This window comes from Lytechinus pictus, chromosome 2 (assembly GCF_037042905.1).
Source record: "Lytechinus pictus isolate F3 Inbred chromosome 2, Lp3.0, whole genome shotgun sequence".
In the NCBI taxonomy this organism is placed as follows: Eukaryota; Metazoa; Echinodermata; class Echinoidea; order Temnopleuroida; family Toxopneustidae; genus Lytechinus; species Lytechinus pictus.
This window is the reverse complement of record NC_087246.1, coordinates 49,816,986-49,949,675: the sequence shown is the minus strand read 5'-3', so window position 1 is coordinate 49,949,675 and position 132,690 is coordinate 49,816,986. Positions and strand designations below refer to the sequence as shown.

General features: G+C 35.3%; 4 protein-coding genes across 6 annotated transcripts; 3 read left to right on the top strand and 1 right to left on the bottom strand.

The window, feature by feature from the left end:
* Positions 1-13,226: 13,226 nt before the first annotated feature.
* LOC129271006 (uncharacterized) lies at positions 13,227-24,392 on the bottom strand. 2 transcript variants are annotated; one of them, XR_010292642.1, is made up of 5 exons: positions 23,631-24,083; positions 18,650-18,829; positions 17,531-17,629; positions 14,454-16,093; positions 13,227-14,281 (listed from the first exon to the last, which is right to left on the bottom strand). XR_010292642.1 is itself a non-coding variant. In XM_054908354.2 (4 exons), the coding sequence occupies exons 1-4, from the start codon at positions 23,733-23,735 to the stop codon at positions 15,932-15,934; spliced, it is 546 nt and encodes a 181-aa protein (XP_054764329.2). In that variant the 5' UTR covers positions 23,736-24,392; the 3' UTR covers positions 13,227-15,931. The 2 variants fall into 2 exon arrangements, 1 of the variants encoding a protein (XP_054764329.2); XM_054908354.2 differs by having other exon boundaries at positions 13,227-16,093; positions 23,631-24,392.
* Positions 23,677-49,457, top strand: LOC129254086 (bifunctional polynucleotide phosphatase/kinase-like). Its single transcript, XM_064095037.1, has 15 exons — positions 23,677-24,466; positions 26,877-26,923; positions 27,770-28,375; positions 28,831-28,910; positions 30,059-30,116; positions 31,587-31,694; positions 32,082-32,202; positions 32,666-32,733; positions 33,273-33,365; positions 35,914-35,982; positions 36,549-36,576; positions 45,690-45,751; positions 46,342-46,451; positions 47,886-47,973; positions 48,728-49,457. Exons 1-15 carry the CDS (start codon positions 24,322-24,324, stop codon positions 48,917-48,919), a joined length of 1,875 nt encoding a protein of 624 aa, XP_063951107.1. The 5' UTR covers positions 23,677-24,321; the 3' UTR covers positions 48,920-49,457.
* A 3,899-nt stretch (positions 49,458-53,356) lies between these two features.
* Positions 53,357-64,363, top strand: LOC135153136 (DENN domain-containing protein 11-like). 2 transcript variants are annotated; one of them, XM_064095036.1, is made up of 9 exons: positions 53,421-53,652; positions 55,975-56,074; positions 56,556-56,714; positions 57,318-57,531; positions 57,840-57,978; positions 58,413-58,538; positions 59,254-59,479; positions 60,311-60,799; positions 60,984-64,363. In XM_064095036.1, exons 1-8 carry the CDS (start codon positions 53,451-53,453, stop codon positions 60,507-60,509), a joined length of 1,365 nt encoding a protein of 454 aa, XP_063951106.1. In that variant the 5' UTR covers positions 53,421-53,450; the 3' UTR covers positions 60,510-60,799; positions 60,984-64,363. The 2 variants fall into 2 exon arrangements, with proteins under 2 accessions (XP_063951105.1, XP_063951106.1); XM_064095035.1 differs by having other exon boundaries at positions 53,357-53,652; positions 60,311-64,363.
* Positions 64,364-65,334: 971 nt separating this feature from the next.
* Positions 65,335-75,361, top strand: LOC135153135 (zinc finger protein 64-like). Its single transcript, XM_064095034.1, has 3 exons — positions 65,335-65,448; positions 71,778-75,009; positions 75,137-75,361. The coding sequence occupies exon 2, from the start codon at positions 71,793-71,795 to the stop codon at positions 74,262-74,264; it is 2,472 nt and encodes an 823-aa protein (XP_063951104.1). The 5' UTR covers positions 65,335-65,448; positions 71,778-71,792; the 3' UTR covers positions 74,265-75,009; positions 75,137-75,361.
* Positions 75,362-132,690: the final 57,329 nt, after the last annotated feature.

Genomic DNA, 132,690 nt, shown 5'->3' with positions numbered 1-132,690 from the left:
CTGATGTAAAATAAGAAAGTTATGACATTTTAAAGTTTCGCTTAATTTCACAAAACAGTTATATGCACATCCTGGCTGGTATGCAAATGAGGAGACTATGACGTCATCCACTCACTATTTCTTTTGTATTTTATTATATGAAATATGAAATATTCTAATTTTCTCCTCATTGTCAAGTGATACAACGATTAATTCCTCCCTGAACATGTGGAATTAGCATTGTTTAATACTATATGGTTCAGTCAAGTTGGTCCTTATTGTCAAACCTATAAAAAATGAAATATTGTATAATTAAAAAAAATGAAAGAAATAGTGAGTGATGTACATCATCGACTGACTCACCTAGTTGTGCATATCACTTTTTTGTGAAAAATAAGCAAAACTTTAAAATGTCATAACTTTCTTATTATACATCCGACTTTGATGACATTTTCAGCACTATGCTAGTTTGATTTTTCTCTATTTATTAAAGTCAGCATTTTTCTGGGGTGGACTTGACCTTTACATGTATCTGTTTTATTCAAATTCCCTAAAAATGCAAAAGAAATGTATTAGAAATGTAGCACACGGTCAGTTTGTTTTCGCCTTTTTTCCTTGACACAGCGTGAAAATGAGCATTTTTGCGCAAACCGATTTCTGCGAGCTTTACAAAAATGGACAGTGCTCGCTATTAGTGAAAGATCCTGTCAAAATTTTTACTTTTCATTTGATAGATGGGACCCAAACCCAAGAATATATGTGAAAAAATTATCCCCATATTGTATATATTTTAATTCCCAACACTTTTTTAAAGTGTAAACTTTTTATTAATACGCACTGTATATTAGACGCACTGTATATTAGCTATATACAAATTCAATAAATTTGCAATCCAATCAAAATTAAAGAAGAGATTTTTAATGAGAGAATCTCTTTGGTCAGATTCCAAATACTCATTTGTTAATTTGTAATTCTGCTTATCCAGTTCCATTCAGCTCCAAGATTTAATATCACATTATATAGGGCAGGGGCGGATCCAGCTTTTTATAAAGGGGGGGTTGGGGTGGTATGCGAGGGAGCGTAGCGACCGAGTCCAAGCGAGCGAGGGGGGAGGGTGTGGGAGGGGGGTGTCCCCCCTCCCACAGTAGGGAAAATTTTTGAAAAATAAATACATAGAAATAGAATAAAATAAAATTACAAGTTTAAAAAAAAAGATAAGATTTTTAAAAATGGTCCCCGGATTTTTTTTTGGGGGGGTTGCAACCCCCCCAACCCCCCCTCTAGATCCGCTTCTGATAGGATACATTTCTATAATGATTCATAGCACGTAACAAACCCCATACTAGCCATTAAAGGTCAAGTCCACCTCAGGAAAATGCTGTCTTGAATAAATAGAGAAAAATCAAACTAGCATAGTGCTGAAAATTTTATCCAAATCGGATGTACATTGTAAAATAAGAAAGTTATGACATTTTAAAGTTTCGCTTATTTTTCACAAATAGTGATATGCATAACTCAGTGACATGTTAATGAGTCAGTCGATGATGTCCATCACTCACTATTTCTTTTGTTTTTTATTGTTTGAATTATACAATATTTCATTTTTTATAGGTTTGACAATAAGGACCAACTTGACTGAACCATATAGTATTAAACAATGCTAATTCCACATGTTCAGGGAGGAATTAATCGTTGTATCACTTGACAATGAGGAGAAAATTAGAATATTTCATATTTCATATAATAAAATACAAAAGAAATAGTGAGTGGATGACGTCATAGTCTCCTCATTTGCATACCAACCAGGAAGTGCATATAATTGTTTTGTGAAATTAAGCAAAACTTTAAAATGTCATAACTTTCTTATTTTTACATCCGATTTTGATGAAATTTTCAGTGTTACGCTTGTTGGATTTTTCTCTTTTTATTTAAATAAACTTTTTGTTGGGGTGGACTTGTCTTTTAACAGTTTACTTTGGAATCAAACATGCACCTCAAACTGTGAACATTTCATTTGCCTTCCTATTCCTTTGTATATCAAGAAATAATTTTTAGTCATTGTCATTCGAAAGATTGTGTTGTTTACATTTTATCATGATTTGGTTATTGCTAATTTTCATGTTACTAATCAAGAAATATTCATGATACTTCTTATCCATTAACACTGCAGTTAACTTTGTCAGCAAACATGCACCTTTGAACTAAAAATATTTTATTTGCTTTGATATTCATTTGTATCTCAATTACTTATATTTATTAATGATCATTCCATGTGGTTTTGATTTTGTTGTTTGCATCATGTTACCTGTGCTGCTACTTTTCACATTACTAATCATGAGATATTGTAATGAATAAAGCATATCAATAGCAATTCCACTGATTAAATGTTTTAATGGTGACTGTTATTATGCTATTCACTAAATTTTCAAATTGGCAATGGAATGTTAAAATTTGCATCGCAATGTTAATTGCTTTTAAGGTCAAGCTCAAGGGTATGGTGTCTGGGAATGGTGTCATGTGACTTGTTATCTTGTCATGCCTTGGCACAGAGATAGACAGATCGTAGAGTGTTGTTTGAATCTTATTGGAGTGTTTGTCATTGAATTCTATTTGAGAGTGTTAAGTATAGAGTATTTACATGTAGAGTCCCCAGCACAGTTTTCTGCGAATTGTGCAATGCAGAAAATGAAAAATATTCACAGAATAAAGGGAAAAAAAAACACAATTCAGAATTCACAGAATTTCACAGAAAAACACAATTTTCACTCCAAAGATGTGAATACATGGAATTAATATTTGATTGTAAAGAATCATGAAAATCAACCCAAAATCCATTAAAACAAAAATGCATTTAATAGTGATAAATCTGCCCATCAAATAATGTATGCCAAGCTATTTATCTGCTTGAAAAATTAAATTTTTTTTCTAAGATTTTCAGTGTTTACACTTGTTATACTTTGAACACGTCACCCAAGAACACAGAATGAGAGCAGTATTTTTGGAACACAGAAGAATGGCTTTTGCATTGGCATTAAGCAAACCTAAAACTGTGGCCTCTACAGTGTTTATTTGTACCAATAAATTTCCCATGGGGCTTTGGGGCTTTGTGAGATGATTACTGACTGAAGTCTGGGGTCTACCAAAAAAGACTAAAGTAAGGAAGGGGTAGGGGTGGGTGACCGTGGGTCCACCTCCCAACTTCATTTACACACGCTCACCACGTACTTGGGTTGATGTATCGTCAGTGATTTTATGAACCAGTTCAAACCTTGGCTGGTCTCCAAAACATGATCTCGAGATAATTGCATTTAAATTTGGATGTTTTTCAGATGCTCATCACTTTGCACTTTGAAAGAAACCAAATCAATTATTTATACCACATACATTCTTTTCATTTAATAATATACATTTTGTTCGCAATTTAAATTAAGTTTTTCAATATTTGAAATGCAGGGCAGGTATGCATTTCAGAAACTGCTACTTTTTACGAAAAAAAGGGTTTGAATCAGTTTTTAAAATCATGCGCACCATGCACACTGTTTTTTAGAGGCACAAACCACATATGTGCAGCATCTAGGTCGGGTCTTTGACTTGTGTGCGCCATTTCAGAGAATTTACAGTACACAAAGAATGGTTTGAGCCAGTTCGTAAAATCACAGGAGGGGGTTTAGTCGGTTCATAAAAAATAGATATGCTCTTATTCTTTATTATTTATTAATAATACAAATTTTGATCTGGATTTTGGCAAATTAATAGACTGAATCACAAGCTTTCAGAATAAAAAAAAGGAAAATTTGACCGAAAATGAGATTCGTAAAATCACTGATGGTATGTTAACATTTAACCCATTGGATTTATGCAAATCTATCAATTTATCAACCATGTATACTGAACACTAAACAGCAATGATGAAAACATTCATAATGATAATATACTAAATACTCTGCCTAATTATAAGTTAACAAGCATGTGTAAAGCTGTGAAAAATAATTTTGTAGGTGTATGTTAACCCCAACTGTACGTCATCATACTTGTAGCAGATGTAATTTAAGTCGAGATAAAATTTTACTCAGGTGTAGTTTTTTGGGAGAAAAACAGGAATAATTTTCTTCCAATATATTTTTGAAACCAATTAAGAATTGTGAAATTCATGTAAATCATTTTTATTAGCCAAATAAAGTCCTGAAATTAATGTAAGAATTTGTGCTAATTTGTAGTTATTGTTTGTTTGGTTAGTTGGTTGGTTTGAGGTTGTGTTGAGATTGTTATGTATCAAAATTGGATAGTAAGATTCTGAAATAAAAGACTGGAGGAAATAAATCATTATTTGAATAATTGTTCATATGCTTCATTATGCCTTTTTTTCATTGCATGCTTGCATTTCTTTACATATTCAACTCATCTTTTTGTACACAGTAACCCATTCAGCTGACATGCATCCCTTTTTAATCATTTATTCCTAACTGATGTTGCCCAAAATGTTTCCTTTCATGAAAACCCAGTGATTAAACCTATTTCATTTGGAAAAAAATTTAAATCTCTGTAATTCTTGCATGAAATTATGTATATTATTGTTGATATCTCCTTGCATGTTTTGCTTGCATAGCATATAAAAATACATTGGGAGACATGAGAGTGGTGAATATGATAAACTCGCCCTGAGTTTGTTTCTTTCACTTTTTCTTGGGATAAAGCAGCTCTCAGCCCAGTGTATTATACTATGGTTTATCTCTATGATCATTACAATGTAACATAAAAGATACAATTGATTTTGTGCTTAATTTCAATTGTAAGACTATGAAACCATATAGTAACTAAGATGCTAATTCTATCTTTGGACAACAATCTCATGGATTTGTCAAAACATGTTTCGCTATTCAATGCTCTCATGTTTCTTTGCCTGTGCATTGAATAAATTCATTTTCAAATTTCAATATTTTTTCTTGTTTAGTTTAGCTATGCAGTTGTGCTCTCATTTAGTACTAACATGGTTGCAAATATCCCCCAAAACCAGACTCTCCTGTACTTGATATGAAGAAATCATTACCATTTTAGTTATTTATCAGATTTTGTAATTTTCTTATATATGCAGTCGACGAAGTTCTGAAACTTTTCTTGAGATATTGGCAGCCATGTTTTTTTTTTAGAATAGAAGAAAAAAATGAAATCACCTAGTTTCATTCTGCCATTTGCTTTTTCTCTTCCCTTCCCCATCACTTTGTTCTTGGTTTCTGTAGGTATTTGGATTTATAGCGGTGGCGAGCTATGGGGCAGGTTGTTTCTATTCATTCAAGAGGTGGAGGGAGAGCAAGAAGCGACAGAATTCAGACAATCAGTATGCCGTCGATTACTGATCACCGCTGATGCGATGGAGGCTCAAATTATATGTCCAGCGGTTGTATTTCTATCCATTAATACCTCGGTCACATTTGCTCTATGGCGGCTGTACGGCGAGTCGGAAACAGCCGTTTTAACATTTTTTGTACCAGCTACCTATAGGTGGTTTGAATCAAAATGAATGAAATGGCTGTTTCCAACTCGACGTACGGCCGCCGTAGAGCGTATATGTGACCGAGGTATTAAGCAGATGGTGCATATTATACATGGTATAAAATTGCTTTAATTGTATGGTGCAGAGACCTCAAATGCCTTATAAAGACCACCACATACTTTGTAACGTAACTCAGACCACATCGACTTGGAGAAAGATATCTTGCATCAAGGTATATAGATCAAATATATTCGTGAACAATGTATTATTTTATCAAATATTGGAAGGGAAAATAAAGAAGGAAAATTTGAAACTTTCAAGCATTTCATTTTTACTACAGAGTAAATATGCCTTATAAAATCTAGCTCTTTATGGCATCACCAAACAGTATCAGTGGGAGTTGAATTGCATTGTTTATTGTGTGGCCTGCATAAAATTAAGTTTTACGTATGAACAACTTTATGAAACAGCAAAATGAGACACTCTTCAGGATCATGAAATTTTAAACCTCAAAACTTGAAAGAAAAAATACCTCACATGCTTCCATTTGATGGTTTGCATTTTACATTTTTTTAACAATATCAGGCAATGATGCAAGTAGATTTGCTTAATTTCACTACATACCTGTATTTTAGCACTTAATGCCAGTTTAGTTTAGCCATTGTATTTATTACTGACAAATGATTCAATTTTGCATATAAATATATGCACATTTAATATCTTGCAATTTCTCTACTCAAGTAAGTGAAGTCTGAGTCTGTTGGAAGTTGTATGACGGTCTTGTTATACCCACCGTTTAAAACAGAAATCATGTTGTGATTCAACTGGAAGGACAACACCTTGTATCTCAAAAGACTGAAATGTTGGACGCTCTTAAAACAAAGTAGTTAAAATGACTAGGTCGTTAGTCAGCTTGATCCAAATGATCATGTGTCTTATATTCTAGTCAGAAATTACTATGTTATAGTTAGATATGACTAGAAATTAATCAAATAAAACAGTTGCACAAAGCTGACCCTTCTGTCAGGTCACTTTGACTCGTTTTTTAATCAAGGAAAGTCAAAACACATTGCTGCTTGAAAACTGTATCCTATTGGACAGTCATCTGTTTTTAGAAGTGGTATAGTTCTTTTATCCTCTGAGAGAAAAAAGCTTGGATCCAAGCAGGCTATCAAGTGGATAAATGATATAGTCACTAAAGCAGTAAAGTGTATTTCCCAAAGATTTTAGGTACAAGGTTTTGCCTGCCCCCTTGTCACTATTTGTATGGTAATGCCTCTATGTCAAGCCTGCCATTTGTACTTCTTTGCACGTGTTTTTCATGATTGATGTATTTGAGATGACTATTTAATCATTTTGTACATGAATCTGCGGAATAATTTCTATAAAGTTTTAATGTGATGTGTAGTTACATTTTCAAACATTTGTACATTATTGAAATGGATTTTTAAAATATCATTGATAATGACTGAATAATGTTTAATGTTAAAATTAGAACAATGCAATGTTATTTGATTCTAAATTATATCATGATTATGCAAAGACTTTTTTTTAGCCCTTCCCAATAAAACAAATAAGTAATAAGTGTTTGAGGTTCACAAATTTGATTGACATCCAATACAGTAAGTGACAAAATACACTATTAAAAAAACCCTCTCAACATGCCCACCGCCCCCCCGACTCAGTGTTATTTAGGGTACGCCTATGCTCGTTCCCTCCCTTGAAAACACCCCCCTATCTATTGTCTGCCAAAATTTCTGAACCCCCCTTTCACGGGCTTTCCCTGCCTTTGAGACCCCCCTAAATCCGGAACGCTGCTCAATGCTCAGGTAAGCTGACATTACAATAGAGGTTCCCTGATGTCATGATGGAGGACAAAACAATAGCAAAACCATGAAAACAATTACTTTGCATTATCTGATGCACACGTTTTTATTGTTTTTCCTCCAATATGGCTGCTTGTGGGAACCCTCTAGGCCTATACCTTAGGAAAGATTTTTAAATTTCTCAGGAGTCCAAAGAGAGAGAGAAAAACACCCCCTTTTAAAGAAATCTGCAGGTGTAAAGTCAAATACACCCCCTTTTTTTTACAATTTGCGGGCCAGACTTGTCCCGCCAAAAAGTACCCCTTTACCGGACATTTTGGGAACACTTATGCAGTCCCTCCGACCCCGGAGTGGGGGGGGGGGCCGGGCCAACATGCTCTTTCCGAATATTTTCTCAAAATTATTAATATCATATAAATAAAAAATATTGTTCAGATTGTTTTGGTAATAATGATTCACCATCTGGGAAGACATTCACGAGTTCCAACCTACATTTGTTTCTCACACAACTCTTGATTTTGTTTAATATGGAGTTTTATTTTAAATTGAGGAACACTTTGAACACTTTCAAAAGCAGTCAATGTACACTGCGTATTTATGAAGTAAAACTGATTATGTGTGGCTCCTTGTTGGTTTGTTATTTCATGGTGATGTATTTACATGTATGGTGTGTGACGATGAGAAATTTGCCACAGAAAATATTTGATGTAATCTACAAATGATGGTGTTTTGTGACATCAACATTATTGGTGCATGTGTACAGAAACGAAATATATTTTGTAACTTTGCAAATTTATGTGCTATAATCTTTCAGATTTTCATACATACCTCATGTGGTAATTTACTAATTATCATATAACTGCATCTAGGAGTGCAAAAGGAATCGGTTAGCAACTTACAGTGGTGCTAAAAAGTTAGTGAATCTTACCAGAAAATTAACATATTTTAAAGTGTTCAGGTTCTGCCATCTTTAGATATGCTAAGTCAGGGGATAAAATATTACATTCAATAAAGTTTGTTTCTCTGTTCTCGCAAGACATTGTAATGTTGTTGTCTACATTCAACACTCGGCATGAAGGAGTGCATTTTTTTTGGTGGGGTTCACTTTTTAACACTACTGTATATGCTCAGCTCATAAAAGTTTTATCAACGTAAGTTGTAAAGGAGCATGCTTGCGATGTATACCACAATTACCAGTCACACTAGCTTCTGTAATCATTGGCATTATAACTGCATTATGATTGATTTGCAGATCAATCACCCAAAAAAAATGGCTCGGTATTATTAAACTTGGATTCAACTTATTCAACTAGTCCCAAGTATATTGATGTTGAATTTATCAAGGAGTTTAGATCGGCCATTGCAGGTTTTACAGTAAGTGTCATGTGAAATAGATTTCCATATTATCATCAAGCATGCAGTAAGAACATAAACCGAGTCAGCACAGTATTGTTTTTTTTAGTTAACTCATTGAAACTGTTGATGACTTGTGGTGATATAATTATGAAGTAATCAATTCAGAAATGAAATAAATGAATTACATCTCTTCTCTAATGAGGTATTATGGTGCAATTATTCAATCAATAGTTATTTAATTCTAACCAACTATAACAGATGCACCATCCTGCCTTAGATTCATGGAATTATTTTATTTATGATAGAAAGTATTTTGATGATAACATGCATAATTAGAATATTTTTTAAAGGAAATGATTGAAGAAATGTGTGCTAGGGCATTTTATTATGACATCTGACTTATGATATTGTCCCATTTGTCAAAGTAATGAGGACAGGTTAGATATTTTGTTTCTATATTCATGTTTTTGTGAATTATCATATTCTGAAGTATAATATACATGTAATGATTTTTCTTTCTGAACTAGATAGATATGAACAATATTTCTTGCATTCATGGGTGTCAGGGTAGAAGATCATATTTTGTGTGTGTTGGGGGGGGGGGCATATGTAACAATAGATGTCCCCCCATGGACAATGGATAATCCTCTGCACTGGCACCCATATCTGGCAATATCCCAAATTTTGGGCATTTTGAATTAACTAGTGGTTTGAACAGTCAGTTGCTATATGCTTTCTGTAGCAACTATTCAGAATTCAATGTGCTTATGATTCCCAGCAAAACCAAAATAAAATGACTATCAACTGTAAAGCAGTTTTATCTCATATTTATGAACATCATATACACTCCAATTTATCTTGCCTTAGAGTGTACAATGTACATGCTCTCCTGTGAGCATCCTATAACTGATCAAGTGATGTAATTTTGTTCTATGTGACGAGAGAGTTATATTAATTACAAAATTCAAAAGGCAGCCAAGAGGTGTTTTCCCAGCATGCAACCCTCAAATTGTATGAAATTAGATCTGCATTCTGCCATTAACGATAAATGTAAGTAGTTGCAGTAAACACTGATTTCAAGATAAAGTCTGTAAAACCAGGCTTAATTGTCACTATATCATCGAGGATCTAGATCTGGTACAGTTACATAAACTAAACTTTTTGAAATCTTGAAATCTACACTGAAAAATGTTCACACTGAAGATCACCAACACAGATAAGCGCACGTGGGACAGTGTATTATTATTACTTTGAATGTCGGCCCGACGCTTGACCCGAATCCCGTGCTTATTTCCTAATTTCTCAGCAATTACACAATTTCTTCCAGAATCCTTTGGCACATATTTTTATTTATACAAACAGACACTTTGGTGGTCATTTTATTGGATTCTGTACGAACTCATTTTTAAATCATTACCACAACTGGCATTTATCTTTAAGTGGCATGGTTGTCATGCTATCATCTGAATTAACATACTCAATCAAAAGAAATGTGGTGAAGAGGGATGGGGGCAGGGAAAAAATTGTATGGGGGCTCGGTGACTTGTTTCTAGTGAGACCTGTGTGGAGTTTTACTATGCATCACTCCGTATTCCCCCACATCATTTTAAATTTTTTTATTTAATAGAAACATGCTCATTAAGATATTGATGTAATATGGACCCCCCCCCCCTCACAAAAAATAATTATAACAGAGACAAAGAGATGTTTATTGGAATGCACCGATGCATTACTTCAAAGGAAAAAATGAAAATTATACTTAAATATTCTAGAAACATGTTGCCTCTGCAATATTGAGCTCAGTATCGTTAAACAGTGCATATATTTCATCTAGGTATTAATTGCTATATATCGTATCATGTATTTAAATCACTGCTTCCAAAATTTTGTTTGTGGCCAAATTGATGTTATGTATAATTTTGACATTTCAGTAAGCTTCTTCTTTGATGTAGTAATACTATCGTGGTCAGTGTACTTTATATATATATATAGTGCTTTATTGATTTAGAAATAAATTAAGTGTAATTGATTCCTTTTTACTTCTTAGACATTCACTTTTTTGTATCGTCTTCCCATTCATGTGTGATATTATTTTTATATATTTGTTTTCTTCTTGGATATTTTTGCAATCCAAACTTACTTTTTCAGATATGGCAAAAGTTATGGTAGTGTTCTTTTGATTTTATAAGTGACCATCTGAATCTGAATACATCCACCATTTCATGTTCCTTCCATGTTTAAAGGTCTGAGTGTTTTCTCCTGATCTCACCCCCCCCCCCTTCTCCTCTTCTCTCTCTCTCTAGGTCTCTTTCCATCTCTTTCTTCCAGTCTTCATTCTCACCATTTCTCTCAATATGCTATTTATATATATTGTCCCAGTGGTATTGATTATATATATATTTCAGCTCACGTGTTTGTGTCTGTGGTATTAAAGTGTGTTTCATGTAAGGTATATGCCAATGTCATTTTTTTTATGTGAACAATATTTTAACCCAAATCTTACTTGTACAGAGATCTTATATTCTGGTTATTACCCAAGTTATGTAAAAAAGAAAAGAAAAATATTTCATATGCATGTTCAGTATAGTAACATGAATATCAGGAATAGATCGGATATCGTGATGGATAGCATTGGGATTGTAACATATTGGATTGAAGTTGGATTGATGATTGAGGTGAAAGGATCTATTTATCACTTTAGTGCTAGCAATGTCCTCTTGCACTATCTCAAGGATGTTTTTTTATAAAAGAAATGATATTACTGCAAACTTAAAGACCTTCTTTAGTCACAGAAGTCATTAGGAACAAAACAAAACAAATACGATATTGTATACTATATACTAAAATGAATCGTGAAATATTGGGTAATTTATTGAGGTGGATAAAGCAAATTGTGTGAAATAATGATTGTGATAAGATGAAATATTTTTGCACTTTTGTCAGTTTGATTAAAATGTTGATTGTGTATGTTACCAAGTTGTACACTGAAGCTAAATTTTCTAACATTGTACTTTGTTCCATAAGAAGTAGAATTGTAATCATTTTGTATGGTTTTAAAGTTTTAATGAATGGTTATCATATATTGGGTTAATCAGATATTTGTGAGAGTTCTGAGAATATGGTAGTAGAAAGATGGAAGAGAGAATAAAGGGGGAGGGAGAAAAGGGAGAAGGGGTAATGTGAAGAGGGGAAAGGGGGAAGAAAAGGGGAGGAGGAAGAGAGAGAGAGAAGGGGAGAGCATTGCACACTCATAGAGTAAGATGATGAGGGGTAGAAAAGAGTAGACTGAGGTGATTAGGTGCAGATCTAGAACAGAGATGGGAGCAATATTCAGATAGAGCAATGGATTATATGCATCTGCACTGCAGAGTAACCAGAGGAAAACATTTTTTTGGGGGGTACATTTGCTAATTAATTAGCCCCTTACCCAAGAAGAAAAATCATGACCATAATCCCCACCAACATCGCCATGGTCAATACCATCATCACTATAGTCAACATCATCATCACCATGGTCAACATCATCACCATGATCAACATCATCACCATAGTCAATATCATCACCATGATCAACATCATCATCACCATGGTCAACACCATGACCACCATGGTCAACATCATCATAACCATAGTCAACAACATCACCACCATGGTCAACATCACAACCATGGTCAACATCATCATCACCATGATCATTATAATCATCATCACCATAGGTGACTACTGCCACTGTTCATGATCACTACCATCATCGCTATTACAGACTTGCCAACATTTCAAATGCAGAAACTGAACCAATTATTGCGAGGGAGCGGAGCGACCAAGTGGGAAGGGGGGGGGAGCGCTTTTTTTGGACTTACAGTTGTGTAATCTGGTGCATATCTTGAGAGAATATTCAGCCTCAAGAACTACTCTGGGTGTGTTATGATTTGCTCTACCAATAATAATCTTAATAATTAACACATTAATATATGCACCGAAATCCATACTCACAAAATACCTAAATCGTTTTTTAGGGAAATAAAAACTTTAAAAAGTGGACAATTCAGTTAAAAACTGAACGGTTGGCAACACCTCTATCATTTACATCACGATTATCACCATCAATATTGTCTCTGAAGAAATCCTTTAATTGGAGTGGTGCTGGATATGTCCCTTTTCCAGTTTTAAAGGATAGACTAACGTACATGCTATCGGTGATTGTAACCCTGCATGCCATGAAACTACATTTTAATGCGTTACAGTTGAACAGTATTACTATCAACATGACCAAAGTATTCACCGGTGACACGACATTTGCTCCTGCGACAATTTCTCCAGGCTTTACTTTGACTAAGATGCAGGGTTAGATAGGGTTGCAATTGGGTTTTATGTAAGGTTTAGGGTAGGGTATGAAGTTACATCCTGGGTTGAAGTTGATCATTCGATTATTGTGTGGAATGTACAGCGGAGCAATAGTCGCTAGAGCAAACGTCATGGAACCATATTTACCAGTATGTAAATTATCGAAGTTGGGTTTTAATCAAGGACATACATTCACACATCAGAGAAAAAATGAGAAAGACTTCTCGTCATTAAAATATTCTGCATTTTAATATCAATCGATGCGCCAAATTTTGGGAAGACGTGATAATATCAATCAATACCATCACACAAATATATTAGGCATTTGTTAATAGTATTTTGAAATGAAGAGTTTGCACAAATTGGTAAAGATATTAATATAGATGCTAAAATTTGACAGAATCTCTGAATAGAAAATATATTCATATACTCTGTGCACAGCACTGAGAAAGACTGTTAATTATATTACATGTATTTAATGAGATAAAGCAATTTCGTCTCAATACTGAATTATTGGTAACTATATCACCCAATTTTCTTGATTTGGGAAGATTACCAATTATCAATATCACAGAATTTATCTCCATTTGGGAAGATTCATTCTTGTACCACGTATATAGAATTATATGGACACTGAAACCAAATACTAAATCTTATGTTCTTATAAAGAATCAAATTAAAGGTAATGACCCTTTTCATAAAACAAACAATTTACAGGTTTGTGATGTTTTATTGGTGATCTTGACATCTTGGGTATTTTCTCAATCGACACACCTCATGCTTTTTGCATCGTTGAATGCCCCACATCACCACATTCTCAACTGTGCATTATTTGTTATATTATCATATTCAGATTGACATACCACTACATTCTAGGCATCTGAGAATGGAAATCCTCAAGGCCGGCAGGCATGAGGATCCTAGTTAATCATTGGGCAGTATACAGCAAATAGTTTGTCTCCCTTAAAATATTAATATTCATAAAATATACTTTTGCCTGGTTTTGATAGAATATCTGCTTATATCACATATGAAAATTTTATACTGTTTTGATTCTTAATAATAATGAATCACCTTATGTTTAAGTACTGTATGATAAACAAAATATTCAAAATTCAAATTTGAAAGACAATTAATGCACTTGTAAGTTCAAAGTTGTCATAATAAAATAGACACACAAATCTCTCAATTGTTTCATATTAGATATTATCTTTGTAAAAAATAAATGCTAAATGTCTTTAAAAAATAATTTGATACAAATTACATACTTGGCACTTAGAAGAATGTAGTGGTTTAACGGTACCCCGTGTATTCTTTCATGAGCATATGTTGGTCCTGAAGAGTACCACCCGAACGAGTTTGAGTTGGTGTACCGTAAAACCACTACATTCTTCTTTTTCTTTGCCATGGAAACATTCAAATGTTAGTTGGCATATAGAAAATTAATGTCAAGTCATGTATAGACTTGAGATGAACTTTGTTCTGAACTGGTAACACTTAGAGATAAAAGTCTGCTCAAAAAGGGATCATGCAAAGGAATCCCACATTTTATGTGACAAAACCCTCTTTGCGCAGCATAAATAGTGGAACTATTTACAATATATACAGGTGGCAGCAAGTAGCCAATTAAAACAAATGCTGATAAATGCGCATATGTGAATGCGACCGATAAAAAGAACCATGAAACCTTGTTTTTTACCAAGTGGTATCGAGTTTGCATAAAGTACTGATTGTTCAACTGAATATATTGATTAATACTAAGTAATAAAAAAAAAAAAAAAACAGATTTTATACATCCACCCCAAGAAGAAGAATTTTAAAAGCTTGATTAACAGCTTGATGCTGAAATGATGACGGATTCATAATTCTTGAATTGACAATTTGTTATGTTTATTATATTACACGACAGTCTGGTTCTATTAGGACAATAAAAAAAGCCTACATTCAGTTACTGTATGGATGCTGAAAATGCTTTACATACGCAATACCATATGCATAATACACGATTTTACATATTTGATTATAATCTATTCATCCCTTGTCAAACATTTTTCAGATTTTACAGTCAGCGCTAAGTTAATTACTGACCAAGTACTGATAATTTGAATACTTTATGGTGTATTACAGATAATGCCATCACCACCATCATCATGATCATGATCAACAGATAAGTTTTGTTATATCTCTAAAAGCATAACAAACACACCAAAAATTCATGTTGGTATTTAATTCATTAGGAAATCGGATGTGGCAAAGTTGAAATGTTAAAGAACTATAAGAAAAATGACCAGATCAGATAGATAGAAAAAAGGATGATATGGATTCACAGAATAAAGTTGGGGTGATTAAAGATCAGAAAGAATATAAATCCGAGCAGAATATGAGCATGTGAAGAGGAGCTAAGGGGGATAATATCAATCAATGGGTTTTAGCACATAGCAAAGTGAAAGAGAACACGGGGCTCTGAATTCTTGAAATGTCCATTTTCTCTAACTTCCGTTTTCTGTTTTCGATTTTGTTTTCTGTTCATTCTCGAGCTTGCTATTGATAAGTGCAAATGAAAGAATTTTGGGAATGTCCTTAAATTTTGTTTTCAGAGTCATTTTTTTAGATGGAAAGGTGGTAGGATCACATCAAGGAGGATGGAAAAGGAATAGGCTTTGGAATTGGTGAACAATTGAAGCACATAATGAGGAATGAAAAGATGAGCCCAATCCCATCCCTCTGAGGGGAACAACAGAGAAAAGATTATGATAATTCTACAACATACATTAAAGTTTAAATGACACATTCTTAAACCGATATTTGGTCTTTACCAATGAAAGTGATTTTGGAATAACACTTTGTAACTGGATTCTATAGAGTAGTTGAAAAATTATACAAGAATATAAACTCCTTAATACTGAATGCCAAAACAGTTAGGCTTGGAAGCTCTCTAGATGGCATTGTTCTCTTTCATAGCAGAAGGGGGTGCACTGACTCCTAGCTTCCCCTCCTCGACCAGTCGAAGTGTCTCAGCAATGATGCTGCGCTTCCAGGCACGGATTGCGAAGAAGATCTCAATGAAGTACAATATCATTGCAATGAAGGAAAGAATCTAATGACAAATCAGAATTAAAAGAAATAGATATTGAAATGTATGGAATACATAAAGAAATCAAATGAAAATATTAAAGAATGTAAAAAACATACTGTTTTTCCTATAACATAAAAAATTAAACAAATCTCATCTTACCTAAATACGATACCTGGGTGCACTTGAATATTGATTGAAGTAATGAGTGCATCACTTCAGAATATTTCTACTCAATCTCTAGTCGCTCTATTACTCGAGTGTAAATGGGTCTAAAAGCACAACATGTAATGCAATTAACAACAGTTAACACTTATTTTACTAAAAAATTTCAAGCAGTTACAATATGTCAACTATAACAGCACTGGTTGATCCCTGTACACAAATTAAAGGAAAGTCCAAACCAAATAAAAAGTTGTTTTACAGAGGAAAAAAGACAAATCAGACTTTAAGCAGATTGGTAAAAGATGGAATAATAATGGACACACAATAAGAAAGTTCGAAACTTTTAAAAGCTGTGATCACTATACTTCAAATTGACCCCATTGGTAATGTCACTGTGACATAGGGAAATGAATACTAGTCCACTCCAATACACTGAATGGTTGAAGAATTTGTTTGTTCATCAAAAGATTTAAAGTTCTTCAAAATGTATTTTTTTCAATCACATAATGAAATAAATATGTATGCTGTGTGTTTTATCAATATATTAATTACTGCCCTAGCGGAATAGGTTCTCATGAGAAAACAAAAAATCCCTAACTGATTACACAGCCAATATCACTAATCATAAATTCATTACCACATTGCAAATTTTAAAATTTTTAAATTGAATAGTCTTTATGTATCTTTCATATTCTTGGACCAATATACATGAAACTATCACCATTCGGGTTTTTTATTTCTCCTCTCATATACACTATTAAAAAAAAAGATATAATTCCCCTTTAAAAGTATGTAAAGATAAAACATGATAAGATATTGATGAATATCCTGTATGATCCAAGGTCAATAAGCTCTCTTTCCTTCATTTAATACTGCTACATGAATTTGTTTAATCAAATTGCAAACAATTCAATCAGAAAGGTGCAACATTTTTGACAGCACAAAACTTACTGGTATAAGGTATACATAGGATTAGTACAGTACTCTACTGTACCATATCATTCATCTACAAGCCATTTTTTATTGCAAGGAAAAAAAAGCATATTTGTACTGTTCCAAATTGTATATTTCTCTCTAAAATTATATTCATATGATCATGACTAAGATTGAATGAATGAATTAATGAATGAATAAATAAATACAAAATATTTCAGAAGTCGTACAATCAATTATACAATTATACATAGGATAAGTATGTTAAAGTTATTTGGGATCCCTGAAAAGAAGGATTTGTGGGTGGTGCCTTATCTTTAACTACAAAAGTATGAAAATAGGAAAGAATGGATGGAAACTTACGACAGCAACAATGATTCCGGCTTGGCCAAAAGTGTTGGCCGCAACATGGCCGGCAAGAGACATGAGAGCTACCGCTGCTCCAGCGCAGTAGAATACTTGCTGTGTATCACAGGAAAAAAAATCATACATCAATCATTTATTTTAATGGTGTAAAAGGACTTAAACATCTTTTGTTCTATACATTGATTAAATTGTGATTTTGAAATTCAATACTTATCAAATATTCATTTAATAAACAATATGAATAAAAAACAAATATAAAATGATCTATTAGGCAGCCTAAATGCATTGAAAAAAACACTTTGTCAACTCTTTCAACATTCATAATATCAATAACACATAATTTTCAATAGAAAATAAAAAAAAGGGATTATAAAGATCCATTCATAAACATGCATTTGAAAATAAAAATATTTTGGATATTAATACAAACATACTGATAAACATTTTACAACCATAATAATGCAGGTACACATTATTCTGCAAAATGAAAATGTACATGTAGTGTTCTGTGAATTGGTTATCAGCTACCAGGAATGAATTGCATAAACTGCCATTTTTTAAACTTCAAGAGCGGACAAAGGATTGATTATGTTCTCTCTGGGTGGGGATAGGGGATCAAAAAGATAGTGCCTTTCTCCAATGAACACCACCACCCCCTCCACACACAAAAATATGAAATCCATTAGTATGAGTAAAGTCCTGAAATAGGCAGGGATGTTGCCAAGGCCAGTTCTTTTGAGTCACAAAATAATAATGATATGCAACATTTATATAGTGCTCATTACGATGTTTCTAAGCGCCGCATACTATTACTCCGACTTTAGCACGGCTACGCCTGTCGGGCGCTCGAGCATTCTAGGAATTCTTTCATACCGGGTACCCATTTACTACACCAGGGTGGAGAGTGGCAAAAGGACACGAGTGCTGCGGTGGGATTCGAACCTTGGACCTTGTGGTTCAAAGTCCAGAGACTTCTCCACCGAGCCACAACACCTCTTCATACCACTGGAAATAACCTTCTCCCATAGACTTTGTAAAAACGACTCAGGCCACGGCCGACAAAATCTGGCCCAGAGGCCGGCCCCGACAACATCCCTTGAAAAATGTACTACCTACCACCATGCTCCACGGGAAGCGGGTCGTCTTCTGGGGAACATCCAATACGTAGAGGAGGATGAGGATGGCCGTGACGCCAAGGAATCCTCCGCAGGCTGCTTGGAGATGCCAGTATGACGATTCATCCTCTGCCTTGTCAGGTTGGATTGCTATACCCAACAGAGCTCCAAGACATGTGAGCTGGAAATGCAACAATTAAATATCATGCTATTTATAATAATTTCTCTTGTTTTACATTGACCCCACCGACCCTATACAGTGTGAGTCAGAAAAATTGGACACTTCAAAAAAGAAAAAATTTGACTGAAACACGAAACTCTCATATATACCCTGAAAGACTGTCTTCTCCAGAATAATTTGATACCTCTTTATGTGGTATTTTACACTTGGATAATTAGGAGGTGTTCTTTGTTGTGATGTAAAATTCAATTTGTGCCAAAATTAGACATGAATGCAATGAATGAAAACGAATCCAGATGTCTATGAAGTCATAATCCAACATTGGTTGCGGTATTAAAATGTCATCTTAAAATATTTTTTCAATGAAATTAACGTTGGAATGAATACTAAAAGGAGTTTATTATTATTAAACAATTACCATATTAACTTTAAAAATATATTTTGTAATGAATTTTACCCTATTTACTAGTGGTACATGAATTCAAAGCAAAAAGCTAATATTATCATGGCATGGCCACTTTTTTTATTGGGCACATATCTATCATAAAAAAGGAAAATTATAAAGGGCAAAAAATATTCAGGTCTAAAGAAAGAGGCATCGAGGACAATCAATAGGGCATATGTCCAAAGCCATGGACTTTAGTAGCCTTGGGACTGATTTAAGCCAAGTGCTATTTCAGTCAAATTAAATAGGGTCAAGATATTGTTTCTACCTGTACAAAATGATATATTTGCTGGAATCATTGAATAATCAAGACCTTTTAAGATGAAAATGACCTTTGAAACATCTGAAATTATTGATTAACTGTCCTGGTCCTGAGGGGTTAAGGATACAATGACCAAGGAAATGGCCTTCAGGGAACAAATGATGCAATCAGTTATAGTTTGTAAAAAGTATTACTTATCCGTCCGACCACATGTACATTATCAGCTTGCAAACTTTGCAGTTCGTTATATAAGTCTGAGATCACAGCACTCTATCAAAGTCCGGGGTTAGGGCTCAGGAATAATACATAAAGGAACAAATGTAGACCTTCTTTCGTATTGCTCCCAAATGCAATTAGTGTAGAACCCTGTAAAAGATTTATTGCCAATTACATGTAATAGAATACCTTACAATTTTTTCATGTAAGTTGCATTATTGTAAAGTAAAAATATGAGCGTTTATCACAATATACCAAATTCCTAAACAAAACTTTCCAGTCCTCACATGTTATAGTTTATACTATACTAGATACCATTAAAAACAATGTTCATTTTCTGTAAAACTGGGGTTCTTGGTCCTTTAACACAATATATGAGACTCATTGAAAATTTAAAATGGTTGATCGAGGGTAAGTTGAAAATTATGTAATTGATTATTATGTAACAAAGGTACTTATCAACAACTGTCATTTTTTAGATTGATTGTTGAGTATTTGTGTTTCACAAGTCTGGTCAGGTCTCAGGATGTCTAATGAAAAGAGCTGAATCACACACTTAAATCTGAATAATTATTTATTTTAGAATAGTAGCCCTAATAACTACTACTACAAACCCCCGAGTATTAAGCAAATAAGACCTAGCAGTCTTAGACTCAATTTATCACAACTGATAAGGTAGTCTGATTGCATCGGTGATGTCTCTAACACGTGGCGTGGCAAGTAACTTTGATTCAGATGTGAGTTTTACAAAAATAGTTTAAATCAAATATCTGATTTCTAACTTAACAAAATAATTTTCTTCATGAATGGATGATAGGGCTATAAAATGAAAAGAATCAAGAAAAGAATAATCAAATACCATTGATAAGGCACAATATTTTAGTAGGAATCCAAATGAAAATCATTCATCACTAAGCCATGAATTAGTAAAATCAATTTAAAAAAACATGCACCTATGTTACAAAGTAGCAAATTTTCATCATTGAGTGAGAACTAACATAGGCATTGACTGGTGAATATGAATCAAGAATTTTTTTTTATTTGTGCACAGCTAATCAGGCAGTTACCCAGAAACTTTCCAACAATCATATTTTTTTCTTGATATTTTTTTCATGAAAGAATTGTTGAAAATATTTCTTCTTTCAGGCAATTCAAACAAGGTCTGTGTCAAATCTCTCCATGGGAATCCCGCTTATCAACCTTTCTCGCTAACACTCCCATTTGGGCAGAACAATGGGAATGTAGAAAAGCATTTGTGAATGACGCTGTCACACTGGGTGGGATTCCTTCTAAATGATATAAAAGCACATTGCTAAAAGGATGTATTGTGTCTTTGAGTAGAAATCAAGAATCCTAAATTCCTAATAAAAACTAAAGAGTCTTTCACAGACAGTTTTCCTGCATTTCCCATTGTTTAATCTGATGAAATGTGAAGATTGGCCTAATTTCTAATTTCTTACTATACCTGCAGCAAAAACTGTGCCTTTGATTGGTATTTAAGGTGCCTTAATGATATTAATGGAAATAAATACGACTCAAATCAAATACATTGAATTGAGAAAAAAAAAATAGGCTTCAGGAATATTATTTCTACAAGATCAACACAAATTATTTATATGCAGCTGACAAATGACGTACTACATAACCCCCAATATAGATCTTCATCAAATTTTGCATAAACTATTGTAGATCATAGGGAGACCCTCATAAATCTAACATACATGTATTGTAAGCTATAAGCAGTTATCAATTTTTGTTTCAATTCATTTTTAAAGGACAAGTCCACCCTAACAAAAACTTGATTTGAATAAAAAGATAAAAATTCAACAAGCATAACACTGAAAAATTCATCAAAATCGGATGTAAAATAAGAAAGTTATGACATTTTAAAGTTTCGCTTCATTTCACAAAACAGTTTTATGCACATCTCGGTCAGTATGCAAATGAGGGAACTGATGATATAATTCACTCACTATTTCTTTTGTATTTTATTATATGAAATATGAAATATTTTGATTTTCTCGTCATTGTCATGTGAAATGAAGTTTCATTCCTCCCTGAACATGTGGAATTCCATTATTTTAACATTTTGTGGTTCAGGCAAGGAGGTCCTAATCGTCAAATTCGTAAAAATTGAAATATTGTATAATTCAACAATAAAAAACAAAAGAAATAGTGAGTGAATGACATCATCAACTCTCTCATTTGGATGTAACTGGCTCGTTCACATAACTATTTTGTTAAAAATAAGCAAAACTTTCAAATGTCATAACTTTCTTATTTTACATCCGATTTTGATGAAATTTTCAGCATTGTGCTTGTCTGATTTTTCTCTATTGATTCAAATCAACATTTTTTCTGAGGTGGACTTGACCTTTAAATTGAGCGTAAAAATAAAGGAAATCAATTTACTGTAGACTAGACAAGTTACACATCATATAAAATGTGACTGTATAGGCCTACATAAAAACTATTTTAAAAAATCTTCTCGAATTCATATAACAATCAACTAAGCTCCAATAAACAAAAAAAAATGCAGTTAAGTATTATTAACCCAGAAGGAAAAACCAGTTCCACTGGACCAGTTAGACCAGTAGAATTTTAACTGGTAACTCTGGAAATTGGAACATCGGTTTACTGGTCTAACTGGTCATACTGGTCCAGTTAAAATTTTACTGGTCCAATTAAAAATTAAACTGGTCTTGATTTACTGGAATTTTATACTGGTCTTGTTTCTGGTGGTTAATACTGGTCTCACTGGTCTTCGTTCTGGTATCCAATTCAAGCTGGTCTTTACTGGTATTTTCTACTGGTCTGACTGGTCCTCGAACTGGTCGAACTAGTCCACGTACTGGTCTTACTGGATCAATTTATTACATGCATTTGGTTTGTTATATACCATGGTCAGTGAAATGTGATGGAAAAGATGGTTAGTAAATTAATCTTTTTGCTGTTATTTTAAATGTGATATATGAAATTACACATTTCCATTGTGAATTAGTTCACACACTTATTTGGAAAGTTTTTAAACAGCAATGAGTGCCATTGCAAGGACATTCCATTTTAAATCCTGATTTTTCTTTTTAAAATAGGAAATATGCAAATGAGGTAAGCCACGTGATCAGCATCATCAGAATTATTGGTATTACTGGTCTTGACCAGTTCAATTTCAAACAATGAATTACTTTAGACCAGTTGACTATATATCAGAGGAATATATCTTGCTTTGATCTTAATCATGATTAAAGGAAATAATTATTTTAATGATAATGTTAATACTTGATAATTATGATAATATTAATAATAATAATTACAATATCAATAACAATGATAACAGTAATAAGAATGATACCAACAATGATCAAAATAATCATAATACTAATGATTATGATAATTATAAGAAGAATGATGATAACAATGATAACGATAATAACTTTCTCTGAATTGCAAGATTCATTTTCCATAATTCGTCAAATGATCTGACTTGAAATAAAGTCATTATTTATTGGACCAGTAACACCAGTTTGATGAAAAACAATTTAACTGGTATTACTACTTTGCTTGGCTGGAATGAAATTGTTTGAACTGGTCTCCAGTTGATTTTTACTGGTCCAGTAAACATATACTGGAAACCAGTAAAAATCTACTGGAAACCATTTATTGGACCAGAAACACCAGTTTGATGAAAAACAATTAAACTGGTATTACTAATTGCTTCAACTGGAATGCAATTGTTGGAACAGGTCTCCAGTTGATTTTTACTGGTCCAGTTAAAAATCAACTGGCCCAGTAAAAATATACTGGAAACCAGTAAAATTCTACTGGAAACCAGTAAAAATTCTTACTGGTCTTACTGGTTTTTCCTTCTGGGAACCTACCACTTCCAGAATTTCAATGATGCCTTGGGGCAGTTTTATGTACGCCAGTCCTGATGGGGTCCTGTAGGTTGAAGATGGCAAAGTGATGTTCGCAGTGTCAGACATCTTTGACTTTGAAATCTTGGTGAGTACTGACTGAGTGGATGAGTCGTGCGGGGAAGTCTGCCTCTGAGCTGAAGACTTAAAACTAATTTAACTCCGCCTCAGCTCTGCCTGGTCTGTCTATGCAGTTGAATTTAAAACTTCAAGTTGCAATTGGACTATTTTTAATTTTAGTATTGATCACTAATTTGGGGTGCAAATAAAATGTCAATAACATCAATTTGTTGAGACGTCGTTTCCTTGTCCCTTGTTCCTCATTAAACGTCTGAGAAAAGAAAAGGGTGCTGATAATTGCTGTGTTCTCGCCCCTCTCTAAAGATCGCAATGACTGAGACTTTATTAACCTCAGCGATCGATGTTGCGCAATCAAAACATGGAGAAAGCTACACATGTGCATTGCGCATGCCCAGTACCCGGCAAACCAGATCAGATGAGCTGAGTTCACACGTGTGAAGAACTAAACTCATGGCGGGAGGAATAATTCTACCTGTTTTTCACTAGTGTTAGCCCAACTGCCAAATCTTTACTCCCCTGAAGGTGCTTTAAAGGAAATTTCAACCAAATTACTGAAGGTAGATCACGCATCATCATGCAGTGTCAACTGAAACCAACACGAAAAAATGCAGCCGAGTTCAGGGCACCTCACAACATTGATGTTCCCCGTGACCAGCCGACCATTCTTGGACGCAGCCCCGTAACCGGCATCACGGAGAAAAAGCTCTCCAGACAGCACGGTGAGAATCCACACATTTAAGTTTTAACCTATAAGAATGTGTTGTGAAATTAAAGAACTTTGCAATTGCAAAGATAATGACATTTGTGAATGACTTTTGACTAATCCTGTGGCAAAATGTTGAATATAATGCATGTAGCTTCTTTTATCTGGAAAAACTAAAACTAGTAGTAAAACTAAAACAGTAAAGAAAACCCACTAGAATATTAGGCCTACTAATTGTGTCTGTAATTTGGGAATCCGAAAAAAACAACTTGTGCAGTAATTTATCTTTTCCTCAACTTGGAGATTGGCTATATGATTTTCTTTTTATAGACCCAGGGCTCCACACTAACCCTTTTTTTTCTACTGGTCCAACCTATTCATGTCGGACCAGTTAGATACCCAGTTTTTCCATTTTTTACTGGTCCGAACCTAAAATCTACTGGTCCCAAAAAATAAAGAAAACATTTAAAAAAGGCGCAAGTTTATTTTGCTGTCCTTTCTTGTTACCCCCCCCAAAAAAAAAAAAATGAAGGAATGAAAGTAAAAAAAGAAAGCAAGACAGAAAGAAACAAACAAAGAATAAAAGAAAGGAAGAAAAAAGAAAAGGTAAAGAAAGGATAGCTGTGAAGGAAGGAAAAAGAAAGAAGGAAAGGAAGGAAGGAAAGAAAAACAAAATAAGAAAGAAAGAACAAAAGAAATAAGGAATGAAGGAAAGAAAGAAAGAAGGAAAGAAATGAAGCAAGCAATAAAGAAAGAAAGAACAAAGACAGAAAGTAATGAAAGAAAAAAAGAAAAAAGCAATGAAAAAAGAAAGGGCAAAAGGAGAGATGGAAAGAAGGAAAAAAGAAAAAGAAAGAAAGGAAGGAACAAAGGATTGAAAGAAGGAAGAAAGGAATTAAGGAAGAAATAAAGAAAAGGAAAAATGATAGATAGAAGGAAAAAAGAATGAAGGAAAGATGGAAGCAAACAAGCAAGCAATATAAAAAAAGAAAGAAAAGGTAAAAAAATAGATGAAAGGAAGACCGAAAGACAAAGAAAGGAAGGAAAGAAAGAAGAAATGAAAGAAAGGAAGCAAGCAGTAAAAAAAGAAAGAAAGAAAAGGTAAAAGGATAGATGGAACGAAGGGAAAAAAGAAAGAAAGAAGAAAGGAAGGGAGGAATGAAACTAAAAGAAAGAGAGAAAGGGCTGAAAGAAGGAAGAAATAAAAAACAAGAAAGGGTAAAGAAAGGATGGATGGAAGAAAACAAAGAAAGTAATAAAGAATGAAGGAAAGAAAGGGTAAAAAGAAGGAAGGGAAGAAAGAAAGAAAGAAAGAGATAAATATAGGATGGATGGACTCAAGAATTAAAAAAAGAAAGAAATAAAAAAGAAAGAAAGAAAGCAAAAAAGAAATAGAGAAAAATATTTTTTTAAAGGACAGAAAGAATGAAAGACAAAGAAAATAGGGAAAATTATAAAAGAAAGACAGTAAAAAATTGAAAGATTAGAGGGAAGAAACAAAGAAATAAAGGATAGAAAGATAGAAAGAAAACAGAGGAAGAAAGCTAAAACTATCATCATAAATAATCAGTTTCTTTTTGGCTCAATCAAAATATAGCTACGAAAGAACCCAGTGTATCAACACACACACAAATGCATATGTGGGGCTATCATGTTTTCAGACGATATCACTCGAAATCCGATCTGTTTGAACTAAAACAGAAGTGAAAATTTCTCCTTTTACTGCTTACAAATGACATAGTTACCTCACTTTTTAGGAAATATGGACATTATAAGAGCTTTTCATTACTGTGAAATGTTAATTTTGACAGTTCTGTTAGAGATTTCTGCCAGAGGTTAGCCAAGCTTCGTTCGTGCAGCCAGTAGAAAATTTACCATGTGGGCTATGTGGCTGGCCGGCTAGGTATACATGTACACTGTATGTTACCCTAGTAAAAATTGCATGCGATTCATTCTGTGTGTATTCTGTGTGTGAATGACAGAATTTAACGGGAGGAAAATGGTTTGCAATTTGAGTCATAGAATATTTTTTATGTTTGTGTTGGACCAGTGAATTTGACCATTTCTGGAAAAGTTACTGGCCCAACAATGGTTTTTATTACTGGTCATGTCAGACCCGTAAATCTTGCTATTTTTGGGAAAATTACTGGCCCGAAAATGATATTTTTTACTGGTCATGTCGGACCAGTAAATCTTGCTATTTCTGAAAATCTACTGGCCCGGCAGCGATTTTTACCGGTCTGGGACCGTCGGACCGGCGCTAGTGTCGAGCCCTGTAGACCTTAAGCCAGATACATCTTCCCATTTTGGATTTAGGTGACATTTGGTCAAAGTCTTCTTTTCCCCTTTTTTAATTTAGAGTATAGTTTTTACACAGAAACATAACAAAGGGGATTTCACAATTTTTTTTGGTCTTTTTCTTTCAGTTGAAGTGACAGCCAATTATTCCTCTCAGATGCTTACTGTAAAACAGGTTTGTATCCGTAATAAAATAAGCACATACAGGGATAAAATATTCATTCTTAATCTTCCTTTGCTTGTCATAATGTTTTCCCCTTTTCATATTTTGGGTCCCTTTCCTTTGCCCTATCTCTTTGGTGATGGTTTTTTGTAAATTATAAAGAATATGTTTATGTGTGTATTTGAGTTTTGTCATTCGTGTATCAATCAGATATGATTATTTACGTCTGGGACCGACCTTAAACGTCTGGGACCGACCTTAAACGTCGCCATCCAAAAGACGTGACTAGGGCTCGAACCTCTGCAATTTGTAACTTCCCCACAGCTTGGATTACAGGCGCACGCCACAACGCCCAGTTTATATGTCTTGTTTCTTTTTAAAGTCTTTTTTAGACATCAAAAGAATAGTGCAGTTAATGAAATTTCAATTCAATTCAATTCAATTTATTTATTCAACCATCATCAATTCAATTCAATTTATTTATTCAACCATCATCACCTTAAACGTTGCCATCCAAAAGACGTGACCAGGGCTCGAACCTCTGCATCAATTTGTAATTTCGCCACAGCTTGGATTACAGTTGTGTTAATGTGATCCACCATCTTCTGAAATCTTGAAAATGGTATAAGAAATATTTTGTATTTAGATTTTAAATTACTGTTAAATGCAATCATTATTTTGTTTTATTCATATATATTAAACAATTATACACTTGAGAAATATTTTATCAGAATCAACTTTACCAGAATATTTCATTAAGAATTTTAGAATAACTGCTCCCAGAAACTAACTATAAAAGTATAAGTGCCATTTAAAAGTTTTAACCGTAGCTTGTCTCTTTTACTGTACCACATTTAGATTGGCCCCAATGCAGCCTGTTACCACGGTGAAGAACTTCAGAAAGGAGCCACGGTGAAATTATCCAATGGCGATTGCTTTGAGCTTCTCAAAGGAAAGTTTGAATACAGTGTGCACTTTAGCAATACTGAACCATCAACTCCAAGCACCTCTACGTCATCGGGAAGCCTGTCGAGACCTGGACCGAAAGGCAAGGGCAATGAAGAAGATGGATTTGACCAGGAGAGGGAGCAAGTAAAACCTTCAAAGAAGAGACCCTTGGATAGTGATAGCAATGATGGTGATAGTGAACAAGATGAAAAGCCAGAGGTTAAGAAGAGCAAGACAGAAACAAAGTCTCCTGGAGACGACATCGATCAGAAGCTGGCTGCACTTCAAAGAAAGGCAGAACAGGCTGAACAGAAACGCAAAGACAAGAAGCTTGATAGCACACCCCAGATGGATGGAGGAGGAGAAAAGTCTTCTTCCGGAAATGCGGACATATCTGGAAGGGGTAGTACTACTACCCCTGCTGCTGGAAGTGGGAAACCCAGCACAGTGGAGGAATGGAAGGAAGAAGGCAAATTGCTGGTTTATAAGAGTGTAGGAGTGAAAGCAGGCTCAAAGGTAATTTTTCAGTGAAAGCCTTCATAATCTGTGAGGTATGTAGATTGGAATGTGATGGCTCCTTATGATAAAATTGAAAGCAGTTTTGCATATAAATATTTGATTTTGCAAAACATAATTTCCGTATATATATTTTCAGATGAAATATGTATAAAAAAATGAAGAAGAAATTTGCAAAATAAAAATACAGTTGCAATTTAATTTAGTTTCAAAATAATTATAGATTTGAGACTGACCTATTTAAAAGAATTCAAGAGATTTAGATTGATTTTAATGTTGCAATTGCCCTGAATCATTTGCAGCTATTTATATTGTAAGTGGATTACAATGTAAATCTTATCTATACACACCTACTATTTTTATTCTAGGTATTGCAATAATATTTTAATGTATTACATGCAATGAAAACAATTTTCTGAAACTAGTCCATCTTTGCCACTTTCATTCTCCTCCAGATAGTATGTTTTGACATGGATGGCACACTGATCACTACATCATCAGGGAAGGTCTTTGCTCAGAATGCAGATGACTGGAAGTGAGTTCATTGTTTAGGGGGGTGTTTCACAAAGATTTAAGTTGCACTTAAATGCTGACGCGTACATGATATGCAACGCGCAATCTTATCAATACGCAGTAGTGCGCGTCCACTTGCCATGATCTGACCAATGTGGTGATGTCTTTTATACCGCACGCAACTAGGCATTTAAGTGTGACTCTAAATTATACTTAAATCTTTGTGAAACACCCCCGAGAACTACTAACACTTGATTGTCTTGACATTGCACCTAAAAGTTTAACCTTTTTTTCCTCAGTTTTTCCCCTCCACATAACAATACATATTTTCAGTGAAAATAAAATTCTTGGCATTGAAATATATTACAATGCAGGTTCGCATAATGAGAAAACAATAAAAGTCTATCAATTGATGTTCCACCAACCCTCTCTAAGACTGATAGAATTATGAAAGAATACTCCTTGAGGCTTTTTCACAAAGTATTGGATGGTATACATGATATTAAGCACAGATGGCTTTGATGCTTGCATATTAGTGCACATCCTTTTAACACAATTTGATCGATGAGCTGGCATGTTGTATAGAGTATGCAACTTGGGAATTTAAGTGATTCTTCGTCATACTTGACTCTGCATCCCAGTAACTTGCTGTGAACATGCATGATCATAAAACACAGTGATGACCAAAAATTTGGTATGCTCTTAAATGGTCTGTAAAGTCACACAGGATTTCTATCTTCATAGCAATACGTCATCTCTTTATCAATTAACATATTGATTTATGAATAAAAATTATTATATATGCATTTCTTTGGGCTTATCCTTAATACAGAGCTACATGTCCAGTAGGTTGACATTTCATCTTGATCATGAGATATTCTTTTTTTCAGCTTAGTTCATTTATTTTCCATTAAAAACTTAGTCAAAATAAATACATAGAAAATTCATGAATAGAAATCAGAAGGACCCCAAGAAAAGCATAGTTTGTGAGGATGAGGCCCTGTTTACCTATTTACCTATTCTAGGTAAACAGAAGGAAAATTAATTCTATATTAGACTTGCTTATCCTACAGGACCATGTTTCACTACATGTTTAGGGCTTCAGATATGAAGGGTTGAGGCTGATTAAAACTTTGGTCCTTAGAAAAAAAATTACTTTATTTCTTTCAGAATCATCTACTCTGAAGTGCCTGGCAAACTGAAGAAGCTTCATGACGGAGGTTACAAAGTGAGTCATGTCTAATATTCTAGGTACCAAAACTTATTTCTTGGTATTTTTGATATTTTTTTAAGTCTACAGGAATTTTAAATCCAGTAGTGATGAAAACTATGTTATGAAATGTTAGGGAGATAATTTTTTTTATATATACAATTACTCAAAATGGAAAAAGACAATTGGTGTTTGATATCATCTTGTGCATGTGCCATCGTCTTGTTTTTTTTCAACCATTTTTGTCTCACCTGCATAGCAGAGTGAGACTATAGGCGCCGCTTTTCCGACGGCGGCGGCGACGGCGACGGCGACGGCGGCGGCGGCGTCAACACCAAATCTTAACCTGAGGTTAAGTTTTTGAAATGACAGCATAACTTAGAAAGTATATGGACCTAGTTCATGAAACTTGACCATAAGGTTAATCAAGTATTACTGAACATCCTGCCTGAGTTTCATGTCACATGACCAAGGTCAAAGGTCATTTAGGGTCAATGAACTTAGACCATGTTGGGGGAATCAACATCAAAATCTTAACCTAAGGTTAAGTTTTTGAAATGTCATCATAACTTAGAAAAATATATGGACCTAGTTCATGAAACTTATACATAAGGTTAATCAAGTATCAATGAACATCCTGCTTGAGTTTCACATCACATGACCAAGGTCAAAGGTCATTTAGGGTCAATGAACTTTGGCCGAATTGGGGGTATCTGTTGAATTACCATCATAACTTTGAAAGTTTATGGATCTGATTCATGAAACTTGGACATAATAGTAATCAAGTATTACTGAACATCCTGTGCAAGTTTCAGGTCACATGATCAAGGTCAAAGGTCATTTAGGGTCAATGAACTTTGGCCAAATTGGGGTATTTGTTGAATTACAGCCATAAATTTGAAAGTGTGTTGGTCTAGTTCATAAAACTTGGACATAATAGTAATCAAGTATCACTGAACATCCTGTGCAAGTTTCAGGTCACATGATCAAGGTCAAAGGTCATGTTAAGGTCAAAGAACTTTGGCCACGTTGGGGGTATTTGTTGAATTGCCATCATATCTCTATAAGTGTATTGGTCTAGTTCATAAAACGTGGAAATAAGAGTAACCAAGTATCACTGAACATCTTGTGCGAGTTATAGTAGTTTTCAAAATCAGCACTGCTGCTATATTGAATCGCGTGATGCAGGTGAGACGGCCAGAGGCATTCCACTTGTTCATTATTTTCCAACAAACTTTTATTTCTTAAATTAGCTCACATTAACTTTTTATTTGTTGGTAGAAGGGTACAAAATCATACAGAAGCAGAGCTTTTTCATTCGTCTTAGTGGCTACATTTGTATTGACACTTCTATTTGTACATCTCTTTTATCATCAAGATTAACTGCATTGAAGTTCATATCTGCGCAATATTCACATTTATGAAAATAAAATATGGATTTATTATGTGATACTGTATCTAATTTTTTTTGTTGAATGTGATTTGTAGATAGTGATATTCACCAACCAACTTGGGATCAGCAAAGGAAAGCTGACTGTCAAGGAATTCAGGAGAAAACTTGGCAATGTTGTGAAAAAGCTTGGAGTTCCTGTTCAGGTAGGCACCACAACAATCCCTTCTCAGAAGAAATTATCATAATATGCAAGAAGACAAATAAAATATTTTGTGATAGCTAGCAATGGAAGAATGTCAAAAGAGGTTATGCAAAAGTCTGTTCATGACTTCTAATTATCCAGATTAAGTTGTTGTTGAGTACTTACTTACCGACAAAGATCCTTTGCCTAAGCTTTTGCTTATACTCTGGAACTCACTTCCTCCATATGTTAAAGAGTTAGCTGATAACAAACATTTCCAGACACAACTAAAAACTCATTTTTTTTCTAATTGACCATATTTTGAAATTATCATGAAGCCATTTGTTGCTCCACCTCTCTAAGATGTAAATTTTATGTACTTATTGATTTGATCTTTCCTTTGTGGCAGGCTTTTGCTGCTACATCAGGAGGTGTTTACCGTAAACCTATGACAGGGATGTGGGAATACTTGCTCTCTAAAGGCAATGATGGTATCGCTGTTGATGTGAAGGCTAGCATGTATATTGGAGGTAAAGGTTATGTGGTATTTCTCTTTAAATATAACATGTACCAATATTCTTGCTCTATGGTTGTTCAAAGTTGAAAATTATTTGTGATGTAGTTTGGCCATCAAACAGTGATTATTTGTCCTTGAGGATCAATTTAAGGGAGTAGGTGGCATAAAAAAATGGACAGAGAGAGAGAGAGAGAGGGGTGGGGGAGGAAGAGAGGGGTAAAAAGACAGAGAAAGAGAGAGACAAAAAAAATAAAGCAAAGAAATCCCATTAAAATTTCTAGCTGAGGAACAAAAAAAAAAAACCTGCATGCATGAATGTTAAATTGAAGTTCGGTTTCAGCACTTCTCCTTGGCACTGTTTTTCCTATATACTCTGCTGAGTTCAATGCACTCTTCACTATCCCATCTCATTTATGAAAACTCATCATTTTATTTATTTCATTGTTCTCATGCTTTATTTATTTTTGTCCCCACAGATGCAGCTGGCAGACCAGCAGACTGGGCGCCTAAGAAGAAAAAAGACTTCTCCATGAGTGATCGTCTGGTAAGATATTGGAAAAGAAATGGATGCTTTAATTTTCAAATTTCCTTGTGATTTTCATTGGGTAAAAAGTGTACATTTGTGATTGGATACTGGAAAGAAGTTCATTTTGAAGATGGTCACTAGCTTAATGAGCTTTCTGCTGATGCATATTATAATGCAGGTTCAGGGGGGAGGATCCAGGATTTTCCAAAAGGGGGGGCACATTTTCCTCAGGAAAATTTGACAAGACAAAAAAGGGTCACTTGCTTTCAAAAGGGGGACGCACTTGTGTTAGAACAGCATATTTACATTACAAATTTTGATTATACCTCTCAAAGGGGGAGGGGGGCACGGGCCAGATGTGCCCCCCCCCCCCTGGATCTGCCAGTGTTCAGGTTGTATGGCAAGTAAATCAGATAATTGATATTATTGTTGTCATTCATTCTTAACATTCTAGATAATGTTATGCTCTGTTGAATTAATACATATTGCATTGCATTAATGGGTAACTTTGAAATGTTATGAGTTAAATCTTTCACTTGTTGATCATTTTTATGCAGTTTGCCCTGAATATCGGTATCCCATTCAAGACACCGGAAGAGTTCTTCTTGGGTTACAAACCAGCCAAGTTCAACATGCCAGCTTTTGATCCGGTAAGTTAATTCTTGAAAGCGACCGTGAAATATGTGCTCTAGATTTCAATGGTCTTGGCTTAGAGGGCTGTAAGTTTACCACTTATTTCATAATTCAAATATGCTTCAAGCCTGAAGAAATCAAAATGTGGTAGGCCTACTGTGAATTGTGTTATTCTTGATTAATTTGCACTGAGCAACCTTAGAATATCCATAGGTTCATTGATTTGGGTGGCACAATTTCAGGGAATAAACTGCATTTGATTCCCTGTGCACGCAGTCACGCAAGCAAGTCATAAACAGTTTGTTGTTCAATCGTAACTTTGGGAAATAATTATGCAATTTCTGGAAACCATTCTCAGAAAACAATAGTCCAAGCTTCTATATTAGCAATCTATTCAAGGAAGAAAACTAGCATAAAATTTTCAAAAAATTTTTAATTTAAATGATTGGAATAACACTTGTCATCCTCTACACTTTACACACACACACACACACTAACCAAGCTACAATTGTGCTCAAAAGTTGGTGAACTCCACCACAAAATGCACTCCTTCACGGTGAGTGTTGAACGTAGACAGCAACACTACAATGTTTGGCAAGCCCAGAGAAACAAGCTTTAATAAATTATTTTATCACCTGATTTCACAATTAAATATCTGAAACCTTGCAGAACTTAGCACTTTAAATATGTTTTTTTCTCTGGTGGGGTTCAATAACTTTTGAGCCCTCTGTATGACATATATACAAAGGCATATAAGCTTCCCAATGTCGGGTGTTAACTCGAGTTGTATGAGGAAAAAGGTGCAGTTATCAGCTAAAGATGGCTTTGATTTTCATCTTTTTGGGGTCACGAATTCAAAGGTCACAGAGGTCATTATTTTGAAATGTCAGAATTTAGGTGTGTAATAATCGATCTGGCTATGGCGGAAGCATGAATTTTGATTGCAAAGTCAAGATGAGAATCCATTTAGATATTACCATTTTCGCTTCAATTTACGGCTGGTACTAAGCCTAAATTATTTACCTCGACAGCCAATCACAGCTTGCTGTTGAGGTCCATTATCTCTTTTGGTTCTCATATATATTGTTTTGCTCTAGCGTTCTAGTCATTCATGCGATTTTACTCGGATGAGTGCATGTCGAATAGCTTCAGTATGTCCATTTTTTAGGCTATTTTATGATTTTGCGTACCAAACACTTATTTATTACCATTTTGTTATAGTTTACTTGAGGAATAGGAGTGATCATGTCTGTGTGATTCATCTTCAGGCTTTTTGCTTGTGTAACTATTTAAAAAACCCAGAAAGTTTGTTCAACTTTTATTTTTTTAATCTATGGGGAAATTGATGTAGTATGGCAACTGATCTTCATTCCAACTTGTTTATGAAAATATAGTAAATTTCACACATCAAATATTGACAGGTGGAATGTGATTTACAATGAAATATACCCTTGTGCTTCATTCCTAGTCAATTTCACCTCATAGATACAGTGTTTACACTTAATCGGCATTTGGTTCTGAACCAAATGCCGATGCAGAATCGGCATTTGGATTGCGTTTACACGTTGTTACAGCTCGCGGTTCAGAACCGCGCGCCGATGCAAAAACTTGAAATGATACGCATACCTACAATATACGTCATAATAAAGACAACGCTGGATCAGTGCGCTAACAATTACGTCACAATGGTAAAGTAATTGAAATGCGCACAAATTGCCGGTGCAGAATCGGTTTTCTGTTTACACGTAGTAAAAAAGCCGATTCTGCATCGGCTCGCGGTTCAGAACCTACTACTTTGGTGGTGCAAATTGCTGGTTCTGAACCGCGAGCCGATTCAAGTTACTCGCGTTTACACGCAATGAAAAAGCCGATGCTGCATCGGCTCGCGGTTCAGAACCGCGAGCCGATTCAAATGCCGATTAAGTGTAAATACGGTATAAAATAGCAAAGGGAAGTGTAGATTACCATCCTGTAATATACCAGGGATGAAAAATTCAGATCACCTGTTTTGTCAGAAAGTTCAGGAGATCAGTGAGAGATGAAGTGGGGTGATTCTGATTGTAGCACGGTAAATTTTTCTTTATTCATCTTCATGACAGGCCATTGCTAAATGTTTCATTTGTATATCATTTTAATTTTTGTTCAAAAGAGTGTATGTTGATAGAGTGAATTAGTTAATATGTATTGATGAATGAAAAGCTCACTTAAAATAAGATTTATGTCCTTATTTTATTATCATTTATTCATCTTCCATGAGTGCTATGACAGTGTTTGTGCATTGAAATCAACTTTAACATTTTTTTCTTTAAAAGAATCCAAGCTTCTGAATGTTTATATTTTATAAAAAGAAATATTAGCCTTCTTGGTAAATCCATGTCATTTGAATAATTCAAAAGTCCAACAATATTTTAAATCTAGCTTTGTTCATTTAGTTTCATGTATTCATAAAATGTGCAAAAGTAAAATCAAAGAAAATATCTTGTGGGGAAAAAAGTAAAATAATAAAAAGTCCTATGATTGAGATTACATAAGTAACCAAGGACTATATCATTTGTTTTATAACAGAAAACTGTCTCTACAAATACACAATTGTTCAACCCATCCAGTACAGCATTGCCTGCCAGTGTACAAGAGGTCAGTAATAAACTGTCACTTTATTATTCTTTTTATAACAAGAAACTATTGCTGTCTTCAGTGGAATTTGATCAAATCTTTGTGAACATTTATTTACTTTAGAAGTGTTAGAGTTGAAATTAATTGTAAAATTAGGATCAGTGTGAGGGATAGAGTTGAAATTAACTGTAAATTTAGGATTATGGCTCAAGTTAGATTTGAGTTTAGATTTAGATTGGTTTATCAAGGTCCACACTTTATGAAGCTTGCCCCAGGGGCCCGTTGCATAAAACTTTTGCCATAAAAAAACTCTGGCAAACTTTTGGTCAGAGTTTTTTAATGTGTAATTTTCAACGGCATAATTTTGTTTGCCAGAGTTTTTTATGGCAAAAGTTTTATGCAACGGGCCCCAGATGTTGAAATTTGTTGGAGATATAGTTGTGGAGTAGTAGATACATGTACTCAGTTTTCATTCATAGGAATTTAAATTTTGTCTCCATCAGACTATTTTGAATCACAGTATATGAAAGTGATGTTAATTCTTTTTTCTAGGTTTTTTTTTACTTTATCTTTTCCTTTGAATACAGGTTCTCATACTAGTAGGATATCCTGCATGTAAGTATCTGATCCGTATTCATTTTCTTGCTGTATTTTTATTTTTGTTTAAAAAATAGTTATTAATTTTTTTCATATCATTAGGAAATTGTACCATTTCTTTTTAAATTATTGAAGAAATAACTTCCTCTCTATGATTCTGACACCCTATGTTAACAATCTTTTATTTTCCTGTTTCTTGAAATCTTTTGCTGAGTAGTTAAAGAGGGTGGATAGTTTTGGTAATTCCTCAAAATCGGCATGTCACCATTCTAATTAATTTGTATATTATATGAATGTGTATGTCCTAAAACAGTCATGATGTGGATGATATGAAATGAAAAGGTGTTTTTCATGATAAATTATGCTCTTACATGTGTGGATTTTACCTTGCCGGGATACCCAGCTTTTTGAAACGTAGCTGCATGCAGACACTCAAAGTGCGCACCACCGCCTCTGCCGTGCGTGTGCTACGCGAGAACGATAATGTAGTCCTCGCTACACAATTGCGTTGTCAATCAGTTTGACCATAGAGCTATTACAGCTCTATGGTTTTACGAAGCTCATAGTCGTAGATACATTGCCGTTTCCAGACTTTCCTTGCATGATTGCATCACATTACAACGAACGGCAGAGCAGACTTTAGATCTAAACAGCCTTGATCGATATTAGGAGTACGTACCTCATTCCTACCTTCCTTGAAGTTTGAACTTGCCCTTGGCTGGGGGCCGCTTGCATATAACAAACCTCGACCGTCCCATCTTCCCCATTAAAAAAATGCAACCACGATATTAGCTGTTGCAAATAAGTATCTGCTCTCTGATTGCTAATATAACACTGGAACAATTTATAAATCAGAATGAATATAACGTACAGCACAGAATTAGAATTGGAAAAACTTCTTTTTTTGGTTCTTCTCCGACTTCCCGCGTATTAGCCTCAGCTCATGTTGTTTCAGATTGACAAAAAGTTTTATTTTACGATTCTAATGATTCAAAAGAGAAGAAAGGAAAATGAAACCAACAGAAAGAACCCTTACATTCAAAGAAAATTCCAAGATTGTGCATCCTGTTTATGTTTTGGAAATGCATTGATTTAATTCTCACTAAAATGATATATAAACAGTCTTTGGGTTAATTGTGTCTGAATTCGTAGACTAGTACAGTGTGCACGTTGGATGTATGTTCTGTGTATGCAGTAGGACTGGCCGGGAATTTCATTCACTTGTGCGTGGGTGTACGGTATGAGTGTGTGTGTTTGTGTTGAATAGTGCGTGTGGAGACGTTACGTAATAAGGTCAACAGATACATTGCATGCAATGATCTTGTATACCGGGCCTCCTAAAGGTCATGAAGAGTTCAGTTCACTGGTCATGTACATGGAGAGATCCTGCGTGTCCCGAGATAATTTGATTCAATCGAAACCATGGGCCTAGTATACAGCTCAGCATGCCGAGTTTCAGAAAACTGGCTATCCTATGGGATAAGTAATTTATTGGATAAAGTTCTGTAAATAATGTTATTCAGTTTGATCGTATATCTTTCCATAATATGGCCATTTCACATGGTAATAACCACTATCTCACTAACTAAATAGGCCTACCAAAAGAACAATAAAAATAATAATGTGGGTCGGGTGTAACGTCGATATAGGGCCTCGATATCATTTTATATATTTCCCCATAATTTTATTTTTTTCCTGAATATGTGGAATAATCGCTGAGGATTATATCTATGGTTCAGTCAAGTTGGTCCTTATTTTCAAATCTCTAATTGAAATATAATTCAAACAAGCCAGGGGGGCGGTGGGGGCGGTCGCCCCCCCCCCCCCCAAAAAAAAAAACGTCCCCAAAAAAGAAAAAAATAGAAAAAAGAGAGGAGAAAAGGAAAAGGGAAGGGAGGAAAGGGAAGAAAGGTAGCTTTGAGGTTTTTTTTTCTTTTTATTCTTTTTTTTTTCTCAAAAGAGAAACTCCTTCACTCTTGCTCTAGATTTATATATGAATTTTGCTTCCGCGCTGCGCGCGGTTAAATGACAATATTGAAGATCTCCATTGTTCCCCCCACCCTTTCTCTAACCCTGTTTTTCCACCTCAGCTATATATGTGTTTCTTGCCGGGTAAAGTTCAAATGTATACATTAGGGCATGGTTAGGCCGAAGTATATGAAGTTATCTTTTTTTTTAATTGATCGCGCAACTTCTGGTCGGGTCGGCTCCGGTTGGGTGAAATCTTTATATCAATTTCTGCCGTCACCTCCATAAAGTCAACTTCTCCCGCTTTTCAGCTCATTACTAAACAACACTAGCGTACCTACGGGGGGGGGCAGGGGGGGGGCACTCTGCCCCCCCTGACGAGTCACAACCCATGCAAAAACGTATCTTTGCCCCCCCCCTGACGGGCTTGAAAAACTGATTTTGCCCCCCCTGACGAGCTTTAAGACCTTCAATGCCCCCCTGACGAGCTTGAAGACCTTTTTTTTTTTTTTTTTTTTTTTTTTTTTTTTTTTTTTTTGCTTGTAAATTTTTTTCTGGAACGAAATCCTGTATTTGTGATCGAAGACCTTTTTTTTTTTTTTTTTTTTTTTTGCTTGTACATTACGAAATCCTTAATTTGTGATCGAAGTGATCGAAGACCTTTTTTTTTTTTTTTGCTTGTCAATTTTTTTCTGGTACGTAATCCTTTATTTGTGATCGAAGACCTTTTTTTTTTTTTTTTTTGGCGGACGGTTTTGCCCCCCCCTGTGGAAAATCCTAGGTACGCCACTGCTAAACAACCATAATTTTTGGGGCAAACAGGTTCCTAATTTAAAAAGAGGAAGGTATAAAATTCGTATCTTATTAAATAAAAAAGTACAATATTTTTTATCAAATTCTATTAAACTTCATGTCATTTCCCTGCACATTCATCTCCTGTCCTGTTTTGCGCCCTCAGTTTGAAATTTTGAATGACACCAAAGTTTCTTTATAATTCAAAATGAAGCGCTTCAGGATAAGTCAAAGAAATTAGGTATCCTTTTTATATAATTTCAATAAATCACAGAAGTTTCAACTTTTTGCGCACTATTTTCCTTGTAATGAAGTTCAATAATCTTAGAAAATTAATTGAATTAGAGCCGATCGGGTATTGGAGATATCTGCATTTGATGAAACGTCTGCCCTTTGAAATTTCAGAGTTTCGTTGTTCTGCGCGGGGAGGAATATCTTCCTCCCGGCATATACACTTCTTCTCCTCTGTTTTGCGAGTTAAAGATATGCACTGTCGCTAAATTGTTTGTAATCAAATCTGATCTTTCCAAGGGAAGTATCCAATATGTGTTTGAGAATACCGTTTTCTCGGGACCCTTTTCATGGCAAAAAATTGATAAAACGCTTTAGTTTCCGCGCTTCGCGCGGGGTTATTATCATTTTAATTTCCTCCATTGTATTCCTTTTTTGTGCGTTCACAATCTTTTTTGAAAACAATGTTCAAAATCACAATATAGTCAACTGAATTGGAGCTGATATATAGGTACTAAAGACAAGAGAGACGGCTCCTTTTCATTTTAATTTATGAAACACCAAAAGCTTCGCAAGGGAGGGGGAAACTCCCCCTCCCTGCACCCACCCCCTAGGGAGCGCGCTTCGCGCGCTCTATAAGTGTTGGCACGCTTCGCGTGCATTTACCGCCCCCTCCAAAATGAAATCCTGGCTACGCGGTTGGTAGTGATCGAGGGACATCATCAACTCTCATTTGCATAATACTGAGTTGTGCATATAACTATTTTGTGAAAAATATAGGCTATGTGAAATTTGGAAATGCCATACTGATTTAATCATTTTTACATCCAATTTTGATGAATTTTTCAAAATTATGCTTGTTGGATTTTTTTCTATTGATTCAAATCAACATTTTTTTTTCTGGGGTGGACTTGACCTTTAATTAAACATTGAACTGTGGGAGAGATGCAAAAAAAATGGCAGGGACAATGATTTACAAGCCAAGCGCTGATCGATTTTCAAGTCATTATCAGAAAAAGGAGGTGAAAGAACGGGAAGGGGAAAAAATGCAATGAAAGAAAGAAATTATATAGAGAAAGAAAGAACGTAGGGGAGGGGGGTTGGGTGGGGATCGAGCTGCATGGGAACGAGTCGTTGGGAATTTGTCTAGTCTGACAAACTTTATTATTGCAATTCTTTGTTTCTAACTTGACAACCAAACGATACACGTCCCTCATGAATAACCGGATATATATTGTCACTCGGACTGTTATGAGTGAGAGAAAAGCAAAAAAACCCAAAACAAACATGTTGCGATATCGGCCTAAATTAATTGCATCATAATTCATAGTGCATTGAAGTAATATTATTTCTTCACACACACTTTCTTGTGAAAATGCCTATTTGTTCAACTGCATGGCCTATCCCTTCCCCAATAGGCCTACCCCCCCCCCCCCAACCTCACCAATCGCATAGGGTGGACAAAATAATACTGCACGAGCAAGTATTTGGCCTTCGGCTGTATAAAACGTGTAATTTTTGTTTGTCAACGAAACAAAGTACGAATCTCTTGTAATGAAAAGATCTCTGACTTCATAATTTTATAAAGTCAAAACTTATTCCCAAAATATTTTATGAATGTGAGAAAGACCAGCGGTCGAGAATACAGCATATACGCCAGTTTTCCCAAATTTTTCTTTCCACATGTAAATTGGCGGATCAGGGCTGGGGGCGACCAAGGTATATTTTGAAAATTGCTCATAGACATACATTTTTATTTATTTACTTTAATAATTGTATGCATTTATTCATTCATTCATGCATGGTCATTTATCATATATTCTGTTTCATTTCCCCAGTGTAAGAGAGTCTTGCACAATAGAGCTAAATGTACGAAAATTGCCATTATAAAATATGGGCCCGTCTGTTTTGCTGTTTCCACCAATTTCTATTTCAAAATCCAAAATGATACATTTTCTTTTGTTCCACGTTCCAATAAATAAAAAATCTTACTTGACATCTAACACGAAACGAGTGACCATTTTTTAACTTTCTTCACAACGTAAAATTTTATAAGAATCTTTTTACTATAATTGGCGACCTTGCCTGACACAGTCCAATTCGATATTGCCATAAACTATATAAATCGCTCTTGTCCCATGATTGGTATACCCTGGCCAAATGGCACTGGATGCATGATCAGTTTCAAGTTTCCAATTTGCACCTTTCTAACGAGTCTGAGCAGAAACACAAGTAAAGAACTGTATATAGCTCCTTTATAGAGGCATATTTACAAATGATATGTTGGGTACAGGGGCGGATCCAGCTTCGCTGATATGGGGGGGGGGATTTTTCAGTCACATTTTCCACAATCGGCCGCTCGAAGTTGATTTATGTATGTTTATTTGAAGGGGTAGTCCATTAGCTGTATTCCTATAAATCAACATAAATATTTAATAATCTCATAAGCCTTATATAAATAGTTCGAGCGCGAAGCGCGAGCTAATTTTGTATTTGAAATTTTAACATTCTGGGCAATGTTTGTGAGCCTGAACGAATCGTGTATATATGCAACTAAATAATTACTGCGAAGCGTGAACAGAAATTTTAAATATACGTTTTGATCTGATCGAAAAGGAACCATGCACCTGTCAAGGACGTCTTGCAGTTAGCCATGAATGCGTTGCATATTTCAACAATCAAATAGAAGTACATTTTTACCTAAAGAAGGGAAATTCTAAGCTTTTTTGTAAACGTAAACAGGATATGTATATCACTGAACTATTGATGCGAGGGCGAAGCGCGAGAGTAAAAAAAAGAGATTTAGACTAAAACGGGACACATCATTCATGTTTTGTAAATAATGAAAAGGATGAGTAATTTGGGATCTTTCTAGATTAATAACATGAATAATGCGAGCGCGGATCCAGGGCGAAGTTCCCGGGTCCCTCTAGGAGTGGGGAAAATAAAAAAAGGGAAAAGAGAGGAGAAAAAAAGGAGGAAAAGAGGAGGAAGACAAATGAAAAAAATAAGGTGAGAAGAAGACTTGGAAAATACAAAAAAAATAAGAATCTTTCATATCACTATATGAATTTTTCGCTCGCACTTGCATGTTTGATATCGAGATACAAATAATCCTCAATGGGCTGATATGGAGCTTAAAATATCACGTTGCTTGATTTACAAATTGATTTTTTTTAATGTGCAGCCGTAGTCCGTTTATGGTCTGATCGAGTATCAATGCAGCTCGCGCTACGCGCTCGCATTATTTGTCAAGTACCCAATCTCTAGTCTTCGTATTTACAATAAATTCTCAAAATATTCTTATTCAGGTCTGATTGTCAAAACATATCAGCTCTGATTGTCAAAACCTATCAGCTAGCGCTGCGCGCTCACATTTCGATTGGTTAGTTATTTATCTCTATAACAAACTATTTAAAATCCCTTTTCATGACAATTTATAAAAAAAAAATCGGTTCGTGATTTGCGCTCGCATTAATTGTTAAAGATATATCAACCAATGCCTTCTATTCATAAATAGAAAAATACTTAGAATATCCAGTTTTCAGAAATTGATATTAACAAATTTCTCGCTCTTATTGGGCTTATTAGAGTAATAAATAAGATAATAACAATAACATTTCATGAATTGCTAATAACTATATTGTCTTTTTTTATAATTGAAAGAATTTTCATCTCGCGCTTGGGGACACTTAATAGGTAGATAATTTCTATTTTCATATGACAAAATGTCCTTAGAATGTTCCCGTCCTAGGTCAGAATAATTTCCGAAAAATATCCGCTCGAGCTTCGCGCTTGAATCATTTATTGAGTGCGATCCACATCCAGTCAGTTTCATTTTCAGTGTTTGAAATAGTTTTCAGATTAGAATTCTGCTCGCACTTCCCGCTCGCATTACGTAGGAAGATGCCTAATTACCCATCTTCACGCCTTACAAAACATGAACTATAGTGTCCCGTTTTTAGCTCTAAATCTTAATTTTCCCCATCGCGCTTATCGCTCGTATTGTCTAGTTATATACCTATTCAGTTCAGGATTAATGCTTAGAATGTCAATTTTCTTGTTGGAATGTCAAAAATGTTCAGCCCGCACTTCGCGCTCGCATTATTCCATTCTTGAAATAGGCCATCATAATTATATAGGCCTATGTATCGTCTTCATGGCTACTACAATCAGAACAGGTCCCTTGTTTATCAGGCCAGAATATATATGAAAAAAAAAATCTGCTCGTGCTTCGTATTTGCAGTATAGTTATTAGTTAGATGTTTTATTTTCAGGACAAAATATGACATTTACGAAAAATTTTAACTCGCGCATCACTCGCACTATATTGAATAGTACGTATAGGATTATACATTTCAGGGGTCGCGGAAGCGAGGGGGGGCTCCAGCCCCTGCTTTTTTCCATAACCGTGTTCAAAAAAGTAAAAATGACCATTTGATTGTGATTTTTTGCATGGTCACCCCCCCAAAAAAAAAAAAACATTTGACTCAGCCCCCCCTCACTTTGAAAACCATTCTGCGGCCCCCGCATTTATGTTGTTTTATAAGAATAAAGCTGACTGTTAGGTCTACACCTTCAAAGAAAGAAACAAACAAAAATCAACTCAGAGCGGTCGATCGTGGAAAATAATGGGTGAAAAATTCCCCCCCCCCCCATATTCGTGACATTGGCCGCGAAATTGATCTGCCTCTGCTATCATGTTAGCTCGTTCCATTCTTATTTCCTGTTTCCCTTGCCTCATTTGTTCTTTCTTTTCCTTTACTTGTTATCCTCTTTTTTTTACCTTTCCCTTTCTTCTTTTCTCCCTTTTCCCACTTCCAAATTAATTTCCCTTCCCCAATGCATGCGCTGAAATATGACGTGAAAGACATGAACACATCGTACACGCAAAACTGTGTATGAACAGAATGCATAGAGTTGGATAAAGCGTGAGAGAATGTCAGGCCGAAGCGCCGAGCTGAGAGAGCGTGACCAATGTCCATCGCATCGCATCGCATGCAGCATGCAGTATAATGTATCTCGCAGTTTCAAGAACCATGAACCAATCTTGTCGCACGTGGAAATTTGTAGCCAAAATTTTGACAGACTCATCTCTAATACGTTTTCATGAACGTCAAAATAAACTACTGTAACATGTGAACTACAGGTTGGAGGGACAGCATAAGGGGTAAGTTAGTCCACATTTTTAAAAATAATTATCTAACCCATCTAACAAAAATTCAACGGTTTCCTGTGCTCCTCGCCGAACTCGCTGGGGGAGAAACTCGACGGAGGCCATGCTAAAACTAAGAACAATGATCGACGAGCGGGTACACGGAATTAGCAGACTACGCTCGCAGGGATATTTCGGTTTGCTAAAAGTGGAACGGCTAGTGATCAACTAACAGGGGGAAAAAATCAGTCGTGGACGAAAGTGGGCGCTATATAAGTGCGCATAAATTCAGCGAACTGTCTTTGAAATTCAGCCGAGGAGAATGATTTTATTTCTCGGAGTTTATTTAAAATTTAATATTTCCAAGAAGAAATTCTGTCAATTTCGCATTGAATCATCATCAGCAATCGTTATTCAATAGGAAAGATCCATTCAACTGGAATTTTTGTATCCTTTACCAACACTATCCACGAGCTTTAAAACATTATGATCTAGTAAGTGAATAACACTTATGAACATATCTCTTGAATGATGGGTAAGACCTTGAATCTGATAATAAAATGCTAGGAAGAAGAAGAAAAAAAATATGGATATACTTTTATCAGAAGATCTACTCTTTAATAGACATACAACAGATTTAATTTTTCCCATTGAGAGCTGGAATTTTGACTGGTTATCACTGAACTGAATCAATCTTAAGTTTAATGCTGGAAAGTAACATGTTTGCTAAAAAGTAACTTTTTTGGCATTGTTTTCATGTCGTTATCATCCGTCAATGGTATACACAACGATGCTACAATTTATTGTGCTTCTTTAAGTGCTGATGTAAAGGCTATTAAAGCTCAGTGTATCTTTAATAGGGTCCTTGAAATATTGGATCTTGATGTAAACGTATATTCCGTACAAAAGGATGGATATTAGAACCATTGGTTTGTGTAAAGAACCATCCACTAATGTCTTTTATTTGCTTTATTGTTTTTAATAGCTGGAAAGAGCACATTTGTGAAAAATCACCTACTGCCTCACAAATATGTCCATGTGAATCGGGTAAGTACCCATTCTCTTTTCTTTTTTTTAATTTCATATTTATGGGGAAATAGTATTGTCTGAGTAGGTATCTAGAATCTTACATTGCTTGTAGGATGACTCTAAAACTTACAGTCACTTTCCAAAAAATGAGCATAAAATTACAATATGTATTTACATAAAATTTTCAAAATAAATGAGAAAATAGCTGATCTGTGTTATGATTTATTGTTTGATGTGTTAGTAGCTGCTTTCATTAATGTATGTCTCTTATTCTTGTTTTAAATATGTGATACATAAACAAAAAGTGAAGTTGTGGTCTTTCTAATTGATTGTCTTTGACTTTTTCTTTGATGTTGTATTTTCATGATAATTTGGGATGGCAAGTCAGCCCAATTTCTATCAAGATGTATGAAGACCATACTTTCTGCTTCGGTTGAGCTTGATACCATGTATTATCTAATAAAAGAATATCCTCATAAATGCCACATAATTTAGATATTTGTTTTCTTTTGGGAGACTTTACACACAAGTTTCACTGTACATTCATGTTTCACTGTCATTTCTGATTAGTGCAGGGATAATTTTTCTTTTGTATCTCTGTCTTCTAGGATACCATAGGCACATGGCAGAAGTGCGTTGCTGCTTGCTCCTCTGCTCTCGGCAAGGGTCAGAGTGTAGTGATAGACAACACCAATGCTGATATTGAATCAAGAAAGAGGTATACTTAAAGAGATGGTCCAGGCTGGAGATATTTATATCTCAATAAATAGAGTAAAATTCACAAAGCAAAATGCTGAAAATTTGATCAAAATCGGATAACAAATAACAAAGTTATTGAATTAAAAAAATTTGCATTATTCCGATGAAACAGTTCTAGGCATGTCTTTATGAATATTCATAAGGTGGGCTGATGTTGTCATATCCCCACTTGTTCTTTTGTATTTTGTTATATGAAATAATGTTTATTCAAAAATTTTCTACCAAGAACTAAAACAATTGGATTAACAACTGATTAAGTCCATTAGTTATTTATTGCTGCAACTTGTTTCATCATAATGGACACACATCATTTACACATGTATGAAAAAATTAAACCTTTATGATTTCATGTAATAACATAACAAAAGGGAAGTGGGGATGTGACATCATCAGCCCACCTAATGAATATTCATGATGATGTGCATATAACTGTTTTCACAAAATATTGATAAACTTCAAAAAATTCAATAACTTCGTTATTTGATATCCAATTTTGATGAAATTTTCAGCATTTTGCTCCATGAATTTTACTCTATTTATTTAGATATGAATATTTTCAGCCCGGACCATCCCTTTAAAGAGATAACATAACGTTTTGGTAATCACAAACACTTTACTTGATAGCATGTTAACATGCAACGTAAGTTACAATTCAAAGAGACACTAAAGCTTAGTGACAGGTGGTAGAGCAGTTGTCTTGCAATCACTGAACACGTGTTTGATTCTTACTTGATGTTAGTGTGCCTTATTGGCAAGGCATTTCCTTATCATTTCCAGTTCCTGTTGAGAGGACCTTAAAGCCATCAGTTCTCTTGTTGCTATCCGTCCATCCATGCAATTAATCACATATACATTCAGTTGTTGCTCTGTTGTTTCCTTATAGCATGTCCTGTCATGTATCATGTATGAGAATAGACCAAGAATAGAAGAGGAGGATATGATTTAAAGTTTCTAGAGCTTTATAATAATAATTTCAAAGAAAATTATGTTATAGGCAATTGAAGTAGCATAGTACTTGATCTTTATTCTTTATTGTTTGTGGAGCGTTTTGATATTGGAGCATATTTAACTTAAAACAATGAAGCCTCAGGAGTGTTTCATAAAGCAACTCTGACAGATTTGCTTTCAGCCAATCAGATGCAAGTATTTCAGTAGCTTATAAGATTAGTCATAGGTAATCACAGACTACTGCAAGCCATATGAATGTAAATGATAAGAATGCAAATGCTTGCTTTCCATAGCTATGCTTCAGAAAGATAACTTCTTCCAAGAATTCCAAGCCACTTCAAATATGACAGTTCCATTAATTTCAACAACAGTAATGATTTGCTTACCGTGTAAAAGTGGAGTATTAATGTGTCTAATGATTAATGTGTATTTACTTTTCTTTCAGATATATTGACTGTGCCAAGAAAGCCAATGTTCAGTGTAGATGTTTTTCTTTCGCAACTACAATTGATCATGCAAGACATAATGAAAAGGTGAGATTTTCCATTCAAAATAATGTTGGTATAACTTCAAGAACATTCTTGTACTTGCTGCTACTACCCTTAGAGAGGTGACTTGTAATTATCATGAATAATTTTATTTTGAATCTCAAATAGTAAAGAAAAATATTTATTGCTTTATTTTATAGATATTATCTTATGAGTTCTTAACTATATTAATTTGATATTATTTTAATTTGATATTTCAGTTTATTTTTTTAGCTACTTTTAGTTTAAAAAAAATGGTCTTAACAATCATTTACCCTGCATTGTCATATTGTGTATACTGGACCTCAGGTTTTAAAGCAAATCATTTCTTTTACTTTTTCATACAGTTTCAGTAGTATGAGTACCTAAAATGCTGCAAGATCTATCAAGTATTTTCTGTTACAGAATTTTTCTCATTTTGTTATCCAATCTGTATTTAAACCAGAAATTTCTGCATGGGATGAGTAGTATTCCACTCAGTTAATCTTTTACCTTTCCCGGCATCCATGTGACTCTCCTTATCCTAATGTTTGTATATGTTGTTTTTTATGTTTGATTATGCCAAATAAAATAATAATAATAACAGAGAGAAGGAATTTAACGCCCCAAAAAAGAGTGCAGAAAAATAGAGAGATTTATTTAAATTGAATAAAATATTATTACAATTTCCCACACTTTTACAAATTGCATTATTTCATGCTACAGTGAATGGGGTCATGTGTGAATTACAAGGTACTATTGTTCATTCTTCTTCCCACAGTTCCGGCAGCTGACCCCTTCTGGGAAGAACCACGCTTCCATCGCTGATATGATCTTCTACTCCTTCAGGAAGAATTTTGTGGCTCCAAAGAAGGAGGAAGGTTACTCAGAGGTCATTCAGGTTAACTTCCTGCCATCGTTCAACAATAGCGACGAAGAGAAACTCTACAAGAAATTTCTTTTGGAGAAATGAAGATAGTGATTTTTCTGTCATTTGCTGAATGAATTGAGACTTTGAGGAAGAAATCAGTACTTTGAGATAAGACATTTGAAGCTGCATAGCTGCAAGTTGTTTAGCTTTGAATGAACATTTTGATAAACAATTCAAAGAACTTCAAGAAGAAAGAAAACAGTTGTCTTGAGTGGATGATATTCAAAACTAAAGTCTGTTGAGTGGATGCCCTGATGTTGTTGGACTCAACTCTTGTACATCCAACTGCTTCAAGAATGAACAGAATATCTACAAGAATTTTCATAAAAAGATGTTGAAGAGCTTTGCCTCCAATCAGTTTTCATAATCTGAACATCCCAATAGATAGCAGTGGAAAAAAAACTTCTTTGACAAGTTGATATTCAACCAAACCATTTATTTGAAAGAAATCCTAACTAAATGTAAGAAATATATTTTTTCCAAGTCAATATCGCCAAATATATCAAAGATCTCTGGGGGTCCAAGGAAATATCACTCTGGAGTTTTTTCACCCTTCAACTGCATTCCAGAGTTATTTTATTTTCAAAAAGAACAAAATCTTTGTGACATGGATGTCATGTTATTTTTATTTTCACCATCAGAAATCAATGTAATTTTTATTTAGGAAAATACTTAGTTCTAAGGATATTTTCTGAAAAAAAATCATGGCAATTAATTCTCATTATTGGACTTGTCATGTCTAAAGGATAAAGATTGCCCATCAAAATATTCAAGAGTCTTGTTAAAAGTGAGCAAGTTGCAAGTATGAATGGCTATATGCTTTTTAATATAGGTTCATGGTTGTGAATATAGATGCAAACATACTTTTGTGTTAATTGCAGAGTTAGTTGTCAAAGTTGGCAAAAAATATTATTTCTTTTTCTATTTATCCTGTATTTTTAACACAATATGAAGCATTACATATTATTTCTTTGAAAGCCTTGATGGATCACTTCACAATTTTGATATATCTGTTTTCATATTGTTATTTGATGCAGTCGTTTGGTTATTTTTAATCTCACACTCATTTCTTTTAGGATTTTTGTGATTAATTCTCTAGAGTTTTCATATGTATTTCAAGTGCATGAGATATTTGTTACAGGTGTTTTCTTGATATTTTTGTGGGGATATGATTAATTTTCATTTGTCTTATTTGGTCTTTATAGCAGGTGGCTAGAATTCCTTTTTCTTAATGTTGTTACTTAACACATTTTTGTCTGTTATTTAGCGTTCAGAATTGTTTAATTGATTTTTGGGTCAATATCCATTTCTATGATGAGCTTAAATATAACCAGGCTTTAATGGGGTAATAGATTTGTTCAAGTCAGTTGCAAGTGACTTTTTAATTGACATCAACTAAACTCTGCTGATATCACCAAATTTCAATTTTTGCTTGAATACAGACCATACCATTTGATAATCCTGTGTTCTTTTTTATAAAATGTGTTTTTTAATAAAAGAAATGCAAGAATTCTTTGAAGAATGGCTCTCTTCCAGTCAGTGCCACTATTTCTATAGTTATAACTACAGGATCTTATGAATTGACTTTGATGGCAATGGAAAATGACCCGGTTCTTCTGCCCATTCAATGTTACTCATTGCTTTGAAAATAAGAAAATAAAAATATGTAAAATTTCTTTAATGGCTGTAATGATATATTTCCAATGGCTGATCGATAACTTAGAGATTTATTCTCGTCATTTAGGAGAAATTTATTAATTACTTGAGGAAAATGTTCCATAAATAATGAAAAATGTTTGTTCTTTATCATGCTATCAGTTGGCAGATTAAGGGGATGCTTGGATTAGTTGCCACCCCATGCCTTAGAGCTGAGCTTTTTGCATGTTTTTCCTTAAGTTCTAATATTTTCATATACTTCCATATGCTTTTGTGATACTTTCCCCCCTCACCCACCTTTGAAAATCTTGGATCCTCCACTGACTATGTTACTCTTATACAACATTGTGATTTTCAGTACTATTCACTTTCATTTGTTTCACACTCCAGTTTGAGACTTTGGACATGTATTGCCAGAGATGTTGAATTTGCGGTTATATGTTGTTTGTTTTAGAAGAAAATTTTTGTTTGTTTTTTAATATAATGTATGGATCACATTAATTATAAAAATATGATAATTCTCCAACTAAGATAAAGTTGTGGTTTGTGGCTCAGTGGATACGTCTCCAGACTTTGAACCATAAGGCCCGGGGTTCAAATCCCACCGCAGCACTCGGGTCCTTTGGCAAGGTGTTTATCTACGTTTGCCACTCTCCACCCAGGTGTAGTAAATGGGTACCCGTAGGAAGGAATTCCTTGAATGCTTGAGCGTCCTATCAGGATAGCCGTGCTAATGCCGGGATAATAGTATGCAGCGTTTAGAGACATATGTATCGAGCGCTATGTCAATGTCGCATATTATATTATTTAAGTTGCAATTACTTACAATTGTACCAGTCCATATGCAAAGAACTTAATTTCATTTCACAGAAATCTCTTGCTTGGAGGCCTCATCAATAAATGTTATAATAAAGTAGATTTTGAAAACCTACAATAGTCCAGTAAGAATTGTAAACTTGTGTTCAAATTCACTGTGATCCTAACAGTAGTTTTTCTCTAAAATAATTTTATGAACCTAAAACAACTTGTCTTTAATATTAATGATTCAGAGACATATGTCATATTTTTGTGATAAAGAATTAGACAAACCCTGGTGATTTTTTTTTTAATGTAAGCAATATCCATGCAGAAAATCATATTGAATGAGTACAGATATGAGTGTTCATATAGACATTTAACATCATTCTTTTTAATAAAAGATTTTAATTATCATTAAACAAAATTGATAATTTACTCACTTGCCTTTGTTTGTTTTTTCTGTCACAACTTATCAATTCTAGTGGTTTAGTGATTATTATTAAACTGGACTGCCAAAAAGCTTGGATGCTGGTTTGTCGGTAGTTAGAGCACTGATTGATATATCGTCATTGATTTTACGAACCGGCTCTAAACTAATTTTTGGTCAAATTTTCGAAATTTATTTTTTTGCATATGCTGAAAGCCTGTGATTCACTCTATTGATTTGCCAAATTTCAGATCAAAATTTGTATTATTTAAAGAATAATACCATATTTAAATTTCTTACGAACCGGCTCAACCCCCTCCTTTGATTTTACAAACTGGCTTAAACCATGGACCTATATGCTTAAACCATTCTTTGTGTACTACTAAGTCTCTGGAATGGCGCACACAGGTCAAAGACCCGACTTAGATGCTGCGCGTTTGTGGCGCATATGTGGTTTGTGCCTCTGAAAAAAATGTGCATGGCATGAATAATTTACCGACTGGCTTAAACCGTGGTTTGTGCTGCTACAAAAACAGTGCGCATGGTACGCATGATTTTATGAAGTGACTCGAACCCCCTATTTTTGGTAAAAATGAGCAGCTTCTGAGATGCATACATGCGCTTCACTTCAAATATTGAAAGAATGAATACGAATTGCGGACAAAATTTTGGATATTATCAAAGAATAGAATGTATGCTTTAAATTGGTATAAATAATTGATCTGGTTTCTTTCAAAGCGTGAAGTTATGAGCATCTGAAAAACATCCAAACTTTGAACACGATTATCTCAAAACTATGTTTTGGAGACCAGGTTTGAGCTGGTTTGTAAAATCATCAATGATATGTTGTGTTTGAATGATCACCTAGTGATGAAGACCATTGCCTTACAAAAGGAAAGTATTGTTAATATATCTTTGGTTTCAAATAATTAGTTTCAAATCTGGGTTAGTCAACAATCGTATCTCTTCCAAATAACCAAAATACCTGTCCACTCATTTGCTACCATTATTCCTAATTATTTTCAGAAAATTGACATTTGGCTATTGAATTGAGTCTTCCAAAAGAAATGTGTGTTCATGTGGAATAGGAAGACTTTGGCCCTTGTCTTGCGAAAACAAAATGATTGATCTGAGCAATCTCAAGTTTTAGGCATATAATAATTTGACAGAATCTGCCCTTGTCGTAACACACTATCCATGTCAAACTTCCTACATCCCACAATACAAGCAAAGGGTTACTGACCAATAGAAGGAGCAAATACTACATGTCTAGTAACCAAGGTAATTTTCAGCAGATTCCAACTTCTAACATTCTGTATATTTTGTTAAAGTATATAACTTGAAAACGGGTTTTCCTTTCTATAAAATATTTTGACAATCATTCTAGAATTCTTTGTGGCAGAACATGGTATTGGATTAAAAAAGAAAGAAAGAAAAAAAGAAGGAAAGAAAGAAATGGAAATAGGAAGAAAGAAAAAAGGGAGGGAGAAAGACAGCAAAAAGATTGAAATAATTAAAAAGAGACTACCAGGTAATGATATTTGACTGAATGGGATATTAGTTAGTTATGATTGGTCAAAAGTTTTAAAAGTACGCTTGAGTTTGCACAGTTTCGAAATTTGATTGGTCCGCTGATGATCCAGGCAGCTCGATAGTGCGATGACCTCAGTTTCGTCACACGTTACAGCTAAAATGGCGACCTCCAGCGACAAGTCGCCGTTGTTGGTGAATATTGAAGACGATTCCGTTGAAGTTCTCACTCTAAACGCTCAAGCAAGACATCCTTCTGTTAGATCGGAAATTTGTGAAGAAAGAAAGGACACAGAAAATGACAGAGCACAAGAATCAGATGATATTGTCGCGATTTTTGTCGTGGCTTTTGACACCCGATCGGGTAAGTTGATGTGCTGAATTTCGCTCGCCACTGTTACTTGACAGCTGCATCCCAGCTGTGAAGCTCTGCCGCTTCTGCCCCGTAGAAGTTCTAGTGGGCCCGGGCCGGGTGGAGCTCCAATACACTACAATCATACAGACCGTAGTAGTTTGGTGAATCAGATTGGCAAGACGGTGCTTGTGTGGAATCATCACATCAGGGTGACCAGATTTCACAAAATGAAATACGGGACAATCGACAAAAAAGATCAACAAAGAAGGCTTCACAGTTTTCGTGGTGTTACTGTTACTGTTAGTGTTAGACTTGTGAAAAAATATAAAGAATTGGAAGGGAGGGCGAACGGAAGAATGTAGGAGAGCAGCGGTGAAGGAGAGAATGAAAAGACGAAAGAAAAGAGATGAATTGAGAAGAAAGAAAGAAAAATGAAGGAAAAATTAAAAAAGAAATTATAAAAAGTAAGACTAAAAGAAGGAAAAAAGAAAGAATAAAAGAGAAAAAAAGTTTCCGTCATTCTTTGAATTGAATATAGAAAGAAAAAAAAGAAAGGAAGGGAAGATGAACAAATGTGTGAAAGACAATATAAAGGAGAGAAAGAAAAAAAAAGAAAGTAAGAATGAAGTAAAGAAAAATGTTTCCTTCATTCTTTGAAAGAAAAAGAAAGTAAGAAGAAAATCAGGAAGGGAGGAAGGAAGGGAAAGAAAGAATAGGGAAAAGAATAAGAAGGAAAAATAAAGAATGAAAGAAAGGAGGAAAGAATGAAGAGTTCAAGAGAGGAGAGGATAAAAAAAGAAAATAATAGAAGGAAAGAAAGAACGAAAAGAGGAAGGGAGAAGGAAGCAAAGAAAAGTTTAAGGAAAGAAAGAATGAAGGAAATAAAAAAGGAAAGCAGGTAAGAGAAAGAAGGAAAGAAAGAAAAATGACCACAGAGAGAAAGCATCAGGAAAGAAAGACAGGAAAGAAAGATAGGAAATAAAAAAATAGATGGAATAAAAAAAAGCAAGCAGGAAGGATAGAAGGATGAAGAAAGAAGTAGTACTAGTAGTAGCCTGCCACTCACAGGCAGGAGGCCAGTTCGTTTGCAATGTATTGGGTTAGCAAGAAAATTACCGCAGAACTTGCAAAAGTTTAGTTATCGATTTTATTGTTGTCTCTGCTTCATCTGTTGGTGATTTGATGAAAATTTGTCACTTTTAAATGTATAAGAGTCTAACTACATTTTGTACATTTTGTATTCTGAAATACGGGACAAATAGGCATCCCGGGAAGGGTTTGTCGGGACGCCGGGACAAAGGAGCAAAATACGGGAAGTCTGGTCACCCATCATCACATACAATGTCTTGGGAACCTATTTTGTTGCATGTAAAATAACCAAGAATATTTTTTTCAATTATTATGTGGCTTGTTCTGACACGACAAGTGACGGTTCTTCCTCCAACATGACTAACGTTAAGTCTACAGGCATATCAATCATACCCTAGGCCCATAGCCCCCCCCCCCCCTCAAAAGTAAGAAAAGAATGTGATGCATGTATATGTATGTGAATGACAGGCACATGCATGTACGCAGGGGGGGGGTTACAGTATTTCAACCCTCCCCCCTCAGATTTGTTGAAACTTTTTTTTTGCTTGTCAGACTTTCATTCAACTCGAACCCCCCCCCTGTTTCAAAAATCCTGCGTACACTACTGGTGAATGAAGAGACAAAATAAATGGAAAGACAAACAAAATAATTAATGAGCAATTGAGAGAATTTGGATTCATTGATAAGTGATAAATGAAGGAGTGTGATAATTACTGAGTAAAACATCAGGTTCATGGAAGGTTTTGTCTTTTTAAAACTTAAGCCTAGCATGTATTTGTCTAGTACAGATGAATTGGATGTGCTGTACATGCGTTTCTACCACCAAAACTCCCTTTCAGCCACCCAAATCATGCAAATGTACCCCCAATAGTAACAGGTGATCAGCAGCAGGTGTTTTTTGTGTTAATTTTGTGTCATTTCCTGTTATGAAGATCAGAAGATCGCCTCAGAAGCAAGTGTATATTATGAACTTTAAAGACATATTTCATAATTTTTTTCTTTAAGAAATTTGATCTGAACTCTTCATATTACTGTAAGAGGATATGTATTGAACCTACCCTCAATATAATTATTTACATGAAAGTATAGAGAAGTTTACAAACTTGTTCTGTGTTTGAAACTGAAATTGAGCTTCTCTCATTAAACAGCAATATAGATAGATAGTTTAGACTTAATTTTCTAACAGAAGGCTGTATATATCTGTGTATAAACTTGACATGTTATATGTTATATCTTTTTCAGGTAATATAGTAGAGTGGTGTCTGCCCGATGATATCAATCTTGATGGAGTGGAGTTTAAAGCTATGGCGAGTGGATCACATACTGTCCTCACAGATTTCATGTAAGATCATAGCATTAAGTCAATTTTGCTTACTACTACTGCACCCATGTATCTATCGACACAGATATCATATCATTTTGCAGTGTATCACTTTGTAAGCTATTCTTATTAAACATCACTTGAAATATCATGTTTACCCTGGTAGATTGCCTTAGAAAGTTCTTTGTGTAAACTTTCTTAGGACTCCTTATTTTTTTATTAAACTACATAAATACAAATTACTATTTTCCCTTTTTGATAATTTTTTGTTTGTTTTATCTCCTAATTGTGATACGTGTGTTCTCAGATCATCCTCTGTTTGGTTTTGTTTGTAATACTACTGAAGGCTGTCGGGTTTGATTCCAGATGAATTCTAAGAAAGGGAATGACAAAAATTATATAGATTAATTCATTATTGGGACAGGCTTTAGAGATATGTAGAAGGGACCTTTTCTTAATGGCATTCTGAAAATTTCTGACACGCTGTTATTAATTCATACAGCTACTTCAGGAAAGACAGGTACTATGGTCTGAGCTGTTTTGAGAACATGCACGTTGAGAGTGCTGCCGAGAGGGGAGCGAGAATGAAATCTGTTGGGGTCCTATCAACATCTTACACCATGCTACACAGACATATGACATTCTTAGAACACCAAGTCAGGTAAGGATATCCCAATCTTTGTGGCAAGCACTTTCAATACCAAACTGAATTTAATGACAATCAAAATGCAATAGGATGGTTCAGGGGGTCTAGCATGTGACCTCCTAAAGTGAAAGAACCATGATGGACTCGTTCACACCAGTTGAAGTGATTTATAAATCTTATGTACATGTTTGTAAATTCTTTGTTATGTGATTTTTACTGGTACCTTATTAATGTACATGTATGTTATTTGTTTATGGTTGTAATAATAATAATAATAATTAGACTTATATCGCGCCAAATCCACTCTGTAGAGTGCTCAAGGCGCTTTTTAGGAAATTATAAAAGAAATTTAGAAGAATTGAACAGAAATGTTTTGAGGTAATGTTTGAAAGTTTCAGAAGTCAAGCACTGTTTGATGTTTTGAGGGAGGCTATTCCATAGCTTAGAGGATGAGTAAACAAATGGTTGTAAAAGTAATTCATGTTGATTTCACTGGATGAATCAAGTGTTTAATTTTCTTGTATTTGGAAGTATGGAACATATCCTCACTTTTATGGTGGTATGATACATGTACATATGAAAGTATCTTGAAGGCATAATACTCTGCATTTCTTTCAGACATCTCTTGCATGCCCCAGGAAGGTATGAGGATCTGGAAGCATTCTTCGGTGATCACAAAGCTTCCTTGCCTCTCTCCAGAGACTCATCATGGGAAGGTATAGCTTCCGTCTTACATAGTTCTTCAAGTCCTCTTCATCAAAATGCATCAACAGTAGTCAATTCGTCTCAACTAACTCCTCCTAGCTCAGACGAACACCGTCCACATATGAAGGTATGTTGTTGATCGCATTTTCTGGGAGGCAAATAGCTGGCTGAGAGGGATGTCATCGTTAAAAAAAAAAGAATTCCCACCTTTTCAACTTACTTTTGGCCATAAAAATTATTGTGTTCAGAAGGGGCCATTCTTGATTCTTCTCCTACTTAATTATGGCATCGTCAATTGAAATAAGTCAATAAAAATATTAATAACTAAATCAAAAGATGGTTAAAGACAGCTTATCTATAATCTGGTATTAAGAACCAGCTAAAAAAATTGATTGATAATTTGTTTCTTTTTCTATCTCATTTTCCTTCTTAAAGATCACACACCCTGCTGGATGCTTCAGTCAATTTCTCAGTTTCTTTGGAGAGCAAATCTTTACGTTGTGGAAATTTATCTTATTAAGAAAGAGAGTTCTCTTCTTTTCACCACCGCCTATAGGCGTTGTTTGTTATAAAGGTAAGAAATGCTCATGGACTCTGTTTCACAAATCAGTAACAAATACTAAATTTCAATCATATAAATAAAATTGCCTCTGTAATTGCACCATTTAAGTCAATTGTAACAGTACCTTAGAGCTTGTATTTGAAAACATGTTTTGTGAAACAGGGCCTATTGACGTATGAATCTGAACTAAATTTCAGTTTCCAGTTATAAACATGCGAGGTTTTTATTATTGTATGTATTAGGCCTAGTATGTATATTGATAACTCCCCCTCCTTTGTTTTTAATGCAAAACATAAAATGCAACCATGCATTCATTTTGAAAAATGATTGATTTAAATGGTATCTATTTCATTGATTTCTTGCTCTCTCTTTCTTTCTATTACGGCTGTAATCACACATTGAAAAATATATGTAAACGTATATTTATTTTGTTTCATTACATCCAGTATATTGTGCGAGTCTGATGAGCCACCATGATATTATCCTCAATTCAGCTATTGAACAGAAGCCATATTTTTATGTTAATATTGCGGATATTGACACCTTGGAATCAGAAATGTCCTACATTGCTTGTAAGTATTTATGATGAGGAGCCCAGTGGCCATACACCTCCTGACTTAAACATATGATTTTACATTTGTCATTCTAATGATCTAAACTTCTGATGAGAATCAATATTTCTCAGAGACTAATTTATAAATTTTCTTGTTCAATAAGCCAATCGATAGTTCGGTCATAAGCAACTTTTCTCAAACGATCATTCCCATATTTTCATTGGGGTAAGCACTATCACTTTTCAAATAAAGATGTTGCATAAGCTTTTCCTCACATTTGGTGTATTCAAATTCGAAGAAATAAAGTCGTAATTTATTGAGAAAAATCATCTCTATATGTCTCCATTTCATAAAACTTACACAAATATGGTTATTGGATCAATGTAATCTTAGGTAACTTCTTGTTTTTGTTTTCCAATCATTTTGTTAAAACCAGGGTGAGATATACATGTACACATGTTTCAATGTTGTTTTTTTTTCATCTGCAAGAGCAGTGCGCATTTTAGCTTGCATGCAGCTTGAGCGCCGTAGATTGCAGACCATTCAAGGAAGAAAAGACAGAAAAATGGTCATTATATGCAGGGGTTCTCTGGGGACAGGTTGCTTTCATACATGTACATGCACTATTCTTGGATGGTGGTAATGATGGTCCTTACAAAGACTTTATAGATATAGGCAGTTTCTAAAACTGGTTTAATCGCATTCCAGTTACCGATATCTTTGCTTTTAACAGGCACAACAGAGAAGATCTTCCAGGAGAAGCAGAGCTTGTACGACGTCTACGTCGACAACCAGAACGTGACGACCCATGCGGCCAACCTGAAGGACCTCCTCAGACCCAATGAGGTGGACAAGGAGAAGTTCATGAGGCTCAACAACCAGAGGGCGACAGCAGTCTTCAATGCTAGGGAACAGGGTGTAGAACCCAGCTCAGAAGAGGATGATGAGATCTTTGCCAAGTAGGTTCAGGACAAAGCCCAGTTTCATTATTCCTTTTATCATTGGCAAGTTCTAAAGGCCCAGTCCCACTGCACTTACAGATGCAGAGAGGATGTAAAACAGAAAAGAATGTTGTCATCCGTTGGAAAACATTATGAATCTGTTATGTACTCTTTGCATACGTGTTTCATACGCTCTATATCCATTGAGCATCCGTCCACTGTGATTTCATTGTTCGTCCACTTTGTTCGTTGTCTGGAGCGAATGGAGCCACCCCGAAATTTGCTTGTCCGCTGTATCTGTTATGAATATATTTTGTGTCCGTCGGCCAGTGGGACCAGGCCTTAAGCTACTGAAATGGTGCTGTACGATTGGTCAAGAGTAAATTGGTTATAGATATCTAGAAGTTGCTGTTGACTACATGTTTTATGGAAACAGGGTTAGGTTTAGTTTGGGGGGTTTACATGGTTTTCTCTTTACCATCTATTTAGAGTTTCATGAACCACCTTGGTGGTGATTTTCACAGACAAATTTTCTTTCATCCAATTAGATGCAAGAATTTCAGTAACTTAAAACAATATCAGTGAAAATGTTCTCATGCAAAGTTGCTTCATAAACAACTACCTGAAGTGAACTTAGACCCATTCTTTGTACAAGAGATAGATGCTTTTTCAGGTTGTGCCTGATAGTGATTTTTCGGCAGAGACCAGTTAACCGGCGAAATATTTAAAATGTGTAATAAATTGCCATCATTTAATCAGTCACACAAATCAGTGTCTTAAAGTCCTGTCATGTTTTGTTGCTCATGATTTCCTGTTCTTGATTCCCTGTTAATATTCTTGTTTCTTCAGTTTCTTCCTTGAACAAAACAACCACATCTTCCAGACGTTACATGAGATTTCAAGCACGGAAGACAAGTCTCTTACCAACGACCACATGAAGGCCATGGGGCTGGATCCCATCGGTGATCGCGCTTTCATTGTTGACCTCCTGGAACTCTACGGCATTGATGTCATTCTTATGATCGATGCTCCTTGCTGTCCTGTCTGAAGGGGTCACCTGTTAGCTGTACCAGAGTGGGTTCTTCTGATCGTATCACAAATGAGGTTTTAACATGCTGTAAATGCTACCTTTTTCATGATTATTGATTTTCATGCTGGCATGTTCACAGGTCCTTTAATTTTACTTTACATATTTGCTCACAGTTTTTTTTCAATGCAAAAAGGGGTAAGATTTCCTTTGATTAGAGTTATAATGATAATGATAGTCATATTTATATAGAGCTTTTTGCCATAGGGTACAAAGTGCACTATTGCTATCCCCCCTTTAGCTCAACCTAAATCTTTATCAACAGCGCTCACTGCATTCAAGGTATCATTTCTATTTGGTAACATTGACCTCATTTGGGTCTATACTTAGAAAATGATTTCCTGTCTGAGAGATATGACTGGATTAGTAAAATGATTATGGTAATAAACCAATTCCATGTACTATTTAATCATTTTGATAAAGAGTGCTCATTACAATTAGTAAAGTCTTTGCAGAGCTTCCTCACAAGGTGCTAGAGCATTTTAAATTATTTTCTTCTACAAGATACCATACTCCACTTGGGTAGAGAGCAGCAAATGCAGGTTATTGCCATGCTCAAGGACATTAGCCCAAGGTGCATTTATTCATTATTCTTTATGTAAGAATACAAAAGAGAAATCCTGTAAGTGGATGTGTTGAAATCGGTGCTCATTTCCAAAGAGATTTCATAAATGACTCTTAGGTGTAATCATTGTAGGGTATGTGGTCACTTTTTTTGTGAAATGATACAACATAAACCTCCATGGAAGGAAGTAGAAGTGACCTTGATAGGCAATTAGCTTTGTTTATGTTTTAGAGATTGGGTTTATTCTTGTAACTATCTTATAATTTGACAAATTGCCAGTGCTCATATCATGCAAACTGTATTGAATACAGGAGAAAACTTGATATATTGCTTTTGGTGGAAACAGGGGTGGGGGATTCTTAGGTATGTTGCACTTTTTAGTGCTTTTGTAAAATAAAGAAAGCATGATTAATTTGTGATATATTAAATGAAATAAGAAAAGGACAATTTTTGTATCAAATAGATAAGATACCCAGGTTATTATTTATTTTAACATTAAAAAAATGATTTTGAGCAGTGTGTGTCAGTGCAATGAATGTATTCAAACTATTCAAATGAATTCTATTTAAACATTTTGATTGACATATCGGCAATTTCCCTGTTTCTCCGAAGGTATAAATGGAAGAAAAAAAATCTATTTCACTTATTTATTTGCTATTTTCAAATATGTTTGTGCAATATTGTTGTTTAGAGCAAATGTTTTTTTCTTATGCTTTTTATGCAATGGGATCTTTCATTTTGTGACCAGTTAATTGCTTATAATTATGTTACATGCATTCCTCATATTGGACCTTCAAATTAAAGAAATAGTACTAAAAGGGTCCATAATTATGATCTCGTTATTCCCTTCTGAAATCTTTATGAATTATGACTTATGAGTGTCACAAAACGTAAAATTTTGCATAAGTATTAAAGTATACTTGTGTACAGCAACGTTTAGTATATAATAGTTTGGAACCTTTGTATTAGAGTCAATTGGCTTGAAATCAACACATATGGTATTCATGCAGTTAAGTATTATCAAATAATTCCTTCCCATTCCATTATCTGAACTTGAATGACTTATAAGCTTCAACATGTGTAAAAGTAGATGCAATCATATAAGATTAATCATAATGAATAGTTGTAAAGCCAAATCCACTTATGCTAAATGCTCATGGAAGTGAGGATCCAGTACTTTTGCTAGGTTGCCTGTTATAAATTGTTCTTCCGACCTAAAAAGTTTCCCTCTACAAAATCCTCTACAAAATAGGCCTTTTACAAAATTATGTTCTGATTTCTCAAGTTTTGAAGAGAACGGAACACTGCCATCCTTCCAACCCTCCCCCCCCCCCCCACACACTTCCACTCTTCAAGCTGTCAGTCTTCTGGTATATTCAGTTTATTATTTTTTTTAAGATTAGATTTTTTACTTGATGTTTAGACTTGAACAAGATGATTAAATTACTCATAATTCAAGCAATAGGTTTACTGTATGTGTCATTCTACAATGTAATGTTGATAAAATCTTTATATGACATTCAGCTTCATAATTGATTTTTTTTTCTTTTTGTTTTTTAAAAACTGTTGTAATATTCCTGTTGAGTCCCTCAGATGTTGCTTAAACCATATTTCATTTAGCTCTTAATATATGAACAATCCCTCTCGATTGCCATTATAGCATTGAGTAATCATTCCAAAAAATAAAAACCTTGTTAATTTGCATTACTAGCTAATTTTTCTGCTGTTCTAAAACATTCTTTAAAAAACATTTTTATTACAATTTTCTGATCGGATTTTTGTGAAAGATCTATGAATGGTAAAGTACAGACCTTTTTTCCGAATGGACTCTTTTGGGTATGAATTGTTTGGTTAATGAATTGGCAGGTATGCAACGGCAATTATCATGTTTCTGGTGCAAGTCTTTGTAGAGAGCATATTAAAGCACATTTATTCTGCAGTTGTATTTACTACACTCTTGCTACCTCAAAGGAAAAAAAAAGATATGATAATACAAATAGGTCAGGGGTTTTGTTTCCCATTCAGTCTTGTAAGAAAAAAGTATATGTATTTGCAAGTTTTCATTCTTGTTGTTGATTTAGTTTTGATAGGAGAGATTTTGTTATCAAAGAAGCTGATCAAGCCAGAGTATGCAGTCATGTGTCTGCTTCAATAAAATAGGAGGTGTTTTTATACACCAATTTAAAGGTGAAGTTCACCTCAGAAAAAATATTGATTTGAATAAATAGAGAAAATCAAACTAGCATAATGCTGAAAATTTCATCAAAATCAGATGTAAAATAAGAAAGTTATGACATTTTAAAGTTTCGCTTATTTTTCACAAAAAAGTGATACGCACAACTCGGTGACAATGCTTGTTGGATTTTTCTCTTTTTATTGAAATCAACTTTTTGTTGGGGTGGACTTGTCCTTTAAGAGTGATAAATTTTGTGACTTAGACATGCATTTCATATTATGATAGTAAATGTATACTTATCCTATAATACCTTAATATTATCAATAATGTTATGATACTGGTACTCAATTATTTGAACAGTGTTGTCAAAACTCAGTCAGGCCATATAGATATATTTTTTAATATGATTTTACTCTTGTTTTTAATCATGTTTGGTGCTTCAGATTGACATACACAGTTCTCCAGATTGACATAGCCGTTCTCCTACAAATTGGGGAAATTTTGGAAAGTTTAGTCATTAACGGGGATTGAAATGAGCGAGAACCTTATTAAGCATGCAAGAGCATGTTCCAGTCATGTGCATAGCTACGCAAAGCTTTATGGAACAGCACCAAGTATTAGTAGGCTTTTGTGGATAAAAGAAATACATGTACATGTCTTATCTTTGATATTCACTTTATATGTTTCACATGTGGCATTGATATATTTTGCAGTTATGTGGTCTCAGTACTCCGAAATGCTCAACTCTTTTTATGTGATTTTTTAAAAATCAAACTTGCTACTTAATTCCATTGTGTTCATATCCATGCAAGTGTAAATATCAAATTTTGATGATTGTATTTCAGTGATATGCACAAAGTCATGGCAGTTCAGTTTTCTAAGATGTGAAATGAAGGTGTACATTTATATATAGAGTATATTTGGTTCAAGGGATTTGTAGTTATATTTTATTTTTATCATTTGGAAGAGGTGGACACTGAATATTAATATTGTATCATAGTGCAATAGATCTGTAATGGATACCATGCTTTATGTCATAAAACATTTTATTAAATGACTTGACAGAACCAAGTATTAAGTTTGTCGCAATTTTGCATGTATTATAAAATCAAGAAGAGTGTTGAAAACTACCCCATAGATTGAAAACAGATTAATGAAATGAAAACTGGAGAATTAAAAAATATTGGAGGGAGGCAGATAGAGACTGTGGGAGATAGGGAGGAAGTGGGAGGGAAGGAGAGAAGGGATGGAGGGAAGGAGGAAAGGGATGAAGGGAAGGAGGTAAGGGATGGAGGGAGGGGGAAGTAAGGGAGGGAGGAAAGGGAAGGGGGAAGGAGGTTAGGAAGGAAAGGGATGGAGGGAAAGAGGAAAGGGAGGGGGATCGAGGGAAGGACGTAAGGGATGGAGGGAGTGGGAGAGAGAAAGAAAGAATATGGGAAGGGGAGAGAGATAAAGATTGGGACGTATGTGACGTCCCGTTTGATGTATTATGTGGAATGGGATAGAATTATAAAAAGAATGAAGCAGCTGAATATCAGTGCATTATGAGAAATAACTTAAGTAGTTAGGTCAATGGCAGTTGCATGAACTATCAATTTTAGCAACCTGGTTCTAACCCTCTGCTTATTTTTTATATTTTCTCATAAGATATTGGCGGTCAATAATGGTTACATAATTTAACAACGTAAATGCAACAATGTTTTTAATCTTTTGAATGACACCAAAGAAGATTTTCCTTCATCGATTGAAAGAGTGCTGCGCAGTAAGAAATGAATACATATAGACCCGGAAATGAGCAAATTTCTCGCTAAATTGAAACAGCAAGTTTTGTATATATGTGCAAGTTTTTGCGTGGAGACACACTTGTTGATCAAAGTTTCAATCAGGGTCTGTGCCCGCAGACTAGCTGATGACTACCCTCGACCTCAACTAATGTGCTACAGATCCGGGATTTGGCTCCTGTGTTATCTGAACAACTTTATCACGAAATTGTGATATCCGAATTGGATATGAGTGCAAAAAAACTACGTGCGATGGTACGTATCAGTACTGTGCGAATTTGCGGAATTACTATGTTGTTCGTTCCTGAAAAGGGCTGATAAGTAGTAGGAAAGCTGAGGATAGACGATGATTTTGGCTTTATTTTGAGCTGTTGATCGGTAAGATCTTTGTAGCGACCAATTGAAAAATACCAGGCATAGGTATACATTTTTTAATTGCTTATGTAATGTATATTTCGAGTTCAAAATAAAATAAACATTATTACTTAGACGGGACGCTCTCTTCGCAGCGAGAGATATCCAGCAATATGCAGCGGGCCAGGCCGGCCGGACAGCTACAGGCCGAGCGGGGTCCCAAGCCAAGGGGGTCAGCGGCCAGCCGAGCGCGGGCTCTAACTAAGTTCAACTCATTGACGTGAGTCGTGACGTGATCTAGCCTAGATCTACTCTGTATGATGGGGCGAGTGATGGGAAACCATAATTTGCACACATTTTAAAGATTATCAAGAAGTTGATTTTCAATAAAAAAATTCTCATGTTCACACAAAATTATTATATTAGGGGCCGCCCGCCTAAATCAAAATCATAATTTTTTTAAATACCAAACGAAGGCAAGATCTCAGTCAGACTCAGAGTCAAAGTCAAACTTCAAATTCGCTTGATTTTGAAAAGTTGAAAGAATTATAAAGTAGACTCTACGTTAGATCTAGGTCAAGGGTTTCACTGTTATCGCAATCTCAAAATTCCATGACGATCGACTAGTGTGCGCTCGGGTGAACAAAAATGTCATAAAAAAGTGTGACCTTAATTTGCACACAATCGTTTTACAAAGGCAAAGCTTTTAGCCTTTGCCTTCAGAAAAGAAATTGAGCAAACAAATCAAAGCCAAGGTAAGATAATTGTATCAAATGGAGGTTGAAATGCCATAAATTCGACTGTTATCATGGTTATCACATTTTAGTACTAATTTGAAGACCTCTCTACTTGCAAATTGGCGATTTCTCGAAGCTTGTCAAGAAGTTTGGATTTTCTTGGAGCCCCGGGGGGGGGGGCCACTTGCCTACTTCCATTGACGAGTGGATACCATGCGTAACCATGGGGTCTCGAAAAGCACCCTAAACACTAGACAGGAATAACCGTCGTTTCTGGGGATTTATTTAACAATTTCAGACATTTTACTATAATCCCCATTCACCGATGGTAGTGTGTTAGTGCGAGCCTGCATGTGTAATCAGGATCACCAATTCGGGCGACCGGGTTTTGTCTAGATTTTTTTTTTTTTTAAATTCTAAATGACGTTATATTATCTTGAACGAAGAACCACTCTTTTCGTTAGACTCTAATCTTTTGATTATATACATATTGCAAGAAAATATACGTTACCGATGATTTATTCCTTATTTTATGAAATTTCTGCCGGAGAGGAAAAAATGGCAGCCGTGTGTTGCTGCCCTCTACGTTCAACAAGTTGTGCTTTTATCAGGCTTTCCGATTAGAATTTTTTGATATCCTGGCTAATCAATGCGAGCGACAAGTTCCGAACGCACGCACATCTACAAGCGCAAAGCAGCGGCACAAATTGCGATATATAGCGACTGGTAAATACGTCTGTAAGGATGATGACGTCATCCAAGATGTAGGGACAGTGATTTTCCGTTTCTAAAAATTGCCTTTTCCGTTTCAGAAAATCACAAATTCCGTTTCAGCATGTCTGAAAACGGAAATTCCGTTTCCCCATAGACTTTGTGTACATGAAAAAGTGACAATTCCGTTTACATTGAAAACCAATACGCAATGAGTAGCGCGATGTCAAAATGCTAGCGCTGGTCAAAATTTGCATCTACCAATGTACTAACATCGCTTTAAAATCCATTTTAATCGAAGAGATTCGAGCTCAAAAACTATTTAGAGAAACACAATCAACATTAATACATCCTCACCTTTCATATTATTAGCATTATTTTATGGTTACATGGGATTTTATCGCTGATTTGGGGACTTTTCGGACATCGTTTTGAGCAGTCGACGACTTCCGCCTATCCGCCATTTTGGATTTGTAGAATCACCGTGATCATTGTATCATGACCGAACGCAGAGGGCAGCAACACACGGCCGAATTCTGCCTTATATGCGGACATCAGTGTAAACTAATTTGGATACGATCGAGTGATGGAGGGGCTCGAGTGCAGTATTGTTACGATGTGTTGATTGTCATGATTGTTGTTGCAAAGTGAGATCGTGTTTTTTTCAGTTGATATTCGTATTTTGTTGAGGATTTGGGATTCATTTCTGTTGATATTTTGTGCATTTTGAGAAAAAACAAGTTTTCCGTGATTTTCCGTTTGAAAAGACACTTTCCGTTTCAAAAGGCCGATTCCGTGAATTCCGTCCGTTTTCCGCTATCGCGGAAAATCACTGTCCCTAAAGATGGCAACTTATGTTGACCAACGAAAGGATCGAAGATGACTATGTTTTCATCATCATTTGTAAGGAATTAGTGGTTACTCCGATCTAAGGTACGATATTTCTGAATTTTAAATATTTTTTCGTAGATTTGATGTAATTTCTCTTTTAAATGTGACATTTTATGTACAAAAAAACGATCCGAAAATCGGGTTTCCGCCAAATGTTAGATCTGACGTTACTGCTAATACGTTGGCTGTATGTACGGGCCAAGAACTCTTCAGTCTATGTATTGGTGAGTGGAGCCAACGCAGTTCAGCGGAACAACCAAAATACAGGGACTGAAGCTTTTGGTCTACCTAAACACGTATTTTCCATATTCTGAAAATGCACCCCTGAAGTGCCTGAAACAAGTATTGGCGTGTGAAACCCTACCCTTAACAAGTATTGGAAACAAAATGATACTCTTGGCAAGTATTCCCTGAATTGACCCCCTAAGCAAGTACAGCGATATTTTTATTGTTATGTCACGGACGTCGATCGTCGGTTTTACCTTTACGTACATCATTGGGTTTAGTACAGCCCAACCTCCCACATCTCGTACAAATCGTACTCTAAACACGTAGCATTGTTGACTCTTGGGGCAAAAAGTACATCCTTTATAAAACATTTTAGTCTTAATTTTTTACACCCTCGCAAATTTGACCCTATACACGTAGCTTTCCTAGCGAAAATAGATACCCTTTTTTCATTATTTTAGTACGTACGTAATGTGCCCTATCTTGAAAAAGACATAATTTTTACTTGTTTTTTTGGTCGCACATGGTATCCACTCGTCAATGTAAGTGCCCCCCCCCCCTGGGCTTGGAGCGGACGTAAATGGTAACAAAATTTGCCAATGTTTTGCCAATATTTTCATAATTAGAGACCTTACCTTAAATTTTTTTACCATACTGAGTAATTTTGGGTCGCTTTTTCTGTTTTTCAAGATTTGATCATGTGCAAAATTAGGTAACGCGCGAATTAAGGTCATACCAGGTATTCTTCCATAAACTCTAAAAATGGCTAAGAAAAGTTTGAAAAAGAGCAAAGGTAACTGTCGTATGCAGTCGGTAGGCAGGTCCCCAAAAAGTGATATTCATGACTATCTAGAGAGGTTTTGCATATTTAATGAGCTTGATGCAGACCAAAACACCTCTTTTAATTTGGTCATTGCTGATCTAAATATTCATAATTTTTGTATCATTGTAAAGAAGAACAATAATTCTTTCAGGTCGTGTTAGAATTTATTTCAAGATTTTGTAATGTAGGTGAAACTTTTGATCTAAAACATGCTACAAAAGAATTATTTTCATCTGACAAAAGTTGTTATTTTTACACTTTATTTTTGTTTGAGAACAAATGATTTTTAGATCATGATAAAGCTACAATGTATATAGCCGAATACAGGGTTCCCAGCCCATCAGGGAAAATTATTTTACTTTTTTCCAGTTAGGGAAAAATCAGGAAATTTGGTTTAAAAATACCTCAAATCAGGGGAAAATGCCTCAAATAAGGGGAAAATCAGGAATTTTCATTGGCCCAAAAGTGGAAAGCATGGTAGTCAGTCAGACTCTGTTACATTTTGTTGTATATCAAAACAACTACCATGGTTTTAGTGGTACTAATTAATTTTACATTATTGTTTTTATGACTGAAAATACGTGTAATTCACTGCAACAACTTAGAAAACATGAGAAACTGGGAACGGGTTTATACAAATTTTTTAAGGGAATTTTTAAAACTTCATCAGGGAAAAATCAGGGAATTTTTTTTTTGGGAAAAGCTGGGAACCCTGTGAATATCTATGCTTTAAAATGGTATAGGTTTCAAAACAAGAGTTGGTTTAATCGGGTCAAGATCACACTTTATTGGCCAAGTACATTGAGCAGCTTGAAAACAAGAATACTGCGCTCTGATTGGTCAAAGAGACCACACTCTCAACGGTTCCAGTGCTGGGTTCACTACTATTTTTACCAATCCAACGTCCAACTGATCACTTTCAAAAGTAATGCCTGATAAGATAGATATATTTGTTTATAATAATTACATCCTAAATTTTAATGGATGGATAAATCCTGATAATCTAGTCATTCCCAATCTAAACCAAAATCTACATGCTGCGCTACAGTGCTCCGTTGATGAGTGATTACGTGCGCTGACTGACATACTTTGCGTTTAGACTTCGCGCTCAGTATAATCTATGTAATTAGTGCCTGCGCCGTCCCTTCATGGATCATCTCCAGGAGAGACAGCTTACTGATCGGCGTGTCCGAGAGATCGCATGATCTGAGATTTCAATGATGGAGTAGTGCACTATTCTATCATTGATGTCGTGGAATAGCAAATTTTCCTCATGGGCGTTTTGTCTCAACATCATAGCTAGGGTATATGTTTGATCATGTGATGCTATGTGAACCAATCGGTGGACCTTAAATTTATTATACGTAGGATATATGTAGCAAATGATGTCATCCACTAACTATTTCTTGTTCTTTATTATAGAATGTTTCAGTTACTGCAAATTCAACTTAAGGAAGCCTTGTATTGAATCACAATAAATAATAACATACGGCAATTTGACATGTTTAGTAGGGACAGTGATTTTCCGCGATCGCGGAAAACGGACGGAATTCACGGAAAGGGCCTTTTGAAACGGAAAGTGGCATTTCAAACGGAAAATCAAGGAAAACGTATTTTCCCTCAAAATACACAGAATAGCAACAGAAATTACTCCAAAATCACAACAAAATGAGAATATTAAATGGCCAAAAAAACCCAGAAAACACGATCTCACTTCGCTACTATCATGACAATTCACACATCGTGACTGCACTCGACATCAGCACACTCGATTGTACCCCTCACCGTACCCGGCCGGCCGGGTTGGGCTTCACATGCACACATATCGTTCAACTCCTTACACGGTCGTGTGTTGCTGCCCTCTACGTTTGAAGATGTAACAGCACGATATCGTGGTCTTAAAATCCAAGATGGCGGATTGGCAATAGCCGTTGACTGATGATAACGATGTCCAAAAACCCCCAAAATTATCGATGAAATATCATTTCACCGTGAAATAATGCTAATAATATGAAAGGTGAGGATGTATGCATGCAAAATGGGTGTGTAAAAATATTTTATGCACCCGCATAGATCCGATTAGAACGGATTTTATTGTGTTGTTGGTACAGTAGCAGATACAAATTTTGACCAGTGCGAGTGTGCGTGTTGTGATTTTGCTATTTAATGTGTAAACGGAATTGTCACTTTTCCGTGTGTACAAAGTCTATGGGGAAACGGAATTTCCGTTTTCTGACATGCTGAAACGGAATTTGAGATTTTCTGAAACGGAAAAAGCAATTTTTTGAAACGGAAAATCACTGTCCCTAGTTTAGGGAGAACCAAACCTTTTTTAACATTGTTGTGAGGTGATGTGACTGATGTCATCTGTTTTCTCACTTGCATACCAGGATGTTCATGTACAAGTACATGTACTGTTTTGTTTTTTGTTTTTTAATTTTTAATTAAGTGAACTCGAACTTAATAATTTTCTTCTGTATCTATTATTTTTTTATTTTAATGAATTCTCAGTGTTATACATTTATGCTGAATTGAATTTCCTTTATTAATATCAACCTTTGTTGGAGTGAATTCTTTTCTTCTCCCATTTGAGTACATCCCTTTATACTTGTGAAGAAAAGGAGCAGGAACACGTAGTGCAGTGATCAGTGATGTATGGTTCAATATTAAAAAGAATTTGCTGTTTACCCAAGGTGCACGTAACAAAACTTCATCTGTCACTTAACAAAGAGTGACTGAAAAGAGGCGGTTCTTAAAGACCTCTCACTTTTATACAGTGATTGATCCTCGCCCCCCCCCCCCCATTCCCTTCTCCATATTGTATCTTCCTCCAAAACTCTGGTAAGTGGTGAGATTTACATGTGTGCTAGGTAGGTAACATGTACAATATGTAGGTGATGTTTGGTAGGCTCTGCATTCTTTTTTTTTTACTGAATGATAGTGTTTCTCTTTCTCATTTTCAGGATAAGTGGATCAAGATGGATAAGCACATTTGTGGAACCTGCGGGTCACAATACTCTACCATAGAAGATTTTATACAGCACAAACAGTCCGAATGTAAGTCGGTCTCAAAGACGCCTCAAGTTGTCCAAACTATTGCGATGAAGTTGTCTACGCCAGCCCAGCCCATCTCGACTCGAGGCCAAAATGGACAACATCACAATGTTGTTTCCTCAATCACTGTAGAGACAAGCTCAGAGACACTAAAAGGATCATCAGGTAAAGAACCTGAGAAACAGAGAAAGAAGAGGGTGAGAAAAAAGAATGCTGAACCAGCTGCTGGAGAAACACAAAGAAAGGCTGCAGGAGAAAAGAGAAAACCTAATAAATATCTCAAGCAGTTTAAATGTGACTTTGAAACCTGTACGTTTGCGACAGCTCACCGGAATGATTTTCGCCGTCATCAAAGGATCCACACGGGGGAGAAGCCCTTCAAATGTCAGTTTTGTGAGAAACAGTTCTCTAGATGCGATAAGATGAAACTTCATGAGAGGATCCATACAAAGGAGAAGCCCTTCGCGTGTGAATTGTGTTCCTACAAGTGTGCTGACGGGGGAAGCTTGAAGAAACACATGCGTATTCATTCGGATGATAGGCCCTACCAGTGTCAGCTCTGTTCCTATGCCAGTCGCAACTCTAGCCAGTTGGTTGTCCACCTCCGCACCCACACCGGTGACTCACCATTCCACTGCCAGCAATGCGATGCTAAGTTCAAAACCAACACCGATCTGAAAAGGCATATCCTTATCCACACAGGAAGCAAACCCTTTGCCTGTGATCAATGCAGTTATAAATCTCGTCTCAAGTGCAATCTAAAATCACATATTGAGACTAACCATAGAGGGAAGGCAAAGTACCAGTGCTGCCAGTGTCCATTCAAGTGCAGAACTCAGAAACAACTGAGTGATCATTCATTTAAAGAACATAGGAATTCTGTGGTTAGTGCTAGCAGCACATCTTCCTCCACCAAGACATGCAGAGAAAATTACAAGAAAGTTTTCTCATGTGAGTATTGCACATACTCGTCAAAGTACAAAAGTGCTTGGTTGAAACATACCAAGAAAAAACATTCTGAGCAATTGAAACTCTTGGATTCTACACAAGTAAAGACACCAACATCTGTCACGATGAAAAAAATTATTTTGAAGAATGAGAACAGATCGAAAGGAACAAAAGGCTCGAAACCAGTCATTCCTGTGTTAGATGGGAATAGACCATGGTCATGCAATATTTGCGGTGCATCATTTATAAGAGAAGACTCTTACAGGAGCCATAGAAGACAGCATGAAAAACTGCAGGAGAACCAAAATAGTGCAACTCACGAATCAATAGAGAATACTTCAAAGACATCTGATCTAGAATCTGAGAAGAGATGCACAGCTGATATAAATCATGGTACATTTGTGGTTACAGTAGGAACATGTACAAACCAACCCGTTTCAGGTGATGTTGAAAGGAGTGATCCTGTTAGAACGGAAGATACGTCTTTAAGAAATAATATGTCACAGTCTAATAACCAGGGTATCAAGAGGTATCCGAGTAGGAATGGAGCAGGTACTTCTTCTGATTCGTCCATGGTTACCTTGACAATACCTGACCCAATGTCCATGGGTGCAGAGGTCTGTATCTCGGGAGATACTTCATTGATTGGCACAGTTTTTCCCCATGGCAACCCTCCAAAAAATACAATAAACATCCTGCCAGAGTCCAGTGAGCCTCGAGGGAAACCCTGTCAAGGAGAGCTTATGACCATGATGCCAGTTAGCGTCGACGGGACACCCTCTGAACTTGGAAGCAACGTACTGCAGACAGAAGTTATTATAGCACAGGAATGTGACACTTATGTTCATGATATTGTTGAAGGCGGACAGTTACAGAAGAAAGATGCCATCCAATTTCGGCCCCTTGGCTATGGAACATCAAATACTCCCATTCTTTTGTCTACAGTGTCTCCTTCTACTGTTGTTCCCAGTTCTTCTTGCCAATCTGTTATCAATGCCATGAAGACTTCTCAGAACAAGATCAATGCTTTTGAAAATGTTAACGTGTCTTTCACCTCCCCATCCTCTGCTGCTTATGTAAACCTCTCTAATATTGATATTGGACAAGTAAAGACTGTGCCATTCATCAGTACTAATCAGTTGCAATCAGTTCATCCCCCTGTATCAAGAGGTGCTGTTCAACAAGTTCAGAGCAAAGACAACCAACATCAGGTACTGGCTGGGGACCAGAATTATATCGGAACTCTGAACACTACTACAAATAACAGTGCTGTGACTACCAGCTCAACCGCAACCTACCTCAACATGTCCTTATCAAGCTCAGTCACAGGTAGTCAGCCTGCAGATCAAACTTCCCTACCAAAAACTTTTCTTCCCACAAGAACATTTATTTTGAATGGAAGGGAGCTTAGCCAGGCTGGTCCAGCTGATAAAGGCAATGACTTCTAAAGCGATCAACCTGCCCAGTATGCATCACTAGTTGGACTACATCTGGGATTTCTTAAGGACAAGAGTGACAAGAATGCAAGGTAGGTTTTTAAACTTAAACTATGTAACAACACACTTGAACATATTTATATTAATTACATTGTAGGTGTTCAAAAGTAAAGGCAGATATGAAAGCATTGGCATATTGAGTGTTTAGGATAGAATATGTACATGTACCACATGCTTGTCTCAATCTGTTGTTCTTAATACCCCTATCAAACAAAATTTGAAGGAGGTCATAGAAGAATCAGTGTAGCCTACAGTTAAAGCTGTCAAGTCGGCAGTGGGTCAGTGGGTAATCCGTCTTTTGGTTTGTCTCTTGCAGATCAAACTACTTCCTCAGTTTCTGCCCAATGCTTATGAGAATTGGCACGCTCGTTGCTCTTGGGGTGAAGCTATGCCAGATACATTTTTTAATGTGTCAGGTACTGCATTGCCATGGTAAAGGCATATGCTCATGCTCATTTGATTTGGCAAACAGAAAGCAGTTATTTGCAATGCAACTTCTTTGAAACTGTTATTTGGCAAGCCTTGGCAGAACTCATTGTCCTATAGTGCATAAATGTAACAGTATTTTTACCATGATATTAGGGCTGGAGTCATTAATCATGTTCAGTGATATTTCATTGGGTTTCTTTTGTTAATCTCACTGTGATCTTTAATCATTCAAAATGCTATAATTTGCCTTGTAGTTTCCGACCTTCGGGTTATAGTTATTTAGTTAATCTTTTTCCTTTCCCGGCATCCATGTGACTCTCCTATTCCTATTGTTTGTATATGTTGTTTATGTATTTGATTATGCCAAATAAAATAATAATAATAATAATAATAAGGATGTCATTTACATAACTTTTCTTTCAAAGTTAAATTCATGTTCATTTCATTTCCAACCAAAAAAAATTCAAAAAAAAAATTATGATTTGGTTTGTAACAGTGGTTACCTTCGAGGGTGACTACAACCTATTTGTTAATTAAAATAACACACCAAAAATCATATGGTAGGTTTATTGTAAGAAAATTAGGCTGTATTAAAACGGTAAAAACAAAGATTTCTCTAGAAAAAGGTCACAAATTTGATAGATCTCTGTATTTATGGAGAAAAATTTAAGATATTTTCTTTCACAGATCACCCTTATTTACTTATGACCAAAACTAATGTATCTTCATTTGCTAATTTGCTAAAGTCAAGTGCAAAAAAAATGTACGAGTTTGAATTCCTACATTCTTAACTTGTGAAATTACTTTTAGTGCAACAAAAAAAATCTAGATCAATCGAATAGGGAAGTGCATTTTAAAAATGGGTTTGTAGCAAAAAAAATTGGGGCAATCGAGTGATGAAGTGGTTGTGTGGAGTCCATCGCTGGTGGTATGCATGACTCAAGAGGGCGATGATGTCAAATCAACGCTATCACTTTGAAACCTGTCCCAGTGTAAGTGTAGTGTCCTAAGGCCAAGCACTCTCTTCTTATTGCTCAGCATTAGATTACAGTGCCCCTGCACGTTTGATTGACAGGCCAAGTGAGTTGTCTTCATTTGCGTACTGTGTGTCCATGTGACCAAATGGGGCGGGGCTTAGATCTTGAAGCTTATTTGGGGAATGGAATTGGTTTTACTATGAGTATGAAAATCTAAGAGAAGATGATGTTTGTTGTGAATTGGTGGCTTTGTTTTGAATAATAAAAGACATGTAATCTAGCATAAACTTAGTTAAAGTTAGTAGACAGAGAAATACAGTGAAATAATTCCATATCATAATTTTTATAAGGCTAAAGACATTAAAATTATAAAGAAGTTGACTACTACATGTACATGAATTTGTTGGTCACCCCATTAAGGCTTAAATTCTTCTGAAGCTTTTATTTTCTATTTAGCCTGGATATTGATTACCATTCTTTTACGAAATAACAAAACTATAATTGACATTAATTATTGTGAATAATTGAGTATCACTTCAAAGAATACATTGTGTTTAATGACCTGTACCAGCATGCCCACAAAAGGAGAAAAATTTAACAAGCATAACACTGAAAATTTCATCAAAATCAGATTTAATTGTAAAATAAGAAAGTTTAATGACATTTTAAAGTTTCGCTTAATTTCACAAAACACTTACATGCACATCCTGGTCGGTATGCAAATGAGCAGACTGATGACATCACCCACTTGCTATTTCTTTTGTATTTTATTATATAGAATATGAACAATTCTAATTTTCTCCTTATTGTCATGTCACTCATGTGAAACAAAATATTATTCCCCCCTGAACATATGGAATTGCCATCATTTTAACAGTTAAGGATGAAGTCAAGTTGGTCCTTACTGTCAAATCCCTACCTGCATTCCAAAAAGCCCATAACCTTGGTGTTATCATGGACAAGCATCTATAAATGGTAGATCACATCACCAAGACTTGTCAGTCGGCTATCATGGCTATTCGTAAAATTGGTCAGATAAGGCATTTTCTTAGTCAGAAATCAATTGCACTACTTGTTCACTCACTAAGTATATCTCATGTTGATGATTGTAATTCTCTTTTATATGGCCTACCCCAAACCCTGTTGAACCATCTACAAAGAATCCAGAATACAGCGGCATCGGGCAAGGCTCATAGCAGGTGCTCGCGCACGTGACTCAATTTCTCCTGTACTGGTTAAGCTCCATTGGTTGCCCGTTGAAAAATGTATAATCTTTAAGATACTCATCCTCTGTTCTAAAGCCCAGAATTGCCTCTCCCCACGGTACATATCAGAACTCATAGAACCATATAAACCAAGACGTAACCTTTGATCATCCTCACAACATCTTCTCACTGTTCCCTCCACAAATATAAATGTATGGTCAAAGAGCCCTTTCTTTATCTGCCCCTGTACTCTGGAATTCTCTACCATTAAATATAAGAACTGCACCATCCTTCCCCATATTTAAATCAATGCTCAAAACTCACTTATTTTCAAAATAATATTTATAATATTCACTATATTATGTTGTTAAATATTGTAAGTTTTCCTTTCAAGGGTGATGTAACTTTTATGTATTGATTTAATCTGTTCTAATTTGTATTAAGTATTTAAGGTTTAGGTTTATTGTATAATTTAGATAAGGTTTAATGTATAATTTAGTACCGGTAATTAAATATATTTTGTAAAGCGCATAGAGTCTTTTGACTATTATGCGCTGTATAAATTTCAAATATCATTATTATTAAATCATTAAAATTTGAAATATTGTATATTGGGTAATTCAAATAATAAAAAAACAAAAGAAATAGTGAGGGTCATCATTGGCTCTATCATTTGCATATATCATTAAGTTGTGCATATAAATGTTTTGTGAAAAATTAACGAAGAAACTATAAAATGTCATAGCTTTCTTATTGTAGGCTACATCCGATTTTGATGCAATTTCAGCATTAATTATGCTTGTTTAATTTTCCTATATCAATTCAAATCAAAAATTTTCTGGGGTGGACTTGACCTTTAAAGAAAGAAGAGGTCTAGGTTTTCACTGTAAACACAACAAGTAGGTCAAAAGAATGTTTAAAGGCATTGAAATTATGAAAACCAAGCCTTATGTAGGTTGTAGCTTTAAGATGATATAATTCCATTAAGATAGTTTGTTGTAAGTGCTTTGAACCTTATCAGAAAAGTGCAGTCTTAGTAATTAGTAAGTAAATATTTTGTACCCCATACAGTGTACCTCAATAATTGGCTTTATTGAGCTTTTTTTTTTTTTTTTAAAGCTACATGTAGATAACAGATGGAGAATCATACCATCTAGATTTGCACCATACATGTATATTTAAAAATACCCCTAGTCATTTACAGATCATTTTCGTGTTCACCTTACCCAGTAGTGTCCTTCCCAACTAGTTTGCATGTGTTTGGTTGCTTTCTATGAAACTAACTTGGACTTGACAATGGAGACAGAGGACGCATCAAGCGGCAGTATTCAACTCCTCAAACACTTCATGGTATGGTTTCAACATGTTTTTCTAAACCATTAACCTGAAAATGAACAAGGAAAACATGTATTAAAGTGAGATTCAAGAGTTTTTTCCTCCCTCTTTTTTCCCCCGTTCTTTTGTGGTGCGTTTCTTGTTTTAGCATCAGAATTGTCCTTGGAGAGCACACTCGACTTCCGTTTTTTGGTCCATCTCCCCGCGCTACTTCTTCTTGTCACTTTGGAGTAGTCGCTGAGATCTGCCTCCATTCGTATGTGCATACAGGCACAGCATTAAGCTGTTATCGAGAGATTTATTCTACTCCAAATATTTTGTTCAGTTGTCAAGTTGGGGAAAGGTCCCCCAGCCACTCGTAGGGCCTGTCATTTCTGAGATTCCCTTTTGCATCATTCTCTATCTCCCTTTCTCTCACTCTTTCACCTCTCCCTTCCCCATCTCTCTCCCTCTCTCTCTTTGACTCTGCATTGATATCTGTTTCTCCCGTATCTCTCCTTGACTCCCTGTTTGTTATCCAAATCCATTGCCCTATACTATTTTCTTCTCTCTCTCCTTATCTGTCTCTCTACAGCTTCCCTTTTGAGATGTTTGGTTTTTTTTCCTCTTTCTCTCCATCTTTTTCCTTTTCCTTTATGTCTCTTCTTTTTCTCTTACTCTGTTTTCTTTCCCACCTTTGCTTACCCTACCACCTATCTCATTTTTCCCACATATTGTTTGAAATCTCTGGAACCCGTCCTCTCTTCATCATTAAGCATTCTTTTTTTCTGTCTCCTTCCAGTTGTTTCTGTACTTCTCTCCTCTCTGTGTTTCTCTCTAGATAACTCACACCCTCTCTAATCATTATATATTTGATCCTCTTTATTTTTTTTTCACTTCCGCTTAATTCTTGCTGTATTTATCTCAAATATTTTATTCATTTGATTTAATGGATCTTAGATTGACCTTTGGGATCGTCTTTCCATATCTCCTAAATCCATATTTTTGGTTTGAAATCAAATTGGTTTTCAACTTTTCACCACGACAAGTAAAGGCAGGCTCTGATCACTTGAAAAGCGGGATAGTTTTCAGAGGGGTCTGGTTATTTCCCTTTTTATTTAAATTCAACAAAGCAGTGGAATAAAGGGCATCCTTGATAGAAAGACTGCAAAATAAAATACCTGCGTTTCTGATGCTTCAGTTGAATCGAGATGGGGAAGTTCATCAGAACTTTGTATATCATTCATTTGTCTGCGTTTCCAAAAGCCAAGCGACCGTTTCATATTCCGGTTATCGTTGTCGATCCTCCATCTCTCACTTAGCAATATTCAAGGAGGCTGGAAACCTTGCCAAGAAGAAGAAGAAGATGAATTGAAAACAATAGCAGACAGTGATGACGGTATTGATGAAGGACAGGAGAATTACCTCAGCCTCTTCGTGTCTGTCCCCGACCTCCTCATTCTCCCTGTCACAAGCTATATTTATGTTGGTAAGATGTTGGGGGAAATATGGAAATGGAGATTGTTTTGATCTGGAATTAAAACCTGTGAGCGTACAACAAACCATCATCTTCAGAGGCCCAATGTAAATATTGGTAATCTCTTGACATAACTCATGTTTCAGGCGATGATTGGCCGGGATGACTGATGCAACCAAGAGCTCCTTGTGGTTATTGTAAAGGAAAGTCGTATCAGAAGTCAATCTTTGGCAAGATGAGGACCTTATTGCCTTTCTATACCTCTCAATGTGGATATGTTCTTTCCTTCTCCATGCCTTCTTGATTTCAATCTTGTACTAGTACTTTCACAAAGCTGTTCGTAAGTTAACAGTGACTTTAAGAACGACTGGTGAACCTTTCTTTTGGTAGATGATATTCACCGTTAAATTTTCATTGGTGATTATTTAGTGCGTAAGAAAGGTTTACAAGTTGTTCTTAAAGTCGCTCTTAACTTACGAACAGTTTTATGAAACACCCACCCAATATTTTCTTGCGTTGTTACTCTGCGAGGTGTGTTTTTTTTAATTGGATAGATTACATATACATGTATGGCTATAAATCTAAAACAAAGACTTGTAGAATTAGAAGACTGATGGAATTTCCTTATTTTCTTTTTACTTTTTCATACCATGTCTTGTGTATATTTCAACATAGGTAAGTTTTCCAATTTTGTTGAAATTAATCTGTCTTTGAAGTTTCTCTGTTTAATTGATTTCATCAGATCACCTTATTTAATCACATGTAACATATCAGTCCTTCACGTTTATAATTTCGTGGAGCTCAATAAATCGCTCTCCTTGTTTTTTTGAGGAGCTCAATTGAGCTCCTCAGAATCGCTCTCCTTGAGGAGCTCAAATCAATTCAATACAATACATGTATGATAAATTGTAGATTTTTCTTAACATCGTATATGCAATAGCTGTGTAGCTATTAATTAATCTGTGGTGAAAGTAGGCCTGGGTCAATACGTTGACAAAATATCGCGCTCCTGCTCAAAAAAAAAAAAAAAAAAAAAATTACATCCATGAAATGGCCATCTATTTTCCATAATTCCTTGAAATTATTTTGATTTAGTTGAAAACTATCACAAAAATGAAGAATATTCACCTCTTTCCCGACTCTGATTTGAATTTAAACTCGGTAAATATTGTAGTCCCATATGTAGATTTTCATGGCAACACCATGGAAGTCTACATGTGGGACTACAATATTTACCGAGTGTAGCTCGGTAGATGTAAAATGTGAAATTTTAGCATTTTTGTTTTGTTTTTTGGAGCGCAATTTTTTGTTCTCATTTGTTTTTAGGAGCACGGTAGGGGCGCCGGCGTTTGCTCCTCAAAAATGAAGGTCTGACATATCAAAGTGAAATTGATTAAAATACAAAATATTTAATTATCAATTAACTCTATTTTATAATATTTTGAAAGGCACATTTCATTTATGGAAGAAGAGCATGTACATGTAGTTTGAAAAGCTAGTACTTTCATTGTATTCTTACATAAATTTGTTTATATTTCTATGATTAATTACAAATAATTTTTAAGACAAAAATAATGAAAAGAACATAACATTTTAATAAACGGGGCATGTTTCAAGGTTCACACCTCATCGCCAGCCTAAAATCATAGAAAAGAGTCATCGGTAATCCTTTTCATTGTTTCAAAATTCTTGATAGTGCCCAAACAGACTTACAACTAAAAATCAAAGAAGGGCTCTTCTCTTATGAAGAAAGCCCCAACTGAATCAACAGGTGTACAATTATCAAATAATGCTTTCTGTTTAATCAACCCCACCCCTACTGACCTATCACCGACATAGTTTTTACTTTCACTCCTCCTTTTAAATCAAATTCACTCTGTTCCACATACCTTTGTATTTCTTGTAACTACATTCTTCAAATATGTAGGCATACCGATGACTGTTTAATGATTTTAGGCTGTTGATGAGGTGTGAACCTTGAAACATGTTCTGCTTATTGAAATGTTATGTTCTTTTTATTATTTTTGTCTTCAAGTTGATATTTTAGCGTTCTTTTGGAAATATTTTTTTTAATTGAACCCTAAGCAGGTGATATGAAGATCATTATTTAGTCACATCACAATTTTGATTTGACATTTGATACATAGTATAGTGGCATATCCAGGATATTTAGAAAGGGAGAAATAGATATTTGAAAGTCTATCAGGGGAAAAAAGCAAAAAATGAAAGGGGTTCCACCGTTATGTTTTTAAAATGTGATATGCTCATGATATTCTATCAGTGTTGAGCAACAAGTTACCCAAACCACTCCACCTTAAAAAAAAAGTTTCACAAAAGGGTGTCTGAACTTCTGTTTCAAATCAATTTCAGGAGTAAACATCAAATCAAACAAGACAGTGGGAATTTTCATCCCCCAAAAAGGAGATTAGACTAATTCTCGCTACCCCAAATAGCGATTTCGCCGAGATCCGGGAAAATCCCTGTAATGCGCATTGCATTATGGGATAGCTTTTCGGTATTACAACTTCCTGTTCGGAAGTCCAATGCACTGTTTTGCCATTCAGATCAACAGTGCCGTCATGCACAACAACACAACGTCGCTTTCGCTCAGAAAGTTCGTGATCACAACCCTCTCTTTCACGATACAGTTTAACGGCCTTTTCTGCTAAAGTCACTAATTCTGCCCGACGCTTTCCATTGCACGGTATTCATCTGTCAGCTAAGATTTTTTTAAGTTCCGAAACTGATTTTTATCCATTTTGTGGTCGACGAAAAATTGAACGAAATGAATGCTGTATATATTTAGCGTCTAGTTGAATACGATCCTGATGTCAGGCCGGTCGCTAAATAAAAACATGAATAAAAATTATTTTCACGTGAAATATATTTTTTATTTTTATTTATAATTCAAGTGGAATCAAGACTGACCAAATGTAATAAAAAGTATTATAATCTGTACATATTACGCTGATTGGCATCGATTTCAGCGTGGTGGAAAACTCAGTATCGCGAACCTCGCGCGAGCATGACTCTAAACCGAAAGTGGTGATGACTACCCGACGGAGTGAAAATTATCTCGTCTCGCGCATTATGAGATTTTTGTTCCTATTTGGGGTAGCGAGAATTGCCTTGATATCATCATCTATTACAATCAATCACCTTTATATTACAAATCTCCACTTGAACCTGGAAAGTCCCTTTCCTCAGAAGAATATTTGGAGAGCAATAGCCCCATCTTGTGTTCATATCATGTCAATGTGCTTAGTCCATCATGAGAGTACATTGGTGTATTCACTTTGTGATTCATGAATGAAACAGATAAAAAGAAGTAATATTCCATTAATCACTGAATTAATATCTACTTTTTAAACCAATCATTGTATATTCCTTTCCAGTGTTTTATTTTCAATTGCATGAAGTCTGTAGATTTTAATTATGAAATCTTGAAGAAAAAAACAGTCTCAGATTCTCAGATGGAAATAATCTGTTTTTGTTTTTTGCTCTTTGATCCATATTTCCTTATCACCCCTCTCAGATAATTCTTTGCTAAATGCTGTGAAATTTAGTTGTAAATTGATTCTCTTTTCCTTATAGAAAATAGTCTTTATGACTACATATATCATTTCTCAAATATCAGGGTGATTTTATATATGTACATGTATATATAAAGCTTAATTTTATTGGGTACTAATAGTTGGAAAAATCACCAAACCTTGAAAGTATAATGATATTTGTATGTCACTATTTTCTTATACTTTTCTTTTGGTCACAAAAGTTCTCTGAGAATCAGAAATGTCACCAGCTTTGGTGACCGAGATGAGGAAAATGGCAACACTGCTCAGAATCAAAGACAAATCAAATGAAAAAAAAAGAGTTTGGAGTGTGTAATCTCCTGTACTCAAAGTGGAATTGCTGCCCTCTCCAGTCTTTCATAGAAGCAGGCATTGTGAATAACTCAACTATTAGCATAGTTGCAAGTCTCTTAACGACAAAATAAGTTACAATAGGATGTCTTCATAAACATCTTGATACCTTTAGTACCTAATTTATCATTGAAAATGATAATCTAAAGACTTAAGCCACTGACTACTGAATTATTTCAGTTAAATTGGCTCGGTATAGGCCTAGAGATTTGCAGGTTTTCCTTGGCAAAAGGTCAAGCTTTTGCTGATTATTTAATCGGATGGAGCTAATAGGGAATGTGATGACCATGTATGTCTGTTGCCATCCATGAAATAAAGTGAAATGCAAGTACATTGTATTTCATTCAAATCAATATAGTCAACTGGGTTTACTCTGTAAGGAGAGTGCATATATGTAAATCTATATCTTTAAAACACTTTAATGCTATTAAAGGTGCATTAACTCATTGAAAAATGTGAATTGTGACAGGTTTTATGATACTTTTAATTGTATATGTTTTGTTTGACTTGTATTTTCAAATAATGTTGAATGGGTGCCTATAATGACGCATTTGCTTTTATAGCTGGGTTTTTTTTTATTTAAAAGACCGGTGCAAGGCAGATGTATTGTAATTTTGCAAATAGGATTTTTGACTGCTTACTTGTAGACTTTTGTTATTTGTAGACTATTAAACCAAATGACTAATTGCAGACTATATTTTGATAAGTTCAACCGATTTTCAAATAATGCTTTGAGATGGAATTCGATTTTTGTTATTGTTGGTCGGATCGTGTTACATTTCTAAAGCCCTCTTTCAATCAAGACATTATAGTCTTGGCATCTTGCTATGACCTGGTTTAGAAATGTCAGCCTGCTTATTAATCGTCAAGTGTCATATCTCACTTGCTGATTTTGCCCGACTCATTTTCTCAGCCCGTCACTCGCTACCCGGACCTGTACCTGCCATCAGTGATGTGAGGCAAAGCCCGTATTATGTTATCGGCCATAACCCCCACGCTTTTTAAAAAGAGCAGTGTTTATCCAAGAAGAATTGCATTTCATTGAATTACCCTCCACTACTGGTCTTGAGCTCCCGGCTTAGCGAGGGGTGCAGGACGTTTCAACCGCACGTTTTCCGCACCCCCGTCTTCAAGTCAGATTCCCCTGTCAAACACTTCTCGTGCCAAAGTGATTTTTGTTTGTAATTAGCTCAGAGACCCGGACTCCAATCTCTTTCTTATACCTCTCCAATTTGGCAGAAAGGCAAAACAATTTAACTCAATAATCCATTCAGCACTGAGAAAGCCATATTGGAAAGTGCAATATTATGGAGTGTTTCGGGAACTTTGGAAGTTTGTTTACGTCAGAGAGGCACTTGCAGATATCTTGGATATATGTGTTTGTATAGTGCGCTGTAGAGAAATTCTGTGCTGAAATACATGGTACCTGCCCTAATCCCATTCGATTTATCACCAAATTACTTCAGAAATTTATTCTTGAGTGCTGCACATTTAGAAGGGGAAAATGTGCCGTGCAAACCAAACCTATTGCTAATTATTGTACCAACACTGATATTGATATCCTGACAATTCGTTTGTGAATAGAAACATTGACTTCGTTATCAGATAATTTTCGTCACTTGATAAAGAGTTGCAGCGGCACTCGAAAGCTCGTGAACTTGTAAGCTAGTGAACACTTTTTGCGAGAGTGATCACAAATTTCCTAGAAAGCTAGTGAACACTTTTTGCGAGAGTGATCACGAATTTCCTTGTTGACCATAGTAGATTGCGAGACAAATGAATACCCTCTAGCGATTACTTCAGTCCGCAATAATGAATCTATTTAGTATAATAAAAACATAGTTACCAATTTATGAATATATTTACCTTTGATGAATTACACCCAGCCCAATCAGACCAAAAGGCGTTAAAAGATGGGAGTTGCTGCTACCCTGTTTGGCGTTCAACCATACAAGGGATAGAGCTACGTCGATCTGGTACTGCACAGTGGCTGCTGGGCTCATGATCAATTGGGTAAAACAAATTTCTGGAGGATTTCTGTTTCTGATTTCTGTTTCGAACAATAAAATATGGATTTTCGATTCTCGATTTTTAAATATTTCAAAAGCTCCAAGTAATTGTGTTTTAATCAATCTATTATGAGATTGTTTGGTAAACCAGCCTTGTACAATCTGAAAGCATATTATATATTCATTTTAAAAAGATTGTATTCTTGGTTTCACCAGAATGATTAGAAATACTGAAAATTAGCATTTTGCTCGACTATTCAGACTGAAAATAAAGTATGCTTTCTGTACCTGACGCAAACAATTTACCTGATCATTAAAAATTACCCTCAGTGACAAAGCCAACTTCACGACATGAGTCCTTGTTTGTTGTTGCAGATTTTAAAGCATTAGTTGCCACGTCTTCTCTGATGTGTGAAATTCTTGTAATACCATCACCAGATCTTGTTTTTCACATTCCTCGTCGCAATTATCAATTGAAAACCTGTTTATGTGAATAACGTGAGGGGGGAACTGGTGGCAATGGCATGCTTGTCAATGTGTTGCCATTGGTTTTGTATGTTCGTAGAGTTTGATATTTGACAGATTGGCATCGGGAACATTTTTAACATGATCCTGTCATGTTTACATGGCAAAATTGTTGGATGTACCCATTAAAAAATACCTTGCGTTGGTTTCGATTGCCTTTCAACATTCCATTTTAGGCATAATTCCTCTTCAAATGATCATCATAAAAAGCATATCATCCATACATGAATATTAGTGTGTGGTCCTTCTATTTTATTTATAAGTACATTTCTTTCCTCTGTTTTGTCTACAATTCTGTAAACTCTCTGTTATCTCGCTGTGCCATTCCCCACCCCTAGCTCCCTTCTGGTTGACGCTCTCTCACGCGCTCTCTCTCTCTCTCTGCAAAATCTCCCATTCCCATCCTGTCCCCTTTTAGTGATACCCCTGCACCCTGCATATAGTACTTTCTTTCTCCCTTTGTTTTCTTGAATATATAGACCCATTCCCTTCTTTCTTTACCTATCCCCCATTCCTTGCTCTCTCATGCCTCCCTCCATCTCAATTCCCCTACCCTCTCTATCTGTCCTATTACCCCATCCCCCTCTTATCTTCCATATTCTTATTTTTTCGTTGTGTAATTTCAGCCATCACTTTTCTTTCCCCACCTTCATTTCATTGATATATTTTCGTACTTTGTAGCGGCCCCCTCTCACTCTTCTCATTTCATCTTCATGCTTTAAAAGTCGGTGATTTATGATTCATAGTAATGTTTATTTACATTTAATACTGCCCCTGTTACATTACAGAAACCACCCAAATCTCATTTTCCCTGCCTTCAAAATAGCATAATGCCCTTTGTCACCATATTTTGTATACAGTAGGGTTTTTAAAATTGATAAACATAACGGTGATGCGTTGCAGAAATCATGCCTTATCTCCCGATTTCCTTCCCAATATTTTAACAGTCACTGTAGTTGTCATACAAATGGAATGTTTTCATTGACTTATTATTTGGACAGATTTAGTTTTCTGTGACATGAAGCTATGAAATATATTGCCCTTGACTTGCAGCGAGTTTCATAAGGAATGAAAATAAACAGTTGTCTGCCATCCATTTGCCGTTTATAGTTTGATATCTGCTCTAATATCTTTCTGCTTTCTCTCGTTATCTCTTTCTGTGTTATGCTTGTCAATGTCGAATGTCTTTTCTTTCTATTTGAAAAGAAACATTGTACATGGCATCAAAGTGCCTTAAAAGAAATTTATGATGGAGAGTCGTTCAATGCTTGAGTGATAAAAAATATGAAAGAGGTAATGAGATCTATGAACTTGGCATAAAAAAGGTGCATATAGAATGAGAAATTTATGAGGAGTTCCAAAATATTGTAAATGATGAACTTTCAATATAAAAACTGAGGGTATTTTCATATTGTTTATTGAGTTTAAAGTTCATCTCCCAGTGGGCAGAGTAGATGCAGTCACATAACAACACTGCCCAATAGAAGAGTTCTTAGGGTGTGTTCAATGTTGATTTTCAAATTTGAATAGCAACATGAATCATGATTGAAAATCAGTTACAAAACACAGAACACCAACGCGATCAGCGGTGCACTGTTCAGTGTCGAAAATATAAAGCTGACTATTTGTCGATCATCTTTAAATTTCCCGCTTTTGTGAGCGCAGCTTTAGTTTGCAGTTTGACCCATCACAAGAAAGGTCAATTCTGGCACCTGCTTGTGTAGGCTTCCACTGCGAGAGCAAATTTAAAGAAGTTTAAATTCAATGTCGCATTTGCGTAAAATCTGAGAGGATAGAAGCATCTTTGATGTTTAAAATTTACTTTAACGACTGGGAATGGAGGATAGTGATCACACTCTTGTTTCTCATTACGTCCTCGTTTTGTAATCACGTTTTCAATCATGATTCATGTTGCCACCCTCAATAGTATAATGGTACGTTATTGCAACATTAATGCTCTATAGTGCCGAGATATATTAGATGACTGCTTAGTCTATTTATAAGCTCCTGCAGTTCCTGATCATATTATGAAATAGTCATGATTGCAACTTATAGGTTGTGGGATCATGATAACAACCGTAAAGTTGCAGTAATGATTACAACAGTAGCTTGAAGAAAAGATTTTATTTTGAATCCTGTAGAGTTTCTGTCTGTTGTCTAACTGATCTACCCCCCCCCCTCCCCTCTCTCTCTATGGGTGTGTTTATGCTTCCATTGCGAGGACAGAATCAGCGTTTTTAAATGTTTCAAAATGCTGATCGTAAACGTGGTTCTGGGAGTGGTGTTTATGCTTTACTTTTCAGAGGCAAAATCACGAACTCCAGCTGGCTTCGCATCGTAATTTTCGTTGAGCAGGAAAAAGAGGTCAAATTGGGCGCGCCTTTTTTTCGAAAGTTTTTTTTTCCGAGTGTTGTTCTGGGAAGGTACGTCGACTTATTTAAACATCGAACACCTTAATTTCCGATAATTTAGTCATTGCATGGAGCTGATTGACATAGCCATATAATTTCCACCATGATGCGGATAAAAGTGAGAAAAATAGAGAATATTAAGTATACATAATAAAATAATAAAACATAAATTTGTTTATGCTACTGGGGCATCTGGTGATGTTTCCTTATTATAACTCATGTTCCAGGGTTTTTTGTAAATCCATCAACATTCATCGTGATGACAAATTGGAAGAGTATTACTAGTGATAGTACAAAAAAATCAATTATCACACATGCAAATGTAACAAGGGAGATGAGAGGTAATTCTGTGGAGGTAACATATGGAGCAATGCAACTGTATTTGCCCGCAGATTTTCATCTCACCGGAAGCATGTACCAAATGACATCATTTAAACACGTTTACGATCGTGGTTCTGTTTATACTTCCCCAGAAAGCCTGATTCTGGTCAAACAACGTTTATAAACGCACCTTTTTGTGAGTTTACGATCAGCGTTTTGAAACGTTGTTTAAATGAAAGTAAGCATGGACATAACCGTGTTTTGGACTAATCACGTATGGAAACGCTGATTCTGGCCTGAAAAGTGGAAGCATAAACACGGCCTATGTCTCACTCCCTCTATCTCTCTCCCTCTCTTTCTCACCCCGTCTCTCTCCTTTCGATTTATTTTGTATTGCAGTTTTATTGAATGAAAATTCAGAGGCAGAACTTACAATATGAAATGAGGATCTTCTTCGTGCATTGATACGCTGTTGCATAATTCATTTTTTACATGGCATGGAAAATGTAAATTGCAGACAGATTGGAGTCATGATTATTTTTGTGCAGTTGATGAAGATGACAAAAAAGTGACAAAATTTTCAAACTTTGTTTGTAAAGTCTTACAAATAAAAAAATACTTTTAAAGGGGGTTGATACATTTGATTTTATTATTAATTTTAGTAAATATTAATATTGTCCCCTTCTTTCTTTGCTGCTAAATTGCACCAGCATTATGAGAAAAAAAATCATTTGCTATAGGCCGACCAAAAGATTACTACTACTACAACTACTACTACTTCTACTACTTCTACTATATAACTACTACTACTACTACTACTGCTACTACTACGACTACTACTACCACTAATACTACTACCACCACCACAAATACTACTACCACCACCACAACTACTACTACTACTATACTACTACTACTACTATACTACTACTACTACTACAACTACTACTACTACTACTAATACTACTACTACTGCTTCTATAACTACTACTACTACTGTCATATATTAAACCACTTTTTAAATCCAATTTCCTAATTGCTTGACTTTGGTTTCTTGGAAGTTTTCAATTAATCTGATAAACTCTTGAAACTTTTAACAACATTTTCATCCTCTTATCACGGAAACTGAGTACCTTTTGGTTGAAGTTGAAATCTCAGAATAAAATAGATTCCTATCCCATGTAATCTCTGATGTGTACTGTATGCCAATCATTAAAGATGATGCTCTTAGATACTAACATTAGCACGGAAAGTAAGAAAGTTGATATAGGATTTTCAAAGTAATACGATTAAGCCTGCGCTGCATACATGCAATCAACAACCAAAAATATATACAGTTTCTACATATGCATTATGCATAGCCTCATTAAAAATCACCTCTTTTCTCAGATATTTGAGGCCGATTTTTAAATTAAGTACGAGATATAAATCTTTTTTTGCCATCCACAGGACGTGGGAGGCAGCCTTTGCTTGAAATTCCCCCACTCTTCGCTCCGACTGGGGGCCCCTAATTCAGCGCTCAAGCCTGTGAAGGGCTGATTAATCGATCAACGCATCTGAAATCATCGCGGAAGAAAAACCCGGCTCAAGTTGCAAGTCTTAGATATTTTTTGCTCTGAAGTTGGACAGTTATGCGGCAGCTTTCCCAGGCTTAGTCCGAGATTCCTTGTGAAATTTCTAGAGCTTAAATTCATGGATATCTGATATTGGTTAATGCTAGCTCCATCTACTTGTAGATTAGGTGAAAGATGTGGAATATTTAAAAGCTACTCTACCTCAAGCAGTATTCCATACTCCCACCAACTCAGTTATACATATACTTTTTGATTTGATTTGATTTCCACATTCCAATAACAAAAGTATATACAAGTATAATCATTTTTCAACATTACCTAACAATCAGCAAACAATATAATGATTAACACAATATGTAATTTTATTCTAATGAAGATATTAATTTCAATATACTTGATTTTTTTTTATTATTGAAACATGTATATGAACTGAAATATATATATATGTATAAACATGAAATTGTCGATAGAATTGTGGGAGACTGCCATCTTAAGCTTGGAGGCCTTGAAAGGAAAGGGGAAAGAAAACCAGACTACAGTGCAATATTGATACTTCTATATCAAATCATCACATATCCTGTTAAATGAAAAAAAAATTTTGGTACAGTTTTATGTTTTGTATGTCCATTTTCTAAGAATACTTTATGGGTAAAAATTACTTTTTAATGACATTACTATTTTTCAAAAAAATTTAGTTTATGTTTCAACGTTTTGCTCATTTTAATAAATTTACTGTTTATTCATACCAGTGTGATATCAACACCTATTTGATAGAACCAAAGGGCTTCAGAAGCTGGATTCAAACTATTTTACTAGGCACTGGATCTCCAGTTGTCGGTACTGTCTGACAACCACATGCAAAAACCACAAATGAAATTATGAAAATAAGATTTAGAAATATTTCTCTTCACTTTTTTTATTATCACTTGAAAACAAATTATGAATACAAGAAAATTATTGTGTCCACAAATTTGATCATGTGGTTTGTCAGCAGTTTCAATTTGTGAGCAAAAGATTATGATCCATAACATGCCTCTTATCTTATTACACTGTCTGTAGAAAAAGAAGAAATTATTCAAGCAGGCCTACAAGGATTTTCCATTTTTCCTCCGTGGTTAGAAATGGTTGGGGGATTTTTTGTGTGTTATACATGTATGATCAAGATTTTAAACAAATCCATTTTCTTCAGTATCAAAAGATGGAAATTGATAAACAATCTTATATTGATATTGCTCTAACTGGAATTGCTAATTAATCTCTATTTTGATTTTTTTTTCTTGTAAATTTTTCTTGTAACTTTCGCTGAGCGCATATGATGTCAGAGCTAGAATTATGCGTAAAGTTAAAAACAGCGCGTAAATATCTCAAGATAACATATGGAGATAAAAGGTATTCTGAAACTTCTCTTATCTTTGCATTCTTTTAAAATTCCTTGCAAAATACAAGAAAATTTACAAGGTGTAGGGGGCTACTGTAACTTAATGTTGCATGCAATATTTGTCCCTCTGTAATAATAATTTCTTGCTGCATCCCACAAGAACATCATGTTTTACAAAAGGGGACATTCCAAAGAAATTGTAACGATGGATTAGTAGACTTTTCAGCAATTAAAAATTGGTATTCGAGATGATGAATCTTTTCAGAATAAATATGTCTTTGAGAATAGCTACGTGTATTTTTAGCACAGAAGCACATGAGCATAAGCGTCAGGGGCGCAAGGAAATTACGCCTCATAACAATGTGCTCAATTATTTTTCAGAAGAGATGCTTCTATTGGTTGACCTTAGCATATAAAAAGTTTATTGATTGGTTGATGATAAAATATTAGGCGTGTCTGAGATGAAATAGGGGACGTCCTTACAGAGATGAGACAATTTTCAGAATTCTGATTTGAGACAATTTTAGCGAGCTGTTATCTTGCTGAGTTACAAGAAAAGTTACAAGAATATTTCAAAAAATATTCAGAATACCACCCCAGGACACATTTGAACATGTATTTTCTAAAATTCAATCAAGATCTTAATTTTCCTTTCCCGATAGTCAATGGTGTTTTTGTAGATTATGCATCACATTGCTGCACTTATCTTCCTCTGTAAATTCATTCATGTTTAGGTAATATACTAGTAATAGGTAGTGAACTATATATCGTTGAACTTAATCTTCATACGTCTTTATCATCCCTGAATCTCTCTTTATAAAGGAATCTGCCATTCAGTGTACGTTATCTTCCCCATCTTGTTTTTCTTCCAACTAGTTTTAACGGATCATGTAACTTCCCTTTTCTTTTATGTACCATTTTGCATTTATATCTTTAATTTAAATCACCGTTGTACTCAAATTCTTAATTTTTTTATCCACATTCTTTGATATTGAAAATTGATAATTATAACATTTGTAGGGCGCTTCATACAGATGTTTCCAAGCGCAATTCTTTGTTAAGCCCCATAGTTTTTTTTTTCAAGTGAGTTCTCTGTTTAAAATGAAAACATACTCTGAATAACCCAGTAGGCAGGTAGGTGCAAGACATACAAAAAAAATAACGGAAATATGAAAAAATAACCCTGATTCATCTGACCTAACTATAGGAAGTTTAACTTGGTTGAGATTATTGTGCTGTGATATATGCATTATATGAGGCCGTTCTCATTACGATTTCTAAAACTAGTTTACTGGAAACCGATTCAGGAAACCAGTTTGGAAGATCGCTTTGCTAGCGTTCCCACTTGATCACACAAAAGTTGTTTTCAAAATCACTTCTCGTAAAGCGATCTTGTTACTAAGGAAATGTTCTCAGTGGGGTGACAGGTTTCGCATGAAATTAGAAACCGCAGCGTAGGCATTCTACACCTGTTGTGGGGAAGAGCGTGCTCAAAATGTGCGAAGATCGCTTCCCGAAGAACGGTCGTGTCCTCACTTAGGCTTAAACCAGTTTAATGAGGCAAAGTGATCGTGAAAACTACATCGCGAGGTGGTTTTCTGAACAAGTTTGGAAGATGGCTTCCAAGATCGCTTTGACCGTTCTCACTACATGTTAAACTAAACTAGTTTTAGGAAGGTAGTGAGAACAGTGTCTATTTCTAAAGATTTTTTTAAAAATTTATTCAAAGGATTGGGTGCAGGATTCCAAGCATGACTTTAATCAAACTTACTTGTTTCAGAAGATGTGTAGTAGTTGTTAATTGGACGAGCCTGCTCCTTAGAATGTTTTTAACAGAAATATGGCGAAATATAAAAGCTGTTGATCATTATCACATGGACCTACTACACATGATTATCATCATTACCCCCATATTTATATCAATTTAAAAGAACAAACTAGGCCTATACAAGTATAATTCCAGAATATAACCTCTTTTTTTATCAGGGTCCTGTAACACAAAGGTTAGCGATTAATCGTACGCATGAATTTCACGATTGATTGTACATTGTAGTCAATGCAATCAGTCGTTTAATAAAATGCTCTCACATCATTGCTAAGCTTTGTGTTACGGGTCCCCCTGGGCATATGATCATACTAGGGCCATCAAATTAGTGCGCTATTTCTGATCTGGCAAATTATCCCGATCTGAGCAATCTCGAGATTATTTGTAATGGAGATGCAATTATCGCGTTAGTTCGCTGGATTAATCTTGAGATTTGCAAAATAGCACGCATTTTTACGAATTATCCTGCTAATTCACAGGTGCAGACGCACTCAGGATTTTATTCACGGCGTCAGACCATAATGCATCGATGCCTTGCTAGAGCAGGAATCGCTGTTCTTGCGATGGTGGAGACGGGGTTTCTTGAATCTCAAGATTAATCGCGAAGAGGGCCGATCGGGCTAAAATCTCGAGATTGAGCAAACTCGCGCTGGTGCAGCACCGCCTGCTGGGTATTTCTCTGTGATTGGGTCGGTATGAAAGTGTCTAATTCGTCTTTTCTCCTCAGCAGAAAGATATTGCCTTCAGAATATCAGACATAAGAACAACAATGTTCTTTTCTTTCTGCTTCTTTATAACTTTGTGCTATTCATATGTATAAAAAAACAAAATTGGTATTTTTATTGATATTTTATATTAGCCTATTGGCTTGTGAAATAGAGTTTAAAAGTGAAATTAGAATTATTTCATTTGTAATTTACATATTTATTTTATGATCAGTTACATAATTAAATTGATTTTATGGTGACCAAAAAAGCACACATACATGTAGTAGAATATAATTCAGCATTTCCGAAAGGAGTAAAAGCGTAAACAATAAAATAGATATCCAAGATTGGGGAATGTCTTTGATGATATTTTTTTAAATAATTAAACCTATTCACATTTTATGGGTATTCAAAGTTAACAAAAGGTCATTGCCTTCATATGAAAGTTTAAAAAACAATCCACAATATGACCTCTCAATTCTTTTGTTGCTGTGGACCTTTTTCAAATTAAAGAGAGCTATTGCATTTCTTTCATAAACCTGTCGGTTGATTTAAGACTAAACTAACTGGAAAGGCTCTTAGAGATGATGCCATTTAGCAACCTTCTGAAGTTATCTGAATCCACTGATTGGTAAATAAGCCTTTGATTGGGCTTAATAGAAATGTATTCCAGGCAGAACTCCCCTTGATACGTGAGAAAGAGATGGAAGATGATGGGGATTGGCTATTCTCCTTCTTCCCTCCAACTCAAGTCATTAACACCGATTTATTGATGAAAAGCCACTCCAAGACGCTTGGTAAATGGCTAAAATATACATATGTACTCAAGTCATTTAGGCCTGATGGGTCTGGCCATGACAGCGTTTCATCTTCAGGATCGTGAAGGCCGTTACCGCGTAACAAGAACAGTCAGTTGGGCCTGGCAGCAGGGGAAGTCGGTAAAGGGTCTCGCGCTGATTGTGCCTAACGAAATAGTCTGTGGCTTTCGGATTAATGTCTATCTCTCCCCGTTCTATCTCTTGATATTGTTGCGTCTTCTTTTATTTCTGCTAATTAGATTCTGATTGGTTGTGGAGTATTGTTTTGTCTTCATCTCTCTCTCTATCTCTTCTCTTCCTTCCTCCAAAGTTTTCTTGAGAGTTTTTCATTGGAAGGGATTGGTGAGTGCCGTGATGAGGCTTAATAACTTGACAATTTCACTTCATTTTGACAAAGCATAGAAGTAAACATTGGAGGAGAAGTTTGATAAGCTTTATTGGGATTCAGATACAACCATAGAAAAAGAAAGCCCCGGGGAGTGATTATTCTTGAAAAGCTGAATTTAAACTGAAAAGCAGGTATTGTAAATAAGCAAGACACTCATTATCTTCTGCCCTCTTATAAGCATGGAGTAATGAACTTTAATACCAAGTTAGTTTGAATAGCAATCTGTTTTCTATTCTATTAATTATTGTTGAATGTCCCCATTTTTTTTTTACTGAAGGCAAAAAGAAAAGTGATAGTCCACATTATATCAGGTCAAAGTCAAAACCAATATAAGCAGGCTTTATTTTTCAATAAATTCCACTGATTACCAACAATGTGAAATATAAGTCTGTTTCTGCCCTTGTACTGTTTGATTTATCTTAAACTTCATACAAAGCGAAATTCCTTGATTTTTTTATTTTTTGTTTTCAGATCTGCTTCTTGTAATGTTTTATTATTTTGCCTATTGTTCATTTTCCTGCTATCTGTTCATGATGTAGGAGCATGCGTTTGTAAAGAGCACACTCTCTTTTGTATGCTTTTCACTCAGTAATTGCAAGAAATGTTGGAATGGAATGATTATTTGTATCACTACAATGTAATGATGTTTATGACAGCAAAAGGGGGGGGGGTCACTTGCTTGAGTAGGCCTGTTTGCTATATATCCAGCCATTTTCATAGTTCCTTTTAATTTTTACTTTTCTTATCCCAACTACAATGTTCTTGTGTGATTCATATTACTCAATGTGTTGAATGAAGGGAGAAAGTTCTATTCAATGCTATTCAATTAAATACATGAAGTCGGTTAAATGTATCAAGATAGAGAAGACAAAATTCATTGGTTATCACCATCATATTTCTGTCATCACTAGTGCAAAACTGCCATTTGTAAAAAAAAAAAAAAAAAAGATTCTTGACAAATGATTTGTCCATGGGTTAGAGTGTTTCCCTCGAGATTTCAAGATTTATGTTGTCATCTTCCTTTGTCATTTTGTAACACATCCTAAATAAATCATTATTGAGGTCCCCCCCCCCCTCCAACTAGGAGAAGCACCCTCATGTAAACGGTTATTAACGCTTCCTTCCTTTCACTCATTAGATTCCTGCTAAAGTTGCCAAATTCTCACTTATTTCTTCTCTTCTTTTACCCCTCTCAAGGTTGTTTGGTCAGTAACATGGGGGAAACAATTATTGAAGATTTTCGTGTTTTATTTTGCGGTTTTCCATTCAGGAAATACATGTTCCTCATCATAACCCAAAGGGGAATAATGACTATTCTCTCCCTTCTGTGACAAGTTGGAGTATTCATTTCTTAGATAAGAAATTTAAAAAAAATCTAGATATATATTATAGAGAGAGAGAGTTTTGAATATGAAATCAGCTTTTGTAATGAAATAGTATCTACTAAAAGCATAATAATTCGTTGAAATGAATAAGTGAAAAAAATTAATTTGTGTTATTTTAACTTAAAGGGGAATCCAACCCAAATAAAAACTTGTTTTTATAAGGAAAAGAAAAATCAGACAAGTTGATAGGTGAAAGTTTGAACAATATTGGACAAACAACAAGAAAGTTATGAATTTTTAAAAGTTGTAAATATTGGTAATCACTATACCCATGGAGACTTCAAATTGGCTGCATATGGGATGTCATAGTGATGTAAGGCAAGGACTACTCTTCCATGTACTCCAATACATATTATGGCTAAAATGTCATTTTTCCCAAAAGTTTTATTTCAAATTATATTTTTCTTTCATGAGGACATAAAACAATATACTACCTGGGTTATATTTAGATTACTGCCCCAGGGGAATGGGTACTTAGAAGAAAACCACAAATCCCTGATAATTAAGTACATGGCCTATGGGAAAGTTGTCCTTGCCCCTTGTCATAATTTACTTACCCAGTTGCCAATTTGAAATCTACATAGTATTAGTGATCTCAATTTTAAAGCAGCTATAACTTTTATTGCTTGTCCGATTTCTTTCAAACTTTCACCATTCTGTTTAATTTATTTTTCTCCTTCCCAACACATTATTCAATGGCCAAGGCTGGATTCCCCTTTAAAGGCAATCCGGCTGATAATTGATTACATTCTTTAAGCAAACACAGAAAAGAAAATTAGATGAATGAAAATAATGGAGCTATTTTTTAAGTGAATAGAATATCAATGTATATTTTGAGAGGCTCTTAATCCTCTGTACAAGTAATATGAAGAAACTTATATTTATATATATGTCAGTGATTAACAGTTGTTTCATAGCTTTAATACCATTATTTAATTATTACATGGAGAATATTGGTGGACATTATCTGATTTTACCTTGTACAAATTATGATGAAAATCTATTCTTTTTTCCTGTATCTGTATGTCATGGGTGAGATAATCACATACTTACAACATCATCTATTATTTTCTGTACCTGGGCATTTCTTATTTCAAACCAATTTGGTATTACGTCATATCTCTTGTATTCAAGTTTCTTTGATGTACATAAGAAATTGCAAGATGAAACAAGTTATTTTGATCTCAAGTTTCCAAGAAACACATTGATAAAACCTCATCAGACGTAGGGGGGCAAATTTACTGGAGTGGGACGATATATGAACGGTGTGCACCTGACCCGTACGTTCTCCCGCTACAAACTCATTTCCTCTTTCCGATAGATTGCCAATTGGAGGATCTCTTCACGATTATTACCGCTTCATAACTATTCATATTTTCAGGTAGACCCGATCAATCGCAGGGAGGGGGCGAGCACGTGCACCATTTATCAAGTTATACTCGGGCGATAATCAAATTTTGAGCCTACCCACCCAAGGACAAGTAAAAAGAAGCTTGAGACATCACAGGTAAGAGAAGTTCATCTCCTCCCCCCTTTATTCCCCCTCACAAAAATTTGTAACTTCAGTGATTCTGCATAGGAATCTAGCCAGTTTCATAGTATCGCCATGTGTATGATCGGGTTAGCTGCAGAACCTCCCTAAAAGAAGAGAAGTCATTTTGCTCCCTTTTATTTCTCTCGTCCTTTCAGAAGAAGCGTTACGCCGTGCTATAATTTGATTTCATCGCTCAGGCAGGAATTGCTTCTGTTTCCTCATCTCCTTAGAAAATCGTGGCATGCACATGGTACTCGACGCATGTGATTCAGTTTACATGCAATACCGGGATATTTAGGCATATATAATTTGATATTTTGCCAATTGAATATTTAGGCGTCATAATTTGATAAGCTTGGAGGAGTGCGAATTTAAACCGATAATTTGATAGAAATGGAATGGAATATTTTTTGTAGAGTGTAGTAGAATGGCTAGGCATGAAAGTGACTTCTTATTTGATTGACAGCTTTCCCAGGATGCATTTTACCATGATCCCAAACAGCCGAGAAAAATTAGCCAATCTACGTCACTTTTCATTCCTTTCTCCTTACAGAACTTAAACAAAAATACATGAAAACCATCCAAAATTATATAAGCACATAATCCAATAATATATATTGAAATTTGATTGGGGATATTTTGTATGTCAAGCGCTTACCGTATTTTGAAAAGATATAGTAGATATTAGATTAGTTCATGGCATTTAGCTCATTGAGTAACTCATAAACACTTCTTTAGTTTAATATATTCCATTATCAGAAGTTTTTGCTGAAAATTTTTCCTTTTTATTGAATTTGCTGATATAATTCACTATTAAAGTCTTTGCTTAAAATATCTATTGTGACTCCAAAGGAAAATTTTGTATGCTTCATTTCCTTCCTCATCTGTAATTGAATATTTTTTTATTGATCACCAATTTCCTGTTTGGTTGGATATGTTATAGATGTAAATTTAACAATGTTAATTATTTCTTATGTGTTGATGGATCTGTCTTTAAAAGAGATGTAACATATGAAGGAAAGTGAGGGGAGGCACAAACTCTTCAATTATGTTATGCTTTGAAAGGAAGTTCACATTAGGTATTTACCAAAGCAATGCATTAAGCATAGGTGAAGTTTGGAATTGAACCCTTTTAATTTTCTCGACACCATAATCCATAGACTCTATTACATCCATGGCCGTATCGTCTGCTGGACAGGATCCTGATGTATAATGCAGATTGCTGCCCTCTCGTGGCCAGATTGTAAAAGGCTTGTGTAGTCAGTTCCTTGACACCTGGAATCGTGTTAATACTAACAACTGAATGTGAGCCTTGAAGTTTACTTGAATGCAAAGTATTTCATAAAGGCTTGCAACTATTGCAACTTAACCATTATTACTGTAACTACCATGGAATCCTTGATTGTTATTGGCTGCTGAGCCGTATCACCATGGTAGTTGCCATAAAGGCAGAGTTGCAATAACTTGTAACTCTTCATGAAACAGGCCCCTGCTCTAGACACCAACAGCTCTGTGCCCTATAGGAGTGATCTGAACCCAGTAACACAAACTTTTTTCTATCAATGGCATAAATGATGTAGCCAGTTAGAATCATTGTTGGAAGTATATTTTCTGATCAGTAACCAATCAGAATAATTGTACTGCTGAGTTGACAAACAATTGCAATTAGCAAACCTTTTGTGCAATGATGCCCTGGTAATGAAGATAATCTATAAGATATGAAGCTACAATCTATGGATAGGAGGAGGGGGTGGGGAGGTGGGGGGGTTGAGAGGGAACATAGTCCTAAAATAATATTCCAACACATTTGCTAAACAGGTCACCTTTATGCACATATTACCTCTGTGATTAGGTTTAAAGATGAGGCCTAAAGGTGAATTACCTCTATAAATATCCAGAAGGAACTGGTGACCTTAACTGATTTTAAAAATAGCAAAAATTAGATCTCATTTTTGTGTTAATGTTGTGAAAGAGGGCAATTTTTGTGAATTTTTGCCTTAGAAACGCAAGATTTCTTGGAAGTTGATCATCTGAACATAATGCCCCGCCTACGTTGCCCGAAGGCTCATTTTAGACATGTACCTATATGGTTGAGGTGCATTGGAGTAAGATGGATAACAAAATTATTCCTGCCATGCATCTTTCTGTTAATCATGCCCACCTCCTGAATAAATAGCTAAAATGATTTTCATGAGACCCCGGTTATTATTCACTATTCTTGTCCTTTTCTCCTTCACCCTTCATTGGGCTTGGGCTGATGCCCAGCAGCGGGAGAATTCTTTTTATTTCTTCTACAATTTTTTTTTCTGTGGTTGTCCATCTTGCACGGTTGAGAGAGATAAAGAAAGGTCGTGAGCCATTGTAGTGTGAGCGAAGGGTTACAAGCTTGCTGAAAATAAATCAATTTTCTTCTTACAGTGAATGAGTTTCATAATATCGCGCGTATTTTGGGAGTATGGTGGTGAGAGATGGGAGACAGGAGAGGAAGAAATAGATAAAGGAGGGGTGAGGTCAGAAACAGATGGGGTGATTCCCCTTACTTGAGACAGAAGTGTAATCTACAATGACACAGACATCTTCAAGTTCTACATTCCATCCCATCCCTTCCCCTCCTAGCCTATAATGTAGGCAGAGGCTACAGCTTTTGCCTTTGCCCTTACGAGTTTGATGCTGTTACGCAAAATGGCAGAAATACGTCTGATGTAGGAGACTCCAAACAGTGACTTTCGCAGCCAGCCAGTCCTACAGTCCGGTCTTGCATTAGCTTTTTATCGACCAGGATTCGGTGCTGGTTTTTCGTAATGAAAGACATTCGTAGTCTTCTGCCTTAGATGTATTGCTGAAGTTTGGCGTAACAGCAACAGACTCGTAAAGGGAAAGACAAAAGCTGCAGCCTCCACCTCAGGCTACTCGTCTTCCAACTCTCTCTGTCTTCCTGACTCTTTTTTTCTCTATCTCGCTCTTGCTCTACCTTTACCTTTATCCACTTCATGCCTAATCATTTTTGTTTTTTTGTATTTGTCTTTTTCTTTCCTTTTGCCCGGCCCTTCTCTCCTCTGATGCCCACCTTCTGAAATCTATATAGTCTGAAATAATCTAATAAAGAAGAAAAAATTTAATTAATAGACTGATATTTCTCTTGACCCTCATTTAAAATTCATATGAATGTATCCATTTGTAATCACTTAAAGCTAAATGAACGTAGTTGCAGTAAAACACTGATTTCGTGAGAAAGTCTGTAAAAGCAAGGTAAGGTATTGATATATCATTGTGGATCTAGATCTGGTACAGTTACATAAACCGAACTTTGTGAAATCATAATATCTAGCTAAAAAACGATCACACTGAAGATCGCCAACACAGATAGGCACACGTGGGACAGTGTATTATTATTGCTGGAATAAAGACCCGACGGAAGTGACCAAATCCGCGCTTATTTTGCTTATTTCTCAGCAATTACACAATTTCTTCCAGAATCCTTTGGCACATATTTTTTATTCATACAAACAGACACTTTGATGATCATTATATTAAATTCTGTAAAAAGTCGTTTTGAGATCGTTCCCACAACTGGAATTTATCTTTAAAAGCATGCTTACACGTTAGGATGACAGAGGATATTTTCAAAATGAATGTGGTTTAGGTATTAACCTCGCTTTCACTATGAAAGGAAACATTCAATAGGGCCTACATGTATGTGAAGTTTGTTAACGAAATTTAATCCAATCCTCGATTGCGACTAAAGAAACCTCTTGGTGACTGACGGTATAGAGAAGTAATAACATTATAAGAAAAAAAACAGGACAACTATGCATGTTTACAGGTGTTTTTTTTGCAAATTCCATGAGCAATTAGGCAATGTCAAATTGAACCGTAGAAAGTTATTGATTTGGACTCAACAGGACATCAAGTCAATGCACTTTATGAAGAGCCTATAAGCAAAGTACATATAAATAAAACAAAAATTTCCCACATTACCATATCCTTTGACATTTATTTGGGAGAATGAAAAAGGGAACATTTCTACGTACTATTGGAACAAGTACATTTGGTTACTACTGAAATTATGTGCCTGATTGGTGATGTGAATTGAGGTGATAAAGATTCAGATTTTGTGATACAGCCAACCGCTCCCCACCATTTTTTAGTGTTGTCTCAGAAGGTTGTGATAAACATGTTAAAATTATTTCTAAACAAATAGCATTCAAGTTTGTCAACTACAAACACCACCACCCTCCCCATCATATACAAGTATGCTATTTCAGATGAGTTTTCATACTCATTCCATTAAGCCCTTTTAAGATTTGAATGATATCCCTACGGATAAGTTACACAGCTGATTTTCAAGAATGTCAATTACAATGTTCTCTTTCAATTTCATTCATTTTCATGCATCCAGGCAATAATATAAATGCTCTGAAAAATAGCCTTCCATGCGAAAACAAATTTGCCACGAAGGACAATTTTGATTGAATGGCTCCTAGCTCAGACTGCTTTGCAGAAGATTTACAGAATTAATAGTTTCCATCATTTGTATGTAATGAGAAATCCGTCATTTCAGGGCTTTTAGGCAACATTTAGAAGCAATATACAGCAGTTTTATCCCTAATTGCTTGAAATGATATGTTATTATTATATTGAGACAATAAAAACCATTGAACATTTTTTTTTACTATGCTTTTTTGTAATTGTGTATATGAGGAATTTAGTTTTATATTTCTGGAATCAACAGAAGTTTTAACAGATCTAGTAATAGACTTGGATTAAATATTTAACTTTTCTTTCATTTGAAGGGGAATTAAATTCATTGGTATCAGATAATTCGCTCTTCTGCTTACTATAATTCTGTCAAAAGTGCTACTAAATTGCAGCAAAATTTGGCTGGAGATTAGTTCAAATATAGAAATATACAAAAAGAAGAAACAAACATATTCTTTAGAACTCTTTTTAAAAAAGAGGATTTTTTTTTTTTAAAAGTTGAATTAAGAAGACGATTCCAAATATTGAGATATTTACATTAATAGCAACCTTACAACCCCCCAAACACTAAGAGGTGATTCGACCCCCCATTTTCTTTTTTCAAAATAGTGAATTTGAACGATTTATCCCTACCCATTTTCCCTGAGTTCGCTCAAGCAATGCCTACCGAGACGGGTGTTCTTTGACTGTGACGTCACCGGGGGGTATTCGGTCCCGGTGTAGTAAACAAGGCAGTGCCGTTTTGTGTACTATGCACGTACGCCTCCATATTTACTTTGGTGTCAAAACTTCATTTTATCGCTATTGATTTTATGTGAACGATACTGAAAGGAAGTAATAATTATTCAAAGACATATAGTCAATAATATATCCCTACATTGTTAAAGCTGTTCTTCTTTGTAGCGATTTTAGACGATTTTAATGCCTTGTTTTCGTTCGGGACTGTGTCCGTGGCGAAACAAGTCATAATGGAATAAACTGCAGTTAAAGTTGTATCTGCGAGCCGGAGAACTTGCAAAGAGGAAATGATTAAAAGTATATTTATGGCCGTACTATTATTCCTAATATGTAAATTCCCTCAGAATGATATTATAGACCCTAAAGGAATAATTTCAAGGCGAATAATATGAAATTTGATCGAGATCTTCTCACCAGTCGATAACGTAGCAGACGTGTTATTATGACATATTTATCCGCGTGTGACGCGGCTCTTGCAAAAAACACAGTTGGTTGCGGAATTGCTTTGTGCCGACCGGCCGCCCGCTCCGGCTCAGCTAGCTGTCGAGCTACCGTACTATACCGCATACCTTTCTTGCTGTCTTCAACTCACTTGCAAATTGCGATTGTATGTGTGACGATGACCTCTAGCGTAATTAATTTAAATATAGAAAACAACTCGGAAGGCCGAGAAGAATAGTACGTTTGATTCAAGATTGTTCTGTGGAATGAGCTGAGTGGAAATGATCCAGAGGATATAAAAATGGAGTCAAAGACAAAAGGAAAGAAGAAAAAGACGCCAGGGGATCGCTGCATGCTCATGAACTGCGGGTCGACATACCGGTACCAGACCACTACTGTACGGTACACTCAATGCCTGGGTGTTGTGTGTATTGTATAGGCGTGCAGCGCGCGCAGAGCTGAGCTAGCCGCCGGAATTACTTTCCAGCTACTCACTTGATGGAACATCGTGATAAAATAAATGAGAAATAGTGAAAATATCATTCAATAACTCACTGTTTGCAATCTTACATCATGATTTAAGAGTTCATGATAGTTATTCATACTGTTTTTTATACAGGGAAAGTAAAGATTTGTACATACGATTCCTATTTGTTTGATTTATGTTGCTTTGAAAAAAAAAAGTAAAATCATACTAAATTCCCCCCGGTGACGTCACACTCAGAGTGATTTTTCTGTACACTCGTCTCTCGGGCTCTGACAAGTGGCTAATTTCATAGAGTTTCAAAGCAAAATATCGAGAAGGCAGAGTATTTTTGTGACATGCTATCTGTTTGAACAACTGATATATACTATATATTGTGTGTGGAACCCATATTTATGGAAACTCACCCCCTTCTTAATTTAACTTTAAAGATCACTTTGTTGATTTCTTTTTCTTTAAACACAAGAATGATAAACACCATGAGTTGCCTTTAAAGATGGACAAATGCACTGTACATAATATAATAATATTCAGCATTTATGAGGTGTCTGTTATCTAGTTGCCTATTCAGTTGCACACCATATATTATCCCGGCTTTAGCTCCAGCTGCTATAGGCGCTTGGTGCATTCAAGGAATTAATCCTGCTGAGTACCAAATCACCTCACCTGGGTTGAGTGCAGCATGATATGGGTAAATTTCTTGCTGAAGGAAAATGCGCCTTTGCTTGGATCCGAACCTACGTCCTTCTGATTGAAAGACGAGAGTCGTAACTACTAGACAATGATGCCCCCAAATAAATTTTCTAAATGGAAAGGTAGAATACATGTAGGTAGAAAATAATATTACAATAAAATGACCACTTTTCCTGCAGAATGGTCACTTGTTTTTATATGGTATGACAGATTCAACATGTTATTGATGTGTCATTATCAGTGTGTCTACTGAAAGCGATAAAGGCATTGACTCTGTTGCTGTAACAGGATATGAATTAACACCCTTCTGCTTCTCAGGGGACATATCACCAAATTAAAAACTGACCACCTGAGCACACAGACGATGACTTATGACCTCACAGACTTGATCGCCCCCCATCAGAAGAACTTCATCAAAAAACATCAAGCAACGGACAGATCAGTTTCTGACAACTGATGGGGGAACTGAAGAGGGAGGAGGAGTAGCAATATTGCGAGACATCCATATCTATTCGGAATATATGCATTCAGTTTGTTTAGCGTATCCCCTTCAAAACTGACCGCAAGGAGGCCAACCCTGGTCAAGTTTCATCCCAAGCCATTGACCCCTCGATCCGTCGTCGCCGGCGATCGACATCCACCCGCTCCTCGGCTCGCAGAGCAATACCTGCGACGAATATGTATTTTGGCCTGTGTCATCATCGTAGCACCTTTCTGCGGTTGAAGAGCGAGGGAGAGATTGATAACGGACGTTGAATAAAGATTCCTAGAGATGATGCGGTTATGGAATTTTGATGGTGCTCTGACGCACTTGAGATGGACTTTGATTTCAATGTTTCTGGGCTCTGCTTGAAATAAGTTTCCATTTTCACCTTTGAGTCAGACGTTTCAGAAGGGTAATGCAGACAGGTGGTCAGATAGAAGTTGACATATATATATGCAATATTGATTGGAAGGAATAGTTGTAATATCTTTGAAGTGTGTATACCAAGCTGTTGGGTGCCCTGTCATAGAGCAGTTCATAAAGTTAGGCATGATTTTGCAAACTCTGTACTAGAATATGAGGTGTCGATATATGAGCCTTAAGTTAAGCTTTTCATATCTTGTGCTCTAATTTTGTAGATTTGAAATAACTCTAGATCAGCATAGTGAGCTGTCAAACATTAGATTTAGATAAACTGTTGTAAGCCTTGTAGATTTTGATTTAAATCCAATTATTTTCAAAAATTCAAAGTTTGACAGGTCACTGGATAGATATACACCCAATCTGGATTTATAAATCCAAGCAATGTGAGGCAGTGTGTGAAAAAACTGTATTTTATGTTATATTTCATTTAATGTTATGTAAGAAATACACTTGGCCTTAAAATTTAAATTTTAGCCATAAAAATGTCTATGAATGTCGTCAATTATCAATTTAAACTATAAATGCAAAAAATTGCCTCTAAATTGTTAATTTGTTATAGTTAAAGCCTTTCACACACCCAAGAAAAGTGAGTCACTTGTCCGTATAATGATTAGTGAAACACTTGGCCCTAAACTTAGTCAAAGTGACGCATTTTGAACCAAAAAGTGTTTCACTTAACAGGTAAGGAGACTCACATTTCAAATTCTGAATAGCTGATACCTTAAGAAGTTGAATTTTGCCTCTCATGAATTTGATGACATAATTCTTGAGATTAAGAAAAATGAATCTCTTTAAATGACTCTTGGCGATGTCTTTACTTTTCCTCTTATTTTTTTTTAGAGCCAGAAGATTTGTCAACAGTGGTGGTGTTTGATCACGTTCTGTGATGTTCTTGTCCTACCTAGAATAGGGTTTATTGGCATAAAGATTTGAGAAGGACATTTTGTGTCAGAAGATGTGATATATGCAATTCAAACAGTGTGCACTCTGACCTTGGCAAACAAACATACATGACTTCAAAAATAGGTGTTGAAATGATGGAAAGAGAGAAAGAAGGTTGTTTCAGACTGCCTCAAAGTTGGTCAGTTCCTTCAGGTATTTTCTGATAAGGAAATTTACCCTGATTAGAAAATACCAGGTAATTTTGCCAGTGTGAAAGTAAAGTACGAGCAATATCCCTGAAAGAAAATACCTGCTAACTAGTAGGTACTTTTCAAAATTATGAGAACTTTCGGGGAGGATTTTTTCCAAGGTCGCAGGTGTTTGGCAGTGTGAAAGCAAATTACTGGAACTTTTAGCCCAGAGTGCAGTTAGGCGCGGGCAGAATTTTTTTTTCGCAGGTCGCAGATATTCTTGCAGTGTGAAAGGAAATTACAAGAACAACTCCATCCGAGTGAATACGGTGCTTCAGTTGCTGGTTTGCTGAGCTAGCAATTTTGAATTTTGTCTGTATTCATTTACTCAGACATAACTGTGCATGCTCATAACTTTGAAAATTAACCTGAAATTTTCTGTCTTTTCAGGTGTGTATGAATGTGTAAAATAATTATCGGGTATTTTAAGGCCCGAACAAGTTTTTGTAAATTTATGGGCATTTTCACTGATTTAGTCTGTGTGAATACACCTAGAGAGAGAGAGAATGAGAAGAGTGGACAGAGATAAGAGCTTTGCATACAATATGCTGATATCAATAAAACATTTTATATGGGGATAATGGGAAGAGATAAGTGTGAACTTTGCCTTCTGCACCATAATTGATATAAGATAAATACAGAGTTATGTAACATCAAACCCAACCTTTATATTGATGAGCTGATTATATGAATGGCGTAGATCGAAAATAATTTTGAAAAGCTAACATAGCAGAGGTTTTACAGATAATAAAGGTTGGTTTGTGTGTTTATTGGTGATATTAGCACGCTGGACATTTTGACATGGAATTACTGATAAGGTGGTCAGTGTCTACAAAAGTAAATAATATGAACATATAATAGAGCTGTAGCATATTTCTAGAAAAACAACAACGTTATAACAAGTAGGCCTAGTGAGATATTATTTGATAGAATCAAGGAATGGGAAATTGAAGGAAATGAAAGGGAAATTTGTTTTTTTTTCTTCAAAATATGCTAGAACAGAATCATTTAATGAAACAACCTTGGAAGTTAAGATATTAAACATACTCTATTATATTTCAAGCTATGCATTGGATACAGTAGTCATCATCAGAATATAATGTTGCTATTTTGTTGTGATTTTGTAATGGAATTATGATAAGGTATAAAAGAAAAATATATCATTGTTACTTATGTAAGTTTGTTATATTGGCTTTTAAAAGTGAGTCACTGGAAGACCATGAGCTTTGTTATTAATCAAGATGACTTGATAATGAAGATTTGTATTCATTATCAGAGGTCACAAGCTCATCACCTTCAATGAATTTGATTTTTAACTTGGATTTTCATGTTTATGAGTTGATTGCTCAACAAGCGAGCCATCAGGGGTGTTTAACACAAATAGATATTATTAATATTTACAATTGATTATAACTTTTCGTACATGGTTTCTCATAGACTTGCTGTTGTGTTTAATTCTACAATTGGTTTTTGTCTCACCTGCATAGCAGAGTGAGACTATAGGCGCCGCTTTTCCGACGGCGGCGGCGACGGCGACGGCGGCGTCAACACCAAATCTTAACCTGAGGTTAAGTTTTTGAAATGACAGCATAACTTAGAAAGTATATGGACCTAGTTCATGAAACTTGGCCATAAGGTTAATCAAGTATTACTGAACATCCTGCCTGAGTTTCATGTCACATGACCAAGGTCAAAGGTCATTTAGGGTCAATGAACTTAGACCATGTTGGGGGAATCAACATCAAAATCTTAACCTAAGGTTAAGTTTTTGAAATGTCATCATAACTTATAAAATATATGGACCTAGTTCATGAAACTTATACATAAGGTTAATCAAGTATCACTGAACATCCTGCATGAGTTTCACGTCACATGACCAAGGTCAAAGGTAATTTAGGGTCAATGAACTTTGGCCGAATTGGGGGTATCTGTTGAATAACCATCATAACTTTGAAAGTTTATGGATCTGATTCATGAAACTTGGACATAATAGTAATCAAGTATTACTAAACATCCTGTGCAAGTTTCAGGTCACATGATCAAGGTCAAAGGTCATTTAGGGTCAATGAACTTTGGCCAAATTGGGGTATTTGTTGAATTACAGCCATAAATTTGAAAGTGTGTTGGTCTAGTTCATAAAACGTGGAAATAAGAGTAACCAAGTATCACTGAACATCTTGTGCGAGTTATAGTAGTTTTCAAAATCAGCACTGCTGCTATATTGAATCGCGTGATGCAGGTGAGACGGCCAGAGGCATTCCACTTGTTATCTTTTATGTCATAGGGTCCTAGGAGGTGTAACATTTAAAAAAATATTTACAATTGATAGCATATTTTGTGTGTTTATTGGGATAGCCTTATAGTTTGTTACTCTCTGAATTCCTTAGATTGAAATAGATTGTGATCAGGGACCAGTCCAAACTTGGATTGAAGTTTTCAATCTAGCTTATAAATTTAGAATTCAATCTTATTCGATTGAAACTTTCTATCCAATTGGATGGTGGATCTGGATTGACCACTCTCCATTGGATTGACTTTCAATCTACGGAATTTAGAGAGTTCTAAATGTGTTATCCCTGGAGGGGGTATTCGATGGAGTCGAATAAAATCTAAATCTTGATGTGTGGGGAATTCATGGTTGAAAAATGTGAAGAGTGAATTACTGGAGTTCACTTTTAAATCTTTTGATATGAACATGATCATATCAACTTGATGGGAATAAAGAGAGTCGTGTCACTAGGTGTCTGAAGCACTCTCTATGGAGACGGGGTCACACAGCTAGATGTGAAGAGTGAGAAAACTTGATCATTTAAAGACTTTGAGATGAGAAACGGATTAGTTATTGATTGGTCGCTCTGAAAGAGGAGAGCGGGTAAAAGCAAAGTGTGAAGTTACAAAATTGGCATTGATTTATGATATTCAGCCCACTTTTCATGCCCACCTTCTCCTCCCCATTCTCCTCCTCCTCCTCCTCCTTGGTCTCTCGCCATTTCCCAATTCCCATCCTCTGTCATTCGTGTCCACGGGAGCGTAAGGCCTCGCACCTGCCGAATCTTCTGCCTGTCATTTTCTATCCTTCCAAATATACCTCATCCCGCCTCATTTGCATATATACCTGAGCAAGGGACAGGTATCTCCGTCATATATTGCTTTTTGTGTCTTGTTGCAGATTTGAAGGAGAGGGGAGGAGGAGAAGGGGGGGGGGTTGTTTTGGATGAGTCATTGATTCTGACCGCTGATGATGAGTTGTGATTGATCAGTGGAATTCAGGGATCCCCGGCGCTGCAATTTAGAGTAATACTGCTGTTTATCTTATCATTAATTCTGCTATACTAGCGACCATGATTATCATAACTATGAGCAGGTGTGACTTTCTTACTCACTCGATGGGTTATGATGAGGAAAGAAATGTAAATGCAAAGCGTAGATGTTCGATACATGGTTGTGTATTCTTTTACAATGTGCATTCAATTTTGGAGTCGTTGAATCCGTGCTTAGAGTGGTGGATTATTTTCCTGAAAAAAGTTAATCCTATGATTCCTATCACTTTTCTTGTAATATATGTGGATTAAATTAATGTATTATTTTACTGTTCTTAAGTCTTCTTATAAATATCAATGATTGTTGTCATGATCGTTGTTATCACTATTGGATTGGAGGCGTGATAGCTCAGTTGGTAGAGCTGGGGTTTTGGATTCCAGAGACTGGGGTTCGATTCCCACTTGGTGCATCAGTGCCCTTTGGTAAGGCATTAATCCTCGTTACCAGGTCTCTCGGAGAGGACCTTAAGACGTTGGTCCTCTGGTTGCTTGCTTACAAAAGCATTCATGCTTTCTTTGCAATCAGGTATAAAATCACGTCCATATTGTTCTTGATAATATGTTGGGAAAATTTCACAACAAAAAAATATGAACTGAAAAAATAAAACACAGGTAGTTAAAATAATTCAAACTTTGTGATTTATTTGATGCAGATAGTAGCTAAATATAAATCAATTTTCAAAGTAAAAATTTTGTCAATTTCTTTATATCCATTGTATATTTGCTGTACCCCCACTGCCTTTTCACACTCATTTCCAGCTATTGTTATTAAAAGACCCATGTCATGATGTGCTGAAATTTGCCAACATATTAAATTAAAATTGAAATGAAGTTTCAGATGATTAACCATTTTACACCATTTTCAATTGTCTAGGCAATTGCCCACATACAGACAGGTGTATGACCCCAAAGGGAAATACAAAACAAAAATACCTCTAGGACAACCATCCCAAGGACAAGTGTTTCTAAAGAAAATCCCCCCCCCCACATCCCAGACCAATTACCCCAGAGGAAAGTTGCCCCCCCCCCCCGAAGATGACAATCCCCATCTGATGCTGGGATGAGCACTCATTAGGCGGTGCTGCACCAGCCCAAGTTTGCTCAATCTCAAGATTTTAGCCCGATCGGCCCTCTTCGCGATTAATCTCGTGATTCAAGAAACCCCGTCTCCACTATCGCAAAAGGAGTGTTATTCCTGCTCGGACGAGGCATCGATGCATTATGGTCTGACGCCGTGAATAAAATAATTCCGAGTGCATCTGCACCTGCGAATTAGTGGGATAATTCGTAAAATAGCGCGCTATTTTGCAAAATAATCCCAAGTTGACTTGGGATTGCAATCTCGAGATTAATCCTACGAAGTAGCGCGATAATTGCGTCTCTATTACAAATAATCTTGAGATTGTTCAGGTCGGGATAATTTGCCCGATCAGAAGTAGCGTGCTAATTTGAAAACTCTGGCTGGTGTAGACGACCCTTTATAGTCAAAGCCATATTCAACAGAATTTACCTACTAAGGTTTTTTTTATTATCATTTATTTAAATATTTTGTTACTTTTGCCCCCCTTTAGTGTCTAATGAAGATGATGAGAGAGTTTACATGCACAATAAAGGCAATATGCAAATTAATGAGTTGATTTGATTAAAAACTTACTCTCTGTTTTTATTATATAAGTCTATCTCTGTTGATAAGATTCTCATTGATGATAATTAATTTCCCCTTTTGTAAGTAAATTTGTGTGATTAAAGAAACACAAAATATACATGTATTATAAAGGCGACCGCACACCTTACGATTGGTCTGCGACCCAATTTCAGAATAAAATGTAGTAGAATGTGATGCTAATATTGAGACTTGGAATATCTTCCTGTGTAATGTTCTAAATCATCGTACGAATACCTATGTTCAAATCTGTGACTATGCTATCATCCTTCTTAGAATAAAAGCGAATTTAATATCTAGTCCTAATGACGTCATAGCAGTCGTACGATTGGCTACGGTTTAAAACTAATTTGGCATTTACCCCAAATCTTTCAAAATGGTTATATTAGTATTCTTTCAATTAATTTCAACCTCAAATAAAATGATATGTTCCATTCACATTTTCAGAAAATGAGCAAAATGCGATTTGTTCCAAAATCGGATTTCGAACAGTCGTAAGGTGTGCGGTGGCCTTAAATGGCATCATTTGCTCACCAATCAACTTCAACATTATTGCCAGTTGATGAAACAATGCAAAAATTAATGCATTATCACTCTCTTGTAGATGATTTAGATAAGTTTGCGCAGTTTTTGCCTGTTTACTGTTTATTCAAATCAACTAGTTATCGGACTGTACCAGCCCCCCCCCCCTTCTCTCTCTCTCTCTTCTCTCCCTCCCTCTCTCTCTCTGCTCTGCTTTATATAACGATCCCTCCATATTTTTCCATTAGATGTTTATGAAGTGAAGCCCCAACCGACACCTGAGCTAGCTAGCATCCCATACCTCCTCACCTGTACTATATGACCCTCCTCTATCGGATACCTGACCCACCTTCTAGCCCTCCTTTGCCCCTCCCTGTCAAATTACCCTCCTCCTTTTTTGACAGGAAAGGCGACATTTCCAACAGCAGAAATTGACAGGAAAGTTTGACACCTTTTCCAGCTTGTATTCCATGACATTTTCTAGCCATTCACCTCACTTGGCTGATTTTCTTTTCTTTCTTTTTTCTTGGAATTTTCTTGACTTTCGTTCCTCATTTTTCTTGAGGCAGTCACTGGCGAGTGATGAAGAAGTGGGTTTCAAGGGTTTTACTCATGGGTCGATCATGTGACTTGTCACATGGTCTGTAACTTTTTCCCACCTGACTGCATGCAGCTTTGGCTTTTATCTGTCCACCAATTAGACCCTCATTTCCTTTCCATTTTAGTGTCATTGCATCCACCTGATCTCAGTAACATTCAAATTCAATATTTGATCAGAGAAATACATGAATTATTCTCAAGTTCTGTCTCTTGTATACTGATGTCATTTAAAAACAAAAATCTATTTGATTTCAAGTACATTTTGATCACCACCATTTACCATTTTGATTTTGATAGAATACCTGCATGAAGGAGATCAGTGGTAAAGTAATGAATAATATTTTTTTCAGACATCAGTCTATGATATGATTTTTAAACTTATTTCTTCTTCAAAATTTATACAGTGACTTTAAAGTGAGATTCATATAAAATAATGTCTGTAGACATTGTGGATGAAATCGTTTATTAATACTTCCCATTGTTGATCAGAAAATATATTTAGTGAATTCCCGTAGAAATACATAATTGCTTATCTTGAGATGGAGAAAGATAACAAGAGATCATCCCTATGAATGGTTCAATAAGACTGTGAGTGTTCGACTTAACTTTTTTATGTAGAATCAATTTAATGAGATTAACTATCAAATCTGAAGAGTGTCAGATCCTCCTTTATCTCAATCACGTCATCTTCCTGTCCCCAATTTCCATTTTCATTTTGAAGTATGGAGATAGAATCTAGATACATAGCTCCCATCCATCTACCTGTCATAAAATATAATGAGATATCAGTCCCTGGCAAAGGCACTGCAACATTGCTTATTGAATCCCCCTGTTTGATGACCACACATTGCCTAATTTTTCGATGATGTGGGTTGTTCGTTCTTGTCGATATTCAAACCCAGTGGTTTCCTGCGAGCCCCACCATAGCGTTACCCCTCTCAATGAGAGCCGAGTTGGGAGACGTGATGTTTTTGACAGCTGGCTAATTGCAAGGAATTAAAAAGAATCATGCGCAGGACGTTGTCTGTGGCAGTGATGTCGATTACGGTTGATGCGGGGAAGAATAGAGATTAATAAGAGACAAACTCACTTGGATGGAAAATATGAGTTTGTGGAATGTGCTCTTGATACTGATATGTGAGATGTTGAGGGGGGGGTTGAGAGGGACTCGGGGGTTCAGAAAGATTGTGAATTGTTCTATTCTGACGGGTGTGTTTCCGAAGAGGAAGTGGCGCCCTGTCAGGGGCGATGATCTACTCCCCCTCTCATATTCATCTTATTGAGGATGATGCCAATAATGTGAAGAGTTTTAAGGTTTCATTTAAAAACCAGCTAGATATGATTGAAAGTCAAAGGGTTTGACTCTCTCAAACTCATGAAGAAATCGTGACTCTCATAGAGATGAAGAGAGATTCGACCCACTTTTTTCTATGTTTTTCTCTGAAATAAGGCATGTATCCCCCCTCCCCATAAAACAAGTATTGGAAGAATGTTGTAATGATAATGCAGTTAATTCTTTTGTAATGCTTGATACCGTGATGAGGATACTTGGAGGTATGGGGTTAAGTAAATCTGCAAATTGAAATAGAAAAGAAAATAAATAATTGTAGTATTATACTTTTGAAATTGAACTTCATATTCTCATATATTATTTTTTCCTAAGGGACGTTTGTTTCACTTATTTATGATTTTTTTTTTACTGTTTGTAGCCATTTTAGGTTCATTCTACATGTTAGAATTGTTCCAATTAACCAGAATTTGGCAAATACCACCCAAAATTCAATGGCCAAACAAAGACGCAAAACAAAAATTTGCTGACCAATTTACTAGTAGAAAGATAGGAAGAGTTTGGAATAATGAGGTTCCTGGTTCGTGATGATTCGATGTTTGATGTCATAATTATAATAGTTTGAGAGGCAGGTTATGACGGTGTTAACAGCTGATAATTGATCTCTTAACATATTTCTTACGAGAGAGGAAAGAGGAGAGGGAGGGACGGTCATGGACAGTGAAGGAAATGACAATTACTTTTCAGTATTTTATTTGATTGCAATGTGATATTTTAATTGCAGCCAGCATATGTTTGTCATGCCTCCTTTGAAGGTTCACCCAACACAATCAGATGACAGATCTAATTACTGCTCATCTTATTCTGTTTGTTGTAATGATGACATTAAAGTTAGGCAAGGGATGTTGGAGTTCAGTCAACATGTTCAACGCAAAGTTCATATTGATTGAAAATGGCAGCAAACATTCGACATGGTATGCGACTTGTATGTCAACAAAATATTACCAACTTGAATTAATTAGACTTCTATTCCCAGTGAATCCTTGTCATTATTTAATGATGATAATGATACAAAATTGTTGATGAAATCATTGAGCTGCAAAAAGTATATTTTATTAATTTTCGAGAGTCGCAAAATGGAGCAAACCTTTTCTTAAGAAATGCTAATTTTATTCTAATAAAGATCATTTGATAATTAGATCAATGATAATAAGCCAAATTGGTATAAGACGAATTGACTATAGTGGACTGTAGTTGACTATAATGAATAAATTTAAAAAATAAATAACCCACTCTTTCGGCGAAACCAGGGGGGGCTTTGGATGAAAGGGCGAGTTCCAGGAAACTCCACACGACCAGACTCACCCAAGACACCCTTTTGGCAAAACGGGGGGGGGGGGGGCTTTGCCCAAAAGGGCACGTTCTCCTTAACTTGACGCACCAACACCACCCATTCATCACAAGCCAATGCCCAGACGGTCTAATTCCACGTCGTCTTCTTATTATTTGTTGCAATTTGTCATTTCTGAATAGTTTTTCTAATCATACAGACAGAGTGGCATTTTAGACCAAGTGGATATGAGATGAAATGGGTATAGCCTACCTGGAAATTAGATTTAAATCTATCGGCTAAATGGGGAATGGCAATTTACCAAAACATGTATAAGAACTTTCCCAAGATGTAATGAGTGAGACATTCTGATTCATTTGGTCATAGGACACACTTGGCATAATTTCATTCATCAAATCATTTATGAAATGACCAGTTGTTGTGGTAACGTGTACAATAATGTCCGCTGAGATGACCCATAGCAACTGGTCAAGCCAAGGTTTGACTGTTATGTAACATAATTATCATTTCTAATTCTTCTGAAGGATGTGCTTATATGTATATGATGACTGTCATTTCATTCTTTCTGTGTCTTCTAACAAATTTCATGGAACCCATATGTTTTTGATAATGTCTTATTGAGTTGTCTGCAACATGTATTCATGCCTTGTGTCAATTTTAATTTGTCTTTGAGAAACATTAATTCTAATTCGGAGGTAAAAGGGTCTTCCTTGTAAATAAACAACTTTTTAGGATTGTCTCTTTATTTAGGTAAGAGGTCATTTGCCGATTTTCAGTGTTCTAATGTTGTGATGTGTTTTACATGATTTTTTTCTTCTTTATCATTATTTGAAATTTGTTTTGAGAAGTAAAATATCTTCTTTTTTAATTCAATTTCTGATCTGAATCTGAACCACTGATCAACATAATTTTGATCTTGACATACCTTTCTAATTTGAGGTGAAACTCACAATGTGTGGAATGGTAATTATATTCAATAAACTATTCAACAATATTTGGGGGAATATGACCCCAGAAATAGAAAATTTATTAAATTCTTTAGGCCTATTGTAATAACCATAAAAAGTATGGTATCTTCTCATACCTTCATTCATGTTTATCCATAAAAAAGAAAAAGAATCAAGATTATTACTTTTGGGGTGTGTTTTGCCTAAATAATAATTTCAACCATCAAGTCAAAATCTCAACAGATTTTTTATAGCATGTGGAACAGAAGTGATATTACCGAAAGGGGGATTGGTTTTAAAGATTTTCTCTGGAAATCATTGCTCAGTTACTTGAGTTTGGCTTTAAACAGTCCTCTTGGCAATTTGGCAGAGAGGAAAATGTGTTGTGCTTTTCAAGGATGAATTTAGTATTACTAAATGGTATATTCTTTCAACAACTACCCCCATCCTTCAACAGCAATTGTATTTTTTTTTCTCATCATTTTCCCTTTTTTGGAGAAAATTTAACATCTCAAATGTTTCTGACTGACTAATCTCACCTGTTTGTGTCAAGGAAACACAGGAGATAGAGAAATGTTTGAGAATGTTACGCAAAATTACCCCTAGGTCGAACATTATCTAACATTTCTCTCAATTTGCAGCTCCTGGAAGTTTTCATGTTGTGTGATGCTGCAGTGTTGGTTGGGAGCCAGTGGGTGTCAGTGTGTCTCATTAGGATATAATTTCATTTTTTAAATTTCAATCTTTAATGTCTTGAAAGTTAGTTGGTTGTTCTTTTTAATTAGAAATAGGGAGTAAGAAAAGTTTTAAAGGGAAAGTTCACCCTGATGAAAACTGTGTTGTAAAAATAGCAGAAAAAATAATAAAAATATTGGGGAATGTTTGAGGAAAATCCATTAAAGATAAAGCAAGTCATTAGAATTTCAATTTTTTTATTTGTGACGTCATAAACGAGCAGCTGCCCCATATGTTATGTAATATAAAATGAATAAATTTCATTTTTTAATGGTTCATGATAACTGAAATGTGAAATGATTTGTGTATTTATGTAATAAAAAACATTTTACATTTGTTGAGAAAATTACTCTTCATTGATTTTTTTACTGCTGCTCTCATATGACATCACAAATCAAATGATTACAATTCTAATAAGTTTTTTAATTCTTTGATGGAGTTTCCTCAAAAGCTTCGCCAATATTTTTTATCATTTTTTCTGCTATTTTCACAATAAACTTTTTGTCAGGGTGAACTTCCCTTTTAAAAGAACAAATTTGCCTTTCCATTTGAACAGGATACTATCCTTTTTACATTTAGGCCTACTCATGGAAGTTAAGACTGAAAGTCTCTGTGCCTTTTATGTTAAGTATTGTTGTGTGAAACATCTGTTGTTTTGGGGCTATATTTAAAAACCTTGGTTATTTACTTCTTTTGTTCTTTCAGATCATCCTGGATGTTCTTCATTCCAATACTGGTTGGGTGCTTGAACTGAGGTCCTACCAGCAGACACCAAACCACTCTGCAATCCTTGATGTTCTGCAGTAGGTACTATAGAATTCCTGCCTGCATCATGAGCTGTCCTATATCCGAGGTCTGATCAAGTTCTGGGCCCTGTTACAAAAAGGCCGTGTTTATGCTTCCACTTCTCAGGCCAGAATCAGCGTTTCCAAACGTGATTAGTCCAAAACACGGTTGCGTCCATGCGTACTTTCATTTAAATGCTGTTTCAAAACGCCGATCGTAAACTCACAAAAAGATGCGTTTGTAAACGTCGTTTGACCAGAATCAGGCTTTCTGGGGAAGTATAAACAGAACCACGATCGTAAACGTGTTTAAATGACGTCATTTGGTACATGCTTCCGGTGAGATGAAAATCCGCGGGCAAATACAGTCGCCTTCCCCATAAAAACACTCGGAAAAAAAAAACTTTCGAAAAAGGGCGCGCCCAATTTGACCTCGCTTTCCTGCTCAACGAAAATTAAGATACGAAGCCAGCTGGAGATCCTGATTTCGTCTCTGAAAAGTTAGGCATAAACAGCACTCCCAGAACCACGTTTACGATCGGCGTTTTGAATCGACGTTTGAAAACGCTGATTCTGTCCTCGCAATGGAAGCATAAACACACCCAAAGAGAGGGGATCGATTATATAATCAGGGAAGTGAAATAGATTTCCAGGGCTCAGTGAAGCGTAACCATAAGTCGATTGCAAACCCTGTACAGATGGTTACAATCAGTTGTAAATGGATTGTATCTCTTGGTCACAGGAGGAATACATGTATAACCATGGACTCCCACCTCTGAGGTGTTAGGTTCAGGCTATACTCTCAATTCTTGCTGAACTACAGTGTACCAATTTTTTATGATCGTTTAGTACCATTAGTTATCATTAAAAGAAGATTACATGTATTAAAACAAAACATGAAATGTTGGGACATATTGTCATCAAAAACATGCATCAACTGTTTCACCAAAATGATGCAAACCTTAACCCATTTTTAGCCTAAGTACACAGTATCCATGTTTCTTTAGTACACCTACTAAATTCCAGCCAGCCCCCCCCCCCCCTCTGCTCTCCTCGCCTGACGATGCCTTAACCCCCAGGGGTATGAAGAATGCAGTTGTCGATGGGTTAACTAAACCCACGTAAATACAGCTCAAGTTCATCAACAAGTAATAAAACCATTGCCAATTTGAAAACTTCTATCAACTGACAAGGATTGACAGTGATCTATCGATGACTCACCTTCATTCATTTTCCACTCAAGAATCCGTCCAACCCTTCTCTTCTCCATCCCTCGTCAAGAAAGGGAAAAAGAAATATCGACTACTCTCCCGGGATGTTTTTAATCCATTTACCAAGATTCGATGAATATATTTTGATGGGAGGGTGTCATCCGTCTTTTGTTACACCTCCTCCTTGCCCCGGGGCAGGTGTAAACCTCAAAAAGTAGCTGTTCCCATTTTTTTTTTAGTGTGTGTGTATTTTTTAATATCTTGTTTGCATTGAATTGGAAAGATGTGTGAATGAAAGAGCAAGTAGATGTAGTAATCCCAAGGACGAGATTTGTCTTGTCAAGTATAATAGTGGCATAATTGGTACCATTTTTCATCCACACGTGATAGCACATTACCATAATCTTTCTTGAATGTAACCTTGGTACTTGTGCTCAGCTTTGGAATAGATCTTCCATTTTTTTTCTTACATTTAAACACTTATTGGTGAGTTTTTGTTGTCGTTTTTGCTGTATATAAGATATTTTCTTTTGGTGTTCCTGTCACTTTTGTATTGTGTCTCGAGTCTTGTACGAAAAACTGCGATTTTCATAACCTCCTGGGGCCCTGTTTTATAAACCTTTTTGTATTAACAAATTTGCAATAACAGTTAAAAGCTACTGAAATCCTTCTGTCTGATTGGCTGATGGTAAACTTGTCACAGAAACAAGACCCTGATGTTTGTGCCTGTGTCCAGGCATTCAATGTGAATTTGCCCTTCTTGACCCAGGTGTAGGGTATTAAGAAGAAAATGGGCAAACCCTTCATAGTAGAGCGGATTAGCCGAACAATTGTGCAAATTTTGACTAAAGCATGAAACTTTCACAAGTATAAGTATATGCCCTAAGATTTATTTTAAAGATGGGAGGTAAATTTTAAAATGCCATTTTAGGCCGTTGCCATGGCAACGGATTAATTTCTCAAAAATGACATACATTCCCATGTAAATGCTAAATAAACATGATATAGATGACCAAAATGATAATTTTTAAGCTCCCAAATGAATATATATAAAATTTAGAAACATTCAAAATTAACAAGATAGTTCCAATTGGTCCGTTGCCATGGCAACGACTTGTTTTTCCCCAGAAAAATAAAAAAACTGATTAAAAAAACGTTGTAGAATAGGATTTATCTTTAATTTTCCCGAATTTTACAGTGTTGAACAATGATATTTTGGTTGCTCAATGTATAAACTACATCTCAAGCCGTTGCCATGGCAACCAAATAACATCAATTTACACAAATTAAATGGTTAACAAGACAATGGACAGGTGGAAAATACAACTGGAAATGGACTTAATCTGTATGCTTAAGTTTTGACCCCCTCATTTGAACAAAAAATACAGAAAGTGTTCTGCAGGAGTTCTTTATAAAGATAAAACATTATGTTGCCTTGGTAATGCTTGAATTAAATTAAAAAAACAAATGTTGCAAAGATCCCGTTGCCATGGCAACAGCATATTTCCCTCTAGAAAGGTAAAAATATTGATAAAAATGTAGAATACGATCATCATTCCATTTTCAATATTTTTAAGGAACTAATAAAAATATATGTTTGTGACTGCATTTATAAATATAACATCTTAAGCCATTGCCATGGCAACCAAATAACATCTAATAAAAAAAAATCAATGACAGGGATGACAGGGTTATGGATAGGTGAAAAATCCAATGAAAATAACTTTTATGCATAAGTTTTGACCTACTCAATTAATTTAGGGGAAACAGTATACAGTGAGTGTTCTTCATGAACTAATTAGAATGATAAACATTGATGTTACCTTAGTAACACTTGAATTCAACGATAAATATCAATGTTGCAAATGACCTGTTGCCATAGCAACGGCTCATTTACGCAAAAAAGTTCTAGTTTTGATTAGAAAAAGGACTTTGGACTCTGATTTTTCTTTCATTTCCCCTAATTTAATGGTAAGAATTGATATGTTTGCTGTTAACATACAAACAATATCTGAAGCCATTGTCATGGCAACCAAATTAATCTAATTTGAAAAAAAAAATAACATGGTTGACAACACAATGGACAGGTGGAAAATACAATTAGAATTGACTTAATCTGTATGCTTAACTTTTGACCCCCTCATTTGAACAAAAAGTACTTAAAATGTTCTGCAGGAGTTCTTTAAAAAGATATGAACTTATGTTGCCTTGGTAACACTTGGATTAAATTCTTTTTAAAATGTTACAAAGGGCTCGTTGCCATGGCAACAGCTTATTTCCCTCTAGAAAGGTAAAAATATTGATAAGAATTTAGAATACAGACATGTATGATCATCTTTCCATTTTCAATAATTTTAAGGTACTAATCGAGATATATATGTGACTAAATTTATAAATATAACATCTTAGACCATTGCCATGGCAACCAGATAACATCTAATTAAAAAAACAACATGGATGAGAAGGATATGGACAGGTGAAAAATACAATGAAAATTCACTTGATGTGCATCACTGTATGCATCAGGATTGACCTCAATTAATCTAGGGGAAACAATACAATGAGTGTTCTGCATGAACTATTTATCATTCTAAGAATGATAAACATTGAAGTTGCCTTGGTAATAATTGAATTCGATAAACATCAACGTTGCAAATGACCTGTTGCCATAGCAACTACTCATTTCCCCAAGAAAAGTACCAGTTTTGATCAGAAAATCTGTAGAATCTGATTTTATCCTTTCATTTCCCCTAATTTTAGGGTAAGAATGGATATGTTTCCTGTTAACATTCAAATTATAGCTTAAGCCATTGTCATGGCAACCAAATAACATCTAATTTGAAAAAAATAACATGGTTGACATGATAATGGACAGGTGGAAAATGCAATCCATTAACTCAAGGTTTGACCCAGTCAATTAATTTTGAACAAAGATTACAGTGGTTCGCATTAGTTCATTAGAATGATAAAATTTGAGGTTGCCTTGGTAATGCTTGAATTTAATGATAAATATCACTGTTACATATATCCCGTTGCCATGGCAATGACTCCTTTTTTCCCCGAATAAAGTACCAAATTTGATCGAAAAACAGTTTAGAATCTGCATTTTGTCATAAATTTCCCCTAATTTTAGAGTGCAAAGCATTATGTTTGCTGTTGATATACAAATAACTTATGCCATTGCCATGACAACCAAATTACATCTAATTCCAGTGGCTTAATGTGGTTTATATGCAATGGTTTTAAGGTTGAAGAAGTATATTGTGACTAGTTACAAGGACAGCCAGTGGTCTGATGTGTCCAAGACCCTGAGACAGCTTCCAAAAATGGAGTTTGAAATGGCTGTTGATATATAAATGGACATAGCTTATTTCATATCCGTCTGGGATATATGATTTGGTGTCTAGACCATGGTTTCAATGGTCAAGTAATACACTATGACAAGTTACACGGACAGTCAGTTGTCCAGTATATTTAAAAAATCCAAGATGGCTTTGAAAATAGAGTCTAAAATTGTTGTTGCTGCATTAAAAAAACGTAGATTGTTTAATAGCCTGGAATAAGTTTATGCCATGGTGAAATGTGTCAAACTATACATTAGGACAAGTTACATGAACACTCAGTGGTCAAGTATGTCAAAAATCCAAGGTGGCTTCAAAAAATGGATTATAGAATAGCCCTGTTACTAAAGAATTGACATATTTTGTGTAATATCTGCCAAGGGCATATTATTTTGATATCTAAACCATGGTTTTAAAAGTCAGTAAATACATCATGACATGGAACAAGTTACAAGGACAGTGAGTAATCCAGTATGTCTAAACATCTAAGATGGCTTCAAACAATCGGGGTTTAATTGGAGTCTGTTGCTTAAAAATTGACATAGTTAATTGAAAGTCAACCAAGGAAAAATGATTTTGGTGTTCAAACTTTGGTTTAAAGTTTCGAAAAATACATTTAGACTTGTTACAATGATATCCAGTTGTCCAAATTGCCTAAAAATCCAAGAGGGTGACCAAAATGGAATCTAAAATGACTTCTATCACTAAAAAATTATCAGAGTTCATACAACCTGTGAGAAACATCTTTGGTGTCTACACTGTGGTATGAAGGGTCCACTATTACATTAGGACAAGTAACAAGGATGGTTAATTTTCAATTTTGTCCAAAATCCAAGGTAGATTCTCACAAGTGGATATCATATCCACTTCAACGTAACAGTCGTCATTTTTTAACCCATTCATTGATGCCATCTTGGATTTTCAGGCAAAATGGACATCTATACATCATTGTAACCAGTCCCAACGTATCATTTGATCCTTGTAATTCTAATGTAGACACCAAAATAACATCCCCAGGAGTATTTTTTTATGTACTATGTCCACTTTTAAGTAACATTAAAACCCCCATTTTTCAAACAATCTTTGAATTTTTGGACACAATATTGACACCTGACTGTCCATTCAACTTGACACAATGTACAGTATTAGTTGACCCCTGAAACACTAGTGTAGACACCAAAATCATACCCCCAATGTGCATTATTAATGAATTATATGTCCATTTCGAAGTAACAACAGTCAATTTAGACCCCATTTTGGAGGCCATCTTGGATTTTTTTAACATACCAGTCCATTGGTTGTCCTTGTAACTTGTTCTAATGCATTAAACCATGGTTTTATGATGATGGTTTAGACATCAAAATCATATTCCCCAGACAGATATTGAACAAACTATGTCCTAATTTATTATTTCACTTTTGAAACTATGGTTTAGACACCAAAATCATATCTCACAGGTGAATATAAAAGGAGTTATTCCACTTTTAAGTATCAGCAGCCATTTTAGAATAGTTTTTGGAAGCCATATTGGATTTTCGAATACACCTGACTGTCATTGTAACTTGTACTAATATTGTTAGACTCTTGAAACCAATGATTTACTCTTGAAACCAATGATTTAGACACCAAAATATTATCCTCCAGGCCAATATGAAATGAGCTATGTCCGCTTTAGGTATAAGCAACCATTTTAGATTCAATTTTTTGAAGCCATCTTGGATTTTTGGACATTCCAGACCACTGGCTTTCCCTGTAACTTGGTCCAATGTACTACTTGATCCTTAAAACCAATGAATAGAAACCAAATTAAAGCCATTTTATCAAGTAATGGATGAATTGTGGATTTTTAGCCTATGGCACCCACTGAGGGCACCATCTTGGAATACCCTTGCTTAAATTATTTTTAACCTTTCAACCAGTAAAGGTATTTTTTATTTTATTTGACGAGTCTACTTTTCATGTAAAATAACCAGTGAATAGATTACACTTGGCGTTGAATAGATTCATATGTTACTTTAAAAATTATCACAGTATTACAAAATTTTCTTCTTCAAAATCAGCAGTGCAATTTTGAGGGGGCCAGATATGACATATCAAGCAAAATTTACTTTAAAATGTTCTCACCGAGCCAGCGACAGAGCAAAAATTTCCAAATTTTTCCTTTTTGGTATATTATTCGTAAAATAATCATATTTTATCCATCTCTCTTTCACTTTCTCTGTATTCTTTCTTGATAATGATTTTTTTTCTTTTTTGGGAGGGGGGGGGGGACGGGTTGCAAATTCCCGGGAATTCTCTTGATGGAAACTTTCCATTGGAATAAACGTGACTTTTGTGGGAATTTTTTTTTTATTTTCGGCAATTTTCATGAATTTTTAAAGAAATTATGGGAATTTTCACAAAGTAACGATTTTCTGACATTTGTATGCAGGAATTAAAGAGTGTATCCTGGCAGATGATGCCTAATAGTGCTTTGCCATCATATTTCAAGCCAAGTATGCTAAAACAGTCGAACAAGGAAGGATTTCATGATTTCATGATCTCCATGTAAAAGTTGATTAACTGTATTTACCTTGATTAGGATATCAAGACCATGTCTACTCCTCAAATAGACTTACGATTTTGATTCATCAACCCCTATAATCCCCTTAGATATTGATATGATGAACAGCTTTAAAACACAAATCACCCCAAAACGCTCTCTTCAAAATGGCCGCCTGCGAATACTTTGAACGTAATTGTCCAGCATCAAAATTAGAGTTTCGGGAATTTATTTGAGCCCAAAAAAGTCTGATGTGATTTTTGTAGGTCTTATTTCGATGCCATGTATAATGAAATAAGATGGTGCTTATCATGTAGCATATTTATGTTCAGCAACCTCCTATAAGGGAAAAGGAAATAAATAAACATATTTTTATCAAAATTTGTACTTTTCTGGAGCCATTTGTAACATTGATATTCATCATTATGTTCAAGCATTACCAAAACAAAAGAAATTTTTGTCATCCTAATGAAATCATGCATAACACTTAATGTAACTTTTGTTCAAAATTAAAAGAGTAGGTCAAACCTTACGCATATTCAGTTAATTTTATTGTATTTTCCTTCGGTCCATTATCTTGTCAGCTATGTTTTTTTTGTAAATGAAATGTTATGTTATTGCCATTTCAACGCCTTAAAATGTTATTTATACATTTAACAACAAACATGTACGTGTATGTTTGACACCCTAACCTTAGTGGAAATGAATGAAAAATAAGATTCTACTAGGTATTTTTTTTATCAAAGATGGTATTTTCTGGGGGAAAAACGATCCGTTACACATTTGCAAAAAAATGATATTAAATTCAACCATTACCAAGGCAGCATCAGTTTTTATCATGCTATTGTACTCATGCAGAACACTTACTGTAATTTTTGTTCAAAACTTAAAGGAGAATGAAACCTTTGGAACAAGATAGCTTGTGTGAAAACAGAAAAATCTAAGAAACAGATCAATGAAAGTTTGAGAAAAATCGGACAAATAATGAGAAAGTTATGAGCTTTTGAATATTGCGATCACTAATGCTATGGAGATCCTCACATTGGCAATGCAACAAAGATGTGTGATGTCACTCTTGAACAACTCTCCCCATTACTTTAGTATATATTTCACTTAAATTGCCTCTTTTATTACATCTATCAGTAGAACATGTATTCTTTCTATAGGAGGGCATGTAATACAGATTTTTAAAGAATACATCATGGATAAAGAGTTTGTATCACCATACGAAAAAGCAAAAAGACACATTTTCAGGGTCCATCAAAGGGAAAGTTGTTCATGTGTGACATCACACATCCTTGTAGCGTTGCCAATGGGAGGATCTCCATAGCATTAGAGATTGCAATATTCAAATGCTCATAACTTTCTTATTATTTGTCTGATTTTTCTCAAACTTTCTTTGTTCTTATTCTTTGATTTTTCTGTTTCGACACAAGCCTACTTGTTCCAAAGGTTTCATTCCCCTTTAATGACTGGTCAAACATTATGGAGCTTTTAAAAGTAAACCTTTATTTTACATCCCACCTGACCATTATCATTTCAACAGTAATTTTTTTTTGTATTTATAAATTACATCTTGATTGGTTGCCAAGGCAATGGCTGAAGATTTTATCTACATATTAACCGCAAACATATATTTTCTAACACCCTTAACTTAAGGGAAATGAAAGAAAAATCAGATTTTATCATGTTTTTATTTATCAAAGCTGCTGATACTTTTCTGGGGGAAATGAGCTGTTGCCATGGCAACAGAACATTTGAATTATTAATATTTATCATTTAATTCAAGAATTACCAAGGCAACATCAATTTATTATTCTAATGAACTCATGCAGAATACTTAGTGAATTTTTTGTTTAAAATTAAATGACTAGCCAAACCTTTCGCATATTGAGTTATATTTGTATTTTCCACCTGTCCATGATCTTGTCATCCAAATTATTATTTTTTTGTGAATTAGATATTATTTGGTTGCCATGGCAATAGCATTAGATTTTATTTAAACAATTTGCATCAAACATATCTATGTTTAACACACTAAGATTGGGGGAAATGCAAGAAAAACCAGATTCTATAGTCCTTTTTTAATAAAAACTGGTACTAAATGATCCGTTGCTATGGCAACAGGCAATTTGCAACATTGATATTTATCGTTGAATTCAAGTATTACCAAGGCAACATCAATCTGTATCATTCCAATTAGTTCATGCAGAACACTCACTGTATTATTTCCCCTAAATTAATTGAGTAGGTCAAACCTTATGCATATACATAAGTTAATTTTCATTGTACTTTTCACCTATCCATAACCTTGTCATCCCTGCTGTTGTTTTTTAAATTAGATGTTATCTGGTTGCCATGGCAATGGCTTAAGATGTTATATTTATAAATGTAGTCACAATCATATTTTGATTAGTTCCTTAAAAATATTGAAAATGGAATGATGATCATACATGTATTCTATATTTTTATCAATATTTTTACCTTTCTAGAGGGAAATATGCTGTTGCCATGGCAACGGGATCTTTGCAACATTCGTTTTTTTTAATTTAATTCAAGCATTACCAAGGCAACATAATGTTTTATCTTTATAAAGAACTCCTGCAGAACACATTCTGTATTTTTTGTTCAAATGAGGGGGTCAAAACTTAAGCATACAGATTAAGTCATTTCCAGTTGTATTTTCCACCTGTCCATTGTCTAGTTTACCATGTTATTTTTGTAAATTAGATGTTATTTGGTTGCCATGGCAATGGCTTGAGATGTAGTTTATACATTGAGCAACCAAAATATCGTTGTTTTACACTGTAAAATTAGGGGAAATTAAAGATAAATCCTATTCTACAACGTTTTTTTAATCAGTTTTTTTATTTTTCTGGGGAAAAACAAGCCGTTGCCATGGCAACGGACCAATTGGAACTATCTTGTTAATTTTGAATGTTTCTAAATTTTATATATATTCAATTGGGAACTTGAAAATTATCATTTTGGTCATCTATGTCATGTTTATTTACCATTTACATGGGAATGTATGTCATTTTTGAGAAATTAATCCGTTGCCATGGCAACGGCCGAAAATGGCATTTTTAAATTTACCTCCCACCTTTAAAATAAATCTTACGGCATATACTAATACTTGTGAAAGTTTCATGCTTTAGTCAAAATTTGCACAATTGTTGTGATTTTTGGAGCTAATCCGCTCTACTATCACTCGAGTTCAAGGTCTGAATGTGCAGCCTATGATGCCTGGTACACTGAAAGCCCTTTCGCAAGTTTTATATGCGCCAGCCTTTGCGTAGAGACCCACTTGTTGATCAAAGTTTCAATCAGGGTCTGTGCCTGCAAACTACAGCAGATGCCTGTTATGGGTTTCAATTCAGTATTGACATTTGGTTTTATGATTTTAGATTTATTGATTTTGAAATTCCTTTGTTTGAATTGAGCCTATACAACATCAAAACATTGTTACTTAACATTCAAAGATTTTTTTTTCTCCAAATATGAAATGATTTTATTTTGTATCATACATAGTCATATCAATTGTTTTTTGTTATTGTTCAAGGTCAAGGTTAATCTTTCTCTCTATTTCACTGTCACTGTTTAATCCTCAGTTTCATTTTTGTTTTATCTGTCTCTGTATTTTTAACTACCTCTTGTCTCCCCCTCCCGGCCTTTCCTTTCCTCTCTATCTTTATCTCCCCGTCTTTCATTTTGCTCTTCATGTTCATTTCTCCTTATTTCATCACCCATCGGGTAGTTAGTGAATATTTCCCAGTGCAATAACTCAAATCAATGATCCATAAACACAAATATTAGTACTTCTACCCTCAACCATGCCAGAAATATGCCTTCGCTGATGAATGTCTGTTTTAAATTCTAAGACAAATAATCCTTGCGAACAACGCAACATGATGATTTGTTGGGGGTTTTTTTGTTGATGCATATCTGTCTGATGTTGTGCTACCTTAAACATGATAGCAGAAAAAATGGGAGTAGAATCTATTTGTTTCAAGGGAGAGCATTTTGTATCATTGTATAAACAAATGAGTCTTGGTGCTAATCCTTTTTTAAACAAATTCTGCAAATTGAATCAAATCATCACTTAGATATCGTCATCAGGATTAGATATGAGCAAAATTAGTTTCATTTTACAAAAAAAAATCAAGACAATACATCCTGCAATAAGGATTTTGATGCACTTTCTGTGAAAAAAGTTCTTTTCTAAATAGTGAAAGCCTGAGTGAGCCACATTTGTTTTTCTCGTATTGAGGTTTTTAGGCTTTGGAAGTAAATAGACCCGGAGTATGTATCTCCATGACTGAATCTTTAGTATCAAAGGGCGTTATGAGCTGCAGGCATCTGCAAACAGGCTATTTAAATTCAAGTTTTTATTGTGCATGGTACTCTTATTTCATCCATGGACCTATTACTTCATCACAATGACTACTTAAAGATTTAGGCCATATTTGTCACTGAAATCTTAATTTGTTTCAAGCTGAATTCCAGCTGACCCTGAGGTGACCCCCTTGTCAAACATCTGGAATCATGAAAATTTGAAGCATGAATGAAGTCTGGAATGGAAATCCAACCGAGTTGATATCAAATAACTGTCAAGAATGAAATCATCTTGCATTCTTACACCCCTGATCATGTTGTCGTGTCCTTGGTCCAAACAGCAGGCCTGTGGGCCCAGCTTCCCAGAAAATTGCTCCTCCGCCCCCACCCCTTATTATTTACCTTAATTATGGAAACCAGCTAATGAGCTGAAACATAATATCAATCTGCGGAAAGTGGACTCCTCAGTGACCACAGGCAACCCAGAAAATATGGCCAGAGAACAAGAGAAATATTTGTTACGAAATCAAATTCCTCGATTTTTGTTACAGCAGAAACCCAGAAACCTTTGAAATCAAATCTTTGTGTTTAGGAAGCCAAGACCCTAGAGGGGATATTATATAATATCATCACCACCCCCTTTTAGATATCATGCTATGGTGATGGGAGGGCAAAATAGAGTAAATAGGGCTTAATAAAGTACATGAAGTACCTTGAAGAAAATATTTAATCCCCTTTGTAAACAGGAGAGGAGCGATAGAAAAAAAAGTGTGTTGTGATTATATGAAAGGTGGCCTCGTGGAGGGCTGGTATTTATTACATATCTGTAGATTTTCTTGAAATGATTGCTTAGTGTAGCAGTATTATGACATTCTGGAGATAACAATCTGGGTTTTTGTAGTCTAAAGGCAGGTTTCCAAAATAAAGAGTGATGATCTGAATGTGTTACCGTATAATTAATTGCAACCAGCGATAAGTTTATTTTTCAAAGTTCTATTTTTATTTAACCCAAATGGATTATTTAAAACAGGAATCTGAGGTATTTTCACTGTTTGCACTTATTGTTTATTAAAAATATATTTAATTTTGAATTATGGTTTATTTTAAAATCCCTCATAACGTTCCTTAGTCAATACATGAAATTGGGTAGTTTCCCCTTTTTTCATTTGTGAATCCCTGCTTTTTTGTTGCATCATCAAGTATTTCTTTCTATAATTAAATGAAAGTAGAAGTAATTATGTTAATTATTTTGCCATGTGGATAGATAGATAGATAGATATAAACAATCTGATTAATTTGTCCCAAACTCATCTCTAATTAATCAACAGAAAATCACTCCAAACAATTGTTAATCAAGTCACTTAATAATTACTCTTTGACTTTTGCTTGACTTTGTACCATAATCCTTATCAGGTTTATCACTTGCCTCTAATTACCATTACTGTTTGATTTTTGCTAATTGCATAGCAGGCTACCCAGATATATTTATTTTGTATATGGTGATAAGATGATATCACAGCAGTTTGAAAACAAAGCATGGGCTGTCTGGAGCTACTAGGAATTAAGTTACATGATAGTGTGTCCAATTATTACATGTGGTGTGGGGTGTAGAGGAAAGGGAAGGGGAGCATGTTTAGCATCCTTCTTACTAGGGCTGCGTTTATGCAACCTCAAGCCAGAATCATGATTTGAATCATGATTCAAAACACAAACATGAATCACAATATCACAGAATCAGCGTTTAGACGACCTTCATTCCAATGCTGTTTCTCCTCAGATTCGGGCCAATCCAGTGCGCATCACTAGTGCGCAGTTTGACAGAGGAAGTTTTTCGCACGTGTTTCGGCTCTCGAAAAATATTTTGCTTCCAGAATTCAGTCTATACCTCATTTTGTTTACTTCTATCATATAGGGTCCATATGCTTCTATTCATCTTGTTAGTTTATCCAAAATGGTGTTCGGAAGTGAATTTCAGCGTAGATCCAATTCAATATTGATACTGTATACTCAACAACAACTGAGATCATTGTCTGTCCAGTTAATTCATTTACTAGAACTTGAAGTTGAAGACATGACCAAAAAATGAAAAGTAGTGGACGATGCGATGACCAACACAGAACTTGAACATGACAAGAAATGCATGCATAGTACATAATTATGTACATACAATGAGCATATAGAGCGCCTTGAGCTTGGCAAGAGTCAAACCGAAAGTAGCCCGACACAACAGTGAGGTCATAGAATCATGATTGTAATCACGATATCGTTTATTCGAACATTTTCATACGTGATTCTGCAGAAACGTCTTTCCAAACGCCCCCTTTTTCGTGTTTCATGTTTGTGATTCTAATCATGATTATATTCAATTTCGACTAAACGCAATCGTGATTCTGCAGAATCATGATTTGAATCATGATTCAGATCATGATTCTAGGGTAAAAAAGTGGCGGATAAACGCACCCCAAAAAGTACAACCTTATATCTCGTAGTAGGTTCATGGTTCAAAGTTTGCGATTTGAATTTTTCTATATATTTATGTTCTTTATAATATAGGGTATTTATATTGCGCACATATCCACCTCGTTAGGTGCTCAAGGCGCTCCTATATTACCCGGCTGAGCTAGGCGTTCACAGCGCACACAGTTTCTTGAGAAATTACTTCC

Coding starts and splice junctions, on each gene's coding strand:
- LOC129254086 (XM_064095037.1), top strand. CDS start 24,322: ATGCAGTGTCAACTGAAACCAACACGAAAAAATGCAGCCGAGTTCAGG. Junction 32,203..32,665: donor GGCTAGCATGTATATTGGAG/GTAAAGGTTATG, acceptor TTGTCCCCACAG/ATGCAGCTGGCAGACCAGCA. Junction 46,452..47,885: donor GATATTGAATCAAGAAAGAG/GTATACTTAAAG, acceptor CTTTTCTTTCAG/ATATATTGACTGTGCCAAGA.
- LOC135153136 (XM_064095035.1), top strand. CDS start 53,418: ATGACCTCAGTTTCGTCACACGTTACAGCTAAAATGGCGACCTCCAGC. Junction 57,979..58,412: donor AGGCGTTGTTTGTTATAAAG/GTAAGAAATGCT, acceptor CATTACATCCAG/TATATTGTGCGAGTCTGATG. Junction 58,539..59,253: donor AGAAATGTCCTACATTGCTT/GTAAGTATTTAT, acceptor TGCTTTTAACAG/GCACAACAGAGAAGATCTTC.
- LOC129271006 (XM_054908354.2), bottom strand. CDS start 23,735: ATGTCTGACACTGCGAACATCACTTTGCCATCTTCAACCTACAGGACC. Junction 17,630..18,649: donor GCTTCCCGTGGAGCATGGTG/GTAGGTAGTACA, acceptor TGTGATACACAG/CAAGTATTCTACTGCGCTGG. Junction 16,094..17,530: donor CCGGAATCATTGTTGCTGTC/GTAAGTTTCCAT, acceptor ATTTGTCATTAG/ATTCTTTCCTTCATTGCAAT.
- LOC135153135 (XM_064095034.1), top strand. CDS start 71,793: ATGGATAAGCACATTTGTGGAACCTGCGGGTCACAATACTCTACCATA.